Source organism: Suricata suricatta, chromosome 13 (assembly GCF_006229205.1).
Source record: "Suricata suricatta isolate VVHF042 chromosome 13, meerkat_22Aug2017_6uvM2_HiC, whole genome shotgun sequence".
Classification (NCBI taxonomy): domain Eukaryota; kingdom Metazoa; phylum Chordata; class Mammalia; order Carnivora; family Herpestidae; genus Suricata; species Suricata suricatta.
The window spans coordinates 12,940,096-13,067,416 of NC_043712.1; the positions used below are offsets into that span (position 1 = coordinate 12,940,096).

Consider the following 127,321-nt stretch of genomic DNA (forward strand, 5'->3'; position numbering starts at 1 on the left):
ACCTATTAATATTTCTCTGTTAAAAGAGGCTTATTGACTGTCCAGGGTCTGTCATTTCAGGGAATGTTCTCTTAATGGTGTCTCTCGGTTTCTCTTGTTGTGCCTGTGAGTATTTTATTTCCCTACTCTGCAATATTTGGGACTCGCCTTCTTGCACACTTTGGCTTGTTTCTTGGTTATAAGTTTCCATCTCATTTTAGTAGTATCAAACTTTTTTTTGGCAAAGCTATTAGTTAAAATACCTCAATTCAATTTGCACTTCCATAATTATTGTTCAATTTGATCATCTTTTATATGTGGGTTATTTATTTCATCTGTGAATTCCTTTTTCATATTTATATATTTTTTAAATAACCTCAAGTGCAAACAATCAGATTATTAACAATCTTTGCAGGGGGCCTAGGTGGCTCAGTCATTTGGGCATCCGACTTCAGCTCAAGTCATGATCTCTCAGGTTCACGAGTTCGAGCCATGCATCGAGCGCTGTGATGAGAGCTCAGAGCCTGGAGCCTGCTTTGCATTCTGTGTCTCCCTCTCTCTGTCCCTCCCCTGCTCGTGCTCTGTCTCTCTCTTGGTCTGTCAAAAATAAATAAACAATAAAAATTTTTTAATAACAATCTTTGCGTCATGACTCACTCTGGTCATTAGGTTATTCAAAATCCAGTCATTGTGTATTTGTGTGTACTTTTTATTTCTGTTTTCTTTTAAGTTTGTGTATTTATTTTGAGAGGAAGAGAGCAAGCAGGGGAGGGGCAGAGAGAGAGGGAGAGAGAGAAAACCAAGCAGGCTCCGTGCTGTCAGCACAGAACCCGATACAGGGCTCAAACTCAGGAACCATGAGATCATGAACTCATAACTATGAGCTGAAACCAAGAGTCAGATGCTTAACTGACTGAGCCATCCAGGTGCCACTCTTGCTTGTTTTTAATGAAACAAAAACTTCAACATCCAGCTCTGTCTTTCCCAGGACCCCCATTCTGTCTCCTCACCCTCTGCCTTGGAACAACCCCCATCCTGAATCCAGCCTTCATCATCCCTTGCTTTCTCTTTTTTTTAATATGAGTGTATATCTTCCATTTGTATTCTAGAACAAGTACATTTTTAAATTATAGTTGTTTATAACTTTCTAAAGAAGACATAATACCATGTATAATCTCCAGGAACTTATTTTGACCCTTAATATTAGATTGCTAAGATTCATCCAAATAGCTTATTACTATCATTCATTTTGATGGCCGCTTTACAGTTGACTGTAGAAATGGATATGACTCATCCAGTTCTTATTAATGGGCACTCAGACTGCGTCTAGGTTTTTGTTATTATGAACATTAAGAAGTAACACTCTTGTAAGAGGTCTTTCCAAAGAATTTGTTTAAAGTATGAAAAAATTATATAGATAAAATAGCTGCCCAAGTCTATCCCTGACCTCATCTTCAACTGTTGTTTTCCTCATTCCACTCCTTCAGTCACACTGGCTTCTTGACATTTCTCAGAAACACCAAGCCTGCTCTTAACCTCGGGAACTTGGCACCCCCCTTCTGTGCTTTCTGCATGGATTTCTCACCCTCCAAGCCGCCAGATGGCTCATTCTCTCCCTTCCCTCAAACGCCGTTTTATCAGTGAAGCCTTCTCTAACCACTCTTTATAAACCAGCACCCCACTCCCTTTCTCCCTTGCCTGGATTTATTGTTCTCAATTGCTCTCCCCAAAATCTGACATACTGTATATGTGCTTGCTTATTCATTTACTATCTGCCTTTCCCACAAGAGTGTGCCTACGGGGAAAAAAAAAGTGTAGATATAGTAGTGGTTCAATATTTGTAGAATAAATATATATATGAGATCTACTAATTGAAATGATAGCACCTTAACAACAATGTAATAGTAATGGTAGATGGCATTGTGCTTTATTACTAAGCCTCATATTGGCTTATCGTTTAAAATGAAACGACCTCTGCAATATTAAGATACCAGGGAGGAAGCTTATTTTTGGTTTTTAGTAAGTACAAAAAACTATAAGCTTAAAGTAAATATGTGGGAATAAATGTCTCAGAACAGCCAAGGAAAGTGTGAAAAATAAGAAAGTTAAGAGGATTTTGCCTAGGGGTATCTGAGTGGTTCAGTTGCTTAAGTGTCCAACTCTTGATTTCTGCTCAGGTCATGATCTCATGGTCAGGAGATCAAGCCCCACGTCGGGCTCCACACTGGGGGTGGAATCTGTTTAAGTCCCAGCTTGCGTGCTCTCTCTCTCTTTCAAAAATTTTAGAAAGAGAAGATTTTGCCTTAAATATCCAAACATATTTTGATATCATTGTGATCAAATCAACATATAGATCAGAGGAGTAGTAAACTGAGAATCAGATCATAGTATGTATCAAAGTTGATATATAACAAAAATGGTGTCTTAAAAATCAGTGAGGAAACAACGGATTGGTTCATAAATTATACTAACAATATGGGTGATCTAAGTGGCGGGGGGGTGGGGGGAATGGGGCATTAATCCTATGGCATAAAGATGAATTCCTGATAGATTACAGACTTAACTGTAAAAACTAAAGCAATAAAAAAATCTTGTTAGAAAATGAATAAGACAACATGTAAAGTCTACGTAAGAAGGAAATCCTTTTAATCTATGCTGAAAAACGCTTGTTTTAAAAGATACATTCACTATATACAAATTTTAAACTTTTATTTGGTTTAAAAAAATTAACCTATCAATAGAAAAGCATGAAACTCATATTAGAGGTAGCCAATATGTGTACAAAAAGACACTCAAATTCAGAAATTAGATAAATGTAAAATAATGTAATAATGAGTTATTGGAATCTTTTAAAGCCACAACCTAATAGTATAGAGAAAATGCTGGTGGGAAGGTGAAGTATTTCAGCCTTTTAAAAAATAATTGGGTAACAACTGTGAGAGATGAACACATGGGCATTCCTGGGTAGCTCAGTCGGTTAAGCATCTGACTCTTGATTTCAGCTCAGGTCATGATCTCACAGTTTGTGAGTTAGAGCCCTGCATCAGGCTTTGCACTGCCAGTGTGGAGCCTGCTTCAGATTCTGTCTCTCCCCCTCTCTCTGCCCCTCCCCCACTCACACATGTTCATGCACGTGCTTGTGTTCTCTCTTTAAGAAAAAAAAATTTTAATGTACATATACAGCAATCCTATGCTTGGGACTAGCCATTAAAAATAACAGTATCAAGGTGTGCCTGGGCGGCTCAGTTCAGGTTGAGCATCCAACTTCAGCTCAGGTCATGATCTCATGGTTCATGGTTTGAGCCCCGTGTTGGGCTCTGTGCTGACAGCTCAGAGCCTGGAGCCTGTTTCAGATTCTGTGTATCCCTCTTTGCCCCTCCCCTTCTCTCTCTCTCTCTCTCTCTCTCTCTCTCTCTCTCTCTCTCAAGAATAAACATTAAAATTAAAAAAAAATAACAGCAAAATATCTAAGGACATGAGATTAAGGTTTGTTGCATCATTTTTTATAATGACAGAGATTCCAGGGATAAAACAAATACCTATTCATTAAAAAATAGTTAAACAGGGGCCCCTAGGTGGCTCAGTCAGTTAAGCCTCCGGCTTCGGCTCAGGTCAGATCTCACGTTCGTGGGTTTGAGCCCCGTGTCGGGCTCTGTACTGACCGCTAGCTCAGAGCCTGGAGCCTGCTTCCAGTTCTGTGTCTCCTTCTCTCTCTGACCCTCCCCCTCTCATGCTTTGTCTCTCTCTGTATAAAAAATAAATAAAACATTTTTTAAAAATAGTTAAACAGACTATTGTCCACACCTTGGAATATTATGCAGCCATTACAAAGAGTGAATAAGAACTCATCCATATAACCTGGAAGGATTTCCACAAAGTTGTGATGAGTAGAAAGACAAGGTGCAGAAAAGTATGCATTATCTCATCATTATAAACTAGATTTTTTAAAAAGTTTACTTACTTATTTTTGAGAAAGAGAGGGAAAAAGAATGCATGCATGAGTGAGGGAGGAGGGGCAGAGAGAGGGAAAGAGAGAATCCCAAAAAGGCTCCATGCTGTCCGCCCAGAGCCTGACTTGGGGCTCAGTCTCACGAACCATGAAATTATGACCTGAGCCAGAATGAAGAGTTGGACGCTCAACCTACTGGGCCACCCAGGCACTCCAAAATAAACAAAGTCTTTAAAGCCTGGATATACATGTGTACTTACATAAATGTATATATTGTACACATACTATCTATACAATTGGATATGAATGTGGAAGGGAAAAAAGGAGCACAAATGAGGCTGCTGACACGGCAAGCCAGCCAAGGAAAGGGGAGTGGAAACTGTGTGCTGTGGTGCAGGAGGTGTGGGAAACATACACCCTGGAAATTCTCTAGGACTATCATGATTTGGTCTGTTTATGGTCTATCCATCTCTGCTATGTCACTTTAGCTTCTTACACTTTCTAGACTCGTGCTCAGTCTCCTAAACGATATATAGGTCAATATAACCTTGATTTACAGGAAGAGTCCCCACCCTTTGTCTCCAGATCTACTTTTTGAACAAATTATACCTCCCAGATTACTGTCATAAATCCCATCTCAGCAAATCTTGGTGACACCTTCAAGCACTGAAATCACTTCTAATTCAGTTTAGAACCTATTCTCTCTTAATTAAGAATGTAGATGCCTCTGGCCATATATATGATTTCCCTCCTTCATTAGTATGCTTCTTTCTAAGTCACTCTATAGCACTATGACACTTGAGTATATTACCTGTGTATCTTCCTTCTTGCAAATTTCATCAGAAGCAATATACTTCATGAGTGGCTCATTTTGTATACTGTTGAACACCATCTGCTCAGGCCTGGTGAGGTACTTTCTAAGCTCCTTCCATACTGAATCTATCAGGGTATGAAAGAAACAACTCAACTAAGATCAAGTAACTTTAGTGAAGGAATGGTTGGCAGAGATTGGAACAAGGTTAAGAGACCCGACAAAAGATATGGAAGATCCAGAAGCTTCAACAGTAAGAAGCGCTTACCACCCTCAGCCTAAAGGGACAAGGGAAGGGACTGAAGACCAGGGATTTCTGGAACCATGAAAGAGCTGCCCAACAGAAGCTGTAGCTGTATATGGACACAGCCACTGGCAAGGTCCTAACAAAGTTGGAAGAGAGAAGAGGAAAATAGACAACTTCTTCTCCTGCCTTCCGATCTAGTGTAGATAACTCCCATTAGTAGAACCCACTGCAAGCCACAGGGCAGGGAACTTTGGTTATCAGTCTGTTCCCAAGGCAGGCCAGGTAGAGAAGGACCAAGGATGGACAGGGGAATGGTAAATGGAGAAAAACTAACATAATCCACCCTTTGTGCCACTAAGCATCATTTCTCAACTTTGACTTAGATGGAGAAGCTCATGTTCCCCAAATGGGAGAAACAAAAACTCACATCAGCTAGGGTGGTATCATCAAGGTGATGGAAATCCAGCTATATTCCCACTTGAAACCTAGATCCTAACACCTTCCATCTCTAGTATTCTTCATATAAGGTGGCAAAGGGAGAAAATAATTAACACAGCAGATCACGATGACAGTCCCACTTCTGTATCTTTTCAGCAGGTTGGCAATAAAAGGAGGCAGTTAATAATCATCGTCCCATGGGTTCTTTATCCTCTGCTAACCCCTTTAATGGTCAGAGTTTCTACTTGATAGGGTGACTCAAACCTCCATTCTTGGAGAGTCTGACTCCCACGTGGTGTGACCTTATTGAGTTGCCCCAGTTTCCCATTGACCATTCTTACTGGAAATGAGTTAGCAGGGGGCGCTCCCAGAGAATCCTTTGCATTCCATATGAAGCCCTGCTTGCCATCCTCGTATAAGCTCATCTTCCCATCTTCTTGGTGATGAAGATGAGTCATGCCGACCAGTACAGTAATGCCATTTTCTGCCTGTTAGCTCAGCAGCCTGAAGAACCACAAGTGATCTGCCATCCATTTCACAGACCCATGACTTACTCCCTAGCGCGAACACTCCTCCTGGGGAACTGAGAACTCTAAACACACTGAACCCAAAGTCACAACAATGGCAAGCAAACATTCTATAAGTGAATTATTGGATGTAATTGTGAGCAGGGATAGCCTCAGATCCATCTTGTTTTGTGAACTGTGCATTTTAGCTTTGGAAGATACAGTATCTCATATTGCTCATTGAATCAAAGCAAGGATGGTGAGTCATTACAGAAGAGTACTCAGCCTTTTCAGGGGATTATCTTGGAGCTAACACTGAGAACGAGACTTGCATCTGTGATGGGCCTAATTTATAAGCATCGTTGCCATGATAAGGGTACATCTGCCCATTATTAAAAAGGAATTTGAGACTTTTGAGTCAAATAGAAGTGTATGGCCATACATGTTAAGTGTAAGAAGGGTATAAAAGTAAATGTATAAAAAAATAAATGTGTAAGTTAAAAAAAAATCCCTAAAATACTAAAAAAAATGGGGGGGTACTTTTGAAGAATTTTGTTATTATTATCCTACTATTAAGGTTTGCCAATTCTTACCCTTGTCTGGGTCTGGATTTGTAATTAAAACCTATAATTACCAAAAGCAAAATGGCTTCACACTTAGTATTCAGTTCCTTCCAAAAAGAAGGCCTTAATTTGCTTTATTTTTATTTTTTTATTAAAATTTTAAAAATCTTTAATGTTTATTTTTGAGAGAGAGAGAGAGAGAGAGAGAGAGCACATGCAGGGGAGGGGCAGAGAAAGAGAGAGATACAGAATTCAAAGCAGGCTCTGGGCTCAAACCATGAGATAATGACCTGAGGGGGAAGTCAGAAGCTTAACCAATTGAGCCACCCTGGCACCCCAGCCTTAATTTGCTTTAATAGTCTAATGTCCTGCCTCCAACTGAATTGTATATTATTATTTTTGTTTGTTTGTTTTGTTTTTTGTTTATTATTACTAATTTTGCTGCCTCTGCTGTTATTTTGTTATTATTAGAAGCAACTGTAATATCATCTTCCTTTTTGGACTAATCTTGTTTTCTTCCAGGTTGTACTGATGGGCCTACAGCATTAGGAAGGGTAGAAAGAAGGTACTCTAGGAAAAGAGGAAAAAGAAAGAGAAAGATGAGAAGGGGGTAAAAAGGAAGACATGAGGAGACAGTGGTGCTTTCTGCTTTAGGCAATAATCAGAGAAATGTTCAGACACTGGGCTGCTGGCTTAAGCTACAGTCTGAGCTCAGGGAAAAAATTCCTTGCTCAAAAGGCAAGGTTTTTTTGTTTGTTTTTCTTCTTCAGTAATCTCTACACCCAATGTGGGGCTCAAACCTACAACTCTGTGCTCTACTGACAGCCAGCCATGCACCCCTTAAAAGGCAGTTTGGTATAATGACCAAAGCACAGATTCGGAAAGCCAACTGGCTGATCATGAGTCCTGATTCTGCCATTTTTTAGCTGTGTGACACTAAGAAATTTACTCAACCAATCTGTGCCCATGTTTTGTCATATAAAAAATAGAGATAATGAGGAATTTATATTATAGGACATTGCAAGGATTAAATAGTGTAAAGCACTTAATCACCATGCCTGGCACATAGTTAAGTATTTATAAACATTACCTGCTATCACTTGGAGGACAACATCTGCTGCCATAATAAGTGGTTCTTTCTTAATTTCTTTCCTTGTTCGTCCAATAGAAAACGTCCTGATGTGAAAACAACAACTGATTGGTTTGCACCAATCATATGGGAAGGAACTTACAACAGACAAGTCCTGGAAAAGTATTACAAAAAGCTGAACATTACCATAGGCTTGGCTGTATTTGCTACTGGAAAGTAGGTGCTACTAACATTCATCCTTTTTTATTTTGGAAACATATGGATAAACACCCATGAACTCTCTACATCCAAAGAACTACTGATAATTAACCCTTGATCATGATTTTGGCTGGTCTGCATAACTATTTACGGCGCTTATTTTTTCCAGCCATGGCTGATTTCTTAACACACTTGGAATCTTTTTATTAATAGCCAGTTAGCTCACTTTTCCTTTCTTCTCAGTAAAGTTTATGGCTTTTCTCAGGCTGCCCAAGCTCACTATGTCCTCTCACTAACCAACACCGTTAAGCTCTGGCTGCAACTTCTACCCCACAACCTACTGGTAGTTCTTTAGTGACAATGTGACACACGTGTTCTACTGCATGTTGAAGTGACATGCTTTCTCCTGGTGAGTTTTAGCAAAGTGGATGTTTGGTTTTTCATGTTTCACAGGTTTGTGGATCAGGACCTGCAACAGTTCCTCCAGTCTGCTAACAAGCACTTCATGATTGGCTGCAATGTTATCTTTTACATCTAGATGGATGACTTCTCCAAACTACCTCCCATAGAGTTAGGTCCCCTTTGAGCATTAAACTATGTGCTGCACTCAAACAACCTGTGTGGAAAGACTTTAATTACATATACATGGAAAACTTGGATGTGTACATCACAGAACACATCCAACATGAAGTCAACTTTCTCTTCAGTATGACTGTAAACCAGGTCTTTAAGAATGACTTTGGGGTGGAAACCCTGGGCAAGTCTGTAGCTCAGCTCCATGCATGGTGGTATTTTAGACATGCTGAAAATTTCCCTTATGAGAGAAGACCTAAATCAGCAGCTTTCATCCCTTTTGGAGAGGGAGATTTCTATTACCATAGTGCAATTTTTGGTGGCACACCCCATGAGGTTGTAGCCTTCATTAAAGAATATCAAAAAGGAGTTACCAGTGACAACAGAAATGGACTCAAGAGCATATATGAACATTACTTAAACAAATATTTGTTTATCAATAAACCCACTAAGTTATTATCACCAGAACACAATTGGGATCCAAATTTTAGAACTCCCCCACAAATTAAACATGTGAAGATAGCATGGCATTCAAAAAGCATTTGATGGTTCTATCATTAGATTTATGGATTAATAAGTGAATCACAATAATTCCTCAAATATGAAACCTATTAAATATATCAGTGTTATTGAAACTTATGAAAATGTGCCAAAAATGTGCAATCTTCCAAAATAAATTGTTTTTCTCCTTGCAATTTTAAACCATCTAAATCTACCTAAACTGGATTAAGAATAAATGGATGTTAATTTAATATTAATGCACAGTGGTGTTATTATTTACTTATTGTAAATAATGTGGAAATACTTTTGGAGGCATAAAATGAAGAAACACATCCAGACTCTCTAGTTCAGAAAATAAATATGGATGGATGGATGGATGGATAGATGGATAGATACATGTACACACATGCACATACACAATGTCAAAGGGAAAAATATTCATCAACTCACTCATTAAATACTCTGTTGGGAGATATAGGGCTTGTAATTAATCTCAATTAGCATTTAATCTATCTAGCATCTGATTGAACATGGGTGAACTAGAGACATTCTACCAAATACATATCTTACTTTTATTATTACAAAGATGTTGGGTGCATTGTTTTTAATGCTACAGGAATCTTATTTATTTATATTTTTATTTTAGAGAGAGAGTACAAATGGGGAGAGGGGTGGAAGGAAAGAGAGAGAGAAAATCCTAAGGAGGCTCCATGCTCAGCAGAGTCTGAGGTGGTGCTTGATCCCACAACCCTGGGATTATGACCTGAGCCAAAATCAAGAGTTGGACACTCAACTAACTGGGCCACCCAGGAGCCCCAAGAGCTATCTACTTAACTCAATGGTAAATATATTCTTTTAGGTGCAGTCAGGGAATAGAAAAAAATGTTTAAAAACGTTATGTGTATAGACTATATAAATTTTATAAAATTTACTTCAAGCAGCTATAGTCCAGCACAGGAGATAAAACTATAAATATCTCTTTTGCAAGTTTAAAAGTGCTGAAACATAAGGAAGACATGGCTAAACTGCCATCTGGCTCAGGAAAGGAAGTAATTACCTCCATAAGAATCTTTACTACATAGTCTCATATAGACATGTCTCCATATTTTAATGAAGCATTACAACATAGTTATAATAATTGGAGGTTCTAAAGTCACAATAGGTTATTATTTTAGTCCTTTTTTGTGGAATAAAAACAGGTTTAGTAAGTGTTCTATAAAAGATAAAGATTATTGGCTATTAAAACATTAAATTAGGGGCACATGAGTGGCTCAGTCAGTTCATCATCCGACTTTGGCCCAGGTCATGATCTAATGATCTGTGAATTCGAGCCTCACCTTGGGTTCTGTGCTGACAGTTCAGAGCCTGGAGCCTGCTTCGGCTTCTGTCTCTCTCTCTCTCTCTCTCTCTCTCTCTCTGTCCCTCCACCACTCAGTGTCTTTCTCTCTCTCAAAATAAGCAAACATTTAAAAACAGTTTTGAAAACACTAAAATTATAAAGGATTATTTTAAAAATAACTATTAATGTTTATTTTTGAGAGAGAGGGTGTGTGTGCATGAGTGGGGAAAGGGCAGAGAGAGAGGGAGACAGATGAGCTAACAGTACAGAGGCCGATGTGGGGCTCAAACTCACAAATCATGAGATCATGACCTGAGCTGAAGTTGGACACTTAACCACCTAAGCCATCCAGGTGCCCCTATAAGTAATATTGATGACAACTATGGCAGGCAGATCTTATGATGGTCCCCAATAACCCACATATCCTGGTTCCTGTCCACCCCGTACCACTACCTACTTTTAGTATGAGCTAAATGTAGTGACTTGCTTCTAACCAACATACTATAATAAAGGTGATGGGATGTCACTTTCATGATTAGGTTACATAAGACTGTCACCTCTGTCTTACTAGCAGACTCTATTTATTACTGCCTTTGACTAAGCAAGTTGAAATGTTGGAGAGTACTCATAGCAAGGAACTGAGGGCAGTCATCTGACAATAGCCAGGAAGGAAGTGAGTCCTCAGTCCAACTACCCTCAAGGAACTGCATGCTGCCAACAACCACGTACATGAGCTTGAAAGCAGATCTTTCCCTAGTTGAGTGTTCGGATGAGACCTTATCTCTAGCCAACACCTTGACTGCAGCCTTGTGAGAGAGCCACAAGTAGAAGATCCAGAGAAGTCATGCCCAGCTTCCTGAACCACAGACACTGAGAGACAATAAACATGCGTTGTTTCAAGTTTGGGGGTAATTTGTTATGCAGCAATAGCTAACTCATACAGATTTTGTATTTGAAAGGTGGTGCCATAAAAATACCAACAACTAGAGTGGTTTTGGAATTGTCAGTAGGTAGAAGCTGGAAAGATTTTTCAGAGCATGATAGAGAAAACCTGAATTGCTTTGAACAGATGGTTTATAGAAATCTGGACTTGGGGGACACTGCCAGTGGCCACTCAGAAGGAAGTGAGGAACATTTTACTGGAAACCGGAGTAAGGGGGATCTTTGTGATGACACTGCCTATACCAGGTACATGGAAAACAGAATGTGTACTGATGTGCTTGCTGATGAAGAGATTTCTAAACTTTCTTCCTGCTGTTTGTAGTAAAATGTGAGAGGAGAGAGAGAGATCGACGAAAGAACTATAAAATAAAATAGGCTTCTATCTTTGAGACTTTTGGTCCTAGACAAGATGATATAGACCCATTTTTCCCTGTTACTCTCCTCAAAATACAACTAAAAATTCCTGGAAATAATTACAGACAACCATAAGAGGATTCTGACAAGTAGAAAGAGGATAGCAGAGTGGCTAGGGACCTTAGGACTGGAGGAGCAACAGCCCATTCCTTGAGATTTCTTTCATCTACCCTATACCTCAGACTGGGCCCTAGAGAGACACATAGCTCAGAACCACCAAAAGGCACACACAGAAAAAGCTCTAGGAAAAGCCAGCTTTTTCTGGCTGAAGGCCCAGGAAAGAGGCAGCTCATCAGAGACTTAGTGGGGAACCCCATGTCCATGCCATACCTGGCCGGCCTACTCTACACCAGAAGCACCTGCATAGAGCAGGCAGAGAATTCCTCCCAGAAGCACCGAGAGGCCCAGTGTCTCCTGGCCCTCCACACAGCAGTAGAGGGAGACCCATTCTGGCATCTCCTGGGCCTCTACCCAGTACAAGATGACCCCTACCACTACCACCAGAGACAGAAGGAGGCCCCGGTACATGCTTCTCCCCCTCAATGCTCGGGGCACTGGCAGAGACAGAATAAGAAGCCCATCAGCACCAGAGGACCTGGAGAGAAGGTCCTGGAAAACACTCTGTCCCATATGCCCAGCATCCTCCACCCACCACCCAGAGGCCCTGGGGAGCCCAGGAAAGCACCTTTTGCTCCCTCAGACAATACAGCACTGATTAGGTAGGCATTGGGGGGCCCAGAGAGCAGGCTCAGGGAAGCACTCACTGCCCCTTAGCCTAGTATCTCTCACACTCTCCCTAGCAGAGCCTGCCTGGGGACGTACACTCCCCCCTACAGGCGGTAGCAGCACAATCAAGCAGGAGCCCTGACGGTGCCAGGTGAATGAGATGGGCCAGAACTGGGGCGCCTGGGCATCTCAGTCGTTTAAGCGTCTGACTCTTGGTTTCAACTCGGGTCATAATCTCACAGATTCGTGAGTCTGACCCCTGCATCAGGCTCTATGTTGACAGTGCACAGCCTGCTTGGGATCCTCTCTCTCCCCCTCTCTCTCTGTCCCTCCTCCAGTCATACTGTCTCTGTCTCTTTCAAAATAAACAAATAAACTTAAAAAGAAGGATGGGGGCAGAACGGCACTATATAGACTCTGAATTCTATGTAATCATTGGAACCACAGCCCAAAAAAGAAAGCCAGGGACTATGCACTAAACATAAATAGAGTGACTGCCTGCTGAAATAAAAGACTTAAATAGGATCCAGGGTCTCAAAACTTAATATTGAAAAAAATAATTCATACCAAGGACAAGAAAAGTCACAACCCAAAAAGAAAAAGCAATTAATTGATGTTAATATAGAGATAAATCAGATACTGGAATTATGTGAGAGCAATTTTAGAGTAGCTATCATAAAAAAATACTTCAACAGATGCCTGCCTGGCTCACTTGGTGGGGCACATGACTCTAGATCTCAGGGTTGGGAGTTTGAGCTCCACGTTAGGCATAGAAGTCACTTAAAAAAAAAGCTTCAACAAGCAATTATCAACCATCTCAAAAGAAATTAAAAAAATAGAAAACTTTAGCAAAAAATGTTTATTAAATGAATAATATTTAGCAAAATCTATCTGTGGGAGAACACATACCACATACTATTATTTATACATCACTTTACAAAATGTAAATTAACAGTACTTACTGCTTAGGGATGCATGCATATAGACAAAAATATAAACACATGAACTGCAAGGACAGTCACCAAATTTGTGGTTGCGGTTGCCTCTGTGATAGGAAGGAAACGCAATCAGAAAGGACACACGATATTATTTCATCTGCATGTGAAATGTTTTCTTTCCTAAGCTTGGTTATCAGTGCTAGCATATTCATTATAATAGTCTTTACATTTTTATGTATAAAATATAATTTTAAAAACGACTTTATTGGAAAAACTCTACTGAGTGATCTGTCTCCTGTAGTTCAAAAATTTTCACTCAAGACCTTAAACAAAACTTGAGCTTCATGCTAATTTTTGCTGTAGCCTTTAAAGCATTTAAGTTATGAAATCTACTGCCCCTACCAAAGACTGTACAAAATGAATATATTTCAAAGAAGAACAAATGCATCTATATATAAAATCACTGTCTATGATAAAATCTAAACTATCACCAGTACCTTAGAAGAAAGGTTGTCAATGTTCTATTTCTTAACCGAAGTAGCAATTTCTATTTTAAAAGAGTAATAAAATTAACAAACCATTCACAAAGTTAGATAAGAAAAAAAAGAGAAAAGACAAATAACCAATGTCATAAATAAAAGGAGAGATTATTACCAATACAGATATTTCAAATATAATAAAAGGATATTATGAAACAAACATTTCTAATAAATTTGAAGATATGGAATGGAAATTGTTAAAGAAAAATATAAAATTGTGAAGGACACGAGAAGAAATAGAAAAATAAAATATCCTAAAGAAATTGAGTTAGAGAAGGGAAATGAGTTTTCCCTCAAAAATAACTGGGCCCTGGGTAGAAAGTAAAAGGGATTAAAGGTACATTTATCGTGTACATTGAGTCGTGTGTAGAATTGTTGAATCACTATATTGCATACTGAAATTAATATAACATTTTATGTTCATGATACTGGAATTAAAATTTTAAAAATATATATGTAACATTTTTTTAAAGGGCCCTTACCTCATACCATTAACAAAAATTAACTCCAAATGGATCAAAAATCTAAATGTAAGATCTAAGGGCTCAGTTGGTAAGTGTTTGACTCTTGGTTTCAGCTCAGGTCATGATCTCATGGTTTGTGGGTTTGAGCCCCACCTCAGGCTCTGTGCCGACAGTGCGGAGCCTGCTTGGGATTTTCTCTCTCCCTCTCTCTCTGCCCCACCCCGGCTTGTGCTCGCGCTCTCTCTCTCTCTCTCTCTCTCTCTCTCTCTCTCTCTCTCTCTCTCTCAAAATAAGTAAATAAACTAAAATAAATGTAAGAGCTAAAACTACAAACTTCTTAGAAGAAAACATAGGAACAAATTATGACCTTGGATTTGGTGATGGTTTCCTATGTCTGACACCAAAAACACAAGCAAAAGAAAAATTAAACTAAACTTCACCAAAGCACAAAACTTTTGTGCATCAAAGGACATGATCAAGAAAGTGAAAGGATAACCACAGAATGGGAAAACATATTTGCAGATCCTTTATCTTAGAAGTCTAGTATCGAGACTTACCTATATAAAGAATTCTCACAGCTTGGGGCGCCTGGGTGGCTTAATCAGTTGGGCAACCAACTTCAGCTCAGGTCATGATCTCAAGGTTCATGAATTCAAGTCCCACGTTGGGCTCTGCACTGACAGCTTAGAGCCTGGAGCCTGCTTCGGATTCTCTGTCTCCTTTGCTCTCTGCCCCTCCCCAACTCGTGCTCTGTCTCTCTCTCTCTCTCAAAATAATAAATGTAAAATAAACATTAAAAAAAAATTTTAAAGAATTCTTACAGCTAAAAATAAAAAAGACATAAACCAAATTTTAAAATGGAAAGGGATGGGGTGCCTGGGTGGCTCAGTCAGTTGAGTGTCCAATTTTGGCTCAGGTCATGATCTCATGATTTGTGGGTTTGAGCCCCGCATTGGGCTCTGTGCTGACAGCTAGCTCAGAGCCTGGAGCCTACTTCCAATTCTGTGTCTCCCTCTCTCTCTCTCTGACCCTCCCCTTGCTCATGCTCTGTCTCTCTCTGTCTCTCAAAAATAAATAAATGTAAAAAATAAAGTTTTTAATGGAAAGGGCATTTTTCTAAAACTATATATACAAATGGCCAAGAAGCACATGAAAACATGCTTAATATCATGAGTCATTGGAGAAATGAAAATCCAAATGCTGAGATACAACTTCACACCCACTAGGATGGCTGTAATTTTAAAAGATGGAAAAGAACGATTGTCCGAGTATGGAGAAGTCAGGACCTTTGTACATTGCCCTGAGAATGTAAAATTGTGCAGCTGCTGTGGGAAGCATTGTAGCAATTCTTCGAAAAGTTAAATATAGAATTACCATATGACCCAGAAACTCCACTCCACGTATATATCCAAAATAAGTGAAAACAGGTGTTCACACAAAAACGTGTACATGGATGTTCATAGCAGCCCTATTCAGAATAGCCAAAAAGTGAAAACAACCCACATGTCCATCAGTGGATGAACAATAAACAGAATGTGGTATACACACACACACACACACACACACACACACACACACACACACACACAGTAGTTTTTAGCCGTGAACGGGAATGAAGGACGGATACCTGCTCTAGCATGGATGAACTTGAGAACATGACAATAAATGAAAGAAGCCAGTTACAAAAGACTGCCTATCATCTGATTCCATTTACATATGTTCAGATTGGGCACACATATAAGACAGAGTGTAGGTCACCAGTAGCTTAGGGCCAGGGCTTTACAGAGGCGGAAGGGTTGACAGCTAAAGGATACATGGTCTCTCTTTGTGGTGATGAAAATGGTTTTTTTTTTAATGTTTATTTAGTTTTGAAGGAGAGAGAGAGACAGAGCGTGAGCTAGGGAGGGTCAGAGAGAGAGGGAGACACAGAATCTGAAGCGGGCTCTGGGCTCTGAGCTGTCAGCACAGGGCTTGAACTCATGAGCTGTGAGATCATGACCAGAGCTGAAGTCAGAGGCTTAACCAACTGAGCTACCCAGGTGCCCTGTGATGAAAATGTTCTAGATTTGACTGTAGTGATGATTGCACATATTTGTGACTACTAAAAAACCATTGAGTTGTATGCTTGAAATGGGTAAACTCTGATATGTGAATTATACCTTAATAAAGTAAAGAGAGGGGCACCTGGGTGGCTTAATTGGCTAAGCGTCTGACTTCAGCTCAGGTCATGATATCATGGTCCATGGGTTTGAGCCCTGCATCAGGTTCTGTGTTGGTAGCTCAGAGCCTGGAGCCTGCTTCAGATTCTGTGTCTCCCTCTCTCTCTCTGCCTTTCCCCAACTCGTGCTCTGTCTCTCTCTGTCTCAAAAATAAACCAAAAAAATTTTTTAATTAAATAAAATTAAGACAAATTGATTAATTTTAAAAATAACTCCAAGCTCTGATGCATTCTCCAGCAAATTCAAAGAGAAAATAATGCCATGATTACACAAACTCTGAGATGGCAGAAAAAGAGAGATTCATCAGCTTGCTTTAGGAGGCTGGCAAACTCTGATTCCAACCCCTGACAGTGCTATCAGCATCCTTTAGTTGACAGAGACAATGAAAATTACAGGCCAATCTCATTCATAGACATAAATAAAATAAGTATTAAAGAAAATTTTAGGAACCCAAATTAAGAAAATATATTAAAAAGATAATCCATCAAGACCAAGGTGGATTTATCCTAGGAATATAAAATCAGTGTAGCATTAGGAAATCAAACATAAAGTGGGGAGTGGGGGAGAAATCATAGTATTTCTACATAGATATAAATTAAAAAAAACTTTTGATAATATTCAACATCCATTTGTGATTTATTTAAAACTTTCCATTAAAAAAATGGAATTCCCTTAATCCAGTCAAGAAAATCTACAAAAAACTAAAGTAAACGTACTGTTTGTTCAATGATGAACATAGTAAGCTTTTCCTCTGAAAAGAGCAACTAAAGGTTTCCTGATATCACTACTTCTGTGCTATGCTGTGATTCCAAAGGCTCTTATCTCCTCATACTCCCCCCTTGTTCTGTCTGCTCCTCCTCACTGTTCCTTGAACTCACCAGGCATGTTTCCACCTCAGGCTTTTGCACTATTTCCTCTCTCTGAAATGCTCCCTATCTTTTTTTTACTCAGGGACCTCCTTGACCACTTGATTTAAAATTATAGACCTATGCCTACAAAACTTTTAACTTAATTCTTCCTTCCTTGATTTATTTTTCTCTTTCACATTTATAGCTATATAGCATATGACACAATTTTACTTATTCATTGTCTTTATCCTCAGATGAATGTAAGCTTCTATAAATTCAGGGCTTTTGTCACAGCTTAAATTCCAATCCCTAGAAAAGTAATTTGCATATAGAAACTATTCAATCAGTATTTGTTAAGTGAAAAACAAACAAATGACCGATGACTTTGGAAACTGCTCTCAGATTCTTAATTCATCTGCTTTCTTTTTGTCATAGTTAGAACTAAAACAAAAGAAGTACATTAAAATTAACACTAGATGGCGAAATATTACAAGGAAAGTAACCCTAATCAACCCATCCTTTCCAGAAAAGCCAGTGTTGGTTTCCTCTGGCCTCCCCATTTCCCAGGCTGTTGGTGTTATGTTTGCTGTAATAATTCAAATCTCATTGACGTATGCCCCACCTGCACAAATGCTATTCTGTGTTCCAGTTGTTCCATATGTGCTAGTACAAAACACGTCGGTACATGTTACCCAGTTCCTCTTCCTCATCCTTTGCGATCCTCCAACCTATCTTTAACTGAAGTCAGCACTAAACTAAAGCCCTCAAGTTTCCAGAGCTGTAGGGCAGTCAGTGGAGAGAAAGAATCCGTCTCCTCTAGGTTACACTTTGGTAGATTTCACAGATTTTACTTCTACCTCCTCTCTCCCCCTAGAGCCCACACTGGACCCATGGGGTCCATGGGTTAGGAATGGATTTGAAAGGTAGCTACCAGGGAATAGTAAGAATCACTGTTTCTCTGAACCACTAATGGCATCTTACTGGGTCAAGTTTAAGGCTTATTGATTACTCACTCCCTAAGGACTGGTTATCCTAGAAGATGACTAGACGCAGTCAGTGTTCCTGCCTAGAAGCTGCTGTCACTAATCTGCCCTGTCAGTTCATACCAGGCCAGGGTAGCCAACTTGTCACAGGTTGCCAGGGACTTTTTCAGTTTTAGCTCAGGAAGTCTCGGGTTCCAGGAAATCCCTCCATCCGGGGTAAACTAGGACAGGTGGTAACTTTACACATTACAGATCTGTCTGCCCTCCCCTCAAACTCAGATCACAACTGTCACACAAATGTAAAGTTTTTAGCACACATGTAGATTTTTGTTCTCTTTTCCCACTCACATGGGGTCATCACCTAGTCCGTCTCTTCTGTCTCCTTTGTGTCACCTATATTAATTTTCCCCTCAACGTGCTCATTGTAAAAGTGAGTGGAAAACTACAGTAACTGAGAAAAGACAAGACTGGTGATGATTCAGAGCCCTTCAGGAATGAAGCTTTGGTTCACATCACCTGATGTAGGCACTGGCTCAGAACAAAGGGAAGATGAAATGAATTAGGGCATGAGGAAGGAAGTTATAAACAGCAACTACAGGCTCATGACCAGATAGAAAAAAAGGAATAATAATATCTAGACATTCTTTTCTTCTTTGCTTTATGTGTGTGTATATATATATGTGTGTGTGTGTGTGTGTGTGTGTGTGTGTGTGTTTATGTATTTTGGTGTATATTAACTAATTTTTTTCCCTTCTCCTTTCCCACTATAATTTTAAGAATTAATGGCAGTGGTTAGCTTTACAATTTCATCTTTAGGTTACAGAATATTCAATAGGGGCTCCAACTGAACTTGAGTAATTAACATCCTCCAGAGATTAATTTAATAACATTTGGGACCTTTCATTTTTGAAGAAAAGGTGAGAGGGCCTATTTCTACAAAGGATAGTTGGATCCTGTCAAAGAAACAGCTAGAAAATGTTATCGCTGCCTTGGAAGTTGAAATATATGTAGGAAGTTGCAACATCATGGAGTAGGCAACATCATGAGCTGTCCCAGTCATTAAACCATTGCCTCTCAGTCCAAACCTACTTTTATGTTCTGCTTTGCAATGCCGGGGCTGGGACTCTGGTAACTATGTCTATGTTGCCAGTCGACTTGCTGTTCAATTCTGCAAGGCAGGAGGTGGGAAAAGAAAAGCACTCCTTTTCTGACAACTGGTTAGCAATGATAACATTCAACTTCTAGAACCAGCCTCGGCATGCCTAATCAAAGACATCAGTGACAGTTAGGCCGTGGTCCCTGCCAAGCAGCCTGAGGGCCCCTCCTTCGAGCTTCCTGTTGTCTTCCCAGGCCTAGAGAGAGCATAGCTTCATCCTGGAGTTCCTCTCTCTGGGTTAAGCTCAGTACCTCCTTTGCCTTTGCAGTTCTCCAAAACAGCTTAACCAATTTCCTATATTAAATTCTCTCTGTTGAAATTCCAAGGTGTGTTTTCTGTTGTCCTGAATGTATCCTGACTGATAGAGTCACACTGCTAAGTAAAGGACCCTAAGCACCTGCAGTGCTAGCTAGAAACAAAGGAAATATGAAATACATGGTAGAATTGACTATGACCTATGACCAACTAGGACTTTTTATAGCAACAAAGACTGTATCGCTAATGCATGTCTTTGTTATATACATATTAACCAATGATTTATATGTTTTTCCCTTCCTCTTTACATTTTTGTATGGAGTGTGGGTGGAACTTACTTTACAATTTTGTTCATAGGTCATCAGGCCACAAAAACTCACCTCTGGACCTGCTAGAGAGGAATGAGGATCACTGGTAGGTCTTGAACTTAAGGACATAAGGACCAGTGAGATTCTGAGTCTCTCTTCTTGTTTGAAGAGAAGGAGAGAGTGTCTTTGTATGACAGGCAGAAGTAGGAAAGTATTAAACATGAGAAGAAGAGTGAACTTAAATGCCAAGTAGTAAAAAAGGTGGGGCTATATAGATGCTGAGTCCATTTGTCCTCAAATTCATGTCTGCCCTTCTGCTGCTCTGCAGTGTATGATGGGGGTGCTGATTTCTCTTAACTGTGGTGCCCAGGCTCACTATCTGCTGGTTTCTCAAAGTCTAGAGGAAAAAGTAGGAAGGGCTAAAGCCAGGATATATCTCTCCCTTCCCCTACTCCACCTCTTTAAGTTTAATTATTTAGAGATGGCAAGGCTGAGAGAGAGAGAGACAGAGAATCCCAAGCAGGCTCCACACTGTCAGTACCGAGCCTGATGCTGGGCTCAAACCCACGCACTGCGAGATCATGACCTAAGCCAAGATCAAGAGCTGGACGCTCAACTGACTGGGCCACCCAGGCACCCCTCTCTCTCTTCTATCTCAGGGACTTCTCTGGCAGTGACTAACTCCTCAGGGGCCCCAGGGCTCATTAAACAGGTCCTTGAGGTCTAACCTCCAACAGATGAACCCCAGCTCTGGGATTCAGTGACACAGCTTTCTTACTGTTGTCTCTCTGGGTTAGAAGCAGTGGCTCTTCCACGGTTACTAACTTTGGAGTTGCTCCATTTTCTCAGTTACGCACTCAGTTCTATCACCAGGTAGCCATTTCTTTGCATTGTATTTTCTCGTTGTTAATACTAAAAAATGGTTGCTATTCTCCTGGTTGTCGCTGACTATTAAAACACATGACAGCTAATCCCACTCTGGGTACATCATAACGCTGTCAGTATTAGCATTATTGCTAAAGTATTAGTTGCACTAATGCAACTTTCCCTCTTCTGGGAATTTATATGAAAATATACCTACACACTTACAAAAAGAGGTTGTAAGAGGTTATACATTGCAGGATTGTTTGCAAAGCCAAAATTGAGAAACAAACATGTCACTTTCCGTAAGGGAATTGGTTAAATAAATACTGAGACATCCACAGAGCTGTGAAAAAGAACAAGGCAGTTCCTATGTACTAACACAAATTATTCAGTGAAGAGAGAGCACAGAACAGAAATTGTGTGTTATCTTTTGTGTAAGAAGAGAAAGAATAAGAATATAAGTTTGTACTTGCATAAAGAAACACCAAGAGACACACACAAAAAACTAATACAAGTGGTTACTTACAGTGGGTAGGGTGAAGGAGAACAGGGTAGAGTAGGAGGGAGTATTCTTAGTACATACTCTATGGTTTTGGCTTTTGAGCCATATAGTCACATTACCAATAGAAAAAGTAACAAAAACTATAAAATTACATTAAAAAAAGAAACAATTGCAACCTAGTCACTAAATGACAAACAAAATCAATAGCGAAATACGTTGTTTACAATTGTAGGACAATAAAAGATGAAGAAAGACTACAAACTATACATTCTGGAAAAGGCAAAACTATGGAGACAATGAAAAGATCAGTGGTTGTCAAGGGATTGGAGGAGGCATGAACAGGCAGTGCACAGAGGATGTTTATGGCAGTGAAAATACTCTCCGTGATATTATAATGCTAGACGCATGTCATGACACATCTGTCCAAACACATGAAATGTACAGCACCAAGGGTGATTCCTGAGGTAAACTATGGACTTTGGGTGATTATGGTATGTCAGTATAATATTACATATTAATATAATTATTAATTAAAATTTAAAAAGTACCATTCTGGTGATTGGAGGAGGCTATCCATGTGTGGGGGAAGGGAATAGGCAGGAAATCTCTGTACCTTCCTCTCAGTTGTGCTGTAAACCTAACACTGCTCCAGAAACATAAAGATGAAAGACACGGGAGAGGAACAGAAACAGCAGCGGACCCCAGTCTCATTTCTGCTACTGTTGAAGAAGCCGTTGTGGGTATTCTAACTTCCTCATTCAAGTTTTGGTTGCCTTTGGCTAGCTTAAGCCAGTTAAGGTTCTTTGCTGAGTTGAATAGCCCAAACTTAGATTCCTGAGGTAGCCAAGTCTGCCTTGTTTTTGTTAGATTTAATAATTGGGCATGTTAAAAGCATTCCATACTGTGCATAAGCCTGGCTTTACAGCAGGAACCCTAATTTACCTTCAATAATCAGGGCTAATCACACCAACCAATGTTAGAACCCTTACTTCTCTGTGAACTGAGTTTCTTTTTTTTTTTAATGTTTATTAATTTTGAGGGGGAGAGAGAGAGAGAGAGAGAGAGAGAGAATCTGACACAGGGCTCAAACCCACAAACCATGATATCATGACCTGAGCAGGAGTTGGACGCTTAACTGACTGAACCACCCAGGTGCCTCGAACTGAATTTCTTGACAGATCACGATGTTTTATGAAATACCACAATGATACGGGAAAAAAAGCATTCAGTGATTTTGTGGATTACATTAATGGTAGAATTATAACAAACAGAAATGTCAAATCCAAACAGATTAAATGTCAATTTTGATTATTAAAAAATGTTTCCCCCAAGGCTTCCAGGTAAAGATGGCAGATTGAACATAATAATTCAATTTCACTTCCTCTGAAACCTCACTAAAGCTACTATAAAGAGATTTTTTAAAGCCCATAAAACTATAAATAGAAAGAGAAGAGGAGACAATAGCAACAAAATCGTGGACGCTGGAATGCAGACAAGTGACTTAGGATACAGTGGGGAAAGCCAAGAACTGAACTGATGTATATCACAGAATCTTCCAAAGCTCTGCTCAGGAACAGAGTGGACTTTTGGAAGGGGGGGGGAGGGGGGGTGCAGGAAGGGATATTAAGTAAGGATTGATAGAATGCAATTTTAAAATACACTCCCCCCACCTCGAGTGTGGGCTGGATTTAGTGACGCTCTTCTAAAGAATAGCATATGGAAAGAGAAACAGTAAGTAGAAAAACCTGAGATACTACTCAGACAAGTGCTTACAGTTAACATCACCAGTCCTAAGTCACACTGATGCCATGTGCCCTTACTACGATGCAATGAAAATGGCAGTTCATCTCTGTGGTATGCTCCCCCCAAATCTGTATTCCCAATGCAGTCGCAGCAAACCCAACCATCAGGCAAGTCCAAATTGAGGGACAGCCTACAAAATACCTGACCAATACTCTTGGAAATTGTCAAGGTCATGAAGGACGAGGAAAGACCAAACGATGGTCACAAAATGGAAACCAAGGGAACATGATGACTGAATGCAATCTGCTATCCTGAAACAGAAAAAGGGCATCATGGAAAAACTGGTGAAATCCAAATAAAGTCTGTGGTTTAGTTAACACTATTATCCTCATGTTAACTTCTTAGTTTTGGTAAGTGCAGCTTGATCATAAGAGACGTTAACATGAAGAGAAGCCTTGGGAAGAATGTACAGGAACTCCATACTGTCTTTGCAACTTTTTTTGTAAATCTAAAATTATTTCAAAATAAAGAGATTTTAAAATACAAAACTGAGGAAATGAGACAGAGCTTGCACTCCCTTCCTGCACTGGTAGCCGCTCCTGCAGAAGACCAGAATTGGGAATGGAGAATGACAAGAGCTGTGGGAAGAAGTATCCTACGAGAAAACAGGAGCATGACCAGGGCACACTTACTGCTGAGACCCAATACAAGCCTTGGGAACCAGGCATCGGAGCCCCACACGGCAGAGGCCCTACATAGCAAAGAGAGAGGGAGAATTCACTGATGAAGAAATACATGGGGGCCACTGTCACTCCAGCCCCAGCACTCAGTGCTCGCACAGTGCAGTCTATAACCTTAGATATTTCATTTTGTGACACTAACTCCATTTAGGCTCAAGGAGATGCTTCTCCGTGTCTCTTGCTCTTATCCTCCTATCTCCTCAGAATGAAAGATGACTGTCCCTGAATGCAGCGTAGTAGGTGCGTGGGCTATGCTTCTGCTGTCAGAGACAGACTTTGCTACAGAGAGAATTTGCACAGTAGAAGCACTTTGGTAAAAGAAAATACAAATTATCTAGTATGACAAATACTTCCTCTCTGAGAACATGAATGAGATAGATACTTGAATATTAAAGTCTTGAAGTATAGAATATTTTTTTCTTATCTCATTTTGGATTTCATTTGGAAAATTCAGAAATATTTGCTAATTAGCATACTATTCAACACTGTTACACATGGCAGCTGAGAAACATTTTGTAGTATTAAATAATTCATATTATTCCTAAATCTGTGCACATGTCTAGAAGTAATATGTGGGAAGCAAGTATTCATATTTTATACATCTAGAATTGTAATTAGCTCTACTTTTTTTTTCATTTAAGTGATCTCTATACTCTGTGTAAGGCTCGAGTTCATGACCTTGAGATGAAGAGTTGCATGCTCTTCCGACTGAGCCAGCCAGGCACCCCAATAATTAGTTTTACTTTTATAAAATGTTTAATATGATTTAATGAAAATTTCAAAATATTAAATTAAAAATTCTAGCTTTAAAAAATAGATTTAAAATTTTTATATTTATTGATTATAATCAGTATCTTGTCTTTTAGTTTTTATGGATTATCTTGAATGTTTTATTTATTTTTTCTTAGTTTTTTAAAACTTTAAAAATATTTTTAAATTATTTTTTTATTATTTTTTAATGTTTTTTATTTATTTTTGAGACACAGAGATAGACAGCATGAGCAGGGGAGGATCAGAGAGAGAGGGAGACACAGAATTCAAAGACAGGCTCCAGGCTCTGAGCTAGCTGTCAGCACAGAGCCTGATGCGGGGCTTGAACCCACAACCTGTGAGATCATGACCTGAGTCAAAGCTGGATGCTTAACCAACTGAGCCACCAAGGTGCCCCTAATCTTTATTTCTTTTTGAGAAAGAGACAGAGTGTGAGTCGGGGAGCAGCAGAGAGAGGGAGTCATGGAATCTGAAGTAGGCTCCAGGCTCTGAGCTAGCTGTCAGCACAGAGCCTGACTCAGGGCTTGAACTCACAAGCCGTGAGATCATGACCTGAGCCAAAGTCAGATGCTCAACCAACTGAGCCACCCGGGTGCCCCATCTTGAATGTTTTAAAAGAAAAATTAGTAAGGTCTAGCATGACTCAAGAAAGGTCTAATATAGCATTATTACCAATAAATCAAATTTTATGTGAAGTTTCAGAGTAACATTTTGCTGAAATTAAGAAAAATAAAATTTATAGAAAAGAATGTAATGATTTATTAGTTTGGCAAGCCTTTGTTACTCATCCAAACATCACTGACACAGACATTTGCAATAAAAATTAAAATTCAGTTGTCTAATAATTCACAGGCATCATTATCTCAAAAACCACAGCTTGAGATAATTCTCTGTTTTGTTGTAAAGGTATATATGTCAAATCTAGAGAAGAAAAGAGATTTTATTTAGTAGTTTGATTTATAGCTTTTAAATATTTATACATTGTAGTGTGGTGTGTAGGTCTCTGTTAGTATTTATCCTGGGACCCATAAAACGTATTCTGAAAGGCAACTTGAATCTGTAAATGTCACAAGGAAACAAGAAAAAATTTTAAATAAGCAATTTTTAAACTCAGGAAAAGCACAAAATAAAAGATATGATCATAATGTATTATGATGTTTGACTCTGCATAATATTTGCATAGGTATATAAATACTGAATATTCACTCAATCAAAAATTATGTTGAGAGGAAAGAGAAGGGAAGCAGAGAAGATGGCAGGATGAGAGATGATCCTCAGCTATCATAAGGGGAGTTATTACATAAGATCTAAAATTACTGCCCTCCACTTCCCACGATGGAAGACACCCACTGTAACAACGACACCTAGTAAACTTAGAGCCAATCAAGAGCTGGCGAAGGGCCTGGAGGTGTAATGCTAAGTCCAGAACCCAGAACTGCGCACCATTGCTGGCCACCTGAGCCCTCAGCAACTGTGTGGGCCAGGGCAGCCGTGGAGACAAGAGAGTCCAGGTCGTTGAAGCCCATGCAAGGCCTCTCCCACCGACACCATGGTCACTGTGTTGACAAGTCCATGCAGCAAGCACCAGGCTGGCTGAGACAAAAGAGAACTTGCGTGTACAGAGTGAGTCATCTCGAACACCTCTTCTGCGGTGGAGAATTTCTGCTGAGCATTTCAAGAAAGCAAGAAGGACTAGAGGGGAAGTGTCTAGGGAGGCTTTGCTTTTTATCTATTTTCTTATTCATATTTTATTGACTCTTATATTTTAAATTATTTTTATCTATTTTAGTTTTTAAAAATAGGAAATAGTATATATTGCTCCTAAAATCAAAAGTAAATTTTAATAAATTAACTATGGTAAAATTCCCCTGAGAGTTGATCCTCACATTTCCCCTGCCATGTGATGACCATGCCCACTACTTGTTCCTTTCTGCCCTAGGACTCGGCCGCCCCCAATGAGATTACGTGACCCTATCCCTCAGCATTCTCAGCCTACAAAGGGCAGCCAGTGGAGTGCTTTTTGAAGATTCTGATACTTCCTTCACTAATCCATTTCTTACAGCAAAATTAAACTGAGAGTTTTCTGACACCTCCAAGGGGTCCAGGGGCAGATTGCATGACAGATCTAAACCTGCACTGCTATCCCCTAAAATTTATTATCCCTTTTTTTAGCCCAAATTATTCCTAGCTTTTCAATGTGGTCGGGATTACACAGCTCAGTACACTGTTAGCATGACAGCTGGCTAACCCAGGAAACTGCAGGGACTACAAGTTCCATTTTATCAATTAATCTGGCTTCATCCACAATTTCCATTTCTATTTTCTTGGTCAAGAACCCTCAACTCTGTTCCTGCAAATATTCTCCATATTTTCATGACATAAGTGAACATATTCCTATAATTCTTGTGGATGTAGCACTCAACTACGGATGCGCCGTGGTGGAGAACTATGTTTTAGATAAACCTAGGAGCTTGGGGGTTCTCGCAGCCTTGGCTTCTGTCATCGATCACTATTCCATTTGCAAAGACTCCTCTCTTCCTCAAGCAGGTTTAACCTAACATTCATATAAAATACTTGGCAAAGTATTTGAATTCATGAACTAATGTAATTTACCAAACCACAGAATCAATCTCTGAATTTGGTTTTCAGATACCTCTGAAAACCCTATGACTGTAAGAGATTTGTTCAATACTACCTCATAAAGGCTTGACTGTCATTCCACTAAGCAATACTTTTACAATCTGAGGATGTCATTTGCTTGCTTTATATCACCCCTTGTCATTAAAGTTCATGGTTCAATCACTCCTCTTCCCCTTTAAATTGCTCTATGGCAAGAGTCATCTGGCTCCCCAGAACTTCCTCCTCAGTGAGTACACAGTACAACATGACCACATAAGATAACTTGATCAGCTATTTTGTCATTTCATAGTACAAAATGCCACTTTACCACCATGAAATATGAAAAGAAGTCTCCGCCTCTTGCCTGATCTCTGTGTAATTGCTATTTCCCTGAAGACATGTTACCTGCAATCCGCTGTCTGGAATCACTAGACAGTAAGCTCCATGGGGAACCATGTCTGTTTTCACTGTATCCCCAGCACCTAGGCTGTCTTTCACACATCTTCATCTGTTTTTCCTTCTTGACTGAGTCATTCAGGACAGAAACTTATCTTGATCTCAGGGTTGTAGGTTCCAGCCCCACGCTGAGTGTGATTACTTTTAAAAAAAAGAAACCTAACAACAATGACACCTAGTAAACTTAGAGTCAAAATACAGGAAAGAACTCAAACAACTCATACAATAAAATCAACATCCCCACTACCATCATCAAGGGACATGTTGTGAAATAACCAAGAGTTTGAAAATGCCCAGGCTCCTCTGCATAGGAATGTAAGGCGGTGGAAAAGCTGGAGCAGCTTGGGTTGCTAACACTTGTAGAACCGTAGAACCGGTCTCCCAGGAGATAAACAAACGGCTTTCACCCCTTCCCCGCTAAACAACGCCCTTTTTGGAAACTGCCGGTATATCTTTATACATCATTATAATAAAAGAAATTCCTTCAACTTCAAACTAATTAGGTGTGAGTGGGTACTTTTCACAAAAATAACAATTATATCTGAAAATGTTAAGAGGTTGGCTATTAATAATCCATAGACTTGTTAGGGAAGTTTTGGGTTTTCTAATATCAGAGACTCTTCGGGAATGTAGGTATTTCTGGTGCAAAGAGCTTTGTCGGGAGAAAGTGTGCATGGATGGATTGGGGCAATGTGATGATTAGGGTTAAGTTAGCACCAGTGCACTTTGAAGTAGAGGAAAAGCAGGCAAGAGAAGGGACAGGATGTCAAGGACAAAATGGCCCATTTTGCAAACTGCCTAGGGTTGCTTCAAGATTTAGAATAAAACATCCATTTTCTCTTATTTCTGCACCTCACCCCTGGCTCTCCAGCTAGTCCACGGTTCACCTGCTTCTACATCAGGGATTACAGGAAGGACTCGGAGAGAAGGCGTCTCTGGAACAGGAACTCCGCTAAATACAACTACCGCACTGCTCCTTTCCTTGTGGTCACAACACTGTGCTTACTGGATGCTCTGACTGATACTCCTGAGGCAACAATGAACTCTCTGCCACTTTGGAAGGTCTAGAATTCTCCGAAAAATCTTGTGATGATTTCAACTCCTGAATAAATTACCTCTTAATAGAGCTAGAAATGGTTCAGTGAGTGCCTATGGAACATGAAACTGATTCACCTCACTCAAGAAATAAAAAAATCACTGACACAAACACTTTTATTACTTCTTGTACTGGCACTCTATAAAAAATATGGGAGCTTTTACAATTAAAAAAAAAATAAAAGTTCCACTACACTGAATTATAACCACTTTGTTGAATTCTAAGAATAATTTAAATTCATCGCTTTTTGGCATGCTGATTACGGCACAGATTGTTTGCCATGACTTAGTGCATGGCTTGTCTTTTTATTTTCCTTGCACTCTGTGCACATTTGGTCAATAAATCATAAAAATGGAACTAAACATAGAAATAATTCTCAACTACTTTTCTTCCAGTTTCCATTTCTCCATCAAGAAACCAAAGTTTAGAGGAAATATGTAGTAACAAAAAAGTTACTTTGTTCTTATATTTTTTCAAAAAAAGCTAAAAGTGAAAGGAAAAAAAGCAATCATTTCCTTAATTTCTCTATCTGGATTGACTAACTTGTAGTAACCACAACTCCAATATTCAGTACAGATTAAAAACAAATCTTATATATAGACCATTTTAACTTTCCAGGTGATGTAAATTTGATCAGGAACAAAATATGGATTCATCTTTACTTTTGAATCTTAGGGCCCACCATAAAAAAATCACAAGGCAGTGCGCAGAAGACGTGAAGAAATGGAGAGATATATCGTATTTGTGACCACAGAACTGGCTCTTCAACATTGTGGTTCTCTTGGCTCCCTCACCTAGCCAACAAGTATCCTTGAATTTCTCTTTCTACCTGAGCCACGTGCCACCATCACTATACATCACTTTCACACTTGAGATGTCTCTCTTTTGAAGTTTCCTCTGCCTGAAAAAGATCCTTTCTTCAATGTTGTCTGTTCTTGGTAAGGTGCAGCGCTTTTTCTCAGATCACTCCAGCCCAAGGGTAAGGTAGGGTCACAGGAAGTCTCTCTCCCCAGACACGTCTCTGACAGATTCTACCTCTACACACACTTCAAGAGCTCCAGTCTCTGCTGAACAGCTCTGGGTGCCCCCATGGCTGCTTCATGGATGCTCTACAGAAAAATCCTCTTGGTTACCCATTGGTTGGCACTATTTTGCTCTCCTGTGCTAGTGATTTTCCCTGCTGTTGCTAATAAACAAAACAGTGGCATGCTGCTATGTACCCTGATCATAATACATCTATTGGGACCCACCAACAGGTACCAAGTGCTGATGGAACTGCCGATGTCTGTGCCATAGATCCTGTCCTTTGACACTTCCAAAGCCTCACCACTACTGCTGCTGACTTCTGTTTTCAGTGATACAGTCACTATAATTTTGACCCCATTTTTCACTCAGCTACCATGTTTATCATTCAGAGTCTGACAGTTGGGCTGTAGAACTATATGCCTAAGCTTCTGCTATGCTCAAATCATCTGTCTACTACAATGCTGGCTGAGTGTCCTTAAATCAAATATAAGCTCCGGAATAATCTTCCTTATTTTAAAGAACTAAGGATTTACTCTGCCTTTTTAGGAAAAACTTAATTCATCTCCAGTGGATAAAGGAAAGCTCTTCTTGATTGAAGAATGGTAGATAAACATAAATGGAATAATAAAATCAGAATTTGTTTGGCAAATTCTGCCCCTCAATAAAATAATTGATTCAAGTATCAATTACCAGTGGATATCAAAAAATTAGCAAATAAAACAAATATAGCAAAATGCTAGTGCTGATTAATTAATTAATTAAGTAGTGGGTCAGTTCTTTCAACCTTCCATATAACAAGTTTTTTCAATAAAAAGTTGGGGCAGGGGTAAAGTAAGTCTCCCTTGATTTATGAGGGGGTAGGTCTTTTTCCTGAGGATTGGTATTTCCTTATGTAAATGAAATGCTGGAGTCATCTAGGCATGCCCAAGATACACGGACTTCTGCAGTGAACAGTTTAAACCTGAACTGAGAACCTTCTAGATTGACTCATAATTTTCGTACTGATACCTTCCTCCTTCCACTCCTTTCAGCTCTGTCTCAGAGCTGTTTTCACCTTCCATCTGTTTTAAGAGTAACCCCTGAAAATGAACATGAGTTTACAACTGCATAGTCACAACAGGGAGCAACCAGAACCGTCTGGGAAGGTTTCTCAAAATACATACACCCAGAGTTTGACACTTCGATTTTTCAATTCACTAGTTCTTGGGTAGAGCCTCTCTTCTTGGGTTTGATTTGCTAATTTTTTTTTAAAACATTTATACTTTAAAACTGTATGTTCATGAGAGATATTGTTCTGTAGTTTTTTTTTTTAATAATGTCATTAATTTTGGTGTTAGAATAATGCTAGTCTCGTAGAAGAAGTTAGAAAGTATTTCCTCTGCTCTATCTTCTGGAGAGATTGTAGAGAATTGGTGTAATTTCTTTGTTAAATGTATTTGTCTTCTAAGTTTTGCATGTACCTTTTAGTCCACTCTCATCTCTTATTGCTCCAATCTCCTGTGTACCTTACTACTTGCATTCCGCCCCCCCCCCCCAAAAGATCAAGCTCTGTCATATACCCATGCCGGTACAAGGGCTTTTCAAGGGCTTTTCTGTATTCTTAAAGTATCCTTTTCTAACTTGTATTTATCCCACTAAACACTGCTTTCCACAGAAGCCTTTCCCGATGTCTCCAGGCAATTTACCTGCCCTGTTCATCTTATACAAATGAAAAAAAAGTTCTTTAAAATCATAAGAACAGACCCGATCAACATAGCAGAGAAGTAGTGGGACCCAAAGTTAACCTTGTCCCTTAAACTCAGCAGTGTTGAGACCAAAGGACTTGGAATTCCAAGAGTCCAGGCTTCAGAGGGACAGAGATGTCTTCAGGGGCCCATGGAGTCAACTTGGGGGTCATAGGTGCATGACTGCACTGGGAGAGATAAAACAGGCAGTGAAGGAATGAAGGGGAGGGATCCCATTCTGTGAAGAGACAAAAGGAAGAAAAAGACAGACTGTAGACATGTAGAGTTGTATTTGGACAAGAGAAAAACCACGGACCGGGGAACAGAAAAAACAGAGAAAGATCCAATTTCTAACTACGGGCATTTCTCTGTACTGGAGCAGGCTGCCCTGTTCGTGCACCTGGAGAGGAAGAGAGCCAGCCCTGGGCTCGGTAACTAGCTCAGAGGTGCAGTCTGCAGTCAGAGAAAGCGATCCCCTCCCGTGAGTGCTATGGGAAGATGGAAAAGGGCTGCTCCAAGGACAAAAGACCCTGCTTGCGTACCAGCCAGGTACCCTTTGTCTGCTGGCTGGGTGGAGTGGCTCTACCCCGGAACTGCAGTGGGAAGCAGGATCCTTTAAGACATCGGGGTTTGAATCCCAGCTGAGCTAGGAGTGCGAAAATCCAGTCCATTAGTACCTGCATTGCACTGTACTGTGAAGACGGCCTGAACTGAGTGAGTTGGGACACCCAGTCTGGGGAAGAGAGACTAGGGTGTCGCCATTTTTCTCCTCATCATCAACAAGATGGGGCTTCAGGGACGGGACAAGGGGCCCACCGTGGAGGCAGGATCTGCCTACACCAAACCATGCCCCTCCACACTGGGTAGCTGCGTATCTACCGGAGTAAGATTGACACTGACTGAGCAGAACAGTCCCTCCTTCCGACCAGCGCTGCCATTGGTTCCAAGGCACCCAGAGGTTTTGCATTTTCTGATTTAATTAATTGTTGGTCAATTCTTAGTATGTAGATGCATGAAAACCAGTTGACAAAATACAGCATCTTTTTGAATAAAAACCCTTGCTGGGAGCCGCACCGGCCTTGCTGGATGACACGGTCACAGTAAGGAAATGGTAGACGTTGCATGGCTCCTAACACAGATGACGGAAGCTGGCATCTCCTTCTGTTAACTGATTGCTCATGTAAAATTAAGCCTGTTGCTATTGATTAGGCCTCGCAATGTTCCAAATCAGACCGATATTCCCCAGATACCTCATGGGAAGAAGCATATTCCCACCTCTATAAAGAGGAAGTTAAACAAAGCACTGCAGATGTTTGTTGAAAGGCTCTTCTGTTGAGCTTCACAAACTTAAGACATGGAAATAAAGGGGGTTAAAGAACACAAAGATAATGTTTACCCTGGCCCAGAGATAAAAGGCCTAACTTAGGAAATAGAAACAAACAAGAGCCAGGCATAAGTTACTGGGCAAACATATGCTAATTTGGTGCCCATTGTGAAGATAGGTAAGAGTAGTTACAACTTAAACTCATATGCAAAGGCCGGCTCATCTAGGGCACCTATGGCACTTACACCTTCAACATCAAAGAACAAGGTTGACAAAAGGTTTACATACTAACCAGTGTGAATATATTCTTCCTCTTGTGAGCCAAATAGAATGCCTTCTAGCCCTGTTTCTGCCTGAATTTTAGCATCATTGTTATAAAATGTGTTTGCTATCTGCTTCTCACCGAAAACATCTTGCTATCTTCTTAGTTGTAAGATTTACTACCTGTTCAAACAAATGTGTATGTTATCTGCTTTTCACTGAGAATATCCTGTTATCCTATGATGTGTAAGTTACCTCACTGTAATTAGAGTAGTTCTGAAGAAATGCCTCTGTAAAACCTGTTTCTGCACCCTTTTCAAAGCATCTTTATCACTGAGAATTATTTGTAAAAATTCCACTTTTTGATGTCATAAATATATAAACAAAGGCCCAAAACCTGGTGAGAGAGGAGATAAAAAGGAGATAGGTGATGATAGAAGGTGATGCCAGGCTGGACCAAGTAAGAAACTCATGAATGTCTCTTCATTTTTCCAGTCCACTGCTACCCCTTCAGGGAGCCATGAACCTGCTGGAGCAGGCCTCCAGCAACCCCTCAAGAAAGTGGGGATAGAAGGAACATACCTTAACATAATAAAAGCCATATATGAAAAGCCCACAGCTAATATCATCCTCAATGGGGAAAAACTGAGAGCTTTCTCCCAGAGATCAGGAAGATGACAGAAATGTCTCCTCTCACCACTGTTATTTAACAGAGTGTTGGAAGTCCTAATCTAAGCAATCAGACAACAAAATGAAATAAAAGGCATCCAAATGGCAAAGAAGCAGTCAAACTTTCACATTTTGCAGATGATATGATACTCTGTGGAAAACCCAAAAAACTCTACCAAAAAGCTGCTGGAAATCAATGTACTGAAATTGGTTGCATTTCTATACACCAATAATGAAGCAACAGGAAGAGAAATCAAGAAATCAATCCCATTTACAATTGCACCAAGAACTGCAAAATATCTAGGAATAAGCCTAACCAAAGATGTAAAAGATCTGTATGCTGAAAACTATAGAAAACTTATGAAAGAAACTGAAGAAGACACAAAGAAATGGAAAAACATTCCATGTTCATGGATTGGAAGAACAAATATTGTTTAAGTGTCAATACTACTCAAAGCAATCTACACATTCAATGCAATCCCAATCAAAACTGCACCAGCATTCTTCTCAAAGCTAGAACAAACAATCCTAAAATTTGTATGGAACCACAAAAGACCCTAGCCAAAGTAATGTTGAAAAAGAAAACCAAAGTGGGAGGCATCACGATCCTGGACTGTAGCCTCTACTGCAAAGCTGGAATCAGCAAGACAGTATGGCATTGGCACAAAAACAGCCACATAGACCAATGAAATACAACAGAGAACCCAGAATAGGACCCACAAATGTATGGCCAATTAATCTCTGACAAAGCAGGAAAGAGTATCCAATGGAAAAAGACTGTCTCTTTAGCAAATGGTGCTGGGAGAACTGTACAGCAACATGCAAAAGAATGAACCTGGACCATTTTCTTACACAATACACAAAAAATAAACTCAAAATAGATGAAAGACCTAAATGTGAGACAGAAAACCATCAAAACCCTAGAGGAGAAAACAGGAAACAACCTCTTTGACTTCAGTCACAGCAATTTCTTGCTCAATATGTCTCTGAAGGCAAGGGAAATAAAAGCATAAATGAACTATTGGGACCTCATCAAGATAAAAGCTTCTGCACTGCAAAGGAAACAATCAACAAAACTAAAAGGCAACTGACAGAATTGGGAAAGATATTTACAAATGACATATTACATAAAGGGTTAGTATCTATAATCTATAAATAATCAAACTCAACAGATGAAAACAAATAATCCAGGGTATTATGTTAAGTGAAATAAGTCAGTCAGAGAAAGACAGATATTATGTTTTCACTCATATATAGAACTTGAGGAACTTAACAGAAGACCATGGAGTAAGGTAAAGGGAAAAATAGTTTCAAACAGAGAGAGAGGCAAACCATGAGACTCTTAAATACAGAGAACAAACTGAGGGTGGATGGAGGGGTGGGGGAGAGGGAAAAATGGCTGATGGGCATTGAGGAGGGCACTTGTTGGGATGAGCACTGGGTGTTGCATGTAAGTGATGAATCATGGGAACCTACCCCCAACCTGACAATACACTGTATATTAGCCAAACTGACAATAAATTAAGTATATTTTTAAAAATAATTTCAAAAATAAAATTATAAGAAAAAACCAAACTTTTAAACAGTTATTTTAAATTTTCAATGTAATTCAAGATGTGCAATGAAATAAACTATACAATACTGACCTAGTTGTGGATTTTATCCTTTATGAATTCAATATCTAAGACAGACATGCATTTGCCACAGCAAATCAACAATGATACAAACACTGAACAAAAAAGTATATATCAGGACTGAAGGCAAACTGGAATACTCATTTAGGAATACTTAGATATATCACCTCCTCAGAAGTGTATGTGTAAGGAACATTTTAGTATGAACAGTTAAGAGTTTAAACTCTGGAGTCATATAGACTTGGGGCAGACATCAGTTACAATATGTGAGACCTTGGGCAAGTGAGTAAACCCTCTCAGTTTCCTCACGGGTTAAAAATAATTAGTAACTAGTGGTGATGATAAATGATGGTAATGGGTATTCCTTGAACTACCAAAAATAATGTCATTCTATAGGCCTCTCTTTTCGCTCATATTCAGTATTTTCCCATGAATCCTAGTAACCTGCAAACAATAACCTGTCGAACTCCTTCTCCAACATAGTCCCTCTTTATTCTTTTTTATAACTTTGCCAAAATAGTAGACTATGGGCTAAATGGGACAACATTTCAAGTAGAGATATCCTTCTGAACCAAGAACTTTCCTTCAGTGTCTATTAAAAGTATATCATGTTGAGGACAATCATTGCTCATAATTACAGGTCACCTAGACACATTTTGCAGGGAAACATAAGCGGTTTTGAATATCTCAAGATATGGATATGAGAAAGACAAAGATTTGAATCACCATAGTCATATGTGATATTAGGGGCTAAAGTGCATTCCCCTAAAATTCATAGGTTGAAATCCTAACCCCCAGAACCTCAGAATGAGACTATATTTGGAGACAAGATCTTTAAAGAGGTACTTAAGGTAAAATGAGATCATTAGGGTGGGTCCTAATCTAACATGACTGGCATCCTTGTAAGAAGAGTAAATGTGGACATAGACACGTACAGAGAAAAGACTGTGTGAAGACACGGGGGAGAAGACAGCCACCTAAAAGTCGAGAAGAGACACCTGGAACAGATTCTTCCCTCAGGCTCCTTGGAAGAAACCAGCTCTGCTCCGTCTAGATCTTGGGACTTCTCACCTCTAGAACTGTAAGAAAAAGAAACGTCTGTTATTTAAGCCATCCTGCCTGTGGTACCTTATTATGTAAGCCCTAGCAAACTAATACAATTAGAAAGGAATACTAGAATGTAAGCTCCAGGAGGATAGGATTTTTTTTGTCTTTGTTGTTCACTGATGTATTCCCAAGTACCTAAGCAATGCCTGGCACATAATAGGTGCTCAGCAAATATTTGCTAAATGAGCTTCTTAATAAATAAAGCAGATTAATAAAAGCCTTCCTATAGATGCTCTATTAAATACCATCAATGTTTCAGTAATGCTTTTTATTCTCATAAGACTTAGGAACCTGGACTCTCAGTGCTCTTACCAGCTCTGTGGTTTAATTGGTCTGCGGCCATAGCCCAAATGTATAAAATCCTCTGGTGAAATTCTTGGTATGATTCAATTCCAGGAGTAATTTCCTAAAGAGAAGAGCAAATAAGATTAAAAGGTTGCTGTGGTACAATAAATGTGAGTTAGTCCACATGGACAAACAGATCAAACTTGTTAGTCCATCCTGAGGAAAATGCCACAAACAGATGTAACTTGTTCTTCGTATTGCTGTTCCCTCAAAAGTATCTGGCTGGCTGATTTCACTAAAGGCACTGAGAACAGCCTGGATTCATAATTTAAAGGAAAAAAATAAATAATGATTCTCCTGTTGCTATGAAAGCATTTCTTGAGCGGACACAGGAAAAAGCAGACTAAATTTCCTTCTGACTTATTCAATTACATGGCTTCATGGTGCATGTATGTCTTTAAACCAAATCCACATCTTAATATCATCACTATTACCATGAATCAATACTTAATTTGGTTCCCTAAATATGCTAGGGAAGTAACAGCAAAATAAAACATACAAGAAACATGGAAACTATACTCTGATTTTAACTTACATGCAAATATCCCTTAAATATCTGCTAGAGTGAAACAAACACCAAAATTACAATACTTCTATTAGAGGTGATAAGATTGTAAGTAATTCTCTCTTCGAATTATTTTTAATTTTATATAAGTCTCCATTTTTAAAACATAAAGTTCTCAAAAACCATTCTAACTTCTAATCATTACTGAAATAAAATTTAGGATTAGAAATTCCCCTAAAGGAAGAGGATGATGTGCTAATATTCATTCTTAAAGAATACTTAATCGATACGTTGGTACAGAATACACATGAGAAAGCCGAAATACACCAGTTTCATGGGCAAGTGAAACTCAGCATTTTAGAATCAATCTCTGGAAACATCATCCTGAAAAGTAATTTAGAAATCAAGTCAAAGCTTGTTCTTAGTTTGGGGCCTGGAATTAGTTCCCTGAACTGACGCAATCTGAAACCATAGCCAACAATTGTTTACCAAAGTCTTTGTTCCCAAAGGGAGAAATCTCTTTTCTAATTCTCCAGGAGTAATGCTGTTGGGATTGCTCTGAGACTTGAGCAAAGACAGCAAGTAGGAGTACAAACATCCAAATCATTTTGAAACGTTTTCTTTTCCAGCCAAATGAAAGCGGGTTTTTCATGATATGCAATTTGTAACCAAGCGCTCCTCTAGTGAAGGGTTTAATCAGCTACTGGTGCATTTGCTCCTTTTTCCTGGGAACCACAGCATAAACAGGAAGTACATGCCTCTGGGGCTTATTCATTGCGGAATAGAAAAAATGAAGCTGTGGATTTTCTCAAGGATGATTTAGAGAGGAAGGATCATTAAAGTACTGTACTCCCCTCCTTATCTTTGCCAGGAGCCTGGTAAACCAAATGACTGCCACAAGCTACCCTCCGCACCCAGGAAAATACAAACAGTTCTCTGCCCACCTGTGACCGGAAGTCAGCTTTACAGCCCTGCATCAGGCTTTTATCACATACTGGCAAAGATGTCACATACTGGCTGCTGTCTTAACACCTGTTAGAATCCTGCCTGCTTCACTTTCCATCCTGGCAGCCAGAAGCCTCCAGAGCTAAAATCACAAAGTCTACCATTTCATATTAACCAAATACCACAAGCGTTGGGTATTAACCAAATACTGAGAAGACTAAAAAGAAGAGTGCACAAGGGACATCTTTGTGGTGATGGCATAGCTCTGCAGCTTGACTGCCTTGGTGGTTACACCAATCTATGCACGGGATAGAAAGGCATACACACACACACACTTTGTGCCACTGTCAATTTCCAAGCTCTGATACCTACTAGGTAAGTAAGGTGTAAGCAATCATTGCGGGGGGAAAAGTGGTTAGAGGGGACACATAACTTCCCTGTACACTTTGTAACTTCTTGTGATATGTTTATTCCAAAATAAAATGTTTCTAAAAGTGTGCCTTCTTGTGTACATGAGCATATGTTGATGGTTTTGCATCTGCACAAGTCAGGGAGAATAAAACACAGCCTGCATTTCGAGGGTAAGGTTTCAGCCAGCACCCAACACGAAACTTGAGGTTGGGAATCCCCTTGCAGCTGCTTTGCCTGGGGCTTCCTTTCCGACCCCCTACACGGCCTGACCTCGTCTCAAATTCAGGTCACACCTCAATGTCACCTCTTTACAGAGAGGCCTTCCCTGCGCCCCCTAACCAAGGGAGATGCCCTCTGCTATTCTCTGAGTACCTCCCTCCCTTCGCCTGTCCTCGCACGTGTGAAGATCTGGTTAGTTTACTTGTTGGTTGCCTGTCCCGCCGCTCGCCTATAAACCCCGTGAACGCGCACCGCGTGCGCCCCTCACCCCCTTACCCTCCACAACCAGCGCGCCGCTGGGCGAGGGGCTGGTGCTCTGGAAAGCGGCCAGTGGAATAAACGCACCTCCCTGAAAGTCACTCCCTCCGGCTCCAGGGTGTCGCGTCGGTTACTCCCCCTCGCAACCCACTGGTTCCCTCGGCCCAGGGCCCTCGGTGCCCTCTTCTCCGCCCCACTAGTGCCCCTCTGCCTCCTTGCCTCCACGCGGACCCCACCCGGCCAGGGAGGGCGCCATTTTCCTCAACTCTTCTGCCCAGAGGGCTGCCCCCGATTGCCCCTTTTCCTCAGGCTCCCCCCACAGCCCCCTCCCCAATATCTTCAGCCACCGCCCAAGGCTCTGCGACGCCCTCCCCTACTTTCCGGTGCCGCCCCTAGGCTGGGACCCCAGCCGGCGGCCGCGCCCCTCACACGACGCCCCTCAGTCCTGGGCCGCGCGGGAGGCACCCACTCTCCTGTCGCGCGGGAGGAGCGGGAAGACGGGCGTGGCGTGGGGGCGTGGCCTCTCCGTACTGAGCTTGGATTGGCCGGGCCGCGGGGAGGGGGCGGGACTGAAGGCTCGGTCTTGTTCCTGGGTGTCCGCCGGGCATTCTTCGCGACTGTGGCCCCGGCTTCGGCGACTAAGACAGGACAGCGGCGTCTCCGACTCCGGCAGCATGGCTGAGAAGCGGCACACTGGGGACACCGAAGCCCGGAGGCTCCCCGACACCTTCAGGGGTGAGCCCAGCGCCGTCGCCCGCCGCCCCCCAACCTTTCCCTCGCGAACTAGCCGCAGCCTGGGAGTTCCAGGCTCGTCTCCGCCGTTTTTAAGCCGTGCGACCGCTGCTTTAAGCTTCGGTGACGCTGAGAATAGCGAACCCTCCTTCGCGGGCTGGGGGTCAGGTTTAGGGATGTTAGGATGCAGAGTGCACAGCGGCGTGCCTGGCACGGGGGGACGCACCCACTGCAGGGCAGGTTTCCAATCCCAAAGCCGTAGCAGGGGCTCGAGTGTTCCACCGGTTGCCTGATGGCTGGCCCTGCGCCAGCGCTTTGCGTTCGTTATCTCTTTGCACTCGTGCTGGCAAGGAAATGCTTAACTGACTCGCGGCTAGCGAGTGATGGAGCCGGGGCGCAAGCCTGCACCCCGCACCCGGGACCCCGCGTCTTCTGTCTCCCGACCCGCCTAACCACCCTATCCCCTCGGAGGCCATCTCCTCCAGCCAGCCTTCTGCGAACCCCATGAGTGAGACCCCTTCTCCGGAGCTGGAAGGAATTCCTGCTCCCCCAGCCCCGCCCCTTAATTTCATTGAAAGAAGCAAGACCGACCTGTGAGATTTTGCTCTTAGCCCCTCACATATGTTTGCGAAGAAAAGAAAGTCTCTTTTGGGCATTCTTCCTCTCTCTTTCCAGCTTCCCTTTCTGTGATATCCTGCCCCCTCTTTACTCCCCTGGTCCTGGGGACCTCGCCTTTGACGCTTTTGTTTCTCACAAGGAACTCATAAGTACCCCCACCCTACCAGGGTCTTCCCGGTCCTGAAGGCGGAAACCTTGAGTGGCTCAATCTTGTTCCCCTGTGAAGGAACTAATACTCTTGAGAGGAGTGTCACCTTGAAACTTTATTGGCTAACTCCTTGGGGATGGGGGGTGGGGGTTCCAATAGAGGTGACAAACCTCCAGGGGATGCTGGTTCCTTCCCTGGGGCTGGTTCATAGCGATCCAAAGGAATTATTTCCAAGGATGCAATGTTAGGCAGGATGACATAGTGAAAGGCCTTTTAGGGGCTGGGTGGGCTCTTCCAGCATCCCACAAAGAACACTATAAAGGACTTAACCTATTCGGATGATTTGTAAAGACAGCCTTGTTCACCCATCTAATTTAAGTCCCATTTCCTTTGCCCAGTGATCCTTCCCAGGAGCAGCAACAGAATTATCCCTCACTTTTCTCTGCTAAGCACCTTGGAGAGTTATCTTCCCAAATCAGTAGTGTAACAGGAAGGCCCTATTTGAAAAAGCTGATGCTCTAAGAGGTTAAATGACTTCTTCAGAGTCACACAGTTTATGAGTAATGGAGCCATATTTTAAATCTGAGTTTGACTCTACAACTTGCTGCCCACCTCCTTCATAGTGGGTTGTCTTTTCCTAGATAGGAAGGTGGATGGGATGCTTTCCTCTGTGCCCTGACCTTCTAATGGGAGACAGAAGAACTGTGAGGATAGTTTTAGCAGTTCGGTGAGACTGCAGTGGGCTACCTGTTTCTAGAGGTTCTTCAGGAATACACATGATCTTTATACTTCATATCCCCCTTTTTTAGTTGTTTTTCATGGTCACAGACTAGTTGTCACTTCTGAGTTCTTTTTCTTGGTTCTATGATTAACTTTTTTTAGACAAATGTTCTTTCAGAATCTAATGAAAACTATGCCCTCCTAGAAAATTATATACACCAAAAATTTTTTTTGCATAGTCTGGGTTGCTTTTTTAAAATACGTATATATAAATATAAGTATATGTGTGTGTGTGTAAACCTTAGAGATCCAACACAGGTACGAAAGCCGTTACTAGAATTTATTAAATAGCAGTTGATTGCTTGCTTGCTACGTGTCAAATACAGCCTAAGTGCTTTATAAACATTATCTAATTGCAATCCTCTAACAGCTCCACAAGGAAAACATTACCCACCATTTTACAGCAAGGAAACCGGGGCTCAGGGTCAGAAAGTCACACATGTGTGTGATTCAGAGCTAGGTTTCAAACCTGGGCTCTGTGGTTTTCCCAAACCATTTTCCCTATCCCAGATATACCTCCAAATTGTGTACCCAAACAGGAGCACCTGGGTGGCTCAGTTGGTTAAGTGTCCAACTTTAGCTCAGGTCATGATCTCATGGTTGTGATTTCAAGCCCCGAGTCTGGCTCCATGCTGACAGCTCAGAGCCTGGGAGGTGCTTCGGATTCTGTGACTCACTTTCTCTCTCCCCCTCCTCCACTTGCACTTTTTCTCTCTCTTTCTCTCTCTCCAAAAATAAATAATGTATACCTGAACAGAGGATTTTGTCGAAACATCAGTACTTCACTAAAGGTGAGAGACAACAAAGAAAGCCCAAAAGAACCTAGCTTCGATACAGATCTCTTGAACGAGACACCTCCAAGGAAGAAGTGGAATATAAAAGCCCAAACTATCCTGTTATGATTTTTCTGACAGTCTTAGGAATGTAAATATGACCAAACCCAGAGCAAGATTACGTTTTCTTAAAGCCAGTGCATTCACTTTGTAATGAAATAATGCAGGTGGATTGCAAAGAAATGTATTATTATAATTAAGAGACATGTCAACAGAATATATTCCTTTGGGAGAATGCCTGAAAATAAGCAGAATCAAGGGACTGATTTGTTTATTTGAGTTGTCACAGTTGATCAGATTGGGGAGAACTTTGTAACTTCTTTAATAATTAATCTGAGTTAAAACATCAATGGTCATAAATTAACAAACCAGTGAACAAGTCTACTAAAGCTGGCATATATATATATATATCTCTATATATGTATATGAGTGTATATATCGGTATATATATTTATAGGGTTGTCACAATAATACATTGTAAAGTGTGGAAAGAGAAAAGGTAGAGATTACAGCCAATAGCAAAAAGGAAGTATGTGTCAATTCTCCTTCCTCCATTCTTTCTGAGTCTTTGTCTGTACTCTGGGGCTAGTAAAGAAACTTAAATCCCAAGCATTTGGCCTGACATTTCAGTAGATTAGCCTTTGAAGATGTGAGTGATAAAGTATCTGTTGTAAAATATCAATAAACATTATACCAGCCTTGCCCAGTTGTGAATGCACTTCGGGTAAGATGGCATAGTGTGTTGAAATGAGAGTGCAATTCAGAGTTCAAGGATCTGAACTCAGATTTGAACACCATCACTTACTACCTGGGTCACCTTGGGCAAGTCTTAGCCTCCCGAGTCCATTCCTCATCTCTATCATGGGCATAATCTTACCGCAGTAACTTTCTCCCAAGGTTTCAAGAACCAGATGGGAAAATTTAACAGTGACTATTCAGAAAACCTGGTAAATTATACAGGAAACCAAAATTTATGGACAAAAGGTTGTATGAAAGACGGTCCAAGAAAGTTTAGAACCCTGATTTACCTGCCCAAATGTGGTCTGTTTCTCCTCCAGAGACAGAGTCCCCAGGCAGATTGTTAGTCTTGATATTTTCTTTGCAGTGTTTAGGTCCCAGAAGGCAATTGACTTACCAAAAAGTTTATTCCTACAAGCTGTATCAATATGATCTTGACATTATGGTAAGAATAACAGCTGCTGTTTATTAAACCCTTCCTACGTGTCAAGCACTTTACATTTGTTCTTATATGAGTATTGTTCTTTTCCCTCATTTTACTACTGAGAAAAGTTAGTGGTAGAATTGGAATGTGATACCAAAATCCTGAACTCTTAGCCACGTCTTAGCTTGTTGGCCTCATTTGAGAATTGGGAACCTTATGATTTAGTTTCCTGAGGCAATGGTTCCCCATTTTTTAAAGTAAGCTTTATGTCCAATGTGGAGCTTGAAGTCACGACCCCGAGATCAAGAGTTGTATGTTCTGCTGACTGAGCTAGCCAGGAGCCCCTTGTTTCCCACTTTTTAGTTAATATGATGTTGCCCTCCAAACACTTTGATGGGAAAAACTTAATTATAGATACTTTTAAGATGTCCAAGGAAAGGAGCTGAAAAAAAAACAAAAAACAACACCAGAAGTAGAAGGGTTTTGTTCTCTTAATGTATTTCAGGACTAGACTAAATGTAATTAGCTTAATAACATTATGAAATTGTTTTTCTCTCCAATTTTTCTGGATATGACTGTTTTTATCTTGCCAGCTGTGGGCCATATTCAGGTCACCCATGCTCATTCTGACAACTGCTTTGGGACAGAGGACGGTTCTGAACTGTATTCTTGGGGCTTGTCTGCTGACATGTAGATCCAGCTTGCCTCATGTAAAGGTGTTTCTTTCCCCCCAAAGAAACAGCAGAATCACTCAGCTCATTCAACAATTATTTAACTGGCAAACATTTTTTGAGTACCTGTTATGCTCTAGATGTCTGTCATATTCGCTTATTTACTCCTCCTACGAACCCTCTGGGGAGGTAGTCTTATTAGCCGTATTTTTAAATGAGTAGACTGAAGTGCAGAGAAGTCAGATAACTTTCACAAAATCACACAGCATATAAGTGGCAAAGTCAGCTTTAAAGCCATCACACTAGGGGTGCCTGGGTGGCTCAGTCAGTTGAGCCACCGGCTTCAGCCCAGGTCATGATCTCATGGTTTGTGGGTTTGAGCCCTGCGTTGGGCTCTGTGCTGACAGCTCAGAGCCTGGAGCTTGCTTCAGATTCTGTGTCTCCCTCTCTTTCTGACCCTACCCTGCTCACACGGTCTCTGTCTCTCAGAAATAAATAAGAAAATATTAAAAAAAAATAAAGCCATCACGCTATACTGTTTTAAGAAGACCAAAATCTGTGAAGAAGATGGACCTTAAATAGGATAATTATAAATGTAATATTTAAAAAAAAATAGGCTCCATGTCCAACATGGAGTTTGAACTCATGACCCTGGGATCAAGAGTCGTACGCTCTACCCTACTGAGTCATTATTGGTAGCCACAGATAAATGTTTTTTAGGAAGGGTGGAGTCCTACTGACATTTAGGAGAGGGGGGGCCTATGTAAGACTCAGGAGGTTCAAATTTAAAATTATTCTTGACACTCTTATCTCTTTTTCCTCCTGCTTTATAGCTGGAAACAGTCAAATGAAGGCTACAGGAAATCCTCAAGATGCTTGGGAAATAAAATATTTATACACATTTAAGTTCCTTACTCTTTTCGAGCTAAGCAAAAGACTCCCTTGTATTGGAAATCTTTCTTAAAAGGAATTGTCCATTCCCTTTTTCTCATATCTCAAGGTAAATAATTTTAAGATTTGTGATTCAGATCCCATAATGGTTCACCAGTACTGGTTGTTTTTTTTGTTTTTTTTTTAAGTTTATTTACTTTGAGAGATTAAGAGAGAGGATCCCAAACAGGCTCTGCGCTGTCAGCACACAGCCCAAAGCAGGGCTCGATCCCACAAACCGTGAAATCATGACCTGAAGCGACATGAAGAGTTAGACGCTTAACTGATGGAACCACCCAGGCACCAGGCATCAATCCTTTTGATCCAATATTTGTAGCCATAGATGGTTTGTAATAAGAAGGGAAAAGTACCATCTCCAGTAATGGCTCTTGATATCATCTGGCCTATAGTCACTCCAGCCCAGGAATAATTTCTTCCCTAGAGGTTTCAGGATTAGGGCATTCAAAGAACTATTCACCATGCCTAATTAAAATAATCATTTGAAAGATGGGTTATAGTGTGTGCTCCTTCGCTTTGAAAGCTTCCAACTAAATACCAGTGTTTCTTTAACATGCATTTATTGAGTCCCTATTGTGTGCTAAGCTCTACCCCTCTCTCACTCCACCTGGTGTAATGTTTCTCTCTGCAGTGTGCTACCTTCATTTTTGTTTCTCTCTTCACTTTATTTTCCTCCATTTCTCTTCTTGTCCTTTTCTTCTGTTGTTTCCTTTCCTTCTTGTCTGTCTGTGTAAATTCCAGGCATTTACAAAAAAACTCAGTTGTACCAAAATTTTGATTCTATGTAATCATTAATGAAGTATGTCTAATATTTACATTTGCATATTTTTCCGCCCTTTGGCCTATTTCCACCTTGAATTTTTACTTCATCAAGTCTTTAAAGCTCTTGTTTCAAAACAAAGGAGAGAGAAATGGAGGATCTGGAAACTGTAACCTTACTTGAAAACCTGAAAGAAAGATCAAATATATTTAACTCATGATGTTCTCCTCCTCAAACACAGAGCTGTAGGACTTAGACAGGGATGGGCCATACAGCCTGTGGACCAGACCTGGCTGATTGCCTGTTTTTCTATGGCCCACATGCTATGAATATTTTTTATATTTATAAGTGTGTGTTTTTTTTTTCCAAAAAAGAAGAATATTGGGACACCCAGGTAGCACGGTCAGTTGAACATCTGGTTCTTGATCTCAGTTCGGGTCATGATCTCACAGTTCTGGAGATGGAGCCCCGCATCAGGCTCTGCACTAATGGCACAAAGCCTGCTTGGGATTCTGTCTCTCCTTCTCTCTGCCACTCCCCTGTTTGTGCTCTCTTCTCTCTTTCTCAAAATAAATAAACTTCTTTTTTTAAAGGAGAATATTTTGTTATGAATGAACCTTATATGAAATTCACATTTTCGTATCAAAGAGTTTCACTGGAACACAGCACGCACAGCCACGTGCATGTTACCTGAGACTGCTTCTGCAGGAAGACAGTGACAGCGATCGCGACAGTGATCAGACAGTGATCAGGACAGACCGTATGGCCTACAAAGGCTGCCCTTTCTGGTCCTTTACAGGAAAAGTGTGGCAAATCCTGACATAGAATCTCTGGTGAGGGATAGTAGTGGCCAAAAAGAACACTTATATCCTGAATATTTATGCTTTTAAGAAAAATTCAAAAATTGCCAAGACCTTTCATTTCCACCCATTGTTGCCCCTTAAAAAAGTGCTGTTAGGACCATGCTGTTAGTATGTGTTTTTTGAGGCCAAATTCCTAGCCCTCTTATCTCTACCCGCCCAAACCGCACTGTTCTTGGCTGTTCTTGGCAACTCACAACATGAAGTGTTTCACGTACATTCCGGGAAAGGGGAAGGAAAAGATTGTCCTTTAAATGCTGTTTTTCAGGCATTGCAGCAATCCTTAGGCTCATCCTTTTCTTCTCTTTGTATAATAATGCAAATCACCCTGAGTTAGATTTTCAGATATTGTGTAAGACCTTTCTGGCCTTTCCCTGAAGTGGAAATCTAATCTTTTGAACTTTAGAATAAAATCTCAACGATAAATGGAATTTATTACATAATCTCCAGTAATACCAAGTTCAGTAGACCTTAAAGTGAATCAGCTGATACCATATCGTTAACAACATGTAGTGCTCTGAAATTATGCCTGCGGTATCCTCTTGAAAATATTATTTCACTGCTTTTTTAAGCTAACCCAATGAAAATTACTATACAACTTGGGTTTTTTAAAAATCTTTTAACATTTATTTATCTTTGAGAGACAGAATGAAACAGTGCATGAGAGGGGGAAGGGCAGAGAAAGGAGATACAGAATCCAAAGCAGGCTTCAGGCTCTGAGCTAGCTGTCAGCACAGAGCCTGATTTGGGGCTCAAACCCACAAACTGAAATCATGACCTGAGCTGAAGTCGGACACTCAACCGACTGAGCCACCCAGGTGCCCCTTGTTTTTGTTTTTGTTTTTTAATTTATTTCGTGATTTTGTTTGTTTTCTTATGTCTGTTCCCAGAAAGTCTTATGCTTTATTACTTTGGGACCCCAGGAGGAATATTTCATACCTACTTTACATTTTTTTGTAAATATTAGAAAGGTAGGTGAGGAACCTCCTTGTGGCCAACATGTGATAAACAGTCAGTAATTGGTTATTATTATTAATCATAAGATACCTCCAGAATGAGAGAAATTTAAGAATTGTGTGATTTCACCTTTTCAACAAAATTTGTTTACACAGTAAAGATGCATGGAAATTTTGCTAAGCATATATGCATTGTAGCAGAGTTTCTATTTGAGAAAATTGGAACCCAACTGTTCATTAGGTGGATCCAACCTTTAATAATAAAGAATATGTACTGACATGAAAAGATATTTACAATTAGGGGGAAATTTTTATGTATATTGTTATTTTTTTAAGTAGGATAAGAAAGGTTTAAATGACAAATAGTAAGGTAGAAAATAATTGCCATCTAGAAAAAATGAAGGTATAGGTTCTTTAAAACTTACCTTAGTCCCCTGGAGATAAGCTCTATTCGAATATTCAGCTAAACAGTATTCATGTATAAACTTATATCCATTTTTAAAACCTTGTTTTGATTAGTTAAAAAGTTCATTTTTGGGGTGCCAGGGTGGCTCAGTCAGTTGAGTGTTGACTTGGGCTCAGGTCATGATGTCATGGTTGGGTTTGTGGGTTTAAGCCTCGCATCGGGCTCGCTGCTGTTGGCAGGGAGCCTGCTTCAGATCCTCTGTCCCCCTTTCTCTTTGCCCCTCCCCCCTCTCAAAACTAAATAAATGTTACAAAAATTATTTTAATGCAGTTTTCAGAAGAGTTTTGCAGTAAAAGAAAAAGTAAACCGTGGCCAAGTAGTGTTTACAACCAAGTATCATGGGGTCATAGATCTTTAGGAGTGTCCCACCCGCCACGTACCAACAAGTGTCCCAACCAAAGTACCTCAGGAATACTGACTGCTCATCATCGGTCTCTTACCTCCTACAGCTGTAGGGAGGATTCAGTCTTCCAAGTAATGAAAGAGAAACTTGAAGGAAATGAATTTCATGAAATTTAGGGGAGTGGCTGAGAATTTCTCCTCCCCCAGCCCGTGAGCGGTAGATGACGAAGAGTTCAGGGGCTGGGTGAAGTGGAAGCCTCACCTCTCCGAGGCGTGTGACTTGTGTACCTTTACGAGCTAGAACCAGATGAGGAAGAATTTCAAGGGCTGACAGTGCGATAGTTCTAAAGGCACCAGAATAACATGAGATGGCGCCATTTCCCAGTGCACACACAGATTATCTTTTACCGAGTTTTTAAAGTTTACCTCTCTTTTTTTAAATTTTTTAAATGCTTTATTTATTTTAGAGACAGAGAGAGACAGAGCATGAGTAGGGAGGGGCAGAGAGAGAGGGAGACACAGAATCCAAAGCAGGCTCCAGGCTCTGAGCTGTCAGCACAGAGCCTGACGTGGGGCTCGAACCCATGAATGTGAGATCATGACCTGAGCCGAAGTCGGAGGCTTAACCGACTGCGCCACCCAGGCGCCCCTAAGTTTATCTCTTTTTTTGAGAGACAGCAAGCAGGGAAGAGACAGAGAGAGAGAGAGAATCCCAAGCAGGCTCTGCATTGCCAGTGCAGAGCCCAGCACAGTGCTCAAACTCACGAACAGTGAGATCATGACTTGAGCCGGAATCAAGAGTCAGACGCTTAACCAACAGAGACATCCCGGTGCCCCTGCACGGATTATTTCTAGCTGAGCATTTGGAATGTGAAAGTCCAAGTCCAGTTTTCCAGATACCCAGTTCATTTCTTATTGCTTTTGATTTGTAATCCCATATATTCATGTGGGGTTTTCAGAAATAATGTCACAGCAGAAAGTGAGCGCATGCACACCCTTGCACACACATGCACATAAAAAGACGGGGCTAGAATAAGAGAAGAATAAGAATAAACATCTGTGCCCTCAGAAAGTTTCTATTCTTATATGTTCGGGATGCAGAACTTTGTATGTACTGCCTGGAGAGAGGAGGTTTGGAGCAGTATTTTAGAAAGCACCAAATGCTGTCAGAGAAGTATTCGGCCAGTCTGTTCCTTGTTTGGAATCCATTTCACTTTTGAAGCTTAGGCTTGAGCCTGGCAAAGAGCCTTGAGACTATTTTGCTATAAATAGGCACAAGCAGAATTAAGAGGCCTTCCTCTGTAAGAACATCAGATTTCAATCTCAGAACTTCTACCATGCCTTCCCAGTTTGGGTACTGTGTTGGGAAAGAGCTTCAGCCACGAGAACATCTTTCATGAGGATTTTTTTTTAATTCAGAGACAAAGGACCAAAGGAGTGAATTGATTTAGAACAGGGGCTCTGGAGCAAGGTGACCTATGTTTGAATCCCAGATCTTCCTCCGTCGTGTGACCTTGGGAAAGCTTAGTTGTTTCAGTTACCTCCTTTGTAAAATGGAATTAAAAATACTTAACTTCGGGGCACCTGGATGGCTCAGTCGGTTAAGCATCCAAATCTTGATTTTGTCTCAGTTCATGATCTTGTGGTTGGTGAGTTCCAGCCCCATGTTGGGCTCTGCTTGGGATTCTCTCTCTCCCTCTCTCTCTATCCCTCCCCTACTCGTGCGTGTACGCTCTCTCTCAAAATAAATAAATAAATAAACATTAAAAAATATTTTAGGGGCGCCTGACTGGCTTAGTCGGTTGAGTGACCATTTTCGGCTCAAGTCATGATCTCGCGGTTTGTGTGTTCAAGCCCCAGGTCGGGCTCTATGCTGACAGCTCAGAGCCCAGAACTTGCTTCAGATTCTGTGTCTCCCTCTCTGTCTGCCCCTCCCCTGCTTATACTCTGTCTCTGTTCTCTCAAAAATAACAAATAAAGCATTAAAAAATATTTTAAAAAATTAGTTAACTTCACAGGGCTTGGAAAGATTAAAATGAGATACACATCTAAAGTAATTGAACACAGTGCCTATAACAAACCATCTAAAAATGGCTGCTGTGATTATTGTCAGTTGTGATCATGCCTGACGGAGCCTTCTACACAGACAACACTGCCTTTGCTTGGAGTATCCTCAGTAAATATGTCTATGACCCCACAGATTTTAACTTAGAGACTTCCAGGAGATTAACTTAGAGCACTTTTATTCAAGTATGCGTAAGACGTTTGTTTACCTCCTACTACGACACAATCAGAAAACTACAAAGTCCTATATAACGCATAGTTTTGGTCTTTCATCCTGTGTTTCAGAGCACTTGACCTGGCAATTCGTTTCTCTTCTCTCCGAAGTCTCAGCCTAAACTCTGCTTATCTCTGGGCCCACCATTGATTCAAAGGCCTGTTCTGCTGTCATCTTTGCCCTTCTGGGCCGTAACCCGTGCCTGGTCTGCCTCTTGCCCCCTTGCTAACCCCCCTCTAATTATTAAAACCTCTCCTGGAAATAGAGCAGACGCTTTCAGTGGTTAATAAGAAAAGTGAGAGTATCCCTTGGCCTTCAAAGTCCCTCTGCCCTCCACCAAGAGGAAAAACAACCTAAAAATGAGAGACTCTGGATACAGAAAGTGGTAAAACAAGTCAGGAAGTGAAGGGGGGCTTCCCAGGATCGTAGTGAAAGGCGGTCACACCACCCAGGAGAGCAAGTGCAGACACGGCTCCAAGAAAGACTCTCTTAGAAGATGAAATTGATGGAGGATCTGACCCTCGGGAGAGGAGATTGAGATCATTGACAAGCGGTTTGAGGTTGAATCAATAAGTCTATTAAGAACTAAGTAAAGGTGAGGGGGCGCCTGGGTGGCTCAGTTGGTTAAGTGTCCACCTCTTGATTTCAGCTCAGGTCATGCTCTCACGGTTCATGCGTTGAGTCCTGCATTGAGCTCTGCCCTCACAATGTAGAGCCTGCTTGGGATTCTCTCTCTCTCTCTCTCTCTCTCTCTCTCTCTCTCTCTCTCTCTTTGCCCCTCTCCTGCTCTGTCTCTCTCAAAATAAATAAATAAAATTTTAAAACCCTAAGCAAAGGGGAAAAGCAAGATAGTTGAGGAAAACACAAAGCTGTATGGGACAAAAAAATGAATTAGGCGTCCCCGTGTGGCTTAGCTCTGAACCGCATTCATACATACATGAGGTGTAAAATTATATAATGACCACACAAAAATTATGATGTAATTAGGAGGATGGGTATATTTATGGAGTGGGGAAAAGCTAAATCCCCTTCCACATGGAAAGTCAATAAGTAAGGCTTAAAACGAAGAAAGCAACAAGGAACAAAGTCAGCATATTATTTAGAAACATGGAGGTAGCTACCCAAATACTCAGCCAACAGAGCAGTTGCCTTTGAGGAAGGAAAAACAGAGGTAAGCAGGGGGAATGCTCATTTTGTGCTAGTCTTGCAGAACTCTTGGCCTTTTTAAACTTTGTGCAAGTATAACTGATAAAAAATTAGAAAAAGCACAGATGCATAGCAACAAAGGCTAAAAAAGAAGGTGGAAATACTAGAGGGGACAAAAATAGGTTACACATTTTATTTCTTTATAAAGGTGTGTGTGTACAAGAAAAAGGTTAGGAAGCAGGCTTACCAACTCTGGATTGAGTAATTTCCCCCTTCGTTTTCATACTTTTCTGAATTTCTTGCAGTGGAGTGTGTATTACCTGTGTAGTAAGACCAAGAGCTATTTCGTGTTACAGGAAAGGACACAATTAGAAAGGTGGGAGGAAAACTGTGTCCCAAGATGTTTCCCGGAGCGCTGTTAATAATGTCGGCAATCAGAGCGGTGTGTCTGATAATCAGGAGAAGGGTAGTAAATCATGGTGCATATGCCCAGGGACATACCATGTAGTTTTCACCCTTAGTTCTGCCGTATCCTCAGCTTACATGCTCATTGCCTTCCTTCTCCTTCCTTTTCATTGGTATTTTCCTCAACCGTTACATCCTTCGAGAAGCCCCTCTGAGCACCATCATTTTCGCCTACCCACCCCGGCCCCACTCTGTCCCACCTGTGTGAGTTTCCCCTATTCCGTGTTTTCAAAATGTTGTGAACAGAGTGCTCTATGTCTACACTCACCACTCCGTGTTATAGTGACGCTTGTCCTGTCCACTGAACTTTAACCTTCCTGATAGCCAGGATTGGGGCTTACTCCCTTCTACCTCTTCAATGCAAAGCACAAGCCATAGTAAATATTAGGTGCCTAATAAATGCCTGCAGGATAAAAAAAATAACATAGACACCCCGTGTCATGTTAAATCGAATAGAAAAAGTAGCACCAGGGCGCCTGGGTGGCTCACTTGGGTTTGTGAGTTTGAGCTCCACATCAGGCTCTGCACTGGCAGCGCAGAGCCTACTTGGGATTCTCTCTCTTCCTCTCTTTCTGCCCCTCCCCCTTCATGTGCTCTGTTTCTCTCTCTTTCAAAATAATAAATGAACTTAAAAAAAGAGAAAAAGAAAAAGTAACACCTGCACTTTGGGGTTGTAAGGATTAGATAGGAAAATCTGTGTAAAATGCTCTGGTGACCCCAAGCACAGGTGTGTTCGGTGGACAGAGGCTGAGGATGGTCGGAGGGTGCCACGAACAATGATGAGAGCTGTGTATTTTGTCTCCACAGATAGCCCTCATACGGGCCTTGGACCTTGCGGCTGGATTTTGGTGGCTGTCTCATTCTTGTTCACAGTTATAACTTTCCCAATATCAGTATGGATGTGCATAAAGGTAAAGAATATTTCGCTTGCGTCTGGAAAGGGGTCAAGCCCTAACGACCTAAACCCCCTTTGTGTGTATGTGTGTGGAAGAGAGACAGACACCTGCTGGCCTGTAATTCTTTTTCCTTCAGGTCTCCTTTGGGAGATTCCCTCTGGTCACCTATTGTAATGGGACCTTTAGGACTCCTTTTCAGGCGGTCCTTCTCACAGGTTAAAAGTAAGGATCACGATCGGGGCACCTGGGTCGCTCAGTCAGTTGAGCGTCAGACCTCAGCTCGGGTCACGAACTCCCAGTTCAGCACAGAGCCCACTTCAGATCCTCTGTCTCTCTTTCTCTCTGCCCCTTTCTAGCTCACGCTCTCTTTCTCTCAAAACAACAACAGCAGCACAAAAAACACATGGGCATGTTCAAGCTCCCCCGCCGAAAAAAAGTAAGGATCACCATCGGAGTCTGGGACGTGGGACGTCTGTCCAGACTCAGGAGGTCGAGGGGTTTGGTTGCTGGCTCCATTGTCCCCCGTGTGACCTTTGCCATGTTTCCTTCCTGAGAAACGGGAGAAAGTAACAACACCCACTTCGTAGGGCCGACGCGAGGATTAAAATGTTTCTAAATGCGTGTGTCCCAATGCCCAGCACATGGTAAATGACCTCTAAATGCTGGTTATTTTTTCCATGAAGTTATTAATATTGTGACAAGTGACTATTGTACATATTCCTAAAGAGATAAAATATACTCCAAGCATTTTCAGATGAGTTTATTATTATGATTTAAGGAATCAGGAGACAGACCAGGAGAAACTTGGGTTTTTTTGTTGTAGTTCTGTATTCACAACGCATGAGTAACTGAAAGATAATGTTAACAGCTGAGGAGCGAGGTTATGGATTTGCTCCTGTGCACTGTCCTATACTTCCCAAATTCTATACCATGAACATCTGTTGCTTTTGTAATAAGTTAAAAAAAAAAAAAAGTAAATACACATCATGCTTGGTGGGGGTAATTAAACATTGGATGTGTGATTTATAGATACTGTTTGAATTTTATTTCTTTCTTTTTAATTGCTCTTTTTTTTCAAATTGTATTTATTTTTGAGAGAGAGAGGGAGAGAGAGAATCCCAAGCAGGCTCCACACTGTCAGCGCAGAGCCCCATGTGGGGCTTGAACCCACAAACCAAGAGATGACCTGACCAAAATCAAGAGTCAGATGTGTAACAGACTGAGCCGCCCAGGAGCTCCATTTATTTATTTAATTTATTTAAATTTTATGTATTTAAGTGACCTCTACACCCAATGTGGGGCTCAGACTCACGACCTCGAGATTAAGGGTCACATGCCCTTCTGATTGAGCCAGCCAAGCACCCTGACACTGTCTGGATTTTAGAGGAAAAAACAAAATAGAGGCATCTAACCTATTTCGAGCAGACATACATATTTAAGAAGCATTTTATATTGGGGTGCCTGGGTAGCTCTGTCATGTAAGCATCTAGCTGTTGGTTTCGGCTCTGGTCATGATCTCACGGTTTGTGAGTTCAAGCCCCGCGTCGGGCCCCACGTTGATACACAGAGCCTGCTTAGGATTCTCCCTCTCCCTCTCTCTCCCCCTCCCCCGCTTGTGATCACACTCTCTCTTTCTCTCTCAAAATAAGTAAACAAACTTAAAAAAAGAAGAAGCTGTGTATAAATATATAGTGGATATAAATATTTGCATTCCTCATGTTAAATTATCGTTTGTGTTTTTAACCTAGATCATAAAAGAATATGAAAGAGCCATCATCTTTAGATTGGGTCGCATTTTACAAGGAGGAGCCAAAGGGCCAGGTCAGTATGAGGGTTCTGGGTATTTGGTCTGGAGACTGAAATTCTTTCCCCATTGATGTGCATTCCCTTCCGAGGGCCCCTTCTCTGTTGGCTCAGAAAAGAGAGCAAGTGTAACAATAGTCGTGGCGCAAGCCAGTCTTGCCACAATCACCCTTTCCTTCCCTCGGCTCCCCTCCCCTTCCCATCTGAGCCGATAAGATTATTTTAAGCCGAGAATAGTGACAGCCATGGAAGTCTGAGCATGAGAATTCCTACTCTGCTAAAGGCTTTCCGTCATCACTTTTGGCAAACTTGACTTAATACCCTAGTGCATTCCAGGCTCTGGGAATTCAAGGGAGACTAAAATATCATCCGTGCCCCCGAGGATCTTGCTTTAGTGGACACCAAAAAGGAAAACAGTTACCACCCCGAGAGATAAGTATTATGATCAAGTAATTGCAGTTAGCTGTGGAAACCAAGAGACAAGGGACTGACCCGAATTAGTACGGTGGGACTCTCTTGGCTGAAGGGGACATCTTGGCTGAGTCTTGAGGCCTGGAGAGGCGTCAGCCAGAGGTGAGGTGTTCCCTGCAGAAACAGCAGCAGGTGCAGAGCGATGTAGAAGGGAGCACGGCAGACCCAGGGGGCCAGAGCCAGAGCACAGAGCACGAGGACAGGAGAGGGGCTGCAGAGGGGCCTGGGCAGCATGGGCGTGACCCTGTGGCTCGTGTGCAGGGCTCTGCAGTCCAGGAAAGACTGTTGTGCCTGTGGCCATGAAAATGGGTCATAGGAGAGAAACTGGAAGACGTAGAAAGCCTTGGGAAGGATTGCGTTGGTCTAAGTGAAAACAAGACGGCCAGGGACGGCGGAGGAAGGAAGTGAAATCACAGAGAAAGTAATCAGGAAGGCAGCATCGCTGGCGCCGGCTCAGGCACTGAGACGATCTGGCTTCTTTCCGTGGGTTCAGCGGATTCCAGGACAGTGAACGGGTTTGGCCCTGGTGTCTCTCCATAGCATTCTGTGTTTCTTTGTTGCAGGTTTGTTTTTTATTCTGCCATGCACTGACAGCTTCATCAAAGTGGACATGAGAACTATTTCATTTGACATTCCTCCTCAGGAGGTAAGACTGTCTTTTGCTGTGAGTAACAGATGTCGTGTGTCACAGTGCTTGGCAATGAGAGGGACAGAGGAGAGCGGTGAGAGCACAGGGGGACAGCCTGTCTGCGGTCACCTTTTCTAGCTGTGTGACTTTGAGCAAGTTCCTCAACTTCTCTGGGCCTTAGTTTCCTCAGCTGCAAAACAAAGGTGATAATAGTAGGACTTACTTTATAGCCTCCTTGTGAGGACGGCCCAAGATGTTGTATGTAAAGCGCTTAGAACAGGGGCTGATAAATGAATATCATGTGAGTGCTGCTTCTTACAAAGTGTAGCATAATGTGAACTCAAGTGTAATGTTAGCATTTTCATACTCTCTCCTCATTTTGACAACCACAGTTCTCCGCTACCGATTTTTGATAGACAATCCAGCTTAGGGGGAGGGGGAGCCTGGGTGGCTCAGTCGGTTAATCTCAGCTCAAGTCATAATCTGATAGTTCATGGGTTTGAGCCCTGGGTCGGGCTCTGTGCTGACAGCTCAGAGCCTGGAGCCTGTCGTTGGATTCTGTGTCTCTCTCCGTGCCCCTCCCCTGCTTGCACTCTGTCTCTCAAAAATAAATAAAACGTTAAAAAGAAAAGAAAATCCGGCTTAGTACAGTATTCTTCTTAAGGTTCTTGATTATACTCTAGATAAATTGGTTAGAAGTCCAAGAATTAGGAACTGCTCACTTGGCATTTTAGATAAAGCATATACAATGTTTTATAACCATAATCACTTCATGCCCTTTCAATGTGTTTCACCAATAATATCACAGCTGAAACTCACAGCGGAGTCCCTGGAAAGCACATAGCTGTCATTGAGCAGAGGGATCCCGCCAGACCAACGTCTAGCTTTTTGGGGTCCTCGCCTCATGCTTTTCCCTCCGCTCCACGCTAAATGCAATCCACGTTAGTTCCATCCTGGCCCGGGACCTAGTGATGGCCAGCCTGGGACACATGTCCGGAAAGGCATCCTAACCTTTGCAGATAGGAAGCCTGAAAGTAGGATGGAGGGAGGGACAGAAGAACACTGTCAAGTGTTTCCTGGCCAAAGGCCAGCTACTCAGCAGGGCGATGGAGCCTGGCCATGTTGTCTTCTCTTCTCCTCAAGTCCGGAAGCCGGCACAGGGGCCTCCTTGCTGGTGCCGATCCAAGTAGGGGGTGAGGTCAGACTTTACAATCCACACGTACATAGGGACACCAGGAGTCGCTTTTACCCACAAGGGCAAGGCTGGGAACTGGACAATATTCTCTGCCCGGTGTCCCATCTTTCAGGGAAGATGGGCGCTCAGAAGGAGCCCCTTTCAGGGCAGCCGGGAGTCTGGGCATTTTCCTCTGTAAACATTACAGGCATCTGGCAGGCTTGCCGTAAGCTGTGCCTTCCAGCTGCCGTCTTGTCTCGTGCGAGCTGCTGACTGCAGAGCAGATTGGAACTTGGTGAGCAGGCCTTTTTCCGATCCCCTGTGAACTTAATATGAAGGAAGATAAATACTCTGCCTACAATAAACAGCAGGAAGAGAGGCCGCGGCTTTAGAAAACTCTGGCGGTGGCAGAGTCACGAGGGCAAGAAATTGTTTAGAAATGATACACATTTTCCCATCACATCATGGGAAATAATTAATTTTCACACAAGATGGTAATATACTATTAGAAGTATTTTTAGATTCTCAGAAAGAGGATTACTGCTTTCATGCCTTGCAGGGACGAAACTGCTATGTAATACCATTAATCGTTATTACTTGCCATTTACATAGCTCTTTACACTTTTTTTTAAAGTTTATTTTTGATAGAGAGAGAGTGGGGGAGGAACATGGGGTGGGGGAGAGAGAGAAATCGAAGCAGGCTCCAGAGCTGTCAGCCCAGAGATCAGGGCAGGGCCCAGACTCATGAACCTTGAGATCATGACTGGAGCCAAAATAGAGTCAGGAGCTTAATAGACAGAGATGCGCAGACTCACCGCTTTACACTCTCCAAGGAGCTTCATTCACGAACATCTTGCCGAACCTCCAAAGAAATTTGCACAGAACTGGGCAGTGCTATTAGCCCCATCTCACAAATGAGGGATCTCTAGGTCAAGCAGTTTAAGAGCCTCACTAGGGATCACGAGACAGGTGCAGCTCACCTCCTGCCCCTCCCTCCCCTGCTTGGCACCAATCACCGTACTCCTAGGATCATGGTTCAGTTCATCTCCCATTTATTCACTACCTGCTGTGGATCCAGTGCTAGCGAAACAAAGACAGGCTGCTCTCAGGAAATGCATGGTCCAGCAGAGAAGTAGTGATGTCAGTCGGCAATGCTGACTGCTGCAGTCAGGGGCCAGGGGCCCAGTGTTGAGCTCCGACTCGTCTGGCAAGTTTCAAAGAGAAGACACTTGAGCTGTGTCTTGAATGATGAGTAACAACGTGCCAGTCTCATGGCATGCGGGAGAGAGGAGAGGACGTCCAAGCAGAGGGGACACCTGCACAAAGGCCCTGGGACATGCAGCAGGGCGTACGCCGGGCCCACACCTGGTCCTGTATGGAGTGTGCAGGAGGGAGTGGGAAGCATGAGGCCAAAGGGCCAGCGGTAGAGGGCGCGCACAGCAAACCAAGGAGCTCCCTGATGTGGTAGCAAGAAGCACTGACAGTGTCCTGAAGCATCTTCCTGCCGCGCACCAAGCAGACCCGAACCGGATCTCTCCTGTACCCGCACCCCAACTCCCGCTCTGTTCTAGCCGCGCTGTGCCGCTTCTGCATAGTTCAGCAAACTGCGCTTGGCCGTAGCTCTGTGCCGTTTCCCGCACTATTCTCTCTGCCTCAGATGCTCTCACGCCACCCTCAGAAAATTGTTACTTCAGTGCGCCTGGGTGGCTCAGTAGGTTGAGCGTCCAACTCTTGATTTCGGCTCCGGGCAGGATTCCAGGATCATGAGATCATGCCCTGCGTTGACACTGAGTAAGAGCCTACTTGGGATTCTCTCTTTCTCTCTCTAAAATAAAAAGTGTAAAGGGGCGCCTGGGTGGCTCAGTTGGTTAAGTGTCCAACTTTAGCTCAGGTCATGATCTCATGGTTTACGAGGTCGAGCCCCACATTGGGCTCTGTGCTGACAGCTCAGAGCATGGAGCCTGCTTCAGATTCTGTGTCTCCCCTTCTCTCTGCCCCTCTTCTGTTCACCCTCTGTCTCTCTCTTTCCATCAAAAACAAGCATTAAAAAAATTTTATAAAATGAAAACATCTTTTATTTAAAAATTTTTTTTAAAAATGTTATTTCTTCCTTGAAGACGCAGTTCATGTACCACCCCTGCCACCTACAAGTGACCTTCCTTGGTCCCATAAAGTCTCCATTCCCCATCCTCCTTGAAGGCACAGTGCGGGCTGCTGAGTGGTATCTCCGTGTGTGTTGAATAACTGAATGACTTAATGGAATTAAGGAAGAAGTGAATGCATTTTATTAAAATTCTAAAAAGATACTTCACTTCCTGATGCTCTGTTGTCTTAGTCCATTCAGGTGGCTACAGCCAAACCCCACAGGTTCTCAGGAACAGTAGCATTTATTGCTCACAGTCCTGGAGGCCGGAAGTCAGGGAGCCCGCAGACTCGGGGTCTGAGGAAGGCCCGCTCCCTAGGCCCTAGATGACCCTTAGGGCTCCTCCCTCATGGCCTGATCGTGTCCCAAACGCCCCACCTTTTACTGCCATCATGTGGGGGGTTAGGTCTCCGCCTCTGAATTCTGAGGGAACACAGATACTGAGTCGATAGTGCTTACTAAAGAAAACCAGCTGTTTAAAGTGTTCTGTAGAACAACATTCCTTACAGTCGTATTAAAGGAGTTCGTTGCCCAGTGCAAAGTCGCTTCCTTCCTGTTACAGATCCTCACTAAGGACTCCGTGACCATTAGTGTGGATGGCGTGGTCTACTACCGCGTGCAGAACGCAACTCTGGCTGTGGCGAATATCACCAACGCCGACTCCGCGACCCGTCTTCTGGCACAGACGACTCTGAGGAACGTCCTGGGCACCAAGAACCTCTCTCAGATCCTGTCCGACAGAGAAGAAATCGCACACAACATGCAGGTGAGGCTGGGACCCGCCAGAAACTAAAAGAGGAAGCAAAGGGTCACTGGTGGTTTGGCAGCTTTCTACTCATCCCAACTGGGGGACCACTGGCCAGCCGCCTCCTCCTCTTCATAGAAAGGTTTTCTCAGACTTTATCTGGCGGAAGGGAATATTTTTCACACAAAAAGCTCATGAGTTAATAGCTCAGATGCCTGCATAATTTTTTTAATTCCCTTCAGTGTAGGGTTGTTTTTCCTTCCAGAATTAGTATTAACCTTATTCTTGAGCATAATCATTCGGAGGCCATCTTGCAAGGTAGTGTAAGTGTTGTTAGATTCTCTGGGGGAGTCCCATTACCTCCCTTGTAACCCGTGTGCTTTCCAGTCTTACTTGGGTAATAGATTACAAAATAAACCTGACTTGTTCAAAAAAGATAAAGTGCCCAAATCTGAGATCTTCACGTCCGTGTCATTGCATGTAACAGCTGTGACTTATCTGATGTCCACAACCACCGTATGAGACGGGCAGTAGGATTTCATTCCCCCTGTTGTGACGAGACAGCACTGAAGCAGAAAGAAGTAATGTGGCTTACACGGAGTCGTGTTAGATCGGGAGCCCGTTCCTACTAGTAAAGTTTTATGGGGATGCAGCCGCTCCCACTGGTTTATTATCCACGGCGGCCTTTGCCCTGCAGGGGCACGGTTAAATAGTTGCAGTAGAGACTGAAACTGAACAAGCACTGTCTGGCCTTTTTAGGAAAAACATTGGCCAGCCTCTGCATGGGCTTCTTAGGCCTAGAATCAGAATCAGCTCCCCGGGACCCAGCCCCGACCTCAGCCCCCCCGCCCAGCGTGGGATAGTGACCTCTCTCCGGGCTCTCCCCCAGGCCCTGTCGCTCCAGTCCCCAGGCTCTACCCTAGGCCTCTGGCCTGGGCTGAGCACTCTGGGCTCGCCTTCTCTCTTCCCAACAGTGCACCCTGGATGACGCCACGGATGACTGGGGGATAAAGGTGGAGCGCGTGGAGATTAAGGACGTGAAGCTGCCGGTGCAGCTCCAGAGGGCGATGGCTGCAGAGGCCGAAGCATCTCGAGAGGCCCGAGCCAAGGTAACCGCCCCTTCCTTGTTTCCTCCCTCCCCTCCCCTCCCCTGCCCTTTGCAGTTTGTCTTGCGAGTTTTCTTTTTAAGGAAAACATGGTTGTTATAAAAATGGAAACAGTCTTAACATGTTTAGTCAAGTTGACAGCCTCCCTGTCCCATCAAGCCATGAGCCCCCCGCCAAGGGGCCACCACTCGAGACGGCTTAATATATACACTGGGGTTCTATTTGACTAGGGTGTTAGGCTGCTGGCTTGTTTATTTTGCGAAGGTAGGGTCATGCCACGTGTATGGTTCAGTTCCTGGGTCCTGTCACTTATCGTCATCCTGTGAGCACATCAGTGTGTACAAGGCTACTTCACTCTTCTGTGACTGCATGTCCCCGCCAGTCCCATACTAAATGCTCTGAGTCCCCCACTAAGGACAACTGGGCAGTCCAGTCCCTGTGCTTACTGTTTGTTCCTTCCCTCTCTTTTTTTTTTTGCAGTTTATTTATTTATATTGAGAGAGAGAGAGAATCCCAAGCAGTCAGTACAGAGCCCAATGCAGGGCTTGAACTCACAAACCGTGAGATCATGACCTGAGCCAAAATCAAGAGTTGAATGCTTACTGACTGAGCCTCCCAGGTGCCCCAGTTCCTTGCCAATTTTTGTCTTCTCTTTCATTCTCTCTTTTCTCAGGATCTTCTTCCTTCTTACTGTTCCCTCTTCCTCTCTGTCCTCTTTCCTTTTTTTCACCCTCTGATGTCTGCTTTTTGCCCTCTCTCTTGTCATCACCGTCTCTGCTGCCTCTTGAGCCCACATAGGTGCATGCCCCCGAGGAGAAGTGTTGAGGAAGTATCTGTTAATCTCACCTAAAAAAGAGGGTCTGTGGAGCTAATTCATAAGGACACAAGGATGTCTCCCCAAGCCCGAGGATGGGAAGGAGAGTCAAGTCCCATCAGGAATGGAGCCAGGGACTGCAGTGTGGTCGGGACCACAGGGGCCCAGTCATCCGTCTCCCAGGCCTCATCCCGCTGCCAGCTGGAGGGCAGAGAGTCAGCTCTCAAGTTTACACACCTCCCTCAGTTGAACTTTAAAGCGGAGAGACCAGCCTTGATTCCAAATTCATAGTAGAGAGAATCTCTTTGGTCAAAGTTTTGTCAAAAAGGGCAAATACAGAGGGTACCTGGGTGGCTCAGTCTGTTAAGTGTCTGACTTCAGCTCAGGTCATGGTCTCTTGCTTAGTGGGTTTGAGTCCCACGTCAAGCTCTGTACTGATGGCTCATAGCCTGAACCTGCTTCAGATTCTGTGTCTCCCTCTCTCTCTGCCCCTCTCCTGCTCGCACTGTCTCTCTCTCTCTCTCAAAAATAAACATTACAATTTTTTTAGAAAGGGCAAACGCAGGTATTAATTAGGTCCCATAGCCCCTGGCCTATGAATGGGTGGAGGAAGAGGGTCAGCCTTCATGAGAGGGGCTGCTGTAGAAGTGACAGATCTCGAGACACAAGAGGCAAACCAATCCATTGTTGTTAGAAAATAATAGTAGGGGCTCCTGGGCGGCTCAGTCAGTTAAATGTCCAACATTAGCTCAGGTTATGATCTCACGGTTCATGGGTTTGAGCCCCGCGTCGGGCTCTGTGCTGACAGCTCGGAGCCTGAAACCTGCTTCAGATTCTGTGTGTGTGTCTCTCTCTGTCCCTCCCCCACTCACAGTCTCTCTCCCTCTCAAAAATAAACATTAAAAAAATTTTTTTAAAGAAAGAACACGGTAGTGGCTGGTGATTATTGACTAAGCACAGAGCCCTGCCCTTCTAGAAGGATGCCCTTTAAGTCACAAGTTGGGCACTGTAATTTCTTAGCTAGTGTCAAACAGAACAGCAGATCCTTTGCCATACTCTACCCAGAATTTTCTACTAACCAGAATTGTTAGGTTTTCCTAATGTAATGATTGATGCTCGTGAGGATGACCTGATGATACTGCAGAACCCTCAAGTACTCCCGCCACATTGTAGACTAAGTGGTATTTCCGGAAACATTAAATATGCCCTACTATAATCAAATCAGTATTTTGAAAAACAGGAATCGCTTTTACCTAGAATTCATAATTAAACAATAGCCTTATTTCCAAGCCATATTGAATAGACTACTTAGAATGTCAGGGCCTGCAGGGTCCTTAGAGATTATCTTCTGAAGCTGACAAATAACCTGGCCCAGATGCTGCCTTCCCTCCCTCCTGTTCCCCTGCTGGTGATTAAGCACAGCACCGTTTTCCACTGAGCTTAGGCTTGACCTCAGAACCTTTCTATTGCCCTCCAGGTAATAGTCCTCACCTGCTTGGCATTGGCCCTAAAAATGAAACTTCTTTGCCACCCCACTATTCATATGAAAAGATTGAGCCCAGAAAACTTAATGTGATTTCCTCAAGGTCACACAGTCAATTAGTGGCAGTGGACAGTAGGATTCCCCTCTGGTTCCTCTGGACTTTCCATGATGGACTAAGCCTCCTGGGCAAGTGCTTTCACCAGTTAGGAGTTAGGAGAGAGAAGCCCTTGTAACAATGGGAAGAGAGAAAGGAAGCCGGTTAGAATTATGAATTACTGTGCTCCCACCTGGATGAGACTGGGGGGATCATCCAGAACAGTCTCGTGGACCTGGGCAGCGACTGTCTTTAAGATTAGGGTGAACACACAGAATCACAAGGAGTCCTCCTTTCCGCAGCATTAACCCTGCAATACCTGTAAGGCTGCATATTCAAAATCGTACGGTCAGGTTTTCATGGAGAATAGGGAGTCGGTTTCTTCAACATCCAAAGTGTGAAGGACAAGGGTAGGAGAGCCTATAGACTAAGAGCCTTCAGAGAGAACTTCCTCAAGTTACTTAGCCATCAGGGAAATGCAAATTCAGATCGCAAGCAGATGCTACACCAGACATCCACCAGGATGGCTGAAAAGAACAGAACAGGGTGGGTGAGGGAAGACCCCAGACTCCTGTTCTGTTAGTGAGATGGTAAATTTGGTACTGCTGTTGTGGAAAGCTGTCTGGCAGTGTGTCTCCAACAGAAATGACTCGTGTGTTTGCCAAAAGGCATGTTCTAGAACGTTCACAGCAGCTCTTTGTATTACCCCAACCTGGAACCTGCCCACAGGTCCCATGTGGTTGAATGCATGAAGTACACTTTATTCACATGAAGGAACACTATGCAGCCGACAAGTGCCAGCAAACATGGTTTGAGAGAAAGGAGCCAGGCACAAAAGAGAACAGATTCTCCACCAAGCTTGACTGTGTGTTAGTTGAGCCCCTTTTTCAATTTTTTAGACCAGCTTTTAATGACTTGAAATGCAATACCTTTTATACATGCATCCATCCTGATTTCCTTTCTCATGACTCTCAGAAAAATGCCTGGCACGTGCTTTCAGGTGCACGTTCCTGGGTCTAGTCCTCTATTAATTGAGAAGGTGGAGTACAGGAATGCCGATCCCCTCTCTCCGCCCTTCGAGGACCAGCCCTCCTGGGTTACAGGAGACAACAGTACCGACCTCACATACCTGAAAATGCCTGGTTGTCAAGCGATGGTCTCTAGACACAAAGGGTGGATCGACATGGGGTTGCTGGGCCGTGAGGCAGCTTGCTTTGCCTTCTGAGGGCCAATTCACGGCATCTACGTGGCCTGTGTCCAGACAGAGCCGGTGGTTACTGTGCTCACATCTTGGGAGGCCTCCTCAGACCAGCTTTCCTCTTAACAACACGTGTGCCTAGTCTGGTGGGTCTGACCTCTCAGCCAAGAGCTTGTGTATTGACCATAATGGGAGATAAGATATCTTTGCAGTTGGTCTGTCTCCAGACCAAAAAACCAAGTGCCTAATTGGACCTCTGAGATGACCTGGAAAAAGCCGGAGCCTGCTGTTCCCAGGGCAGGAGCTTGTTTTTGCATTCTGTACATGCAGTGTTTGCCTTGGAGCACGGTTCCATGCGTCTCTGAGGGTACCTGGCACTTGCCCCTTCTCACAGACCTAGATAGGACATATTGGTTATCTTGAAAAATTAAGGGTTTGATCCTCTAAACTTAGTGCCTTCTCGCAGTAATTCTGTATCCTGTGTCCCTCATCTCACCTAATGGGACCACCCAGGCAACCAAAACCTAGGAACCCGAAACCTGGGGCTCAGCCTCTGTTCCTCTTCCTCACCGTACCCAGACAGCCCCCAAACGGCTGACCCTCCTCCTGAACAGCACCCCCTGGCCCGTTTCTCCCTCCATCCCCACTAATGGCCAATCGCATCGGTCATTCCAAGGCTGTCCTGTTAGCAGCTCTCTGTCTTCTCTTCTCATCCATCCTCTGACACCTGTCGGTGTGTTTTCTCCCGCTGGGTCTGATGAGGTTCCTTGCTCAAAACTGTTCAGCTCCCCGCTGCCTCCAGAGTGCAGACGAAACAGCCCAGCTTCCCCTCGGCCTCACACTGCATTTAGCCACTTACATTTTTCTGGAACATACCAGCTGTTTAAAACCTCGGTACTTTTCCATGTGTGCTGCCTGAAGCACTCATCATCTGTGTCCAAAGGAACAAAGCTTTCCTCCTGTCCCAGTCAGTGTCAGCAGCTCACGTCTGCAAACCCTGCTTTCCCGAGTGCCGGCCCTGTGCCTTGTCCGGTCTCTGGCGACATTTCTCATGCTGGGACGACGTGGTCTGTCCCCATGTCTGTCTCCCCTGCTTGACAAGGAGCTGGAGGAGGCAAGAGGGTCCGCCCTCACCCGAGCTCCTGCACAGGGCTTGACCCCTAGGCAGCTCCCAGTGTTTACTGTGTAAGCGAATGAAACTCCACTGGTCCTACGACTATGGCATTCAACTCTGATATTCACAGGAGTGTTATGAACCACGAATGTTTTGAGATCCCTGTGAAAACAACCCAGTTGGCACTGCATTGTGAAGCATAACGAGCATGGTGTCTTCACACCTCTCCTCCCAGGATCATGGAGTAAAAGTAGCTGCCCTGACTGCCTTCTGAATTGTACACATTAAGGCCCAGGTGGACCCAAAAATCAGGTCTTGAATTCCCACTTGTCTTTCCTATACAACAGCCTCATTTATACATTCCACACTTAATATACCTTTCTGTCTTCCGAACACAGGCCCTAGAAGGCAGACCCTACCCCATTTTAAGATATGAAACCAGAGGGGCATTTGGGTGGCTCAGTCGGTTAAGCGTCCGACTTCGGCTCAGGTCATGATCTCACAGTTCGTGGGTTTGAGCCCCGTGCTGGGCTCTGTGCTGACAGCTCAGAACTTGGAGCCTATCTTCGGATTCTGTGTCTCCCTCTCTCTGTGCCTCCCATGCTCATGCTGTCTCTCTCTCTCTCTCTCTCTCTCTCAAAAATAAATAAAAAACATTAAAAAAAAAAAAGGTAAGAAACTAGACTCAGAATGTTAAGTAACCGCTGCGAGGACACTCAGCCGGTGAGGGTTAGGTTTGGAGTTTGAGTATAAGCCTGTCCTACTCCAAAGCCCCTACTCTCCCACCACCCCAGTGATGTTCACACTCTTATGGCCATGTAACCTCCAGAGGAATTTAGACAAACTATGTGTCCCATCACACATTTTAAATAGACATGTGAGAATCGTCATTTGAATTTTTATACTTGGCTAAGGATGTAATCTCTGACATGTTTAAATTTTTTAAATTTAATTTAATTTAACTTAATGTGATTTAATTTAATTTTAACTGTTTATTTTCTCGAGAGAGAGCGAGCCGGGGAGGGGCAGAGAGAGAGGGGGGGGAGAGAGAGAGAGAGAGAGAGAGAGAGAGAGAGTCAGTCCGTCCCAAGCAGGCTCTGCACTGTCTGCATGGAGCCCACCATGGGGCAAAACTCACAAATTGTGAGATCATGACCTGAGCTGAAATCGTCAGTCGCCTAACTGACTGGGGCTCCTGCTGGCTCAGTGGGCAGCACATGCGACTCTTGATCTTGGGGTCGAGTTTGAGCTCCACGTTCGGTATAGAGATTACTAAAAATCTATATAAGGTTTTAAATAATTAATTTAAACTGTTAACATCATTCGTTTCAATGTATCCAGTGATATTCAAATAACAATGATTCCATCATCTACTTAAACTATGTAAATAGGGTCTTTCGATAGACATGTTTCTGTCCCTTTTCCTCCTTGAACTTGTATTTCCACTCTACCTCCTCATGGATTCTTTTCCTAATACACCTTGTCATGAATTTCTTTATTAGTACTACTGCAACACATTTAGTATTGAAATGGTCTTTTTAAAGTTTATTTTGAGAGAGACAGCATGCGCATCTGCAGGGGAAGGATAGAGAGATAGAGGGGGAGAGAGAGAATCCCAAGGGGGAGAGAGAGAATCCAAAGCAGGCCCTGAACTGTCAGCATAAAGCCCTTAGTGAGGCTCCACCCCATGAACCCTGAGATCATGACCTGAGCTGAAGTCAAGAGACACCTAAATGACTGAGCCACCCAGGCGCCCCTAGTGTTGAAGTTAAACTTGATATTTTAAACATTTTCTGTGACTACAAAAAAGACATTTAAATGTTTCTGAATTTCTCCTATTTTTTTTAAACTAGAAATGCTTATCTTAACAAGATGAAGAATTCCTGTCTTTGTAGCTGGCTATTACTTATTGCCAAAATGAGGCAAGATTGAACATCAATTCTAGTCTTAACTTTTTTTTTATACATAAAAGGACTAAGAACTTTACATAAATAAATAGGTGGAAATAAAAGTTGTGTTTAATGTTTTTTAATTTATTTTTGAGAGAGAGAGAGAAAGAGACAGAATGAACAGGGGAGGGTCATAGAGAGAGGGAGACACAGAATTGGAAACCAGGCTCCAGGCTCTGAGCTGTCAGCACAGAGCCTGATGCAGGGCTTGAACCCACGAACCGTGAGATCATGACCTGAGCTGAAGTCAGATGCTCAACTAACTGAGCCACCCAGGCGCCCCTAAAAGTTGTGTTTAAAGTCATGCCCTGCAGTTCTTCATATTGCCTCTGAATTTGTGTTAAAAATCATACAGTGATCTTTCATTAAAAATATGTTTAATGCTCATCAACTTTCAGTTCCATAAGGGCTTCTTTCCTTTCTTTAGAATCAAAGAGCCGGAAGTAGGAGCACCTGGGTGGCTCAGTCGATTGAGCATCTGATTCTTGATTTTGGCTCAGGTCATGATCTCACAGTTGAGAGATCAAGCCCCGTGTTGGGCACTGTGCTGGGCAAAGAGCCTGCTTAAACTTCTGTCTCTTTCTCTCTCTCTCTCTCTCTTAACTGGAAATCCACCTGACTTGCAAAAGGATTTGTGTCCAGTCACTAGTCACCTTCTCAACCCCTATTTTGAAGTGCCCCTCTGTCCGGTCCCCTGACGCATGCAAAAGCCACAGTAAAAGATGATGTCTCGACCTAGGCGCATACTCTGGCAAATCAGATAAGGGAAAAGGACAAATGGAAACGGGGTAACTAGGAATGGATCTCCTTAAAACTGTTCTGGCGCACTCCTGGAAGGCTTGCGCATACCCCAGGATGAAGACTGCCACTTGACACCCGTATTTTCTGCAGTGTGACCACTCCCCCTTCCTGTTCCCTAGGTCATTGCAGCCGAGGGAGAAATGAACGCATCCAGGGCTCTGAAAGAGGCCTCCATGGTCATCACGGAGTCTCCCGCGGCCCTTCAGCTGCGGTACCTGCAGACACTGACCACCATCGCTGCTGAGAAAAACTCCACGATCGTCTTCCCCCTGCCCATAGACATGTTGCAAGGCATCATGGGGGCAAAACAGTGAGCCACAGCGGCGACACAGAGGTGCACCCTTCCCTTTCAGGATAGAGTGGGGACCAAATCAGCCTTTAACTCATAAGGAGAGAGTAGGGCAGGACCTTGACCATTCTTCCTCCCTTTCCTTTCCCGTATGTTGACTGTGAGGTGCTTAGAATGTGTAGTGAACCTAGCAACAGACACAGATGAAGATTGTTAGCTTGTAAATACTGAGAAAGAGAAGGGATGTGGGGAGGGGGTTGGCAATTGGTGATCTATAAGATCATTTCTTACTCTCTTAAACTATTTCAAGTTCATACATTGAGATCATTATGTAATAGGTTAGATCCCTCTTCTGCCTTTCACTGGGTCATCCTGCACCTTCTGCCTGCAGCCAGGCCAAAAGCAAGAAAATGGGTTATAACCACCACCTGAAACCCTGGCTGGACAAATGCTTTACAGAAAGCAGTGACCTTAGGCCCCGACCAGCTTCTCTGGGCCGTATGTGCCTTACCTCCGGGGAACCTTAAGGAAGTTTTCTTACCATCCGTCTACTTTCTAAGCCCAGACTATGTTTCAAAATAATCCTCACTGGAGAGCTGGGTTTTTGTGCCCGTACCTGTCAGCACTGGGGGAAATGGTCAAGGTCAATGAAGGAGATTATCTTAACCCTTGAAAGACTTTTAAATCTACTATCACAGAGATCCTTTAAGATTTATGTGTTTCTTCTCTCTCATTCTTTTAAACTTCTTTGAGCCTCTTTATGACTCCGTGATTCCTCTGTGGTCTTCCAAACCAGCTAAATACTTGTCACAGAAGTGCTTTTTCCTCACTTTTGCCTATTTTCATATATCAGGTTCTATATAGTTCTGATTTTTTAAATAAAATTTCTCTAAATTCTATAGACAGTTCTTTGTATAGCCATTTGAATAGCTTAAGGACCAAGCCTTTTTAAAGAAAATATCCAAAGCAGTTCTCTTTTATTGTCTGCATGCTGTTAACGATTGTACCCTGTGAGATAGCTTGGTTGCCAAGTCCGCTCATTAAAAATTGTAAGGAATTCACAACCTATTGGGCACATAAGAGCCAATGTGCTTGGGAGGACGCTGTCGGACTTAGGATATATATATAGATGTAGGGGTTTGTGGTTGTTTTTGCTGAGTCATCCTTTTCTATCCTGGATGTCAGTGCCCAGAGAGGAAGTGGGCGCCCTCTCTGACCCACACTTGCTGTTTCACAATGGTAGGAAGCACCTTTTGCAAATGCCTGTGGATCTGAACAACCTGGCATTCTTCCTGGCTGGCGACGCTTCAACCACTTCCTCCTCGTGGCTCTGAGCTCACCTACAGAGCTCTTAGGGATGGCAGCTCCCTTACCCAGAGCCACCCTTCATGTCGGTCCTCGGCGACACCCCCCTGTCAATCCCAGACTGTGAGTGTCCCCTCCCCCTAGTGCCCATTTCTAAGCTTATTTTAGAAAACCTTGAGCCACGCATCCAGGTTCCCAGCTGAGTTTATTAGATGTATATGGTGCATTTTGACTTGGAACTCAAGTTACATTTCTATTTATAATTTTTAACTAATGATCTTCTCTCTTTCGTGAGGTGGCTCACCCTCGACCAGTGAGCACCAGGAAACAGCCCCATGTCCCGGCTGAAAATCTCTTCTCAGGCTTAGAGTAACCGTGCTTTCTGCCCCGCTGAGTGTCCCTATTTCCAGATACCAGTCTTCACCTCTCTGCCTCGTGGATTCATAGCCCAATAGGTTGGGATTAAATTGCTTGAGAGGGAGGAAGATTAACGGGGTCTGGGACGAGCGTTGGTGCAAGAGTGTTTTCCACGTGGCCTCCCTTTCCAATGCTGTACAGAATAAAGTGTGTGCACTTTTGCTCATTCTTGTGGGTGAGAGTCAGTTTCTGCCTGCGTTTGGCATCTATGGATCTCCTTTTTCAGAAGTGGCCCATGTAGGGGTACCTGGGTGGGTTGGTCAGTTAAGTGTCCGACCTTGGCTCAGTCATGATCTCACGGTTCGTGGGTTTGAGCCCCGCGTCGGGTTCTGTGCTGACACCTAGCTCAGAGCCTGGAGCCTGCTTCGGATTCTGTTCCTCCCCTGTTGACACTCTGTCTCTCTCTGTCTCTCAAAAATAAATAAATGTAAAAAAAAAAAAAAAAGGAAGTGGGCTCCGGTCCCGGGCTGGCTGCATCGGCTTCTCGGTGTGCTCTATGTGGACCAAAACATGGGGAGAGGTTACAGGTGCCTGAGTGCTGTCTTTCCTGCTCTCTTTGCCTCTGGTGCACCTGCCCACATATCTTCCCAGGGGAGTTCAAGAGCCACGGACGCCCTGAATCCTGTGCTGGTTTAATCGCCCTTTGCCCGAATCCAGACAGGACAGGAACTCAATTCTGTCGCCCCGTGGCCTGTTACGGCTCCAATGCCTTGCACGCTGCCTGGCTCAGAGCACACACCAGGTGTCTGTTGACCAGTCCAAGGTCAGACCTTTATGCCGCCTGTCATGGCACCTCACGATGACTTCTATATCATAGATGACAAAATCCAAGGTCATTTTTTTGAGGGGAAAGGTTGTTAGGAGGAGAAACTATGTGGTTGAACTTTGAGAGAAAAATATGAAGTCCGAGCAACTCTGTTGCCCACTTTCCAGAGCACTGTAGAGTTCTGAGGCCACAGCCGCCAATAAACTGGAATTGGCCAATTAACCGCCTTGAATTGAGTAGAGGAAATGAAGAATTCAGTCGCAGGTCTGCCTGCAATTTGACCTTCCACAGGTTCCCAGGAGGGGAGCTGGCTCGTCCGGACAGGACTCTACCTGCCTTGAAAGAGGCCCTGGAAGTTCTAGGCTATAAATGCTGCTTTTGTTCCAGGACTCCGCATCTGTCAAAGTGAACCCTTTGGGCTAAGTGACGATTGCTTTGACCTTGAAAGTAACTGTTTGGGGTAAGTCAGGTGGGAGTTACAAGATCACGTCCAAATCCCTTAGCAAGGCAGTTGAGGTGGGCCCAGCCTACTTCTCAAGATGTGAGGCCTAGCGCTCCCCTCTGCTCCCCCATTACTCTCTCTTGTGCTTCTGCGCACACGACTGAGATGACTTGACTCCCTGCCCCACCCCCACCCCCTGTGTCTCACTGGAAAATTCCTGCTCCAGTCCCCTCATCACCTCTGCAATGAATCAGACTCCCTGGAGGTAGGGCCCCCGGGGCATCTATGCTTTTAAAAAGCCCCCTGGGCAACCCGCGTGATCTGCAGCTTTGGAAATAGCAATGTAAACACACCCGAACACCCTTCCCAGAATCTAAACCTCACACCGGCTTCTGTTCCACAGACCTATGGACGGGCGTCTCTGTAACCAGTGGGGATGGGACTGGGGGAGGCGGCACGGAACAAACCTGGGGAGAGGATCAGGAGAAAAGACCAGAAGAACAGAGGGGAGGAAAGGGGTCTGCCCCACAGCAGTTCTCGCTCTGCTTTGGAACATCCATGGAAGAAAAGGCTTAGGAGATGTTCATGGAAAAGTCTAAGAGGGACCTGGTGACACCCTGAGATTCAGGGTCACGGGGGACAAAGCAGGGCACAGAGGAAGTCCCTCTCCCATACTTTGGGAGCAGTCGAGGGCACCTCTTGTGACCGTAACCAAGTAGCAGATTTCTACAAACAGCTTCGGAATACAGGGGAAGCCAGGGAGGTGAAGGCAGATCTGATCCAGGGGACAGTGGCTGGGACGGGCCTTACCCAGGCTTCTACTGCAGGGAATACAATGCTGCTGGCTTGCAGCGCTGGTCCCCGCAGGTGCACCAAAGCCACGCCTCCTGATGACTGACCTTAGTGGGGAGACACCACACCCGCTCCTGGGAGGCGCCGTCGCTGGCTGTCCACAGCCGCCCGGTTCACAATAGCCAAAAGGTGGAAATGACCCAAGTGAGTCCTGCTGATGGATGGATGGTTGAACAAAATGTGTATACCCACAATGGAGTCTTATTTAGCCACGAAAAGGAATGAAATTTTGAGATTTGCTGTAAAACGTATGAATCTTGAGAAAACATTATGCTTGGTGAAATAAACCAGGCACAGAGGATAAATATGAGAAAAAGCAAATCCATCGAGACAGTCAAATAAAGGTCACTGGGAGCAGAGGCACCTGGGCGGCTCAGTCGGTTAAGCAGCCAACTCTTGGTTTCAGCTCCAGTCATGATCTCACGGTTCATGAGTTCTAGCCGCGACTCGGGCTCTGTGCTGACAGCACTGAGCCTGCTTGGGGTTCTCTCTCTTTCTGCCCCTACCTGCTGGCACTCTCTCTCTCTCGCAAAATAAGTAAATAAACTTAAAAAAGGAAAGCTAGGGGCGCCTGGGTGGCTCAGTCGGTTAAGCCTCCGGCTTCGGCTCAGGTCAGATCTCACGTTCGTGGGTTCGAGCCCCACGTCAGGCTCTGTGCTGATTCTAGCTCAGAGCCTGGAGCCTGCTTCCGATTCTGTTGTGTCTCCTTCTCTCTCTGCCCCTCCCCCTCTCATGCTCTGTCTCTCTCTGTATCAAAAATAAATAAAATATTTAAAAAAAAAAAAAAAAGGAAAGCTGACCAGGAAGGGGGAACAAGGAGCTCTCGTGTCATGGGCACAGCATCTGCGCTGGGATTAGGACAAGGGTTTGGGTGTGGATGGTGGTGCTGACCTCACACCCCGGTAAGTGTATTTAATGACACTGCCTGCCACCTACAAATGGTCGAAATGATTATTGTATTGAGTTTATCACAATAAAAAATTTAAAAATGGGACCATATTACATACTATTAAAAAAGAATTTATTTACTTTTTTTTTTTTTTTTTTTACCGTGGTGCAAGCATTCCCTGAAAGCTTTGCCGAACCTTCCTAGATGGCACGGCCATCTGGGATGGCTTCCGCCCAGCCTTCTCCCCGTCTCTCCTTCGCTTGGGGTTTGACGTGCGTCCCAGTCCAGCGTCTCCCTCAGGTCCCTCCCGATTTCCTTTCACACACACGCAGTTCCCCTGGGGCCATCTTATTCCATCACCTTCCATCACCTTCCATCTCATCCTGGCATCTGCTTCTCGGAGGCCCAGGATTCACAGCGTGAAGGGGGCCTGGCCACCCGTTGACATGCACTACCAATTCCCAGGATAATCACGAGTCATACTCAGCCATGACAGGCTACCACACTTCAAAACAGCCTTTATTGAGTTCAATTTCCAAAAGGACGGGTACTTGAGACAGTTGTGCAAGGACCCTGAATTTCTGCATGGCTGTTTTTGGCTACTGTAAAAACACACACACACCAGAGTGGCCCTGCTCGCCGTAAGGTCTCCGGGGAATGGACCGTCATAAAAGGCACTGACCGGGGCGGGGGTGGGGCCTGCCGGTCCTCAGGCCGCCAGCTCAGCCATGGCCCTGTCCAAGGGGTCCATAGACCAGTAGCTGTCATCCCAGCCAAGGAACCAGCCCACGAAGGAGGGAGGTTCGAAGCCCTGCCTCACGACGGTGATGGGGGTCCTCCTGTCGCGATTCGCCGGGTCCGTCTCGATATACCGCTTAGCTGCAGACACACACACACAGGAAAAGAAAACCCCAGGAGTCCTTAGTGCCTCCTTCACCAGGGAGAGGTGGCCCAGGGCAGGAGCTGCCTCCGATGGCATTTGGTCCTAGTGTCTCCAATGGCCAGTCCCTGCACTAGACGCTACCGTCCCTTAAGGGGCAATGACCGCACAAGGCTGCTCCCCCACCCTGCCCAGGAACACGGGAAGGGACAGGGGTCACAGCTGAACCCCCAGCTTCACAAAGTTTATATCATTTTGCACTCTTGCTCTCCCCTTTGGAAGATACTAAAGAACCAGCTTTAGGGTTCCTCCCAAATCGGACCCGGGCAGCTCCCGGAGATCTGCTTTCCAACATCTAAACCCCGACAAGTGTGGTCTGCGGGCATTCTGGAAATGAAGCGGCCTTTCCTTGGCGTGACCTGAAACTTTCTGAAGGAACCGGACTCTTTCGGTCCCCCAGGCAGGGCTGACCACGATGAGTAAGTGCCACCCGGTTGTCACGAACTCCCAGACCCGCGCGGGCAGCGATTCCTAACCGCACCACAGGAGACAGACCCACAGGCGCTCCTGATCCTCACCAGAGCTCAGGGCTTCTGTCTTTTCCTCTTCTTGAGAATCCTTCCCAACCCAGACGAAGACCTAGAGGGAGGTGTGAAACGGAAAGCGTACGTGAGGGCGCTGCCCACGCTCCCTGCCAGGGGAGGAATGGGCAGGCTCCTGGTGCCCGGCCGGGACTGGACACGGCCCCCACGCCAGGACCAGGAGGATGTGGACCGGTGACCTTCAGACACGCTTTCGTTGCCCGCCCACCACCACACGGGGGTCTGTAATGCCTGTTTGGCCAGGTTTAGTTACCAGCTGCATTAAAATCTAGAATTCCACGTTCTCTTGAAAACCTGGAGGATCTGGTGACCACTGGCCTTCACCCTCGTGTGGACGAAGCTGAGCGGCAGCCCCGCTGCCCTCAACTTTAGACCAGCCATTCCAGTTTGCCTCGGGCTCCGCCACCCCGGGTCCCCCCATCTCTGCCCCCTCGTTCACTAACATAGCTTAACCAATAAGTCTGAGAGCCTTCTCTAGACTTCTCTAGAAGTTCACAAATTATCCCTCCCTGGCATTTATTTGCTCAACAAATGAGTAGCCAAATATATGCTCACACCAAACACTCACTGAGTCTGCTCTGTGCCATTTCTGTGTGTCTGGGCCGAAAGGCTTGGAAGGAATGAAAACAACTTACCACCACGACCACTGTCATGAGCCTTAATTCAAGTCCTGTAATACGACAGTTTGTGTGTGTATCTAAAATATTTTAAAGGAGCACCTCGGTGGCTCAGTCCATTCAGCATCTGAGTTCAGCTCAGGTCATGAGCTCACAGTTCAGGGGTTTGAGTCCCACATCAGGCTCTGTGCTGACAGCTCAGAGCCTGGAGCCTGCTTCCGATTCTGTGTCTCCCTCTCTCTCTGCCCCTCCCCTGCTTGCACTCTGTCCCTCTCTCAAAAATGAATAAATGTTAAAAAAATATTTTTAAATATTTTAAAGAGCACCTGTCACTGATAAGATGCTGTCAGATAATAAAATACCAGGCTCTCTATTCCTTATTTACAAACGTGTTCTCTGCTAAACTAGGAGCCTCTCCACGGCAGGCAGTGGGTCTACTCTGCTCATCACAGGATTCCAGCATTTTCCTGGAAGACCCTGGTGTGGAGTACACGCAGGCTGAGTGAACGAATACACAGGTGAACAAACAGATTATGCAGCCAGCGGAGCGATCGGACGACAGCTGGACGCTCAACTGCCAACATTCCAGGACTGATCTTCCAACGGGCACCCCGAGAAGCAGAGCCAGAGGGGAGCCTTGCGTCTTTGTAGCTGCCGTCTACACTTCTGACAACTCTGACAGGAAGGGTTATTGACTGGCATCCCCCAACAGAATGTTAAGCCGTGTGAGGGCTGGGGAATGTCTACTTTATTTACTGCTCTGTCCCTAGCACCTAGAGCGCTGTATGGCACAAAGCAGATGCTCAGTTAATACTGGTCACCTGGGGAGTTCAGTGGGTTGAGTGTTGGCTTCGGCTCAGGTCATGATCTCACGGTTCATGGGTTTGAGCCCTGCATCAGGCTCTGTGCTGACAGCTAGCTCTGAGTCTGGAGCCTGTCTCTGGATTCTGTGTCTCCCTCTCTCTCTGACCCTCCCCTGCTTGCACTGTCTCTCTCTCTGTCTCTCAAAAATAAATAAAAAACATAAAAAAAAAAAACTGGTCACCTGAATGAATGGCACCGCCATTCCTACTAGTCCAAATGACACCCTTCCCCAGGAGGTGAAGCAGAGAGAGCTCAGAGCCCCCCAAATAGAAGGGGATGCACTTCAAAACTTCCACGGGACACTCCGTGGACAGTTTATGCCTGCATATGATATGCTAAGCTCAAGTTTCTTTACCCATAGATTCAGGGAGGAGTTCACATTCCCCTAAGGCCTGGTCACCCACTCGGCATTATACGGTGCTTCGCAGTTTGCAAGGCGATCTTATCCACATCTCATCTCGTCGAGTTAGGCGAGGTAGGCACCATCACTCCCATTTTGCAGATGAGGAAATGGAGGCCCAGAAAGGGAAAGCGACTCGCAGCAGCTCAGGGACATTTCCAGCAACATCTGGCTCTTTTAAGTCCTCCTGGAAACTGATCTCAGAGCTGCAGTCTAGCACCTCCCTCACCCCAGAGAGCCTAGGCCTTCCACCCCCCACCCACCTGGTCCCAGGTGTCCAGGAGCATGACGTCATCCGTGGCCAGGTCTTCCTGCATGAGCTCGCCAGGAACCTCTTCGATCTGGGAAGGAACAGGAGGGTTATTAACACCGGGGGGCCCGAGATCCTCCTTGCCCTGGGTGGGAAAGTTCCGTTGGTGGTGCTGGCTGGTGCAGGGGACCCTTCCTCTGCCCATGCCACTGAGGGCTTCTCCCGGCCCTGCTGCTGACGCCACACTCCGTGCAAGCCCGCCTCCCAGTGGGTAAGTAGAGGCAGAGACCTCTGCAGGGGCTCACCACGAAACGTCCGATCTTGTTGGAGCAGGCAAAGAGGCGAGGGGGGTGGGCGTCCATCTTCTTGTCCTTCAGCCGTGGGGACGTGCGGTAGGCCGCCTTCCCGCCCAGCGCCTCCCAGAAGCTGTCTGCGAGGGGGAGTCCACACCAGTTGCCAACAGAGGCCACCTTCCCCCCAGCACTTCTCATCAGACCCCACAATAAACCCTGCCCTAGCACAACTGACTGCTCTCAATCCCCCACTCTGCCTTGGGATCTCAGGGGGCCAGTAAGGAAGGGGCCGGAGGGAATTTCAAGGTGATGAAACAGGTGCCCAGAGAGGGCTGACTTGGCAGTACACACAGCCAGCAATGACGACAGCACTGCAGGATGGGGATAATTATCGTTGCTCCACAAACAAGGTGACTGCGGTTCAGAGAGGTTAAGCAACTCGCCCAACATCACACAGCTAGTAAGGAGTAAAGGCAGGATACGGATCTTGTCTGACTCTAATCCCCTATTCTTTCCACTACACCTGCTCTGTCCACACGTGGCTATTTAAGTTCATTAGACTTAAATCCAACTAAACACCCAGTTCCTCAATCCCATTAATTCCCAGCTGTCATATTTCAAGTGCTTATTAGCCACATGTGTGTAGTGGCCACCAAATCGGACATGGCAGGTACGAACATGTCCATAATCTCAGAAAGTTCCGTTGGTGGTGCATCTACTCTTCCCGATTCCTACTAAGCATCGGGAGGGAAGGAATGGACTCAAAGACAGAGAAGAAAGACTGAGGGCTGGCATAAAGATGTTCCTCCCAATGTTCTGGAAAACAGAGCAGGCATTTGGCATTTCTGTCCATAGGAATTCTAAAGGTTGGGAGAGACTCTGCCCCCGTGAGGCTGTTACTCTGCCTGTCGTTCAAGGCCTCCTCGCGAGGGACCACCTCCTCCAGCAGCCCTCCCTGAATGCCCCAGCCCACACCGAGCTCTGCTTTCTCTTAACCCCTGGAAGCCTCCCTCTCACCGACCACAGCCCTCACTTGAATCCAACCTGCTGTTGTTGAACACACAAAAGGAGACAGGTCCGGAGAAGGGCGGGGATAGGGAGCCCCCCAAGCACAAAGAAGGGAGGGAGATCTAACAGCTACAGGCCCCTCGGGCCCCAGCTCCTACCTGGCTCACTGCCTTCTGCAACCAGCACAGGTTGGGCCTGCAGCACCTGGAGCAGCTCCTGGGCCCCGGTCTTCTCTGCCTTGCTGGCCCCGGCCCCCACCCACAGGTAGGCGGCCGAGGGGGTTTTCAGGACAAAGGCATCATTGGAGTTCAGTGCACCAGCTTTAGGAATGATCTGGGAAGGCAGAGTTCGCTTAATCAGCAATCAGACAAAAAGTCCTCAGTCCCTTCCTTAGTGCCCAGGGGACCCTGCAGCAGGACCAGCTCCTAGGTGGAGACTTAGATGAACGTACCCATCACAACTGAGGGCACACTGGACAAGGGGCTTCGCTGATTCACTTCCGTGATTCGCTAATGCACTGCTCACCAAGATAATTCTAGAATTCTGGGCTGCATGAACAGAAGTTGAGTGTCCAGAACAAAGGAGGTGAGATAGTCCCATTCTCCCCTAGGCTGCTCAGACCATCCTGTAGGATTATGCGCACCTTCCACCATAAAAAGGATAGTAACCTTCTGGAATGTAATCAGGAAGTGTCCAGATGGTGAAGAATGGACTGTAAGGTAGTGAGCTTCCCATTATAGCAAGTATGCAAGGGGCACCGGGCATCATTGAGACAAGAGGATGTCTAAGACATACAATTCTACTTCCAGGGCAGGGAAGGTACAATGAGATGTTTCTTAACTCCTGCACCAAACCCACCCAGTCTTGTGCCCGGAGATCTGCCCATCGAGTCCGGTGGGTTTCAAGTAAGCCAAACCTTCCAGAGGCCCAGGGTCAGGGCGTTACCTCAACAGCTCTTGTGGCTCCCGAGCTGCTGGCCCGGACCTGGAAGAGGCGGGTACTGGCAGGCGCCGTCTGCCCACCCTCACGGGAGGTGCCACCCTTGTAGATGATCATAGGCTTTCCGCCAAACAGGCTCATGAGGTGGGCGGGCTCCTTGCCTTGGACCACGCGGCTCTGGCAGGGAGGTATGAGAACAAGTCAGGAAAGGAGAGTGGGGGAAAGGGTCCTTCTGGGTTCACCACTTACCGCAGCCGCCCGGCCTGGGCCCCTCCCCCAAACAAGGCCATCACGCTGGTGTCTGCTGTTGGGGGGGATGTGGGGGCATGGCCCTGCAGCACACAGGGTCTGGGCGGAGAAACAGGAGTTCCAGGAAAGCTGGGGAAGGCACCCTGGCCCCAGGTCCCCCGGGCACGCCTCGGCTGCTCTGCCCTCCCATGAGGACCTGCCCTGCTGACCCTGACTCTAGTCCAAGAACCAAGAGAACCATGTTTGCAAATATTCCCTTAAAAGGAAGCACATGGGCTGTTCATGGACATTCGTCCAGAATGGTGACATCAGTCCGGGGCAGGAAAGACGGCAGTGGTGAGAACAGAGCCTTAGATATGGAAAGACCCCTCTTGCACAGCCAGAGGAACCTTTTAAACCCATAAATCCCTTCAGGCCCCATTTATTACGTAGCAACATCCCTTTGTTCCCAGGGTTAAGGTCAAATGCCTCACCTTGGCTGCGGGGTGCTCTGGTGGCAGTGCCAGATTTCTCACGTGGCACTCTGTCCCTTGTTCTAACACTCAACGCTCCTTCCCACCTCAGGGCCTTTGCATCTACTCTTCCCTCTGCCTGAAACGTGCCCGCCCAAATCTTTCTTGTCCATTAGGTCCCTGCAGAAAAGTACCTTCCTAAGGAGGTCCTTGTCTAATCCAGTGAGATCCTACCTGGGATCTCTATGTTCTTATACTAAACATATGTGTATAAGGGGTCTATTATGGGCTCTAAATGCTTCACTAACGTGAACTCTCCATACGCACAGCAGTCCTGCGGCATAGAGAGGCTGCTTTGAGAAAACAGGGGCATGGAGAGGCTGGCCCAGAGGTGAGACAGGATTCACCCCTGAGCTCCACACTCCCTGACCATGCGGCCATGCTGCCTCTATTGCCATGGGCTCTGTACGGCAGTGTGTAATTATGCCTCCCTCTGCCTGAATGTCTGCTGGACATCTTCCCACCCCCGAGACTATAAACTGCATCCGCACAGGGGCAGGAGCTGCGTGTTCACGGCTGCGGATGCTGTGGGGCACAGGGAGCCCTACGCGAATGTTTGTGGGATGGGGAGGATGGACAGTCGGACAGACGAGTGACCAGACGGACAAGGTGCGGGGTGTGGCCCAGTGGGACACCGGGACGGCCTCACCTGGACAGGGGTCCCTCCGAGCTCCTCATCCAGCTGGGCGGTCAGGATGGCGGATGCGGCGACCTCATCCTGCGTGGACTGGGCACCCTGCCTGGAAAGGGAAGTGGGACTCAGCACCTCGGTCTGCACAGAACCCTGAGTGTCTCCTTTACCCTGGGCCTGAGAAAGCCACGAAGCTCCAGGTCACGGGTCATGAAACTGAGACGGAAGGAGGTTTTCTCACGAGGAACCAGTGCCAGGAAGTGCACCAACATGCTACAGTTCAGCGCCGCGCCTTCTGCTGAGACCTGAGCAAAGCCTTCCTTATCCTCAGTGTGCCCCGTGGGGCCGGCTGGCTCGTCCTGGGCTGGGCGGCCACCTGACAAGGTGCTCTGAGAGCCCAGGGGGTAGAAAGGTGGCCGGGACAGTTCTCGTGTGGGGAGAGGCAGGTCCAAGTGCCACAGGAGCCCGTTGGCAGCACAAGTCATCAGTACTTAGCCTCATGTGAATCTGCACAGAGAGGTCTGTGCGGATGTCCCCCAAAAGGCCCATGGTGACTGCCCCGAGAGGGGAGGTTGGGGGAGGCAGCTTCGGTTTCCTGCCCCATCTCCAATACTGTCCCAAGTTCCCGTCACTAACGTGGGGCATCTGTATAAGCAAGCAAATCTGAGAAACCAGTGTGTGATGCACATACTGTTTTCAAAAAATGCCTTCTTCTGAATTTTGTACCATGTGTATTACCTAGTCAAAAACAATTTCCTTTAAGCTGCCTTTTTTTTTTCAAGAGAGAGAGAGAATGCACATGTGAGTGAGGGGGAGGGATGGAGGAAGAGAAAGAGAGAGAATCTTAAGCAGGCTCCACATCCAGCACAGAGCCGAACTCGGGGCTCAATCTCACGACCCTGAGATCATGAGCTGAGCCGAAATCAAGAGTCAGATGCTTAATCGACTGAGCTGCCCAGGTGTCCCTCCTTTTCTTTTTTTTTTTAACGTTTTTTTATTTATTTTTGAGAGAGAAAGAAACAGACAGACACAGAGTGGGAGCAGGGGAGGGCCAGAGAGAGTTGGAAACACAGACAGAATCTGAAGCAGGCTCCAGGCTCTGAGCTGTCAGCAGGGAGCCTGACTTGGGGCTCAAACTAGTGAACTGTGAGATCATGACCTGGGCTGAAGTGGAAGCTCCACAGAGCCAAGCCACCGAGGTGCCTCCAGGAGCCTCTTCTTTAAGCTGCATTTAAAAGTCTGAAGTTGTTGAATTGAGAGGCATTCTACAAAATAGCCCTCGGGCACTCACCAAAGGCCATGAAAGATAAGTAAAGACAGAGGAGCCGTAGTCGCAGATTAAGACTTGGTGACTAAATGCCACTAACAAGTCACAGTGACTAAGTGCTGCGTGGGATCCTGGGTTAGATCCTAGACCAGAAAAAGGATATTGGTGGGGCAACTGGTGAAATCCAAATAAGGTCTACAGATTAGTAAATGGTATGGTACCAGTGTTAATTTCCTGGTGTTGATCATTGTGGTATGGTTAGGTAATCGAGGGGGATGTGTCATAGGCCCATGGACACTGTCTGTACCCTGTTTGCAACCTTTTGGAAAACCCAAAGCTATTTCCAAACTAAAAGCTTAAAGAGGAAGAAATCCAACAATCATCGAGAAATTTCGAGATTGTATAAGAGAAATGCAAGTTAAAAATATACTGATGGGGCACCTGGGTGGCTCAGTCGGTGGAGCGTCCGACTTGAGCTCAGGTCATGATCTCATGCTTCGCGGGTTTGAGTCCCACATCAGGCTCACTGCGGGCACAGAGCCCGCTTCGGATCCTCTGTCTCCCTCTCTTTCTGCCCCTGCCCCGCTCACGCTCTCTCTCCTCAAAATAAACATTTTTTTTTTAAAAACTAAAACTTAAAAAAAATATACACTGAGATACCGTTTTGCAAACAATAAGGGTGACAAACATCCAAAAGTTTGAGAACACAGTCCACCAGCGAGGCTGTAGGGAAACAGACACTCCCGCTCGTGGCTGTTAGAAACACAAAATGCTACAAGGCCCCTCTAGGGAAAATGGGCACCATGGATCCCAATGACAAGCACATTGACTCTGATCCAACGATCTCACTTCCGGGAATTTACCCTACAGACATCTCCCTACACATTTTTTTAAATGTTTATTTATTTTTGAGAGAGAGAGGGAGAGAGCGAGCAAGAGAGCATGCACAAGTCGGGGAGGGGCAGAGAAAGGGAGACACAGAATCCGAAGCAGGCTCCAGGCTCTGAGCTGCCAGCAGAGCCCGACTCGGGGCTCGAACTCATGAGTCATGAGATCATGACCTGAGCTGACCTTGGACCCCAACGGACTGAGCCACCCAGACGTCCCTCCTTACACATTTAAAATGATGTTTGTTTAAAGTCACTAATCACAGCAATGCATGTGATAGCAAAAGCCAGGAATCAGTCCAAGTATGCATTAGCAGGGACTCTGTTAAACAGGGCGCAGTGTAGCCACAGTGGAATGCTACGAGGCTGTAGGGAAAAAAGGGACGTGTTCTATGGACTGACATAGACTGATCCCTAGGAAGTATTAAATGAAAAAAGCAAAGTACAGGACCATATACATACTATGCTAGGAAGAGAGGGAGTGGAGAATACAGTCATATTTGCATGAACAATTACTGAAAGAAATATATAAGAAACTGATGAAGCAGTTATTCCTGGCAGGGTGGAGTATGGAGAATGGGGTGAAGCGGGGTAGGGTGAGAACAAGATTTCTCAATAGATAATAACCTTTTTATTCTGTCTTGATTTTTGAATTATGTGAATATATTACCCATTTTATTTTTTATAATAAAAAATTTTTTATGTTTATTTATTATTGAGACAGAGAGAAACAGAGCATTAGCAGGGGAGGAGCAGACAGAGAGAGGGAGACACAGAATCTGAAGCAGGGTCCAGGCTCTGAGCTGTCAGCACAGAACCCAACACAGGGCTCGAACTTATGAACCTCGAGATCATGACCTGGGCCGAAGTCGGATGCTAAACTGACTGAGCCACCCAGGTGCCCGTGTATTGCCCATTTTAAGGGAATAAAAATAATTTTTAATTAGAAAATACAGTATAGTACTTAATGTGGAGTTGTGGGAGAGTTTCTGTTTGTTTTTCCCTATTCACTGCATCTCCTACAATGGACATGTAGTATTTCTGGAAGAATATGTGTAAAAGCCGTTTTGATAAAAGACCCTTTCCTAACGGTGGGGCCCACACAGACTCAGTTCCCTCAGCCCCCTCAGCCCCGCGCCATGCTCAGGGCCCAGCCAGCACCCCCCGCACTCTGCCCACAGCAGTGGCCCCGCGGCCTCACCAGTTGTAGATGATCTGTCCCTGGCGGCCGCCGTGACGGTAGTTGTACAGAATGATGTAGCTGTCCCCGCCGTAGAACTGCCCGTACGTGGCGGGGTCCACAGGCACTTTGTTGGAGCCTTCGATTCTCCAGATCTGCCAGGGAAGGCTGGGCTCAGACACGGTGCGGCACCCCCATGCCTCACCCCCATCTCAGGCCAGAGGGGAAACCGAGGTGTGATGGGTCACGGTGACACAACAGGACGAGCTTTGTATACGCGGCTCCACTTGGGCTCAGACAGAAGTTAAATAATTTGCCCCAGTCCCTGACCCACTGGGATTCAAACCCCCAGGTCTCCAGCCCTGGATCCCTGTGCCATACCCCCACCTAACCCCGTAGCTCCCCCTGGGAGCAATCAGCACAGGGAAGGGGGGGGGGTGCGCTGGGCGCTGCATGTTGATTTAGGATGTGAGAGTGTAGGATCAAGTGAATTTATTCACAAAAGTCTCGCACGGGGCCTGGCCCTGGGGGTCAGCCGTGCAGCTGGCAGCCACTCTTACTATTAGAGAGTTATTGTCGTTATTACTAATAATATATCTCGCTGTACGATTATTGAGTCATCAGTCCGGAAGCATCGCCACCCCTGGGTGACCCCTGAATGATCTCTTCGCAGAGCTCCAGTGACAAGGGTTTCCAGGCCGGCATGAGGCCCTGCAGCGCCACCTGGTGGTGCTGCAGAGACACTGAGCCCTCCAACACCGAGAACCTCCCGACCTTGAAAATTCTAGGTGACGGAGTGGGATTTAAGCCCCATTTTACAAGCAAGGAAAGTGAGGCTCAACGAGGTTAAGTGACTCATCTGAGGTCACATAGCCGGGCTGCCAGAGCTCTTTCCATACTGCCTACCCTGAACATTTTCACTGCATCTTTCCCTCCCCACGGAAGGAAGGAAGGAAGGAATGAACGAGGAATAATAATACCAACGACAAAAACAATAATAAATAAAAACAAACACTTCTGCTGTTTTCAGCATGCAGAACAACGTTTGCCTGCAGCAGACTCTCCTTCATAAACATCTCTGGGCTCCAGCCCCACCCCCTCCATCTTTTCACCGTGCCCTTCCTGGGGTCAAGGTTGTCTTCTCTCACCTAAACTATTACAAAAATCTCATGGTGTCTCAGCCTTCATTTCCCACCTCTAATCCATTTTCACGGCAAGTTTCAAAAGCACAGAATTGAGCCTGTCTCATTTCAGCTTTTAAAGCAAGAAAAAAAACCCTCACTAGATCAAGTGCACAGCCTTGGACATGGCATTCAAGGCCCCTCCTTGAGGATGCAGTCAAGCCCCAGGCTCTTGGGGCAGTCCTGCCTGGAAAACCCACCATTCTTCCTCTCTGGCAGCAAACTTCTACTCATCCTCTGAGGCCCAACCGAAGGGTCCCTATCTCTGTGAGGGCTGCCCCAACCACACTGTCCCCTTTGTCTTTCCTCTGTTCCCATACTCTGTGTGCTGGCCTCCAATCTTCCACAATTAGCTGTGGCTGTGCTTAGACCAGGCAGTCCTCGCCAGCAGGGTGAGGTCGGAGACACTTGACAAAGGGTCTGACAAAGAGCAGGTGCATAAGATATGCTGGCTGTGAAAATAAACTAAGGCAAAAGAATCCCAGGCACCAAAACTGTGGTCAAAATCTGATAGAGAAATGTCCTGGGGAGAGCAGGCGACAAAGCATGAGCTAGAAGTGCCCAGGAGGGAGCACGGGAGGGGCCCGGACACACTCCCCCAACCCCCAGGCACCTGTTTCTGGCCCGTGCCGTCATCATCCATGCCGTGCTGGGCCGCCATGGCGGTGGATGTGTGCAGGGTGGCGGCGTCGAAGGGCACGCGCTCCACGTTGGCGATGTGGCTGGAGAGGTAGGTCAGGCCTGGGCCGTCCGTCTGGTCTGGGTCCCGCCAGTTCTTGAAGAACTGCTTGAACAGCGGGGTCTCACCACCCTCGGGAAGGACAGAGACCTGGAAAGGAGAGGAAGAGCAGGGTGTGGCTGGGTTCAGGTGCCCGGAGGCCAGGGCCCCCCCAACAGAGGTCCCCGGGGGAGACTCAGACATCCAGGGCACACTGGGGTGGGACACCTACCTCACCCCAGCCTTCCCGCCCGACCCGGCCCCACCCTCACTGTGCTTCTGGCTCTCACTCACCTGGGTCTGCCTGGGGTAGTCCATCTTGGAGATGAAGTCGGAGGCCGTTTTGAGGGCAGCCTTCCTCTCCTCCGTGTTGGCCTGCTTGCCTGTCAGCAGATGGGGGGCAATGGTGAGGGGCCTCAGGTCAGTGTTGTGCCCTAAGGTCCCATGGTCCAGGGGGAGCAGCAGGTGAACCTCCCGCCCTATTCCTCCTAGGTTGTGGAGAGCCAAGGCCAGAGAGCCCCGGAAAGGACTGCCCCTAGAACCCTGGGGTTCCAGCTGGGGCCCTGGCTGACAACAGTCACCACCTCAACCGTTGAGTCCATTTCCTGGGCATGTGCTTTGTGCTCAGAACGGTTCACAGCTGAGTTCATTTAATCCACCCAATGACCGTTTGTGATAAAGATCAGCATTATCTTGTCTCATTTACATAGAAGGAAGCAGGGTCTTAGAGAGGTTAGGGGACTTGACCAAGGCCACATGGCAAGTGGGAAAGCTGTCACTCAGACCCCACCCCTTCAACTCTGTAGCCTACACCCCAGACTCGTGGGCCACCTTCTCTCCCCTGGCCATTTGTCCACCCGCCAGGGCCCCTCTCTCTCTGCAGACAAGTTTGCCCCATCCGGGAGAGCCCCCCGCCCATGCCTGTACCGCTCCCAGCTAGCCACCAAGGCTGAAGGGCCCAGGTGATGGTGAAGGTGACGGTGATGGTGGTGAAGGTGATGGTGGTGATGGTGATGGTAGTGGTAATGATGGTGGTGATGGTGGTGACGGTAGTGGTGATGATGGTGATGATGGTGATGGCGATGGCGATGGTGATGGTGATGGTGATAGTACTAGCCATAAGTGCTCCATCTCTCTCTCCCTCTCTGCCCTTCTCTGTGTACCTACTGCCTCCCTCCCCCTTCTGTCCTCTTCTCTGGACTAACAGAACATGAGGAGGATGCCGATGGGTCCTCTTAGAAGCTTCTGGGCCAATGTTTTCCAAGAGCCTCTCGTAATCAGTTAGGAAACGCTAGCACAGCATTTCCTAAATGGAAACCAGATCACCTTCACGAAAAGCCCCAACACACATTAGCAGGTTAAAGACTCTTTAAAGTCCTGCAGTATACAACCCTGGTACCGTTATGTAACCCAGTGTTGCCCATAAACTCATCTGACCACAGAACTATACCTTTTTTTTACATGATGCCAATGAACTTCTGAGAGAACCTATGTTTTATAACAAACATGAGAAACACTTTTAGCCCAGATGGGAAATCAGAGGCCCAGAGAGGGTAAGTAAGGTGCCCAAGATCACGGAGCAAGTCAACTGCAAGGCCAGGCCTTCAGAACAAGATTTCTTTTCTATTCAGGAGCCTGCTGTGCCCCAGGGCACCTGAGGGACCCCCCAGCCAAGGTGCATGCAGGGGAGTGGGGGGGGCAGGGGAGGGGAGTGCTGATTAGAAGCCCTTTCCCCGCTTTCCAGACAAAGATCTTCCAGTACCTTTCCAGACAAAGATTTTCCCATCTCTGCCATGGTCCAGGATGAAGCAGTCCTCTGACCTCAAAGCCCCCTGGGCGAAGGGGTTCTCATCAGCCACGAGGGAGACCGACATGGTGCCTGCCCCATTGGAGACCTGAGGGGGCGGGGACAGGAGGTCCAGAAGGTGAGCGACTCCCACCCCTTCCGCCTGCCCGGGGCTGCGCCCCCACGCTGACACATCGGCTGGTCCACACTGCCCCCCACTCCATGATACCACAGAGTAACACCTGGACTTGTGTCCCCAGGTTCTGGGGCACAGTCAGGTTTTCTTTCCCCTTCTCTGCTTTGCAGCCACGTCTGTGACCTGCGCACACGTGTAACATGGAAACCGCACACCGAAGGGAAGGGGGGTAAATGCAGGCGTGCAGGTGACCCAGGAGAAGAATTGCTGAGCTGGCTGAGGGGAGCGTGGGTCTCATTAGTAGAAAACAAACAAACAAAAAGGAGATAAAAAGATGTGGATGCAGATGAAATGTGATGTCCTCGCTTGGAATCGGGAGAAATGGGGGAAAGCGGAACAAAGTCTGCCGTTAACGGCACTGAACCAGTGTTATTTCTGACACTAATTCTGACAAATGTCTCTGGTTATGTTGAGACATGACGGAGACACTGGATAAAGGGAATGTGGGAACCCTCTATCCTATCTTTGCAATTCTTCTGTAAACCCGAAATTTATTCCAAAATAAAAACTTTTCACTAAATTAACAAAAGTGTACCACACTAGTCAAAATTCAAAAAAAAAATGGCAATACCCCGTGTTGACAAAGTTCTGGGGAAGAGACACTTTCAGACTCATGGTGAGGGTCATTTGGGAGCCTTTCCGAGATGCTATTTAGTAATATGTATCAGAACCTTCAGTCACAAATGTTCTATGCTTAGTACTTCCTACCCGCCAGGCACTGATCTGACGATTTGCCTAATAACTTATTCTTTGCCCATCTAGAACTCCTTTAATCCTTCCAACAGCCCCGTGAAACCTCTAAGAGTCTCCCTATTTTATTCACAAGGACACAGAGAGGCTAAATAACTACACCCCTAGAAGGCGGACCCGGGACTCGGAGCCAGAACGCTGACTCCGGAACTGATATTTTCCATTACTGACTTAATCTTCAGGCTTTGACCCAATAATCCATGTCTGGGAACTTGTTCTAAGCCCTTACTCCATACACGTGTACAAAGAGGGACTGTGTGCAATCGGAAAAGGCGAACACATCCTGATGTTCATCACTTAGCGGGTCTGTTGAAATTCTTGCATTCATAAAATAGAACACAATCGAGTCACTACAAAGGGCCATCTTAGGTCTGTTGTAGGAAGATATTCCTGGCCACGCTGAGGGCAGAAGAAGGTCACAGACAAGCGTGAATAATTGGGATCCATTTATATCAAATAGAGACGGAAAAGTGTGTAATTAGATACAGAAAGATGTAATCTGGACTTTTCTTTCACTTAAAACGGTAGCCGTGTAACCATGGTAACCCTTAAAAAGGGTGCAGGAGAGGCTGATTTTTTAAAACGTTGAGTATTGTTGCTTTTATCATGAAAACATTTTAAAAATAGTATTTATCTTAAACTAGTGGAATTGCATTTCTTTTTACGTCCTGGCATATTGCTGACTAGTATTTTCATTGAACATACATTCTTTATAATCAGAATAAAAATCAACGTGGTGTTTCTTCAGAGGTGATAGGAAGCTGCACACATTTTGTTGTTCTTTTACCACAAATAAGCCAAGGGCGCAGCGTGAGTGTTGTCGGCCAGGCCAGGCTTTCCCCAGAGCCCAGCCAGGCGGCCAGAGCTCCTTCACTCAAGATCAGCCTGAGTTTTAAAAAACCACAAAATATAGGGGGGCCTGGGTGGCTCAGTTGGTTGAGCGTCCGACTCTTGGTTTTGGCTCAGGTCACGATCCCAGGGCGGTGGAGCCTGCTTAAGATTCTCTCTCCCTCTGCCCTTCTCCCCTACTCATGTGAACACTCTCTCTGTCTCTAATTTTTTAATGTTTATTTATTTTTGAGACTGAGAGAGACAGAGGGGCAGAGGAGCGGGGAGACACAGAATCTGAAACAGGTTCCAGGCTCTGAGCTGTCAGCACAGAACCTGCTGCCGGGCTCGAACCCACGAACAGTTAGATCATGACCTGAGCTGAAGTCGGATGCTTAACCAACTAAGCCACCCAGGCGCCCCTCTCTCTCTCTCTAAAATAAAAGATACAATACATATATTTTAAAAACACCACAAGAAATAAATTATAAATGAAATAACTACACACACACACACACACACACACACACACACGACCATTTCTGGAGTATTTCCCCAAGTCTTTTCCTAAAACACTTTCCCCTCAGTTTTCTCCGTGGACTCCTAGAAATCCTGCAAAGTTGACCTCACCACCCTTCTCCCTACTTGACAGATGAGGAAACTGAGACCCAGAGAAGGGATATGTGCTGCCCGAGACCCCACAGAAGAGAAGGACGTACATGTGTCCACGGTTGATCAAATTCTCTTATTCTCGGTGCAGAAAGGCAAAGGACGTAGATGGGCGCCCTCCGGACAGGTGCGGAAGCCAGGCCCCTGACTGAGGGCGCTTTGCTCAGGGCCCCACGGCCAGGAGCGGCTTTCCCTCCCGACCCCACAGGCAGGGGACAGAGCCGCTAAGACGCACCTTGTAGAGCTTGGCCAGCTTGCGGTTGGCCGCGTCCTCCTTGGCTGTGTCCTCTGTGCCTGCGGGCAGGGTCGGCTTAGGGCCCAGCACCTGCGGGAGATGAGGGATGGAAGAAAGGGTGGCCGTGAGCTCCAGGCAGCCCCCGCCCACAGCGAGGGTGGGCTCCCTCCCCAGCAGGCAAGGACCACTCGGGCATCCACAGTGACCCTCCACTTAGGGTAGGACCCCTCCCCCCAGGGAGGTCCTGAGTCTCTTCCTGCGTCTCCTGTGTGTGGGTCTCAACCAGATCTGCCTGGCGAGTCCTGCCGTCCCTGTCACCCTGCCTGCAGGAGCTCTGTGGGGCCCCGCTCAGGACGGTCCTTCAGACCTCACTCTGCCGTCTCCCCCGAGGCTCTCTAAGAATGACAAACACCTTCCCCCACACGCCTTCAAGTGACCCCACTTGATCCTCACACCCATGCTAAGAGGCACACATTATCGCCCTCATTTTATAGAAGAGGCAGCTGAAGTCCAGAGAGATGAAGTAACTTGTGCACACAGCAATGAGGTAACTACCTCAGAATTTGAACCCGTATCCCTGTGACTTCTCAGCCTAGTTTCACTCCTTCATCTGGGCTACAGCCCCGGCTACTGTCCCTTCTAAGCCACAGCTGGTACCCAGGCTCCTCCCCATCACAATCCTCTTCTGCTCTTCCTAAAAACTGGAACTCAATGCCCCCAGACAAGTAGGAAGCAAAGAGCATGGAGCAGAGCTCATGGTGTCCTCCTCTTCCTGGTCAACTCTGCCTCTATTGATATGTCCTCAAAGCACAATGGCTGGCAAAGCCAGCCTGCAGTTGCCTAAATGGACCATAAATTACTAGGGATGATCAGAAGAGGAGGGCCAGTTGTGTCTTTCTGAACAGGCGCCAGCACGGGGACTGCTCTCCGAGAACACCACCACCCACCTCCTCCGCTCCCTGGAGTGACCCGGCCCTCCCAGCTGGAGGGTGCGGCTCACAGCCCCAGCGTGCGCCAGGCCCTGGGATTCCAGCCCCACCTCTCAGGGGAGTCTGGGGTTTGTCGGGAAAGTTGCTCGCCCCCCACCTCCCAAGGAGTTCCAGCTCAGTGGAAAAACACTCACCTCACAACTGCCTAACCAATGGAGGAGGGAAAGAATGAGCATCCCGTCCATCCGTCCCTATGCCCGGCCCCAGCCCGCACCCCTGGGCTGTGGCCACGGGTACCTGGAGCATCGCGTTGGGCTCAGCGCCCTCCTCCAACACGTGCACTTGGGCACGGCCACTCCGCTCGTTGTCCCGGATGCCCTTGGACACCTGCGTGGCCTTCAGCCTCTCGTACCGGTTGCTGTTGGAGCCACACCACTGGTAGATGTTCTGTAAGACGGGGACCTGGGTCAGGCAGTGGCTCGGCCTTCACGTACGCCCTGCGCAATGATGCGGACGAGGCTGTGGGGTGTGTGTAAGCTCACCTTGTTCTCTGCCTGCCCAGAGCCGATGGAGCATCACGGGCACTCGCCCGGGCACAGCAGGTGTGATCCGTGTGCCCCAGGATGTGTGAGTGTGCGGCTTGGAATATGTATTTTTTCTCAGGCTCAACTACACATAGAACGTGTATGGAAATGTCTGCCTGCTGGCGGGAGCAGAAACTGGTGGAACCGTCTTGGAAAACCATTTGGCTCTGACCACGCGAGCGCCGGGCACCGTGGCCCGGTGTCTCAGCAGTGCCTCTCCTAGGAGTGTACCCAACAGAAGGGCCTGAATGACCCGTGCGAGAACATTCCGGGGAGCACCAGCACCTGCCCTGGCCTCGAGCCAGAAACGACCACAAACGTACACACTAGAAGCATAAATAGGTTGGGGCACATCAGCCCAGTTGCATCTGACATAGGAAGGAGAATGAACCGTCCATTACCAAATGCCACGTGGAAGATCTCAGAAACGGAATGTTGATCAAAAGTTGGCACACACAAGGAGGAGTGATCCCACATACACAAAGTTCAGAAACGACTAGAACCACGTAATTCCAGAGAGTTCAGGACGGCGGTTACCCGCGGGACTGAAGGGACTGGAAGAGGACAGGAGGGCCTTTCTACAATAGGTTGATGATGTTCTGTTTCTGACTCTGGGCGTTGGCTACACAGGCGTGTTCACTTCGAGACGCCACTGAGCTTTATGCTCAGGATTCACACAATCTTTAGAGTTTAATAAAAAGCTACTACTAAATCTATTTGCCAACATTTGCGTGGACCTCACACCACACATCCACAGGAGGTTGTGGGGGAGTGTCCGGCCAGGCCCATTCGAGGGTCTGAGTGCACACGGGTGTAGGCACATGCACAAACATCCCACGTCTATATCCTGGGTCAGCACATCCCGTGCCCATTGCCACATGCATGTGCGCATGTGTGACTACACGTGTTGACACACACCCAAGTCTGTGCAGGCGCCCATCACGGCGCACGCCCATGCCTGGTGGGCAAGAGCCGACAGTTTTCCATTTGTAGGCGGGTGACTAGATGTAAAAAGAGGCACGCGAAACGGGCATGTGAACACCGGATGTCAGGCGATCTGCATGTCAGTCGAAGTTTGAGTGCACTGGGCACAAGGTACGTGCCTGTGGACACGTGCGAGTCTCTGCATGCTGGGCACACCTGGACCCGAGTCCCCGCAGGTGTGTCTGACTTGCACAGGACACGTGTGGACGCGGGAGCTGCTGTCCCCGGGACTTGCCCTTCCCATGTCTCTGTGTGTGTTCACATCAGGGGGTCCACCTCCCCAGAGTGAGGCCTGGCCAGGCCAGAAGCATCTCAGGGGCTCCCCGGGAAAGGGCAGGGCAGGACTCACGTTGCCCAGGTCCAAGATGAAGCAGTCGCCATTGTTGAAGCTGTCCCAGGACACAGGCACTTCGGTGGCCCGGACCACGCGCCGCCCTTTGACCTGGAAGAGTCTCTGCACCACCACCTCATTGGGAACCACGTGCTTGAATCCTGATGCCACGCCTCCTTTCTGTTGGGTCAAGGAGATGGTGTCAGTCCAGGGCAAAGGGTCCAGGGAAGGAGATCTGGGGGAAGGGGAGAGGGGGGAAATGAAGGAGACTCTGGCCCGTGGACCAGTGGCCTTCCAGCAGATTCCCTGGTCAGGTTCTACTTGCTGCCACCCCTGTGAACCTCATATTCCACTAACAAAGACCCCAGAGGCCACTTGCCTGAACCAAAAAGCTACAAACATTCCTTTCTCAGAACAATGAAGAAACGCATTTCCTAAGGGATGGTCTAAGGAACTTTAGTTTTCTGGGTTATTCTGCAAGAAAAGGGTTCCCGATCAAAGAAGCACAGGGAATGCTTCTTGCTGGCTTACACAATGCGCATCAGCATAATAAAGGCTCTGAGAAGTCCTGCGGTAAATAAGTTTGCCTTTTGCTTTATACAGTATTTCCCTACCTTCCTGAATCAAGAATTGCCTTCTCTACCACATCCTGCCTGCAATTCGTCTTATAAAACCATCTGGAGAAATGCTAATCCCAACTTTCCCATCTTTCAAGGCTCTCCAGGAAGATGGCTCCCATCCCACACCCAGCTTCTCCCCCGACCTACAGAAGGCACACCCGGCTGTGGGTAAAGTACAACCTCAGGGTCAAGTCCCTGCCCTGCTACCACAGTGCTGGGCGGCTCTGGGTAAGTCTCTATCCCTCTCTGAGCCTCAGCCCTCTCCTTTCTGAAATGAGGATGTAAACCTCTGCCCTTGGCTCAGGAAATGCCAAGGAAAACCGCTGGCTTTCTCAAGAGCGGTCTCCAGCCCCAGGATGACAAGTCAGAGCCGAGAAGGTCCTAAACAGGGCTTCCTATTTTACTCACCGTAAACTGAAGCCAAAGACGTGAAGCGTGGCAGTCAGTACGTGTGTGTCAAAGCTAAGGCTTGAAACTCCGCCTCCTGTTCCCAGCCTGGCCCCAGCATCAGGGGGGTGGCAGGGAGAAGGGCTCCCACTGAGACCACCCCCTCCAGGCCCCTCACCGCAGCCTCACTCTGCAGAGCAAAGCCAAGTTTGACTGGGTGCACAGACTCCACCAGGGTAAGGGGACAAAGGGAGGGAGTTTAAGCTGGGCTCTTACTACGTCTACACACAGTAAGCAATATAAAGTGTGTGTGAAGTGACCGTGCCCCCTGTGCCGGGCGTTTTGCCCGGGTCATCTGTGAGGAGGGTATCAGTTAACCCATCTTGCAGAGGAGGAAAGTAGAGTCCAGAAGTGAAGGGACTTGCCCAAGGGCTCACAGCTAGTTAATGTTAGGCTAGAATTCAAACCCAGGTGGGACTATGTTTAAAATGCCCACATGATTCACCCAACATCAGGTTTTCTTAGAGCAAAGGTAACTAGGGTCCCTCAAGATGGGAGGCGGAAACAAGCCACTGCTCAGACCCCAGTCCTTTCAGAAGAAAGGTGGCTTCTGTTGTTGTGAGTAAAGCGCCCTCTGGTGTCCTTTCCTGGTATCAGCATGAGGCCTTTCAAGAGCATCCCCTAGGGCTGAGCAGGGCCACCAAAGTATTCAGAGCCTTTCCTTCCACCCTGCTTCAAGGGCCCTCTTGCTGGGGAGCAGGTGAGGAAGGGCAGCTGAGGATGAAGATGCAAACCCTATGTTCACGTGGTAATGACCGCAGCGGCAGCCCCTTCATGAGCCCAGGCCAGGAGGGCTGAGGAGCCTGCTTTACAGACATGCAATTCAATCCTCACAAGCCCTTGAGGTACGGGCTCTCATTACCCCACTTCACAGACAAGAACACGGAGGCACAAAGAGATTAAACTCTGCACCCAGGTCCCAGCTGGTTAGTGGCCCAGCCTTGTCCATCTGCCCTCTCTGGAACTCGGGAGTGAACATGGACAGCCCTGACTCAGGGACTTTGTACGGCTGGACTCACAGAGACAGTGGATCTGAAAAACGTCTCCAAAAAGGTGCTAGAAGGACACACCGACCATTTCCACGGATTGCTCAGAGACCAGAAAACAGGGACACGAAGGAAGAGAAAGGCCCTTAATTCTTTTTTATCTTTCTGAACTATTTTACTTGTTCGAGTGTGCCTATTTGTTATTTAAAAACAGAAACTTTTTTTTTTTTAATAAAGGGAGAAGACTGTGGGGCACCAGGCTGGCTGGCTCAGTGGATTGAGTGTCCAACTCTGATTTTGGCTCAGGTCATGATCTCACAGTTTGTGGGTTCGAGCCCCACACTGGGCTCTGCACTGGAGCCTGCTTGGGATTCTTGGTCTTGCTATTTCTCTCCCCCTCCCCTACTCTCTCTCTCTTTCTTTCTCTCAAAAATAAATAAGCATTTGAAAAATAATACAAGAAAAAGAAAAAGGACTGTTTTATATCATAAATCTTGGTTTCAGTAACTCTTTGGGACACCTGGGCGGCTCAGTCGGTTAAAGCATCTGACTTTGGCTCAGGTCATGATCTCCTGGCTCTTGAGTTCGAGCCCTGCCTCAGGCTCTCTGCTGTCAGTGCAGAGCCCACATGGGATCCTCGTCTCCCTCTCTCTCTCTCTGCCCCTCCCCCACTTACGTTCTCTCTTCCTCTCTCTCTCAAAAATAAATAAACATTGTAAAAATAATAAATAAACTGTATGTGAATTTATAAAGTAAAAGAATGCGTGATGTCTCATGATTGTGGACAGGGACATGAGTCCCCTGATTAACTCCTCTGGCCTTACCAACCTAGGAAATTAGACTTGGAAATGTGAACAACAAGATAAAAGCGAGCTCTTGGAAGACAGTAGTAGGCCCACAACTGCAGGGGGTGGAGATTTTCACCATCGTCTTTAGAACTGACTGTTGCTTTCAATGGCCTAATCATCAGGTGGCCAGAGATTGGCATCACATTATTTGAACAAAATTCAACAGGATAAATGGTCCTAAAAGTCACTTTCCAAATTAAAGTGATGCTATACAGATACTATACAGATAGACAGAGTTCCCTATGTATACATGAGTATACACAGCTACAGGTTAAATATATGGTGAAAAATATCTGCCATTTGGTGGATACATCTAAAAGTAGAATCACAGGTGACTGCTACCTTCTAAAACCTTATTTCTATAATGTTTGACATTTTACAATAAGCTCGTGTTACTCTTATAGTCAGAAGAAGGGGGGGAAAGCTATAAAGATTTACTTTTTTTTTATGTCAAACTATTTATAAGACAAAGAAAAATGTACAGATGGGGGCTGGTCCCCTCCATCCCTTGAACTCCAGGTTACTTATCTAAGAAATGGGAGGGGGTCCGGGAAGGGTTCGAGTGATTCTGTGGGGCCAGGTGCTTCTCTGACTCAGCCCAGCCCACTTTCTGTTCGAACAAAGGGTTTCAAATACCCCAGCCATGAGGGGTCCCTAGGGTTCTGTCTGAGAGGCAGAGGAGGAAGAGGAGGAGAGATCTCCAGATTCTGAAAAGTGCACTCCTTTTAAGGGTGGAGGGTCACAGAACAAGAGGGGCCGGGGCCTATGAGAGCCCTGTCCAGCGGCTCCTGTCCCCTCCCTGCCCCTTCTCGCACCCCGAGGACAGAACTGGTCCCGAGCAGCAGGCTTTCACAGGAACCAGTCTTGCGTAACAAACTCTTCTCCTTGGGGATCTATAATTGATGAGGACGCCCGGCCAGGAGCCTTGGGTCTGCCAAGTGCGGGGGCAGCGGGAGGCCCTGCAGACGGCAGCAAACAGGACTGGCCTTGGACCTCCCATCTCCACCAGGAGGAGCCTGGGCCTTTCAGGACTCAAGTTCCAAATCCAGGGCAGCTCTGGGAAGGCCGTGCCCTGGGGCATTCGGCAGAGTCTGGTCCAAGAACATCCTGGGGAACGCACCAGAGGGCAGCGGCGTCTTGCTACACTTGCAGATTCCTAGGCCCCATCTGCACCAAGATCAGAGACCAGCGAGTTGGAAAAGACCACCGGGAGCCAGCTCTGTGCTGGGCGCCTCACGCTGAGTCCCACCTACGAGCTGCGGAGGCCGCCAGAGGTTAGGACGCAGTGTCCACACAGCAGCAACAGCAAGCAGATTCTGTCGTTAGGAGGGCTTGATCAGTGCACACACCCGGAGGCCCCGACCGGCTGGAAGCCTAACAGCAGTCCCAGTGGGTAGCCTTGGGGCCTGAACCTCCACCTCCCTGACTCCTGGTCAAGTGCTCTTTCCACATCCCGTTCCAAGAACTACAAAAAGGCCTGGTTCTTCTCCAGCTCTGGGGCCTGGGTCCCAACCCTCTCACCTCCTTCTAAGGTACCAAAGCCTCCGAAAGGGCTACAGGAAGAAGGGGGAGCTGGGCAGAGCAGCAGGAAGAGCCATGGGTACGGCCAAACTGGCCGACAGGGGGCGCTAGACAGGCACCAGGGCATCCAGCCCAGCCCCACCCAGCTCCTGCTAGAGTCCCGGTTCTGGAACGCAGCCCACCCCTTGCTCTTTCGGTCTCAGAGGGCTTTCCCATTGCCCAGTGCCCAGTGCCTCACCTGAGCAGAACCCTGCTTGGCCCCCCAAATACTACCTGGTTGGCACAGAGGACCCGAAGGCCCTGAGAGGAACAATGACTTCTCTAAGGTAACACAGCTCATCAACAGCCCAGACGGGGCTTCACCCTTTGACAGAACCCTGCTCATGAGAGGGGCAGGTTGGTGCAGTGAAAGGAATGCAGGGAGGGAGAAGGTCTTGGTTCTGTTTGGTCCGGCCTCCTGGTTGGCCCTGGGCCGGGGGCTTAATCTCTCTGTGCCTCAGTTCCCCCTGCACCCCAGCTTAAAATAAGAATTTTGGATTCTGACATTATGGCTTGTCTGGCCACCAAAGCTTGTGATCCCCTCCCTACGCCAACCAAAGAGAACCCCGACTTTGTAAAACTACACCTTTCTCTGAGCCCCTCCGAGGTGCCACCCTGTGACGGCATTTCCCAGCTGCCTTTCACCAAATCCTGTCTCCAGGCCTGAAGGGCAGGTACAACTGGCTCTCATGCACCCGGGGAGGAAGCTGAGGCTCGGAGAGGCCAAGTGGCTTGCCTGTCACACAGCATATTAGGGCAGAGCGTCTCAGGGTCCTGGCCTGGCTTTGCTCAGCCCCACCTGGCTGAGGGCTGGGGGAAGGGCAGGGCTGGTTCAGATTCCTCAGAGTTCAAATTCAAAGGGGATTCTAATGAACACAATGAGAAATGTGGTCAAGGGTACCCTTTCAAATACCCCGCAAGGGGCCTTCTGTTGACAGGAGCTAAGAACTAAGGGGTGCAGGAGCAGGACGGGGCCTTGGCCCTGGGGAAGCAAGAGGCTGGATGCCCACCCCAGGGCCCACCCCTCGCTGCTGGGGCTAGGAAGACAATCCTGTGAGGCGCTGAATTTTCTTCTCTCCGTTTGAAGATAAGAAAACAGAAGCTCAGAGAGGGAGTGCAATTTGTCCAAGGTCACACAGCTAGGAAGGATTCAAACCCTGGGCAGCCAACTCCAAACGCCGAGCTCTGACCTGCCCGCCACATCACCCCACAAGGCTGAGAGACGGATGGACCTGAGTGAGCTCCCTGACACCCGGACCTACCTTGTACTTGAGGCCAGACTTGAAGTAGCCCAGGAAGGTGGCTGACTCGAAGCCCTGGACCTCACGGTGCTGCACGGCTCGCCCATTCAGGTAGTCGTCCAGCTGCACCGTGAAGATGGCGGCTGCCCCGCTCTCGTCCTGGCTGCACTCGTTGCCTAGGGGACGTCAGAGTAGCATGAGCCTGGCTTCCTGAGAACAGACCCAGTCCCCCTACCCCCCATGGAGGAGGAGTCCGGAGCCCCCAGCACCGGCCTGGCCTGGCTGTAGAAGCTGGGCAAGCCCCTACCTTCTGTGGGCCTCAGTTAATCCATCTGTATAATGGGGCAGTGGGAGGCCAGACTGCACGAGTCTCTAAGAGTCCTCTCAGCTCTGACACATCCTCCCTCTCAGACCTCTAGGCGTGAAGTCGGTTCACGGATTCGGAACGTGAGGTGCAGAGAGGCAGAAGGGCTTACTGAGTCCCAGAGCAGAGCAGGGGCCCCGGGTTCCTGACTCTGCAGGGTAAACTGGAGTGTGGCTGGAGCTGGGCCGGGAAGTGTGGAGGGGGTCCAGAGGCCCCAAGTCAGCCCAGCTCTGAGTGTCCTGGAAATCTCGGGTGAGGCAGGGTGTGGCCCTTACAGAGGCACTGAGTGACCTACCAAAGGGCAGGGCTGGGGTCTGAACCGGGCGCATCCTGGCTCTAGGGTCTCCAGACACATAACCCCCCGGCCAAGGGGCAGGCACATACTTGATGCTCGACAGTCACTAAGTCCCCACGGGCGCTTCCCGCCCGGGGACTGGGGACTGTGCCCTGCGGGTCTGAGCTTTGGGTGGGCCCTCACCCAGCCAGTAGTGGAGATCATACTGCAGGTTCCCATTCCTCAGCTGCACCGTCTTCAGGATGACATAGGCGTCGCCTGTGAAGAAGTCTCCATAGAGGTTGGGGGGCACGGGCACCAGGTCGAACTTCTCCACACGCCAGATCTGCAGGCCGGGCTCCTTCCCTGCCTTGAGGAACTCGGGGTGCTCGACCACCATGCTGCTGGGCTGGAAGAGACCGGCAGGGCCTGAGAGGGGGCAGGAACCATGGCGGGGAGGGACCCCAGGGCACGAGGGAGGGTGGTTTCCAGCCCCAAGAGCAGCTCACTTGAGCCTCTGACTCTGCCCACCCCTGAGGCGAGTCTACCCCGGTCTCTGCGAGTCAGCACACAGGGCAGAGTTTAGGCTCCAAACCCTGTCCTTGCCCAGAGGCTGTCTCGCCTACTCAGCTCGGCAGTGATGGAGGGACAGAGGGTGCTAGCTCCCTGTGCCCTTCCCTTCTTAGTGCCAACTGGACGGGACGGCTGAGGCGTGGAGAGGTGACGTGGCTCTGCCGAGGGCCCCCAGCTAGGAAGTGGCGAAGCAGCAACTGCGGGAAGTTCCAAGAGCATAAGCTCTGGAACCAAAGGGAGACCCCCTCATATGGCGAAGGTAAATCTGGGGGTCCCCGGAGGTTCAGTGTGTTGCCTTCCAACACCTTCCGTGGCTCTTAGAACAAGAAGGGTCCTCAGAGAGCTCATTATGCAACCCCATTCTGCAGAAAGGGAAATTGAGGTCCAAACAGGGGAGGGCACTGGCCCAGGGTCACACAGCCTGTTTGCTTTTGCTCTTTGCAAGATTCCTCATCCCCCATCCATGTCCCCATCACACTCCCAAGAAGGGCCTAGATGACTGAGCCCAAGTGGCCTCCTGCGCTGTCTGCCTCCTCCCTCCTGCCCCCTCCCCCAAAGTCCCACCCCCAAATTCCGTTTCTTGGAAAAGGTGGAGAGGATGCAGCCAGGGTCTGCAGGAGCCTGTTGGAGATGAGGTGGTCAAGGATGGGGGAAGGATGTCAGACATGCACAGGGGCTAGAGATGGAGCAGAGCGGGATGGTTAGCCTGGAGCTGGAGGACGTAAAATCAGCAGGCACAGGTCACCTCAGGCCGGAGGATGGATCTAAGAGAAACTGGGGGGGGGGAGGGGGGAAGGGGCAGGGTACTCAGGAAGACGGGCTGAGAGAAACACAAAGGGAAAACAGGAGAGAGGAGAAACCAGACAGGCCAGATGAGATAACAGGGAAGGGAGAATAAATAATAGTAATGAGGATAAGCAGGCAGAAGTGAGATCATATAAGAAAGGGGTGGGGGTGGGGGATCCTGGAGAGTGAGAGAGAAATCGGACAAGAAAGACGATCTGAAATGAAATAAGAAATCAGAAGAGGAGAGAGAAATCAGGCGGACAGAGAGAGAAGTTAGACCAGGAAAAAGAGAAATCAGGAGGCAGAGCCGGGTGATAAATCAGAAGGCAGCGGCGAGGGAACAAGAAATCCGGCCAAGGTGAGGTTGGTTAGCCTGGAGGGAGGGAACAGCCAGGCCGCGAGGCTCCCACCCCCTTCCACAGGAGCCCCGGAAGCAGCAAGAGATACTTACAAAGCAACAAAACAGTTTTTCCATTCTAGACCTGAATTACTCCCCTTTTCCTAGCGCTGTATCTGCAAGAACTTACAATAGAGAGTTACTCCGGGAGCCCCCGGGCCCCCCGGGCACTCACCCGCGCCTCGGGCACCCGCCCCTGGGACGCCCGAGCCTGGGACGCCCTCCGCGATGCGGTGGCCGCGCAGGCCAGCGGCGACAGCGCGCACAGCGCCAGGCCCAGCGCGCAGAGCAGCGCGGGCACGGAGTGGTGCGGAGCCATGGCAGCGACGGCGCCAGAAGCCCCCAGTCCGCAGCCGCGGTCCCCGGGTCACCCACCCTATATAGCCGCCTGCCCTACCCACTCAAGCCGGGACCGCCCCTCAGGGAGGGCGCGGGGCCCCGGAGGGGCGGGGACCTGGCCTGGCGGTTGGAGACATTAGGGATTCAACCCCGAAAGACCCGACCGGGCGTGGCTGCCCCTTCACGCCTGCTTTGGGGGCGGCGACTAAGCAAAACGCCGGGCATTCAGCAGGCGCGAACGCAATGCACAGTAAATGGGTGCACGCAGGCATCAAAGGCAGAGCACCCAGCTCAGCCTCCTGTGCGCCCCGCACGAGCCCCCTGCCTTCTCTGTCCCGAACATCTCCAGCAAAACAATAACAGGAACTTTTATTTTTTGGACGCTTTCCACACGTCATATAAAGGCCAGCACCTCACAACCTCCTTTACAGAGCAGGTCCTATGAACAGCCCCACTTTACAGAGGGGAAAACTGAGTGCGGAATGGTCAAGCAACTTGCGCACAACTAGGAACTAGGAAATGGTACAGTCCAGATTTGACCCCAGGTAGTCTAGGGGTTGGGGGGCACCTAGGCTGCGGGCAGCTGCCCAGGGCTGGGGGCAGGAGCACAGGGGACTGCCTGCGTTGCACCAGCGCGCTAGCAAGGCTCCACGGGGTGGGGGTGGGGGGCCAGACCTACCTTAGACTCCCCCTTCTTTCCTTCTTTTTAAAAAGTGTTTATTTGGGGGGCCCCTGGGTGGCTCAGCCAGTTAAGCTGCTGACTTCGGCTCAGGTCACGATCTCATGGTTTGTGGGTTTGTGAGTTTGTGGGTTTGTGAGCTCGAGCCTCGCATCTGGCTCTGTGCTGACAGCTCAGAGCCTGGAGCCTGCTTCGAATTCTGTGTTTCCCTCTCTTTCTGACCCTCCCTCGCTCATGCTCTGTTTCTCTCTGACTCAATAATGAATAAAACATTAAAAACATTTAAGTGTTTCTTTTTAAAAAGTTTATTTTCATCACAACCTAGAGTCGCCTGTTTGTACAAAGTTGTTCCCCGTCAAACGCACTCACTTCTCCCCAGGAACCACCATTTCTATCTGCCTGCTTTGGCTGATGTTTGCAGGGCTTCCCTTCATGTCTTAAATAACAAGCCCTTACAGGTTCTTATCGGTGGTGGTGGCGTTTCTGCTGGTTTGTTTAGTGGGTTTGTGCGGGGTGGTGCGCAGGGTTTTCTTCAGTTTAAGGCCTTATCTACTTGCTCCCCAGCGGGAAGGCAAGGATTTAAGTCTCTTCCCCACTCCCAGGCTCCCTCCCCACCCCTCCACAGTCCTGAGAGAGTTAAGACCTGGTTAGGATTGGGACAAGTACTATTGTTAGCTGCTGGGTGAGGAGAGTACTATTCGGACTCACGGCATGCCTGCTGCCCACCGCCACTCACCCCTTTCTTCCCTCCCCCAACTCTGCTGGACCCACTTCTCTGCTTCCAAATTCTCTTCTCATCCTCATCCTCTCTCCCAACAGCCTAGTGCAGTGAGAGGAAGAGCACTGGGGAGCTGGAGTCCTGGGTTTGACCCCCGACTCGGCTGTGTGACAAGTGCTTTATGCCCCAGTCTCCTCATCTACTAAATGGGTACAGTAGTTACTGAGGATTAAATCAGCCTGTGTGTATGAAAAGGGCCTGTCCTGCCCCTAGGTGAATGGGAGCTCCTGTCCCCCTTCCTGCAAAGCTGTGGTCTCCGATCCCAGCGCCTACTGGGGCTCAGCTTCTATTGAGTCGGACTGACCTTTGCCCTGTGCCACCCACAGTTTCCTCTCACTTAAGGGGGTCTCTGGGTCAGATAAAGAGCTAAGGGAACACAGAGAGAAAGAAGACAATTCAGACTGTAGGGATTATAAGGCTTCATGGGGAACAAAAAAAAAAAGGACTTGTGACCTAGGTCTCAAAGGACAAGGGGGAGGGAGATTGAGAATAAAAGACATTCTAGGGGAGGGGACAGCATGGGCAAAGGACAATCAACACAAGCCACATCCAGCGAATAAGTACGGGTCCAGTCTGAGACACAGAGAACAAGAGATGAGCTGATGACAGGAGTCACAGGGGCCCTTGAGCCCAAGAGTCTGCAACTTCTCCCAGTGTCTGGGGAGTCACAGAGAGCCACCCGAGGGTTCGGGGCTGTGTGCCCAGCCCCAGGCCTGCGGAGCCCGAATTCGGAGCTCTCCCCTCTCCTTGGGGATTTGGAGGATTATACACACTCGCCCAGTTCCCATTTGCTCTTGATGTCAGCATAAACCGGTTTCACCTCTCAGCATAGCAGTTTAGCTCTGTGAATTCGAAACACACAATCCAACAAAAGTCCCACTTCCTTCAGTATTCCTCACAGAGAAACGCGAAAATATACGTGCAAGGATGTTCACTGAAGCATTGTTTGAAGACAACTGGAAAAAACCCAAAGGTCCTGGTTAAATAAATTATGGAGCCGCCATACAATGGACCGCTCTGCAGCTGTGAAGACAATGACGAGCTCTGATTGTGCCCGGCACACAGTAGGCACGCTGTAAGCAGAGAGAGACCTCTGAGTGAAAAAAAAAAAAAAAAAAACAGGAAATTGTACCAAGACTGTAGTATGACTCTTTGCCTCCTTTTTATAAGGGTGGCTGTGTTTTGCACGCATCCTTAAAAAGTCAAGGAGGGTAAACACCCAACTGTCAAGGCAGGGTGCTTGAAAAAGGACAGACCAGGGGCAGAGTTTCACTTGCAAACCCTGCTGTGGCTGCCTGAGGCTGGGATCGTGGCACTCAGCCCCCGGGGGAGGACACCTAAGGGTGATGAGAACATTCTACCGCTGGATAATGGGGATGATCACACAACAGAAAAATCCACTAAACATGGGACTCCTGACCGCTCACAATGGTGAATTGTTATGGTATGTAAATTACACCTCAATCTACTCACCTGAACAGAACACTAGCTGTAGGGTTTGAAACTATTTCCAAGTACATATCCATTGTAGTGGGGTTTTTTTCTTTTTAAAGAGAAATGATACCACTAAAAATAGTTTAGAAAATACAAACAAGTGGGGAGAAGAAATCGCGTCACCCCAGCCCCCAGAGTGAAAGTGAGCTGGCAGTTGGACTCCCTGAGCAGTCCCTTCTGGAAGAGAGTGGCCCCAACCTGGCCAGTTGGTGATTCACAGAGGGCTGCTGGGGAGTGGCCTTGGCCCCGGAGGTCACTGACCACCAGCCCAGGGTCCCTGGCCCCTAGGTTACTGATTACCGAGGCTCTGCAGCTCTGGAACCTGGGTCCTCAGCACTGACCTGGTGAAGAGACCCCAGCCCCGGCCCCCAGGGAGTCGCCAGTCTGGAAACTCTTGCAACAGGGCAGTGATGTGTGTGGGCTGTGACGGGGCAACACGGCCTCACGCTGCTCCCCGCCCGGAAGACAATGTATGAGGACATCGGGGGAATCTCAGTGCAAAAGAAAGAGCCCTAGGTAAAAATGAAGAGACCCAAGTGTCAGACCTGCCTCTGCCACTGACTTCCTGGGTGACTTTGCACAAGTCACTGTCCCCATCTGGGCCTCAAGTGTCCCCATATGCCATGGGCACTGGGGCAGCATGCTCTAAGATGCATTCCTGGTGGCAGCATTCCCAGGAACTGGCTGTGTAACCATATCTGGAACCTCTACATCTGTGAGCCTCAGTGTTCCCATCTGTGACATGGGGGCATTGGACGAGCTCATCTCCACAGAACCCTCGGATTCAGACAGTCCAGGGCCTCTGAGCCACAGAAGGAGGTAGCACCATCACCGATGGCAGCATGCCACCTCACATCTGGGTCCAAACATCTCTGGGAGAAGGGACAGAGGAAAGGCAGGCGGGGTCCAATATGGCGTCCCCTCACAGCAACCAGAGGAAACAGGCATTAAAGTTCCCATGCCACAGATGGGGAAACAGATTCAGGGAGTTTCAGTCACTTGCTCAGGGCCACTCAGCTGGAGAGAGGCATTGCTGAGACTCAAACACACACGTCTGGCTGGCTCTCATTCCTAGGAACCGTCTGGGGAGCCGGGCAGGACCCTCCTGGCGCCATCAGACCTGGGCGGGGAGCAGCAGTGACCCCTGCAGTGGCTAAACCGATCAAACCCAGGCCGGCCCGGCAGCCACCCTGCCCCCGGCCCCACACACCTCCCCAGCTGGGGCGGGAGGTCACAGGAAATCCCGTTGGGCACCCCCACAATCCTGTGTGAGCACCCAGGACAAAGGTGTGTCCCTGGAAGACCCCGGGGCTGTGGCCACTGAGCAGAAGATGGACCGAGGCCTCCACACTCTGGGCCACTCAGGTCAGGCCTGGTTTCTTGGCCTCAGGAGGCAGGCTGGCTCTGCCATCACATGTCCGAGCCTGGCTCTCCTCTGGAACTCACACATCCTCTTGACCTCTGATCTTGGTTGTTCCTGGTTCCTACTCAGAGCCGAGCACACAGTAGGCAGCTTTTCAGTGTCTTCCACAGGAAGGAGCTGTACAAACCCATGTTCTGCCCTGTCGTTAGAACCCCCACTCCCCCTCAACTAGCTTGGCCCTGCTCCCTCCGTGACCTCTCCCCGGTCTTCGTGTCTCTCTGGGCCTTCCAGACCAGCTATCAGAGCCCGGAGGAGACGGCCTCACCCTCCGCCCCCGGCCACTATGTACAAAAGGCCTTGGCTGGGCCTGGAGGACGCCACCCTGTTCTTTTCTCTTTACCCCAAACACTGTTGTTCTTGATTTCTCAGGCAGCCGGCCACTCCTGGGAAGCCCACACTCGGAGCTTGTTTGCTTTCTGGCTCACCGCTGGTCTCTGGGTCCTCCTGGGAACACCCACCCCTCTGGCCCGGGGTTTTGCTAACTGGGACAAAAGTCAGTAAACAGAGAGGCCAGTAATAAAACCCAGTGAAACTGAGCAGGGCCTCCGTGAGAGGTGGGAGCCTGTGTCCTTGAAAGAGCATGTGTTTTAGAACCTGGGAAACTCAGTGCCTGTGATTAGGGCCTCAGTTTCCTTATCTATAAAATGGGAGAATGACACCTAGCTCACAGAGCAGGGAGGAAGCCCAGAGGCCTGACACACAGGAGGAGCCCCCCAAAAGTCAGTGTCTTTCTCCCTGAACTGCCTGCTTTCTTTGCACAGAGGCCTCTGTTCAGCATGTGGACACCACGTGCGCACAGTGTGGGGGTGCGGTGCAGGAGAAAGGTTACAGGTTTGACCGGGAGACTCTTGAGTTGAGCTGGGTGACCTGGGAAAGGTTACTTTCCCTCTGAGCCTTGGGTCTGTAAATAGGGATAGTGGGACTCAGTTAAAGAATGGTTGGGAGCTCCAGAGGCAGACTGCTGGCGTGAGTTACACGGAGGAGTACTCGTTGGCTGCCATGTTCATTTGTCCATCGTCTTTGTAGACGATGACACCAAGAACAAGCACGTCACTTCTCAGAGTCACACAGCAAGTACCTGGCAGGGCAGACCTAGAACCCGGTTCTCAGGCCCCAGAGCTGAAGCCCAAGCCCGTGACAGGACAGGGCTCCCTGGCAAAGCCAGCTGGCCCTCTGCCTTGGCCCAGTCTACCTCGGGCGTGGACAGCTGTTGGGGAGCTAGCCAGCAGGGTTTGGCTGACACCCCCTTCCAGAGGCCAACCATCCCTGGGACTGAAGCCACTGGCCCTTTTCCAGCTTCCGGAGGTAACCCCACCTAGCTCTGAGAGCCAAGACAGGACATTTAGAGAGGGGCTGGCCCCACCGCTTCCTGACCCCATGCCCTGGAAGCAGCCAGATTTGGCCATGGCTGCAGCCCAGCACCCTTCCTTCCAGAGTCCACTTCTCAGTCTGTCTCCCCTTCCCCTGGGGAAGAGCTGGCCCTGGGAGGCCTGGCAGGCCAGCAGCTAGGGCCGTAAGCAGTGACAGAAACTGTATCCTAGCCCCTCTGGCAGCCCACAGCCCCCCAACAGGGGACGCCGGGCACAGACACAAATGAGCAGCGACAGAGAGGGCCCAACTGCAGGCATGGTAGCCATGGGGCCAGTATCGGACAGGGACAGTCTCCATGTGCAAACCTCTGGGGAGGCAGGGCCTATGATGCCCCATCCAGAGCCAGAATGAGCGGAAGCCAAGGGAGGCAGCCCTCTGCTCCACAGAGGAAGGGCTCTCAGAGAGAGAAAACCAACGTGCATGATTGTCAAAAGAGCTCCTGTCAGGAAAATCTGGGTTTGAATCCCTGACCTCACACTTCCTAGCTGTGTGCCTTTGAACGAGCAGCTTCTGCTCTCTGGGCTTCACTTTCCTCATCTGTAAAATGGAGATCATAATACCTCCTTCCTAGAGTTGCTGTGAGAATTTAGCCCCCAGTACATTTGGGGCTGAGCGAAGTGTTGGGCATAGAGTACGCAGCTATAAAAAAAATCTTTGGTTATTGTTTGCTGGAGGCTTGGGTTAGTATCTCTCTGAGACTGAAGTTCCTTACATATAAAATTGGGGTAAAAACACCTCAAAGGCAAGTGGAGGGGACTGAATGAGACCATAAATGTGGAAGATTCTAAGGCCACGCCCAGCATAGAATTGATGTTCAAAAACACCACTTTCTTTCACCCTCTTCTGGAGAAGTATGAGCTGCCCAGTGGTGACCCAGCCAGGAGGACTCAGTGACAATGAACCAACTCATCTCTAAGGACCCTTTGGGCCCTGAGGTTCTCGGATTCTCCAAGAAACAGCAGAGGCAAATAATGTTTGTGCATTTGGCCCAAGATCCCCTCCTGCATGTCTGGAGTCCTTCACCAGGACCCACCAGGCCCATTAGAAGCCCTCTAGGCTCACAATCATGCTGGGAACAATGACAACAGGACATCATGACAGGGACATGTCCTTTCTGCTGCAGGCTCCGAACGAAGCCCTTCTCTGTCCCTGAGCCTCACACAGCCAGCGACGGCCAAGACTTCGCCGTGCTGGACTCCAGTAAGAAGCACGAGCCGATCCACCTGGGGATCAGTCTATACCCTGCAGGCAGAACTCTCAAGAAACACAAAGGGGGCAGAGGAGAGATGACAGAGTCCGAGAGCGGGGGCCAAGCCCTCATGGGCTCAGGATACCAGAAAGACTGTAAAACCCTTCATTGCACAGAGCGCCAGGTAATGGCCAGTGTGAGTTTGAACCCAGCCCAAATCCCCACCACAAGGGGACCGGGAGCGTGGCCTTTCTGCAGTGCTTCAGTTTCCCCCTCTATAAAACCGGGTAATGATTCCTACGCTGTGGAGTGTCTGGGAGGATTGAAGGAGCCCTGGCACCGTGCTTGGCCTGCAGCGGCTGACCAATAACCATGACATCCAATGACAAAGTCCCCGCATATGTCCAGACCCTGTACACACACACAGCTCACTGGCCCCCACATCCACCCTCGACCTCTACCTCCGTGTCCTTCCACGCAAAACAGGAGAGGGCTGGGGGGCCCAGCCAAGGCCCCGAGACCCAGAATGGGTGCTGGTGCCTGAGTTGGGGAGGCATGTCAGGAGAGGGCCTCCCGCCAGCACCTAAAGAGCTCACCTTGCCTTCCAGCCCCTCCATGAGTCTCTCCGTAAGACACCCTGCCCTCTTTTCTGGTCTGCCCTCACCGGAAAGAACACGGGCTCTGGAGCCACCATCTGATCCCAGTCCTATCACTCATTACCTGGTGACCCTGAGCAAGTGACTCAACCTCTCTGAGCCTAGGTCCTTGGGTATAGAGTGGTCAGATGACGTCACAGCCTTGCCAAAACTTGATCCTAGTAAAAGTCAGTTGTGGAAAAATTCCTAAGCCCATGGCATGATGAGAGATTCTTTGCAATTTAGCTCAAACATTTGTCCACTGTAGAACTACCAGAGACTCGAAGATAGTTTTTATTGTTACTAATCCTTTTAATAGGTTGGTTGGTTTTTTTTTTTTTAAGTCCTTTCTCCTCTTAAACATAAGCAGAAGTATAACAGTGGAATGCTTTTGTTCCTTTACCGGCTCAGAGAATAATAGCAACCAGCTGGAAGGATTAAGATCCAGCACACACAACCCAGTGGCCGGCAGAGTCGGGCTCCGGAAGGGCTGCTGTCTTCTCTCCCGGCTTCACCTCCATCCAGGCACTTGCCGAGAAACCAGCGTTACCCTGCAGGCATCTGTCTGTCTGGGGGCTTCGGGAACCCTCAGTGACACTGTGGCCTATCCAGAGTCATCCGACCAGGATGACAGGAGGGCTGAAGCCGAAGCTGATGTGCTTGGCCCTGCATCCACACTCTGTGCTTCACCGTACTTCCAAACCCCACATCCCAGGACTGTGCTAGGTCAGGGTCTCCATCTGTTCTCGAAGACCACCGCACCAGATTCCTCACTGCCTTCAACCCACCCAGCATCCATGGAGATTGCATCACTGCTTTCTCCAGACCCTTCACGGCCCCTGATGCAGACTGGAAGTCGGGATCCCCAAACTTGGCCTTTCAGGCCTTCCCATGCTTTTTCAGCTTCGTCACCCAGTGACACCCCCAACACCAATTTCCAGCCTGCAGAGGGGCTGGGGTCTAGCCTCAGCTCTGCCTCTGCTTCTGTGTGACCTTGCCTCTCTGAGCCTCAGACTCCTCATCAGGCTCTTGGGGCTCAAGTGCAGACCAGACAAGATAAAGCAATGAGCGCCAGGCGCCAGGGGGCTCAGGAAATGCTAGCCTGGAGCCACGGCGGCCTCCAGGCACCTGTAGCCTCTCCTTGCCCTCCCTCGGCAGCTGGTGGCTCTCTGCTCTCAGCCCCAGCAGCAGTGCGTGCGCTCTCCTAAGCCCCCGGAATGCAGTCGTGCTTGCAGCCAACAGAAGCAGCCAGAGGGGGGAAGAAGGAGGGAGGCGGCTTAGAGGAAAATCACTGGGCTCTGGGACGGCCAACATTGGTGCTCACAGCTGCCTCTGACAGAAGGGATCTGGGGGCCTGGCAGGCTCTTTCTGAGCCCTGGACTTGGCCCCTCAGCCTTGACCCCTGTCTGAGCTCACAGGGTGGTAGGGGGTGCCCTGGGGCCCACTCCCCCAGGACACTCCCACTCTCGGGCATCCAAAGAGACAGGGAGGAGGAGGCAGCAAACAGACCGACCTTTGTGAGAAGAAAGAATTGGCTCTTGCTGCTTCATGCGGGAGCCCCAGGCACTGACCTGGAAGGGGTCCCTCTGTGACCAGGGAGCCCATACCTGTATCTCAAGCCCTTTGCCTTGGCTACCAGGCCCCAGCCTCATGTGCACCACGGCCTCTGTGCCCCAGCCCAGACCTGTGCTCCTCACACATTGTCCTACATGTGCCCCCATGCATGTTCCCTGCACTGCGTCCCATGTCACTGACCCCTTATGTCATGCTCCTTACACCACGTCACACTGCTGCTCCATGCACTCTGTTCCACATACCTGCTTTTGAAATACCAGGTCCTATCCCTTGAAAGTGTATGCCACAAACCTTGTGTGAGGTCTGTGAATGGTGTCCCTCACTCCGTCATCCCATCTCTAGTGTAATGATTAAGGAGGACAGACTCCCTTCCAACTGTTGCCTCTTTGGGAAGTTACCTCCACACTTGGTGCCTTGGTAACTTTGGCTACAAAGTAAAAATTATATGAACACTCACCTAATCAGAGGTGTTGCAGGAGTGAAAACAGATCGTGCATTTAAAAGGCTCAGCCCAGGGGCGCCTGGGTGGCTTAGTCGGTTGAGCGTCCGATTTCAGCCCAGATCATGATCTCACGGTTCGTGGGTTTGAGCCCCACGTCAGGCTCTGTGCTGACAGCTAGCTCAGAGCCTGGAGCCTGCTTCCGATTCTGTGTGTACCTCTCTCTCTCCCCATCCCCTGCTCATGATCTGTCTCTTAAAAATAAATAAATGTTAAAAAAAGATTTTTTTAATTAAAATAAAATAAAATAAAATGCTCAGCCCAATGCAGGGCACAAAGTGATTCAGTACGATGTTTGCTAACATTGTTCTAAGCACACCCAGGTGTCTATACCACCACCTGTATGCTGCGTGCTGACCTCCCAGCTCCCTGGCTCACACAATGCATCAGACTTTCTGCCGCAGTCGTGGAATTCAAACAAGAAGCTACAAGAAGGGTATGATTATCCCCTCTCTTGCAAAGGAGAAAGCGAGGGCTCAGAGAGGGCTGATAATTTGCACGCGCTCACATAGCAAGAAAGAGCGAACTCGGATGGGCACACAGGTCTGGGTGCTCAATGGGACAGAAAGGAGATCAGCATTGGGCTGGTGGTGGAGGCAGAGACTATGGGACAGAGGTGATTAGAGGTGACGGAAACATTCTCATACTGGATTGTGATGATGGGGACCGAGCTCTGTAAATTTACAACTCACTGAATTAATGAAGACGGGTGAATTATGTGTGTGTCAATTACATGTAAATTTGCTTTGACAATTTACAGAACGTATACCTCCAAAAAGCTGTTGTTGTTGTTGTTGTTGCTTTAAAGCTTATGCACTTCCTAGGCACCATTCGCCAAAGCACGCAGCCAGACAAGTGAGGACAGATGGTCACAGGGGAGGCTGAGCAACCTCTCTGAGCTGGAAACAGCCTTGAACCATTCCCAAACACCCCCGCAGCCCAGGTGTGCAGCAGAATCACCTAGGGAGCCCCACAACACTGGGTTCCCAGGGCCCACACCCAGCCTGCGTCTGTAGGTCAGGGTGGGGCCCAGGCACCTGGGATTCTGAGGCTTAGCCTGCACTGGGAGCCACTCCAGGAAGCCCAGCATCGCCTCTCACACATGGGGAAACCGAGGCAGGCAGCACAGGGGACTTGTCGGACCTAGTGGATCAAGCAGTGGGGAAGCCAGGGCTGGAAATGGGGCCCCCTTCCTTGTCCTTTCTCTCCTTTCCCTCCTCCTCCCTGGCCCTCAGCCTCCTGGTGACTCAGGGGTCTGAGTCATCCTGTGGCACCACAGAGGAAACTTCTTAGGAAAAACAATCCCCAAACAAAGCCTCCCCTGATCTGCGGAACAAAATAGGCCCAGGAGGCTAACTAAGAGAAGGAGGAGAGAAGAACATAGGGTGGAGGTAGAGACAGAACCCCAAGAAAGACCTGGTCCCTATTACTGGCCACTGCTTGTGGGAGACCCTAGAGAGGGCACTTCCCTGCTCTGAGCCTCAGTGTCCCCATTTGTAAATAGCCCCTACTGCTGCACACAGAAGCTTATTATGGACCCCACAACATGATAAATATTTGTAAGCTTTTTCTTATTGATAATGCTTCCCTGAAACCCATGGCTAGCATCACGTCCATTTTGCAGGCAGAAAAACTGAGGATCAGGAGGGTTCAGTCCCAGGTGGCGTGGTTAGGAAGTGCAGAGCAGGGTCTGGATCTAGGGCTACCTAACCCTGAAGTCCTGCTCTAACTCCTACACCCCTGTAAAGCATACTTCCCACATGCGCCGGCATGCAGTTCCTATTGCAACAAAAATAAGGTGAGAGGAAGATTCTCAGCTGCAAATGCGGCTCTCTTTTCTGTGGCAGGCCTTGTCTCAGGACCTCCCAGCCTGTGGGGAGCAGACAGGAACTCAGATGATCATTCAAGTGCCTCTGGGCAGTGGGAGCACAAGGCAGGGAGCACCCAGGGCCTAATCAGCCACACAGGAGGAACCTTTGAGCAGAGCCTTGAAGAATAGAGGGAGGTTTGTCTTTGGGGAGCCGGCAACCACCGGGCAAGTCAGGAGGAGGGAACAGCAAAGGCAAAGGCTGGGCGGTGTGACCCATACCAAGCAAGGCAAACCTTGGAGAGGCGTGGCTGGGGAAGGGGCCTGCGGGCCAGGAGTCCTGGCCTGCTCCCAGGCAGGAGGGGGAAGCTCAGAGCTGGTTTCGTCTCTGCGGAGGGCCTGGCGGCGGCTCACTATGAAAGTCAGAAGTGGGACTTCCCCTGAGGCCTGCCGGGCGGCTGACTATGGAAGTCAGGAGTGGGACTTCCCCTGAGGCCTGCCCGGAGCCCCTCCTCTGAGCAGGCTTCGGGACCATCCCAGACTCCTTGCTACTCACCCACGGGTCAGAGTCTCCCCCGAGGGTCTCCTCCTCGGCCATCGCCGGGCTGGGCACAGGGCAGGCGAGCCTCTCCCGACCACATCGACCTAATCGCACAGGCCTATAAATAGGGCCCCGCGGCTTAGTCTGAAATAGCTGTGCCAGGCCAACTCCACCGGCATCCCATGGGCACACACAGTTCCGGAAACAGTGCTTGACACACTGGCGCATTACAACCCAAGACCTCCTCAGGAAACCATTTTTCATGTTTTACTTCACTTTCTTAACCAAGAGGCAGTGGGCTAGGGAGAAGAGCCTGCCTGACTACTGCTGATCACTGGCCGTGGGCCCGGTGAGCCCTTCTCTGCTTCCTACTCTCCGGGGAGCCTGAGCGAGCCACGACCTCTCTCTGGGCCTCAACTTCCCCAAATGTCACTAGGGTGGTTGGATGATTTCATTAGGGCCCTTCTAGTCAGGATACTCCCTGGAAATATCTGGGGGACCCCCCATCCCCCAAATGCCCATTTCATTGTTGCCTGTTCCCCAGTTGACTTGGGAATTTTTTAAATTATCAGCATTTTTAAAAAATAAGAATTGCCAGAGGGAGAAATGAACAGGTCTGTGCTCTGCCACTGAAAGGTTGGGTGACCCCAGAGGAGTCACTGTCTCTCTCTGGGCCCCAGATTCCTCAGCCATAAGATAAAGGTGCTGGTGGGCTGGTCGCAGATCTGTGGCCACAGAGGACTCCCCAGGGGGTGGACTGCAACAGGGACAGGGAAATAAAGATAACCAGGTTGTCAGTGAGCACCAGGCATATGCTTGGACTTCACCCCCCGCCCCCCGTAGGTTAATCCTCAACAATCCCTTTCCACCCCCATTTCACAGATGAGAAAACTGAGGCCAAGGGGTTAAGGGATGTGATTAGCAAGTCGGGGCCAGAATGATGTTTCAGGCTCAGACCTGTTGCCTCTGGAGCCCAGGATGTAACCACACTTGGTGCTGAAGAGACAGTGCTGGTGGCTCAGGAGTGCGACTGATGGGGACATAACCCAGCAAGGGCAGGGGACAGAGAGGGGAAGAGAGTTTTACTGTGGCAGTGACAAGGCTTCACCTAGTGACACACATTCTCTCCGACCAGTTTATAATGATGCCCTCCCGCCTGCCCTCCCCTCCGCCTCTCACCTGCTCTCAAATCCCAATGTTCAAATCACTCCTCAGCTCAAAACCTGTCCACGTCTCCCTGGATGGAGGGAGAGCCCAGGACCCCACATCTCAGGCCACTCCCCACCTCAGCGCCACCTTCCTGCGTTAGCTGCACGGCTCGCTAGTCTCTGAGCACAGGGGCTCCTGGTGGCTGTTGCCCATGCGACTCGCTTGCCCTGGATGTCCAAGTGCCCCTGAAGCCCGGGGCCTGACACAAAGCAGGGAAGTCCTCCCTGGCTCACTCCGGGCCTCAGCCACACCATCCAGATCTCCAAGCACGGGGCAGGGTCCGATGCACCTCCCCTCCGCAGCACAGAAGCTCAGCGAGGTTGGCTGGGTAAATGAAAAGTTGCAAGGAGCAGAGAGAATGCCGAAAAGTGCACATTTCTCAGGACAGACCAACACCAAGCCTCAAAGCCTCGACTGAGGCCCAGTGTCAGGACGCCACGCTGTGGAAGAGGTGAAAATTACACCCTCCGGATGCATGGGAGCGGGACGCGGCACCAGCTCGCGCAAGGGCTGCTGCTAATAATGTAACCTGGGCCAGTCTTCTCCTTTGCCTTAGAACTTCCAGTGCCGCCCCGGTGGTTTAGGATAAAATCTGAATTCTGGCCAAGACCCCCAAAGGCCTGCATGGCCGGATGCTGCCTGGTCTCCAGTTCCTTCTGCAGTAAGGTCCTGTCTTCCAGTTCCTCAACGACTCCACATGCAAAGGTCCTGCCTCATCACCTCGCTGGTGTTGTTCCCTCTGCCTGGGGATTCCCTTCCCTGCTCACGCGGCCACCCACCGCCCCCTCTGCAGGCCTGGGCTTTCTTGGGGAGGCCTCAGTCATGTGTCCAGACAAGACACCACCACACCCACTAACACCATGCGCTCTCATAACCCCTGTCATTTCCCTCTCAGCTGAAGAAAGGTTGGATCTGTTATATGTAAAAGGGCCAAGTGTAAGACCCAAGACCGTACGGCCCACGAGGGATGCGAAAATCTTGTTCTTTGCTGATTCTCCAACTCAAGCGTCTGTTATGCACACGTGGTTGAACAAATGAACCTATATGTGTAACTCAAGACCAGAAGGTGGGAAGAATCTGGGTGAATCTCAGACACAGGGAAACAGGGCCGCATCTAAGATCAGAGGCAGAGGGAGATAAGCTGAGTGGGGTGGCCTCCCAGGGCCAACAAGGCGAGAGCGCTTCCGGTGTCCAGAGAGGTGGTACGCAGAGACCTGAGGAAGTGCCACCGGATTTTGCCAAGTAGGAGGTCATGGGGCCACCCTGGCTGAAGGGGAGGTCAGGGGAGGGGGGCGTGAGGCGGGGCACGCCGCCAGGGGACAGCAGTGAAGAGGGCAGGGGAGCGAAGCTCTTAGGTAATAGGTATGCAGCTGGGCCTGAGCTGGCCAGGGTCTGCAGAAGTGGGGACAGCAGGAGACGGGTCCCTGTGTCACCGCTGCCAAAGGCACTGGCAGAGCATAGCACTCTTCTTGGTGACAGATCACTGTGGGGGTAATTCAGCTTTGGGAGCTGTCAGGCCTCAGTTTCAAAAGCGGGAGCATTAGAAGGCTCCAGATCCCTCCTCTCCGGGAAGCCTCAGGGCTGGCCCTGAGTGTGCAGGGCCCTCAGGGTGTGGTTGAAGTGAGCCAAGTCCCACCTCTGGGCCCAGCGGGCCTTCTAGGAACCCGAGGCTTCGCAGACGAAGCATTCGGGAGACCATCCAAAGGCCCTTGCGTCTGAGCTCTCAGAAAGCAGAACAGCACCTACGAGTGTCACCACCCCCATCCCCCCAACAAAGCCAGCTGGGTCACAGCAGATGAGTAAACCCTGGAGTCATGCGGCCCCTTCTCCTTTTGGCCACCGAGAGTGATGTCATGAGCTGGAGGGGCGTTGTCTGGCTCTCCAGACAGCTGCTCTTGGAAGTTCACTTCTGCTGTGGCCCTGGAAGGCGCGCTTCCCCCTCTGCTCGTGATCCTTCCCATTTCACAGCTCACCAAGCTCCTTCTAGGCTTGTATAGTGCTCACGGCAGCCTTGTGAGGTGTGTGGGTGGGAGACCAATACACCTGTTTTATGGGGGAGAGACCGAGGCAGAGGCTGGGTGGTGAAGGGGGTCTCCTGCTCCCCGCCCAGAAAGCTGCAGGGCGGCCTCCTCCAGTGGGAGAGCGACTCTGACGGTCACGTGGGCCCCACCCTGCCAGCTGTCCCAGGTGGGGATGACTCATCCACCTGCCGTGTGGCCCACACACCCTGGGTCCTCCTCCTCTGGTCAACAAGCCCGAGACTTGGCAGCCACGCCCGGCTTCTTCTCACCTCTCGGAAGAGAATTTATGGACCTCCAGGGAATCCACCCTCTTTCGGAAGAGAAGAGCGAACGGAGGCCTTGAGAGGGAAATCGATCGTCCTGCAGCCACACAGTGAGAACTCGCACGGCCCGGCGCCCAGCCCTTCCTTGTCTCTTCCCCACAGGACCCCACCCCTGCCTCCCTCTCCAGGCAGGCGAGGAGCAAACGAGGCACTGGGCAGAAACACACTCCGAGCTTCCCCAGAGAAACCTCAGGGACTCCCTTTGAATCCACTGTCTCCTCCAGACCCCCTGGGCGGCCAGAGCTGGGTTTAGGACACTCAGGGGTGTCTGCACTGCTCCACCTACCTCGCAGGGCTGTGCGGGGCAAGACGGCTGCTCCGGGCAGAGGGGCCGGGACCACGGCGGAAGCACTGATGGATAAGCGGGTTATTGGCAGGACCTGTAAATAAGGGGCCAAGAGGCTCAATGTCAGGTGCTCAAGGTCATCTGGTCAAATCCCCATCTGATATTCCACTCGTCCCCAGCACCCCCCGACCATGGTCACATAGCTCCTACTTTTACACCTCACACAATGGGGGAACTCACTTCCTGCCAAGGCCGTAGACCAGCCATTGAAGAGTTTGGCCGGTTGAAAGAACTGTTGTTAGGAGGAGCTAAAATCTCTTTCCCTGTGGCTTCTACCTGCTCGTTCTAGCTCTGTCCACTCGGCTTGCCCAGAAGAGGTCTGTCACCCTGCTTCCCAGTGACATCTCAGAGACAAAGACAGTGATCTTGGGCCCCTCAAGTCTTCTACAGGTTGTATACCCCCCTTTCCTCCAGCTTTTCCCAAGACGAGGCATCTGGTTCCCTCTCTCCTCACCTTCCCCAATCAGCTCCAAATGAATTTGTCCCCTACTGTCAGCACAAGACCCAAAATTTGACATTCAGGCCAGCTCTATCCAGGGCAGGGCAAGCATCACTCCAGATATCATGCCTCTATTAATCCAGCCTAAAATCCCATCTGCATGTAGGCAAACCCCAGTGCACGTCTGAATTCTGCTTCTGGTCAACGTCAGAGCTGTGGTTCAGGATTCCAGAGTTAGACAAAATGACCCCTCACTTAACTAACTGTATAACTTGATCAGGTTACTTCACCCTGAGTCTCAGATTTCTTCTCCGTAAAAAGAAGGATTATGTCAGAACTTACTCCACAGGCTACCATAAGGATTAAATGAGATACAATATGTCAAGGGATCTGTACAGGGCACAGGGTTACTCTGATGCTTAATTAAACCCCTAAGCCTCTTTCTAGAAATGATCTTTTTTCTCATTCTGTCTTGTGCAATTTGGGGACCCAAGCTGTTTACACTGTCTATGACCGTGAGACCATATTATCATTAGGTGGCTATGGGTCTTTCTCTCCTATCAGGCTGTGAGCTCTGCCAGAGCTCGGTCTCTGGAGTCCCGCACACAAGCCAGCAAACAGCAAGAGCAGTGGGCACATGTGCCAGAAGAATGAACAAAACCAGCCAAGAGTGAATGGTGCAGCCCAGCCCTTTGGCCTCCCGCCTTTCAGGGACAAACTGGATCTTCACCCTTCCTCACTGCCCAGAGCGCCCCGTCATCTACATTCAGGCGGGCAGCTAAGCAAGCTGGCTGTTGCCTGCACTGGAAAATTTCTCTGCTCAAACCAGCTTCTCCAAGCCAAGGAGAGAGTCCCAGATCCCACATGCAGTGGGGCCCTACAGGCTCCAGGGATTAAGACACAAATGAGCCCTGTTCTCAGCTGGCGGTCAATGGCGCAGGCATTCCTGGTGCATTTCCGCATTGTGAGCTGCAGACCGAGGCAAGGCAGGGCATCCGAAAAAGAGGCTGGGTGCTTCTCTGGGCCCCACAGTGCCATCTCCGTGGGCCTTCCTCAGAGAGTTCCACCTGAAGTGCCTGGCTCCACGGGATCCTGACCGCGTCCCCCCCACCTCCTCTCTCCCCTGCAGTTCAAGTCCAGACCACGCCACTCCTCTGTTTAGACTCTTCCAGGGCTCCCTTAGACCTCCCCCGCCAGATAAAGTCCAGGATCCTCAGTGAAGTTTTCAATGCCCTTCATGATATGTCGCTGTTGGTCCCTTGAGTTTCAGCCTCTTTAGTTCCCGTCTGCCTCCCACACCCCTCCAAGCTCCAGCCAGGTGAAGCAGCCCTCCACCCGCTGAGTTCTCATGGAATCTTCACACAGAGTCTCCTCTGTTCTAGAACCCTCTTCCATCCCTGTTCGTCATTTCTCCTTCCACTCATGATCGAGCCCAGCTTTCCTGCAGGAAGTCTACTGTAACTTCTCCTCTCCCATGAGTGTGAGCTCCTTGGAGCTCCCACAGGCCTCTACTCTTCCTTGTCCCACCGTATGACAGTCCGTTTCCAAGTCAGCCTCCCCCATTAGACTAAGATCTGCTCCCACGGATCCCAGGGCCTCGCCTAGGGCCGAGGCCACCACAGCTCAAGGGTCACCAAAGGAAGAAGCTAGTAAATCACATGCAGGCACACACGCATATACACATGTGCACACGTGCGTAGACACACTCATGCCCTTGCACACATTTGCAGACGCTGAGAGTGCAGGTGCTGCCACCTATGGGCAAAAAGAGCATTACACTCCTCCCCAGGCTCGGGAGCCCCACGATTGCAAATTTGGCTGAGTTTAGAATTAACTCCAAGCGAGCTCCAAGTTGGTCTCTCTTCCATTCTGGACCTTAAGGCTGCATCAACTTAAAAACAAGGTCCACAAACCGCTGACTCTAGTCTGCCGCCCACATGCTCCAGAGGGAGCCATAAACAGAGATGTTTCTTTCCAGCACTCGCCATCCCAGTCTGAGGCCCTCTGGGCGCCTGTGCCGAATTATATCTGAGAGAGGGGGAGAAAGCACTGTTTGCTAGAGCTGCCCACCATGGGAAGGCTGACCTTCGGGTAGAGAGTTCACTGTTGGTGAAATCCTGCGAGTCACCAGGAAGCCCATTTGTCTAAGGAGGCTGGTTAAAGAGGAGCTTTCTGCCCTGGGGGTGTGGGTAGGGGGCGAGGAGGGGAGCTGAAGCCAGAGGTGTTTTTCAACTAAAAGGCTGCTCCCTGCACATTGGGAGGACTTTCAGATTTGGTGGGAGAAACATGATATCTGTCTCGTAATTCCAGAAGGGTTCAAAGGGCCACCCCAACGACCACAGTTATTTTCCGAGCACGTACACGAATCAGACTCTTTATATACATCATGCCTCATCCGCATGGTACTCTGCCAGGCAGGTGCCATGGTTGCTATTTTGTGAAGGAAGGATATATGAGCTCAGAGAGGGGAAGCCATGGACTGAGGGTCACCCAAGATGTCTGTGCAGCTCCCACAAAGTCAGGCTGCCTCCGGGCATCTTGATCTTGCTAAATTTCAAGCATTAAGTCTTGGCCTCGTGCATACAAAAAACCATTTGGTTACAAATTTTTCCTGTAAATATGGTAGTAAATACGTTCCACTTTGCAGGCCACATACCTTGTTTGTCGCATATTCTTCCTTGTTTGGTTTTAGGTTTGAGTTTTGTTTTGTTTAGTTGGGTTTTCAGGGTGTGTGTGTGTGTGTGTGTGTGTGTGTGTGTGTGTGTTTAACAACCTCTTGCAACGCAAAAACCATTCTTAGCTTAGAGGCATACAAAAACAGGCGGGGGCCTCCCAAAGGCTGTAGTTTGCAGCCTACAGACATGAGAGAAGAATGTCTATAATCTTAAGTATAAAAACTTCTGGTGGAAATGTTTCAGACAAACGCTAGGCCCTTCAGCTGTGTTTCTCGTGGTTCAGATCGTTTCCTGCGGGGTCACTCTCTCCTACAGAAGGCCCCTACCTCGCTCTGCAATTAGGCAGCAAAATATTTCAAGGGCTGTTCAGATTCTAGAAATTCATAGCTGTGAACTAAACAGTTTGGCTCCATGTTGGGAACAGAAGAGGGAGGCAAGTACGATGTGTAGAAATTATCTCAAAGGTAAGGCATTAAGAGATCTGAGCTCTAGTCTGGGCTCTGAATATGGGATTTAGAATCTTACTCTGCAAAGTGTTAACTTTGCAGCAACTTCTGCATTACCTGGGATCTTATTAGAAATGCAGAGCCTCAGGCCCCATCCCAGACCTAAGGAACTAGCATCTGCATTTTCACAAAATCCCCAGGTGATTCGTGTTCACAGCAAGTTTGAGATCCGCTGGACCATCTTTTGTGTCCAAATGCAATATTGTGAATACAACCCTTTCCCTGAGGAAACAAAGGGTTTAAAGACATCTCTCAAAGGATGAGAGGATTTAGGTGAAAGGATTAGGTCTCTGACCTACCATCTGCACTAGGGAGGTGAAAAAGCACCCTATTTGGGAAGCACAATTGACAGACCAAGACCTGCTATTGGGTCTTGAAGTCAAACCTTCAACTGGCAGAAAAGTAGAACCAGGAGAACCGGAGAAGATGCCACGCGCCATTTCCCAGTGAGGGAAGGAAGATCAGACAGAGCAGGAAATGACTTTCCCAAGATGACACCGCCCAGAAAAACTAGGGGTCTGATCACCATCCGGTTGTTTAATCTTCCCAGGGGTTGGGTTTAACGACTGAACTCATTTTGGTTTAGACGAGAGCTTCTGAAATCGCACAAGCTGTGGACGAGCGACCAGAGGACGCGCTGTGTGCGTCACGACCATCAGTTTCTGTCTCTGGGGCGCCTGGGGGGCTCCGTCGGTTAAGTGTCTTACTCTTGATTTTGGCTCAGGTCGTGATCTCACCATTGGTGAGATCAAGCCCCATGTTGGGTTCTGCACTGACAGCGTGGAGCCTGCTTGGGATTCTCTCTCTCCCTCTCTCTCCCTGCCCCTCCCCTGCATGTCCACACACACACTTCCTCTCTCAAAATAAACTTCAAAAAAAAAATAATAATTAAAACTTCATTTTTTTTACAAACAAAATGTATTATTTCATTTTTCAATCCCCCAGACTCCTGGAATCAAAGATTTTAAATAAAAATGCTTTTATCTACTTAGGCAGAGACTATTTCTCAAACTCTTCTACAAATTAAATTTACAGTCCTTAATAACATGAGAAAATATTGCTGTCACAATGTTGAAAAAAAAGTCAGAATAGAAAAATTATAAATGTGGGATGACCACAATTAGGCAGGGGTAAAAAAAAATGTGCTGAAAATATCGGGAAGGAAATGCCCCCAAATGTTAGTAGTGATCATCTCACATTGGCAGAATTATGGACAGTTCTTATTTATTTTTTTTATTTTCTAAATTTCCTACCATAAGGATTCATTATAATTAGAAAAAGAAGGCGGGGAGGGGCTCCTGGGTGGCTCAGTCGGTTGAGCGTCCAACTTTGGCTCAGGTCATGATCTCACAGTTCATGGGTTCGAGCCCTGCATCGGGCTCTGTGCTGACAGCTAGCTCAGAGCCTGGAGTCTGCTTCAGATTCTGTGTCTCCTTCTCTCTCTGCCCTTCCCCTGCTCATGCTCTGTCTCTCTGTTTCTCAAAAATAATAAATAAAAAAACATTAAAAAATGTTTTAAAAAAAGATAAAGAAGAAGGGGGAAAGTCCTTAGAGAAAGAAAGGAAAAAGCTCCCATTTCCCATTGGGCATATCACTCAGACCACTTGCCACTCCCCCAAAATTAACTAGTGTTTGCCAGATCCACTGAGGGCCCAGCCTCGCCACGCCAGTCACAGAAGCGAAGTTAAGGGTCAGACCCCACCCCGAAGGCTCACATATACCCTCTGTCCTTTGCTTGGTAAATAAGCCAGACTCAGATGGTATCCTTGTCGAGGCTGGAAAGTCAGAGCACTATTTGTTCAAGTGAGTTTCACAGGATAAATAAATCCACTCCCACTGGTGTGGCCCCTCAGCTAAGTTCCCTGAGAGAATCCAGGCCTGAAACCATTTCTGCAGCCCCCTGGGGAAGAGCAGGTTTCAGGGACATTGTTACCCCTTAATCTAAGCATCAGGTGCCAGAGGCACAGAGGCTCTCTCTAGGCAGGACAGGAGGGGCAAGGATGGTGGGGGGTGGGGGGAGTGGGAAGGAGGCTAGACAGGCATGTGGCCCGGGAAGCTCACATCTCCACACTTCACTCTCCTTAGCTACAAAGTGGAGCCCATCATGACAACGTCAGGGCTAGTGTGAGGCTCCAAGAAGAGAAGGTAAATCATTTCATCTCTCGAGGCTGAGCCTCAGTTTCCTCGTCTGTGAAACGGAGTCGGTATCTCCTCTGTTTCAGGGCTGTTAGAAGATGAAACAGGACCGTGAACGCACACAGCAAGTATGTTCCATATGGTACCATGATTCTTACTGCTTGTAGAACAGGGAATGAGATACATAAATGAATCTTAGGCCTCAACTTCCTCATCTGCAATATGGGGCCGCCCATGTAGTCCACAAACGGTAGCTGGATCTCCAACCGGTGCTGGTGCAGGTGAAACATAACAAGCTGTGGGCACCCCTTGAGGTCCACGTTCGTGCTCAGAGCACCAAGCTTTTGGACTCAGAGCCCATCAGAGCCAGGACAGCTTGATATTATCCTGCCCACCCCCCTAGGGCAGGGTGGACACGGAGGCCCAGAGAAAGGCACACATTAGCACAAGTCACTCACTACTTCATCAGTGGCAAAACCAGGACCCAAGTCCGGGCCTCCTGCTGCCCAGCCTTGCTCACCACGCCTGCTGATTTTCTCTGCCCTGCCCTCCAGTTGCTGATGTGGTCTCGGGTAGGGCCAGGGAGAGCAGACATATGGTGGGGAGCAGGAGTGGGGGCAGGAGGCTGGGAAGGGGAAGCCAGAGAGCCGCAGGAACCCAGCCTGCCTGTGGTCTGCAGACTCACGAACCACATCAGGCTGAAATATGACACACGCTCACTCAATTGAAAGGGAGGAGATATTTTTGTTTAACATTCGCCGGCTGCCTAAACACCAGTCTCTCCCTTTGCCTCCCCTCCAAAATGCATAACTCCTGGGACCTGCTTTTCTCTGCGTGCTTCTGCTGAGGCAGAGATGGTCCTGGCTGGGACCCCAACTCACCGAGTGACCTGGGACAAGAGATCCTGTGTTCTCTCAGAGCCTTCTTGCTCCCTGACACAGAAGGGAGACTGACCCACGCTCTGGAGGCCTGTTGACAGTACAGCAGAGGATGTTTCCAAACAGTACCGGGAGGCCCTTCAGGCCTCTCTGCTGCAGGGCGGGGCTCCCGGAGCTGTGCACACTGACACGCATCGCCGTCACAGCTGCAGCGAAGCCCCTAGCGGCACTGGCGATGTCAGGACTACAGGAAACTTCAGGATGACATTGAGTGCAACGACTAAGAGCTCTGTGTCAGAACTCCAGGATCCAGGCGCCCATCATCTTATAACAACGAAACCGGAGACACATTTTTTTAGGCTCGGGCACTTCCTCTATAAAAGGGGGAAATAGTAGTACCTAAGAGGACCAGTTGTGAGGAATCAAGGAAGTAATTAATGTTCCAGCAGCTGGTATACTAATAGGTATGTTATTATTATCTTGCCAACCAACACCTCTCCCCGTTTTACAGACGAGGACACTGAGGTCCAGAGAGCCGGGCGTTGCCAAAGGTCACCCGGAAGAACCAAGGCTGCAGCTCCCCTCCCAAATCAATGCTTCTGGCTTCTCTTGGCTTCTAATAAGCAAATATACACACTCAGAGGCTGTAGATACAGACTGTAAAGTTTGCTTGAAGGAAACCAGAGACCAATGCCTCAGCAAAGGAATACAGATCATGCAGAGATCTCAGGGACCTTCCTGGCAAGTTCCCAAGAAAGACCCAAACTCCCCACAGGAGAGGGGAGGAGTGACCCACACAGCACCGGATGGCTGAGAAGTATAAAGGGCATCTGGTCAACAGCTCTTGCTCATAACAGCTTGGCAAAGTACACACAGGGCTGCTACCAGTGGCTACCTCTGGGGAGAGAATGGGGGCTGGAGGGATGACATTTACACTATACTCTTCTCTATGTTTGAATCTTTAACACTATTTTTTTTCCTGCTTTAAAAATAATAAAGCAGGGGCGCCTGGGTAGCTCAGTCGGTTAAGCCTCCGACTTCGGCTCAGGTCAGATCTCACGTTCGTGGGTTTGAGCCCCGCATCAGGCTCTGTGCTGACAGCTAGCTCAGAGCCTGGAGCCTGCTTCCGGTTCTGTGTCTCCTTCTCTCTCTGCCCCTTCCCCTCTCATGCTCTATCTCTCTCTGTATCAAAAATAAATAAAACATTAAAAAAATTTAAAAAATAATAGTAAAGCAGAAGAAAAACAATACTGCAAAACTCAAAATAATGTAGTAGCCTTGCCCAATAGCTATCAGCCTGTTGTCTGCTTTCAGATGAAATGTATCGTAGGCTCCAAGACCTTCGGCTGGGCTTCCAGAATGTGCAACTCCGATCTATCATGGTGGCCCCTATCTGGTTCAGACCTGCCCTCTCTTTAACCTGGACCCTGGAACAGCCTCTTCAGGCTCCCCCTGCCTCCAGTCTTCCCATTCCAGTGCGTCCCCTCCATCAACCACCGGATCAGTGAGAGTTTTTATCATCGCCATGGTCGAAAACCTTTCTCAGTTCCTCATTGCCTTCAGGATAAAGTCCAAACCCTTAATTTACAATCTTTATTTACGGTCTCAACCCCCACAGCTGCGCCCTTCCTTCACTGCTACTCTAGCCATGGATTGCTCAAGTCACCTCAGTACCTTTGCACAAGCTATTCCTGTTTCTTAAAATGTCTTTTCCATCGACTCCTTCAACTCCTGGGAACCTATTACTGATTTCCAAGCCCTGGGTCATCACCTAAACAGACTTAGTCACCCCTTTTTGGGTTGATATAACTCTCAGCATCACATGATATGTCAGCCTCTATGGATGGGAAGTATCTTGAGGACAGAGAGCTTTGTCCTCCTCAGGGCTCTTGGGCCTTCACAGGACACAGGCCCAGAAAAGTGTTGAGTCGGGGAAGGAAGGAAATGCCACGAGAGGCAAACCCTACAGCCCGAGAGCTGCCTGCTTTCCCAGATTCGTGTTAGTTCATAATAAAAAAAAAGACTATGGAAAATTCTGGAGTAAAGTTCCCTTCCCTGATTCACACGGAAACCTTCTTTGCTGCCGTGTAACTGCCCCCGGGTGCCAACCCAAGCTCCCCGGCTGTTTACAATTTTCCTGGCATTTATAAATAGCAAGGCCTCAGAAAAGAAAGTGGAATTTCAAGGGAGTTGGAGGCTGCCTGCCCCCCTCCATCCCACCCTTCCTCCTCTGTCCTAAGCCTCTTCCCCTTAATGCACCCCCAAGTGTGGGGGTGGGAAGGGGAGAGGATGTCTTAATGAGTGGAACACTCAAGAAAGAGTCAAAAGCCCCACCAGCTAGAAGGACTCAGCCTAAAGGCCAACTGGAGCTGGGTCCTAGCCCTGCCCCTTTGTCGCTGTGTGACTGAGCCCGTGGCAAACTTTCTGGGCCCTGCGGTTCTCTCGGCTGTGGAATGGGGCTCAGGGGAGACTGCAGCAAGCTAAGGTCACTGTAAAGTGTGATGCCGCAAGACGTCCTGGTGCCCTAGTCAGAAATGTGGTCCTGGGAGAACAGGACCTACGGGATTAAGTGTTTGAAAAGTGCCCAGGAGCCAAACAAAACCTGAGGCTCCTCCCCAGGGGCCCCGCCCTCCACAAAGACGGGTAACCCCCAGAGCAGCCCAGTTACTGCCTTTGGATCCCGCTGCTTTGAAGATGCCCTCTATGCTCTGTGGAAGGTGGAAAGGCTGGATAAAGAGTGTTTGCCGGGGCAGACAGAGGGCTACCAAAGAAGCCAGTGGTCCCTCCCCCCTCAAAGGCTCCCCCTGGCCTTCCAAAAACAGGCTTGCCCTTGGCCATCCTGG

General features: G+C 47.3%; 3 protein-coding genes and 2 long non-coding RNA genes across 10 annotated transcripts in view; 2 read left to right on the plus strand and 3 right to left on the minus strand.

Annotated features, from left to right (window-relative positions):
* LOC115275858 (N-acetyllactosaminide alpha-1,3-galactosyltransferase-like 1) overlaps positions 1 to 9,106 on the plus strand; it is an 18,835-nt gene extending 9,729 nt beyond the window's left edge. The window contains 3 exon segments of the mRNA XM_029919624.1: positions 7,662 to 7,799; positions 8,235 to 8,362; positions 8,365 to 9,106. Coding sequence (XP_029775484.1) covers positions 7,662 to 7,799; positions 8,235 to 8,362; positions 8,365 to 8,900 — 802 coding nt within the window. The 3' untranslated portion in view covers positions 8,901 to 9,106.
* Positions 552 to 7,655, minus strand: LOC115277019. Its single transcript, XR_003902171.1, has 3 exons — positions 7,584 to 7,655; positions 4,740 to 4,867; positions 552 to 576 (listed from the first exon to the last, which is right to left on the minus strand). It is a non-coding gene; the product is annotated as an uncharacterized LOC115277019 (long non-coding RNA).
* A 26,261-nt stretch (positions 9,107 to 35,367) lies between the features above and the next one.
* Positions 35,368 to 39,465, minus strand: LOC115276184. 3 transcript variants are annotated; one of them, XR_003901844.1, is made up of 3 exons: positions 39,293 to 39,465; positions 36,835 to 36,928; positions 35,368 to 36,494 (listed from the first exon to the last, which is right to left on the minus strand). It is a non-coding gene; the product is annotated as an uncharacterized LOC115276184 (long non-coding RNA). The 3 variants fall into 3 exon arrangements; XR_003901845.1 differs by having other exon boundaries at positions 39,224 to 39,309; XR_003901846.1 differs by lacking the exon at positions 39,293 to 39,465 and adding an exon at positions 38,317 to 38,491.
* Positions 39,466 to 39,802: 337 nt separating this feature from the next.
* Positions 39,803 to 70,968, plus strand: STOM (stomatin). The gene is made up of 7 exons (XM_029920061.1): positions 39,803 to 39,940; positions 53,178 to 53,281; positions 55,015 to 55,087; positions 56,104 to 56,186; positions 60,048 to 60,251; positions 61,205 to 61,339; positions 68,909 to 70,968. The coding sequence occupies exons 1-7, from the start codon at positions 39,880 to 39,882 to the stop codon at positions 69,101 to 69,103; spliced, it is 855 nt and encodes a 284-aa protein (XP_029775921.1). The 5' UTR covers positions 39,803 to 39,879; the 3' UTR covers positions 69,104 to 70,968.
* Positions 70,969 to 74,239: 3,271 nt separating this feature from the next.
* GSN (gelsolin) lies at positions 74,240 to 117,875 on the minus strand. Of its 4 annotated transcripts, none has more exons than XM_029919729.1 (17): positions 117,785 to 117,875; positions 100,064 to 100,268; positions 99,243 to 99,397; positions 93,538 to 93,699; positions 91,918 to 92,067; positions 90,692 to 90,781; positions 87,990 to 88,122; positions 86,522 to 86,610; positions 86,123 to 86,338; positions 84,350 to 84,483; positions 81,013 to 81,103; positions 79,609 to 79,779; positions 78,822 to 78,996; positions 77,668 to 77,792; positions 77,376 to 77,453; positions 75,208 to 75,268; positions 74,240 to 74,628 (listed from the first exon to the last, which is right to left on the minus strand). In XM_029919729.1, the coding sequence occupies exons 2-17, from the start codon at positions 100,257 to 100,259 to the stop codon at positions 74,459 to 74,461; spliced, it is 2,196 nt and encodes a 731-aa protein (XP_029775589.1). In that variant the 5' UTR covers positions 100,260 to 100,268; positions 117,785 to 117,875; the 3' UTR covers positions 74,240 to 74,458. The 4 variants fall into 4 exon arrangements, with proteins under 4 accessions (XP_029775589.1, XP_029775585.1, XP_029775587.1 ...); XM_029919725.1 differs by lacking the exon at positions 117,785 to 117,875 and adding an exon at positions 113,961 to 114,051; XM_029919727.1 differs by lacking the exon at positions 117,785 to 117,875 and adding an exon at positions 101,791 to 101,949.
* Between the last annotated feature and the right edge of the window lie 9,446 nt (positions 117,876 to 127,321).

Bases quoted from the DNA above. Each gene is read 5' to 3' on its own strand.
- STOM (XM_029920061.1), top strand. From the start codon at position 39,880: ATGGCTGAGAAGCGGCACACTGGGGACACCGAAGCCCGGAGGCTCCCC. The intron at 53,282-55,014 runs GTAAAGAATATT...TTTTTAACCTAG, and splicing joins CAGTATGGATGTGCATAAAG to ATCATAAAAGAATATGAAAG. The intron at 55,088-56,103 runs GTCAGTATGAGG...TCTTTGTTGCAG, and splicing joins AGGAGGAGCCAAAGGGCCAG to GTTTGTTTTTTATTCTGCCA.
- GSN (XM_029919727.1), bottom strand. From the start codon at position 101,934: ATGGCTCCGCACCACTCCGTGCCCGCGCTGCTCTGCGCGCTGGGCCTG. The intron at 90,782-91,917 runs GTACCCGTGGCC...CATCTCCCGCAG, and splicing joins AGCCCAACGCGATGCTCCAG to GTGCTGGGCCCTAAGCCGAC. The intron at 77,793-78,821 runs GTAGGAGCTGGG...TCCCCCTCGCAG, and splicing joins TGCAGAAGGCAGTGAGCCAG to ACAGCTTCTGGGAGGCGCTG.